General features: G+C 42.8%; 4 protein-coding genes across 8 annotated transcripts; 2 read left to right on the top strand and 2 right to left on the bottom strand.

Moving 5' to 3' along the window:
* Positions 1-58,827: 58,827 nt before the first annotated feature.
* On the bottom strand, positions 58,828-72,586 carry NSUN3 (NOP2/Sun RNA methyltransferase 3). The gene is made up of 7 exons (XM_058823387.1): positions 72,497-72,586; positions 71,716-71,825; positions 70,840-70,890; positions 69,784-70,076; positions 68,364-68,518; positions 67,718-67,839; positions 58,828-59,455 (listed from the first exon to the last, which is right to left on the bottom strand). The coding sequence occupies exons 1-7, from the start codon at positions 72,584-72,586 to the stop codon at positions 59,185-59,187; spliced, it is 1,092 nt and encodes a 363-aa protein (XP_058679370.1). The 3' UTR covers positions 58,828-59,184.
* A 2,522-nt stretch (positions 72,587-75,108) lies between these two features.
* Positions 75,109-108,296, bottom strand: ARL13B (ADP ribosylation factor like GTPase 13B). Of its 4 annotated transcripts, none has more exons than XM_058825069.1 (11): positions 108,061-108,296; positions 105,299-105,471; positions 104,038-104,108; positions 101,980-102,229; positions 85,887-85,992; positions 83,423-83,625; positions 82,358-82,451; positions 80,976-81,192; positions 80,501-80,617; positions 79,982-80,050; positions 75,109-77,201 (listed from the first exon to the last, which is right to left on the bottom strand). In XM_058825069.1, exons 2-11 carry the CDS (start codon positions 105,355-105,357, stop codon positions 77,125-77,127), a joined length of 1,263 nt encoding a protein of 420 aa, XP_058681052.1. In that variant the 5' UTR covers positions 105,358-105,471; positions 108,061-108,296; the 3' UTR covers positions 75,109-77,124. The 4 variants fall into 4 exon arrangements, with proteins under 4 accessions (XP_058681052.1, XP_058681055.1, XP_058681054.1 ...); XM_058825072.1 differs by lacking the exon at positions 79,982-80,050 and adding an exon at positions 79,232-79,275; XM_058825071.1 differs by lacking the exon at positions 108,061-108,296 and having other exon boundaries at positions 104,038-104,104; positions 105,299-105,466.
* Positions 88,561-100,011, top strand: STX19 (syntaxin 19). Its single transcript, XM_058825073.1, has 2 exons — positions 88,561-88,791; positions 96,996-100,011. Exon 2 carries the CDS (start codon positions 97,096-97,098, stop codon positions 97,972-97,974), a length of 879 nt encoding a protein of 292 aa, XP_058681056.1. The 5' UTR covers positions 88,561-88,791; positions 96,996-97,095; the 3' UTR covers positions 97,975-100,011.
* A 488-nt stretch (positions 108,297-108,784) lies between the features above and the next one.
* PROS1 (protein S) lies at positions 108,785-129,886 on the top strand. Of its 2 annotated transcripts, none has more exons than XM_058823054.1 (15): positions 108,785-108,880; positions 111,976-112,133; positions 112,573-112,597; positions 112,909-112,995; positions 114,271-114,393; positions 114,507-114,629; positions 116,326-116,451; positions 118,488-118,609; positions 120,239-120,357; positions 121,701-121,890; positions 122,559-122,726; positions 123,749-123,917; positions 124,368-124,516; positions 125,232-125,445; positions 127,534-129,886. In XM_058823054.1, exons 1-15 carry the CDS (start codon positions 108,820-108,822, stop codon positions 127,677-127,679), a joined length of 1,980 nt encoding a protein of 659 aa, XP_058679037.1. In that variant the 5' UTR covers positions 108,785-108,819; the 3' UTR covers positions 127,680-129,886. The 2 variants fall into 2 exon arrangements, with proteins under 2 accessions (XP_058679037.1, XP_058679045.1); XM_058823062.1 differs by lacking the exon at positions 108,785-108,880 and adding an exon at positions 109,127-109,328.
* The last annotated feature ends 14,293 nt before the right edge of the window (positions 129,887-144,179 follow it).

Here is a 144,179-nt window from a genome sequence, read left to right as displayed (position 1 = left end):
GACCTCATATTTACCCCTCTGGCCCCTATCACATCAAAAACACTGGAATGGGGTGATGAGGGAAACTAGACTGAAGCTAGGCTGAGTCTAGCATTCAAGAATAAATGCTGCAGGGAAGCTTAGCAATGTGACGCTCTCAGACAAAATATTTTTTTAAATTTAATTTTAATTTTTAAATTTTTTTTTAGATTTTTTTTTTTAATGTCTGACAAATTTACTTCCAAGCAGCACCTTTAAAATTAATGAGAAGCACATACTGGGAATATTTAAGAGCCCAGTGAGAGTTACGCTTCTTTCCTCTGGATTTTCAATGGAGCACGGAAGCCAAACCCATTTTGTGCCTTGAATAAAACCTCAGTATTATTCAAAATGCCGAGATCTGTGGAAATCTTGGTGCCTTCTTCCTCTCACTTCTGATGGCCACATTTATCAGTGGGTAAAGAGACTTGTGGCTGCAGGGATCCAGCAGTTCTCAGTCAGCTAATGCAGATGTAATTTCCTGATATTGAGAAGAAGTGTTAATTGTTGTTATCTCTCCCTTTGGTGCCATTAAGTAAAGGCTTAAACTGCTTCAAACTCCTGGACTGGTGAATCTCTTTTAAAAGCCACTTATTTAATCCTGGGAACATCAGGGAAATGCTACCAATGATAAAGTCCTGCTGTTAAAATAAATATTGAATTCTGGTTTGCATCTGTATTTATTTTTAATGCAAACTGCTAAGGATTTGTTCAGCAGTGGGAGTCTATTTATCTGCATAATGCATGCTCTTGTTTACACATTATCCCTTGTTAAGTGTTATGTCTGCATATAAACAGACAAAAGAAAAAGCTGGACTGAAACCACATGAATCTGACAGGGGAACGCTCTTGACAGAACAGACAAGGTTATGGGTTCCTAGCACACCCTTTCATGAATTACCAAGTGATGACAAAAGCCAGAATTTTATTGAGGCTTATAAAAGGCTCTGCTTCACTCTGCTCTTAATCAATATGGTGCAAATGTTTGCATAAATAACATAAAATCCTGCACAGGCTGACTCTCAGAACAGAAGAGAGGGAGAAGAAATGGAGTTTCCATCCACTAAGAGAGGAACCACTGCATTTGAGCAGGAATTGCTAAGCGCATGTCTAACCCTCTCTTGCCATGACATTTTTGGGATGGGATTTTCTAGCACATTTATTATTGACATGACACTATTGAAATCCATCTGACTTGACTGAGTCAACATTTTGCCCACATTTAAAACATAATTCTGAATTTTCCAGGAGGCCACTTATACCTGGATGCAGCCACAGCATCAAGCCTTTCATCCATGTGATAATAAATCATTCAACAGACACCTCTCATGGCTGGTTGTGACCACTTCCAGTACCATGTAATTCCTCATTTCATACAAATTTTACAGGTAAAAATATTAATTAGGGTTAAAGATCTGCTCTTAGTCTCAAGGGAAGAGATTTAATTGATATTTCTTATGCAGCTGGAAAATAGACGTTCTAATTTGTACATAATCATAATTTTTCATCACGTATTCTGCTAAATTCTTTGCTTTTACTTTTTTATTTTGTTTTTTATGGACAAACTATAAAGCATAGCACTGAATACTCTGTTAGGCTTTGCTGAGAATCCATTTTCATGCAGAATTTTTTCCATCACCCCTACAACCCAACCCAAGTCTGAAACAAGTAGTAGTGATATTTTCATTTGAATTACCTAACACTATTTCAAATTTTACATCAAGTATAGGCTTCTTTTCTTTTTATGTGTAGCTGTTTTTTTAAGTCTGAAAACCAGCCTTCTGTTTACCAGGGAAAAATAAACATAATCTTGCTCCAAGGCAAAAACACATAGCCCAGTTTTGTGGAATACAATAAATAAAGCTTGAAAGAAGCATCTGAATGAATTTGTATAAATGGCCAGCTCACCATGAACTGCAGTGTGACAGGGTTATGATCTCCAAATCTTGCATTTCCCTTCCTTCAAGCACTGCCAGCCTGAGCTCCTTGTCCTGGCTGAAGTGACAGAACCAGAAAGCAGAATCAGTGCAATTTCTGTACCAGCTATCCCATTTCACATGGAAAAGGACTCTCTTAAATGCCAAGGAAAGAAATGTGCATCAAATTTATGTCCCTCAGGTACTAGCTCAGTAAATAATTTCCAGGGGACTCTTTTTGTCTATTCAGGGAGGACATTTACTATTTTAAGTCTGATAAACAGGAAATTTCTCACTTATCTCTTGAAAATCATAATTTCTTTTTTTGGTCAGTTCTCAGGAAGCTTTATAAATAAGTGGATTTATTACTGTGTAGAAACCCTGTGTTAACAATTACATCATGTTAAGCACTTAGTGCCTATTAAATACAACAACCAGCATCCTGCAGACATGGGCACATCCTTTACAGCCTTCAGCTGTGTTTTCCTGGGAAAACACAGGAGCTGAACCCCAGGCACTGCTGCCCCTTTCTCTCCTGTATTGGCTTTCGTCATCAGGGGAGAGAAATTATGGAGATCTGCTGTTTGCTACATCCCCAGACTGCCTGAGATGTTTTTACCAGCTTCATCCTCTCCCCCCATAAACCAGGATAATCCTAATCTCTTTTAATGCTGGGCTCTCCACAGAACAAAGGGCAGGGAAAGATCTCATAGATTCCATCTCACTTAATAACCACTTTCTCCCTAACATTAGGAACTGGTGAAACGGAGGTTGACAAACCCATCATTCTTCTGGATTCGTCCCACACTCCTAGATTCTTGGCCAGTTTTATTAATTGAACAGATTTTTTTATAGGGATTAACTTGACAAGGTATTTGCTTTACTGTTTCTTCTTCCTTCATTATCATTTGAGAGACATTTGATGATAAACTCTTATTATATCCATCACAGGCATTGCAAAATCTGACATTTCCTGGATGATCAGATGGGAATTCACTTTGGAGTACATTGTGATAGGCAGCATGTTCTGATATCTGAAGCTGACATGCTTCACACACAGGAATCCTTTTTAGGACACATTTGCCCACCTCTGGTGACACCAATGAATTAAGGCAGCCAAAATTTGGCCTTTACCCAATCCCTGGCTAAGGAGGCAAAAGGCCAAATTTGGAGCATGGAAAGCAGAGCTCAAGCAAGACCCTCAAACCTCCCTGTGCTTCTTGTGTGCCATGGGGCCCCTCCAGACCCTTCCCTGCCATGGGGCCCTGCAGGGAGAGCCCAGCTGTGCAGAGGGGCAGAGCTCTGAGCACCTTGCACAGCTGGGAATGCACACCACGCCCTCACCTTCCTGGGAATGCGTCTGCGGACATTTCAAACCCTGACGCCACCTGCAACATCCCTGAACAGCCTCCCTGGCTGCAAGTGAAACCCACCTGCTTTGTGCTCCATCCTCTGCCTGAAGAACTGCCAGGGGGCTTCACACCTGCCTCTCCTCTGTAAATATTTTATTCCCAGGAAAGCCAGGTCGTTTGCTTTTCTTCACTGTTTTAGAATGCTTTTGAGCAAAAATGCACAGTAAGAAAACCTGCTTTAGATGATCACAGCAACATAAATATGGTCAATTCAGGAAAGCTGTGCAAGGAATTCTGGTGCATCACTGTGCTGGATGATCCAAGTGTTTGCAGCTTTTATAATTTTCTAAGTTTGTATCAGTTGTTTGCAGATTTATAATTTAAAACCACTACAGATAAGAATAAGTCAGTGCAAACACATGAAAGCAGTTACAATAGCAGGGAACAATGGAAAAGCAAAAAAGCAATTACTGGGTTGTTGGTTTTGGCACGTGTTTGAGAAATGTCTAATGCCATCACATCTCCAAATTACACGTAGCTAACCCCTGCACTGAATGGAAATTCCAGAAATATCTAGCATCAGCTTCAATAACTGTTGCTGCTGCTGTGCAAACATATATATACAGAAGCACACAAATTATTTAAGCAACATTACCTTAGAGTTTAATGTGTTTGCCTTTCTTGCTGCAGGCACACCACAAGGCTGGTATCATAAAATATCCCACACCTACCAATTCCTTCCCACCAGCTGGGTAGTCCCTTGAATTCCAATTATGTAGGAAACCTTCGTGTTGAAGGTGCTACTCATTTTTGCCTCAGGATCCATATTTCTGCCTGTGACATGAGCAGCAAAAAAATCTCCCACCATAAACTGTATCTACTCCAGGCTGGATCAACACAGTACTTTCCCCTATTCCAGATCAAAATTTGCTTTGTTTTATTATTTCATGTGTATGCTGCTGTTAGTTTAAGGTAGTTTTAGTACTAAAGTCATTCCTACAGATAAAAATTATTACATCAGGACTAAAAATTGATAAAACATAAGCTACAGAATTGACTACAGTGAATGCAGAAGCAAGTGGCACTTTAGAATTATCTTGGTGAATTATATAAATCTGTCATTGTACACACATTTGACATATTTTCATATTTTTGCCTCATTTACTATAGATCAATCATTCTGAAGTAAAAGCTTCAGGAAAGACAGAGACTCAATCATGAATGATCAACTTGAAAATTAACATGGGAAATCACACAAAATTATTATGTTTGTACAAAATTCAGTCAGAAATACATCCATGAACAAGTCAGAGTGGGCCACTATATGGTAGTCACTGTATCTATGGATCATTTAGGGGATTCTTCAAGCTTCTCATTTACCAGTGAGAAAAAAAGGAAACTTACATGAAAAGCCAGGATAAATGAATGTCATGGTCCTTTCCTCACTCTTTTTCCTGAGCCTTAAACAGAAAACAAGCAGACCACCTCTCTTCTGTATATGGGGGAAACATGAGGAAAAGTGCTCCCACAAGATGGAAAGTAATGGCAGCAGATTTGTTCATTTGGGGTGTGCCTGGAGATGGCACTGTAGGCTTGCAGGAATATTTTATTACATAGGTAGTGAAAAATATTTCAACTTTTGAGGCTCTGATCAGTGATACTTTTAAAGAACTTAAAATCCACCATTTTACACACTCACAACCTTCACCAGCTAAGCTAGAGCTGCCTAGGACCCACAATTTTCCCATGGGTTGTTTTGAGAAGTGTTTTCCAAATGCTGTAGACCCAAAACCAAACACCCAAAACATTCTGAGAGGTTTCCTGCTATATAAAATTTAAAAATGGGTGTTAGATACAGCTTAAGGCCTTGCAGCTAAACACAAACCTTGGCCAAATCATTCCTTTCTTCCATTTGTTTAAGCAGGAAATAAGAATAAATTCTCTCCTTTCACAACAGCTTAGCCAAAAGGTTTGCATTGTGTTTGGAGATCCCAGGGGATAAGTCAGCACATAAAAATATAATATTCTGATTGCAAGGGGCAGGTATATTTTATCACCTGCTGAAAAGTCAGAGTGCAGGGATCAGAAGAAAGTGCATCAAATGAAAAGTCTCTGTGTCTGTGAGACAGACACCTCCTATTTTTTGTTTGTTTGTTTGTTTGTTTGTTTATCTTGAGAGAAGGAAGAACTCTCCCTCCAAGAACCAGCTAAACAACTTTGTGGTGAAAAAAGTGGAGCAAAAAAAACTGGTAAGGAGCCACACTTCAGTAGTGGCAGGAACCAGAAAGAGCAGTGTAGCTTTGTGAAGCAGCTGTGAACAACAGGACAGGGATTTAGAATAATATTTTTACATTTACCAGAATTGAGCATGCAAAACCACACAGTTTTCAGAATTACCCAGGAATTGAGGGGATCTGTATCCTGCTATCAGCAACCTGTGTCCTCAGGCACACTGGGGTCCTTTCCAACATGGGAGAAATTGTCTCTCTCCCCCCAAATCCACACAGCATCTTCAGAGCCACTGCAAAAGTTTGGGGCAATCTTTGTCCTTCCTCAACAAAAACTTCATTACAAAAGCTGTTGAAAGACTTTCTTACACAAGTTGAAGCTTGATTCTAATGACCTTGGGACAGAATTCCAGAAATCACAGAAGATTTGTTGGCCTGAGCAATTTTACCGCAATCCTTCTCTGGACTTTACCTAAAGCAGCATCCAACCCTCTCACACATGGGAGCAGCAATTCATCCAGAAACAGTCATTTGTTGCTGACAGCCAAAAATACTATGCAATAAACAGGATTCTTTGAAATTCTTGAAAAAAACCCCAGAATCTGCACTAGTTTTATACAACTCCAGTCACAAGCTCAGTGAAACAGCTTCTGATTTACAGCAACTGGGAACAGAACCAGGAGAAAACATCTTTACAGTAAACCCCTCAGAGCACTAAGTGCAGCTAACAGAGCCATACAGGAGCAAAACAGGGATAAATCATGCTCATGTTGTGGATCTCAGTAAAAACAGATCCTGCTTCACTCCATGACTTTTCCCCACTAGGTGCAGATGTAGATTAATTCCATTATGACCACTCCAATGCACTGGTCCACCTGAAGGTCATGCCAATTCTTTGAAGGGTCTGGCTTTCTTTTCCTTTTTTCTTTTTTTTTTTTTTTTTTTTTTTTGGCTTTTAGATTAGTTTCTTAGGTTTCCCTCTTTCTCCAAAGCAGCAGCTTTAGCAGTTCAGCCACCACTGCTAAGACAAAGTGGTTGTTGAGGAGAGCCTGAGGAACAAAGAGGTGTGCTGCTTCCTGAAATGCAATCAGTTCTGGGGAATCAATACCACCCAAACAAAATAGGGACATTCAATAGACAGCCTTGATTCAGAATGGCAGATCGAGTGATGATTACACTTTTTAGGTCCATTCTCTGGATAAGTAGACCATTTTAACTTGTGCCAAAGGTGAGTCTATAAAGGTACTTACTTGCTAGAATTAGCTCAAACCAGACTGAAATCCCCTCATCATAAACAGCTGAACTCCTAAGTGCATTACAGTCCCCAGAAAGGAAGGAAAAGGGCTGAAAAGAGAAAACAATATCTGTTTCTGGGTACACCATCAGCTGTTGAAAATATAATAATCCTTCTCTGACACCACTGCAGGCTGGAAGGATTTGGGGTTTCTATCATTCAGTCAAATTGGAATCACTCAACTCATTTTGATCAGAAACACAGCTCAGTGTTCCAACTGGCAAAAACTCAGTATGTAGAAAATCCAGTAGAACCACAGATGGATGAAGAGAAATAAGCATCTCCCCCACAAGGCAAGTAAAGGGTGACAAAACAGACAAAATCTTGTGGACAGAGTAACTGGGACATACATTGGATTTATGTATTTACGTCAGCATATCCTTACCACTGTTAGTCCCACCCACCAGCTGATCATCAATTTATTTTAATTGTGAAGGTCAGAGGCGACAGATTCAGCTGTCACATTCTCAGAACAGACATCTTTCCTTTAAAATAGTCAGCAGAATCATCCACCAGTGCATATGGCCTTTCTTCAAGCAACATTTCCCTCTGTGGATGGAACATGAGAGAAGCAACAGAATCTTTTGACTTACAGGACCCTGCAAAAAAAAAAAAAAATCCAGGGCCCTCAAATAGCAAAGATACTTTTGGAAAGCAAGTATTTCATACTTGTAGGAATTATTTTAAGAAAGGAAAAAAAGAAAGAAGGAATGCACTTAGCACCTTATTGTAGGGAAATTATACATGTTCAGTTTAGATGTGAGAGTGCAGAGACAGCAGAGAAAAAGCATTGGGAAGTTTTCTGAAATCAGAGCAGGTTTTGCAGTAGAGTATAAATTTTTAAAACAGAAACCAGAAATAGTAGGAGCCTCAGCATTATTGTCCCTACCAAGCTGTCACTTCCACAGGTGACAAAAGCCACACAAGCTGCTTTTGCTGCTGAGTAAAGGAGTCCAAGAGGTCAAAGAGCACCCCTGCAGCTCCCAAAATATGCTCAGTGACCTCCCTGGCTGCTCCTGCAGATAATGTTCAGTGAGAACACAGTGCCTTTAAATCTTTTTTGCTGGTACAGTGTAAATGTCTGCACCCTCTGCTTTGCTGGTGTCCTGAAGATGAACCTGGCCAGTATAATTGACTCTCAATCTTCCTGATATAGTTACTGAAAATAACTTCATCTAATGTAATCTCTTTATTACTACTGTAAAACACTTCACTCCTCCTGCAGGTCACAGGCAGAAGGGTGAGCTCTCTGAATGCCTAGCATGGTCTCAGGAACACAAAACTCCAGCAAGCACTAACAGAGCTTCATATATAATCACCACTGCTCTCAGCTGCAAGGAAATCTGATTTACATCAGGCTACCACTGCAGCAAAGCCAAGAAAGGTCCTGCAGAGGTGCAGAGCTCCAATAAATTCAGGCACCATTTCAGAAATTAAACCGAGGGTCACATTCTGCTCCTGGTAAGGCTGGAGAAATGGCCCTGCATTCAGTGGAGTTGTTCTTGATTTATGTCATACCTGGTAGCATAATCTGGCCATCAGTCTCCTGAACCAGGTTTCATTCTCTAAAGAACTTCGAAATATTTCTAAGGTTGTTATTTTTAAGCTTGCAGAAACAAACAACAGAATAAGAGCTTTTGGAAGCAAAATATTTCCGCCTCCCTAATGAGGGTGTTAAAAGCAGGTCTCCCTTGTGTGGCTCACAAACATGCAAAATCTTGCTGGAAGTAAAAGCAAAATCTGCAATAGTCTGATGGGCCATAAACCATCACTTCTCAGATGAATAGTCAACTTCCACCACTGAAGTAAGGAAAAAGACCAAAAAATCACCCTACAAACAAAATCTCACCCATTTTCTACATCCATTTACCACCAACAGAGACACCTGGGAGTGGCTATGAGGTGTGCAGGGTCTAAGGAGTGGGAAGAGACTGAAAAGCTCAGTAGCTGAAATCCTGATCTAACCAGGAATGTTAATCCTTACACTCATTTTATGGTCTGAAATTTACAAACTTTATGGTCTGGAGCAACAGCAGAAGTTGGTTGCCTCCTGTCTATTGATTACAAGAGCTGCACCTTATCAATGCATCAGTTAGATTTTGATAAACCACCAGGCAAGGCTATTTAAAAAAAAACACAAAAAAGAAAGGGAAAATCCTTTCTCTGCTGTCCATCCTTGTGGAATATGAAAAGCAAGGAAGAAAAGCAGATTGCTGCCCGGAGAACAGAAGTTTTTATGTCACCATCCCAGCTGAGCCCTTGTTTCCGGGAGAAGTGGGACAGGCCTGTGTCCTGTGCTGGTCCTGAGAACTGAAACAACCCCAGAGCCTGCAGCAAAACGAGGTCAAAGCTGCATTGGGATCGATCCAGACCATTTGGCTGTTACTCTGATAGGGCCACTTCTCATTTCCTAGCCAGAGCCAAACTCAAAGAGCCCTTAGAGTTGCTCTGGTTCCATCCATCCTTCCCCTGGAAAGGCAAACCTCCTTGCCTCCAGCCACTTTCATCTGTAGCACTCCACCATCAGGACGCAGCCACCCTTTGACACTTGGGGCTTGGGTCTTCTAATCAGAGATAAAACAATTGGGAAGTCAAACAAACAGGCAAACAAACACCATCACCTCTTCAGAGGTCACAGCTTATCCAACACCCAGGGCAAAGGAAGCCACACAAAGTGTGACTCATTTTGTGTTTACTGTCCTAGTGCAGAGCCCATCTACAGGTGATGCTGGGCTGTGCCTAGTATTGATTTGTGCTGGATGTTTTGATCTTAAGCCATTAGTCAGAGGAAGGAAAGACACAGCAGAGCAAGAGACCTCCACTCACCGTGTTACAAATCACAGTGCAATTAAAATGATTCATCATAAGCGATCCCCAGAAGAGTCAAAGGAAAAAATGGAAGTATTCCCACAGAGGCACTAGAAAACTGCTGTGCCAGGATACACATGCAATATGTTTTAATCAATATTTAATATTAATATTTTTATGGTATACCTGAACAGAAAGATATTGAATCCACTCAATACTACAGCAGGAGTTCAATCAGAAGGGGACAAAGCTCAAACTAAACTTTGTTCCTATCATAAGACATTAGCAGATGCCGTATAAAGCAAAAAAAAAAAGCAAAAAAAAAAAAGTATTCCAAATACACACTGCATGCAGACTGAAAAAGCAAAGATTTAGGTTTAATCTAAAATGGATGGAAAGAGTTTTTCATGAAGACAATGAAGCCATAAAGCAAGATCAATTATAACAGTGTAGCCTGAAATAATTGTCTGAGAAATATGATTCAGAAGAATCCTGTTCTTACAATGACACTTTGGAAAGGAACAATTACACCTTAACAGAACAGTGCAGGGAGGGGAGCCCAAAGCATACCTGATCTTTAGGGTAGAAGGAGTAGGAAAATTATTCAACCCCAGACTAATTTTAATGAGGAAACAGATATTTTTGCACATTCAACAACCAGATTTGAAAATGAAGAGAGATGGATGCTTTACCTGACCTTCAGTAAAATATATCTTCTCAATTTTCTGAGCCCAGTTTCAGGGAAATTGCCACAAAAATAATATGGGTAACCCTGAGCATGGCCAGGTGTGCTGGCTGTAAAAACAGAAAGATTATAGAAGCAAGATACCATGCTAGTAATTGTTCATTAACAAAACATAACAATGGGAAGAGGCTGCAAATGAAAACAGCACAAAAGAAGAAAGATCTATAAAAAACAGGAGGAAGAGAATATCCGAAGGAAACTTTGCAGGACAACCTTGTTCAGGTACAAATCTTCCCTCATTTCAGCAACTGGGTTTCAAGAACCATCTGGCATCTACAAATGGCAACCTCTCCAGCCACAGAATTTCAAGGACAAAGTGCCACCATTCTGATGCCAATCCTGTCTTTTATTATCTTAATAATATCCAACATCTTAATCCATCTAAGGTAATCGGATATGAACACACAACCTAGTATTGATCCACACAAGGCTGAATTGATGTTTACTATATACCTGCCTGACAAGCAATTTTTTTCTGACCTTTTTGTTCATGGAAAGGTACAACTGTCTCTCACATTCAGTATTCCCTCATCCTGCAAATTACAGAGAGCCTACAGATAAATTGATTTAAGATGCCTAAAAGAGCTGCTAGTGGCTCTCAAACCACCACTTATAATCTTCTGCCTCCCCACAAAAGAGTTAGGATTAAACGTGGGGTGTCACTGATGCTAAATAAGTTTCTTTTTATCAGGTTGGAGGTAATAAACTGCATGCAACCCTTTCAAACCAATCTGTCAGAGTGCAATAGGCACAGGTTTTATTTCCCTCCACCAAGTAAGTGCTTGCTGTACCTGCAGCCATCTGTCTTGCATTCCTTGCAGAGGCAATTTCCCCCTTCCACCTTTGAAAACAGCACAGAGAGCTCCTGTCAGCACGGGGGTGACATTGGCCCGTGGGCCTGAGACAGGCAGCTCTCCTGCAGCTCTGCTGCAAGCAGAAGGAAAAATGAGGATGGAAAACCAGAGGATGTCAGTGGGAGGAGTTAAATAGAAGTGGTGGGGAGCAGGGGGTTTGGTAAAGGGACCAAAGGGATGTGAGGGATGTAACTACAAGCTCAGAGGAGAAGGTGAGTTTTCCACAGGCAGGATGCAGCCAGGGGAAGGAAGAGCAATGGCTGTGTGGGGCAAAAATCCTACAGGAATTGCTCCATTTTGACTGCTGCCCTCGAGCATCTCTGTCAGAGGAGAGCTGCAGCAAGCAGGAGAACAGAGAAGGGCGATGGATGCTGCTCCCTCCTCCCAGGCTCGGTGAGGCAATTACAGCTATTGGAATTACAATTAGCACTAAAGTGAACCCAGCTCAGTGCAGGTGAGGCTCCCACCTCTCAATCTGGATTTAGTCCAATGCTTCTAAGACAGAAGGCAGATGGTTTTTAGCTTAATTCTCTGACAAAAGCAGAACCTTTAAAAACGATGCTGTGTAAGAGCCCTGCAAGACATTTGTTTATAAGCACTTTGCTAAATAGCACTGCTTACTCTTTGGAGAAAACAGCATGTGTGAACTGCTCTCACCTTTCAAAGGCAGGGCAACTGCTGCAGTCAAGATTCTTCTTATTACTGCTTCATTATTTCTGCAGACAGAGGACAGAACATTAAACAGTAAAAGATGGAGCAGCCTAAATAAAGATGAGCTAACACTGACAGAAAAGAGCAGCAGAATACCATTTACTGAAGCAGTAGCCATGCACAAAGTTCATTAGGGGATAAGTTTTTTTCACTCACCACTGAAAATTAGCAAAGGCTTCTTGTTCTGATGAAGGGCAACAAAGCCACTGATTACCAAAACAGAAAGAAACAGCTCTTCTTTCCAAAGTGCCAAACCCCCTCATATTTACACATCAAAGTTGATGCCTAAAATCAATGTAGTTGTTTCCTTGATTCAGCCAGTTCTAGATCACACATGATGTGTTTGATTTTCTGAAAGGCAAAGCACATATGTTTAATCATTGATGGATACGAAGCACATACATATGTATATTAAAATGAAGAAGTGAAAAGCTCCAGCTCAGATGGAAATCACAAGCTGAGATCTGAACGTTTGATTCTATACATCAAAAATATTATTAATTATAGAGAATAAAGAGTTATAAAAAAAGATTTGGTCAGTAACCTTCTTAAATTTTTACTGCAGTTTCCTTTTTATAAGGTGACCCCTTCAGTCAGGGACTTTGGTTCCATATAGAAAATTTCATTCCATGTTTATGCGCCTGTGTTTAATTTTATGTAAAGTGAGCACAGCACCCTTGTCTTCTGTGCTAGGAGGGATTTTTCATGGCACTGTCAGCATTCGAGCAGTGGAGATCACAGAATCCCAGAGTGGGTATGGTTGGAAGGGACCAAAAAAATAAAACCCTCAAAACCCAAAACAACAAAACAAACCCCAAAATTTAATAGATGAAGGAGTAGAAGAGCCTCTCAGGCTCTGTGTTTGTGTCCATTCCCAAACAGACCCAGCCATCCTTTACTGCCTAAAAAAAGCAGCAGCTTATTCCAGCAATGGTCACCCACTCCCACATCAACAGGAATGTGTGTCACCAGGTGTGTATTTCCCAATAAATATTCAGATGTGGAGCTGTGGGTCAGAACCCAATGATATCAGACCTTGCAGAAACGCCAGAACAGGAGAATAAAAGGTGAAAATTGCCCTAGAAAGCCCCATAGAGTGAATGGTTTGACCTCAAATCTTTGACTTTTCTGCTGTTTTTCTCCCAGCTCCAGATTTATTTGCAGCCCCTTCACTGCAAAATTCTTGGATAAAGGGAAATACAGTAATGACTCAAAATATGCTGCCCAGCAATCTGCTGTGGAAAAAAAAAAAAAAGTGGATTTCTGGTAGTAAAGAGTAAGTGTACTAATAAGGATTTTTATGTATTATTCATACCCAGAATGCACAAGAATTTTTATAACTTTCGTAAACAGAAGTCAACACCAGGACCAGATGGAAAAGAGACTCTGGAAATTCAGCACCTATGGCATTTTTGATACAACAATGAGCAGCACATCTCTGACCCTCATTTGAATCTGAAATGTTTCAGATTTCTCTAATTAATGCCATTTTGCACCAGTCAATATATTTGTATTATCAGAAAAGCAGGTCTACCATAGTTACAATTAAAAAATACTAAACACCACTAAAATTAATACATCACTGAATAATTATATGTGAGTGTAAATGCCAATTCAACCATTGCTTATTTTGTCATTTCTGCAGGAATCTTTTTAAAGTCCCCTGTCAGAAAAAGATTTGGTTTGTCCACATGAATCAGAATCACACAAAAATTCACCTGTTTGGAATATAAAAAAGCCCCAAACAAATAATGAAAATAAATTTTCTAGTAAATATACCTTAACCAACAGAAGAATTTTTTTCAATTAAAAGGCACAAATGATCTTTTCAAGTAAGGAGCAATGCTCAATAATCACAGACCCATCCTTGTCAAAAGTTTGGGGTTTATTTTTGCATTTTATGCTACTGGTCATACCAGGATTTCAACAAACCACAAGAAGGATATACTCTACTTCTTTGTGGAAGGTTTTGTGCAACCTTAAAAAAGAGTAATTGGGACAATAAAATGCCATAGAAATGCCATGGATTTATGATGAAATTATTGTGAAAAAATCTGTGGGATTTGTTAGCTACAATCTTGCTTTAAAATTTTGTTAAAACTTCTTACAGGAATGAATATCACAGACAGTATTTCTATGAAACTGTGGGGGCCTGAATATATGTATTGTTATGGAGAGAGTCCCTGTTAAGATCTATGTATTAAAAAAGTGGGTCCTTATGGAGAGAGTCCCTGTAAGATCTATGTGTGGCTCCTACTTACTCCAAACGAGCTACAGCTGTGAAGTCCTTAGTTGGGCAGCAGCTGTAGCCCGTGAAGGTAACTGGAATAAATAGGGGTGGGTCGAGAGCCCAGGAGGGGCCTCTGGGAGGATGTGCTGAGAACTGTGCTGCAGAGAAGAACTGCTTGGTATGGTATGGGACTTGAGAAATATGAATAGCAGCAATAAGAGTAAAACAACTGGTGACCCCGGCATGATGAAAAACACGCAGCCAAACGTCGAGAGAAGGTATGGAACCCCTTGACATCATAGAAGATAGGACAGCCGAGAGCTGTGGCAGCCTGAGGGCTGGTATTTTAGGATATAATATGGCCTTTGAGTTAAGGAGCTGTAACAGCAGAAAGCTGTAAGAATATGGCCTTTAAGGAAAAGAGCCTTGGAATGTCTAGAGATTTGTATGTGTTTAAAGACAGCCGAGAGCTGGGGCTGTAAGTATATTGTAGTTGTTTAATTGTTAAAAGAAAAGAGGGGAAATGTGGGGGCCTGAATAGATGTCTTGTTATGGAGAGGGTCCCTGTAAGATCTATGTGTGGCTCCTAGTTACTCCAAATGAGCTACAGCTGTGAAGTCCTCAGTTGGGCAGCAGCTGTGGCTTGTGAAGGTAACTGGGATAAATAGGGGTGGGTCGAGAGCCCAGGAGGAGCCCCTGAGAAGACACACTGAGAACTGTGCTGCAGAGAAGAACAGCTTGGTACAGTATGGGACTTGAGAAATACAAATAGCAAGAATAAAACATTAAACACTTCAGCATGGCCCAGTTTAAGATTGGAGCTTTTCCATTAATAAGAAGGAGGTACCTGCAGTTGTCCTTGACCCTATGTGGGCCATATGCAATATTTCATAGGTTTTAACATATATTTCACATATATAATGTTAGTTTTTATTATTTATTATTATGTGTACTAAAATAGTCTCTATTTTTCTAGTCCCATATTTTGGGCTGTTTTACACCCAACAGGAACCACCAGGTGCAAACAGTTTTACATCAGAAGAAAAGAGGGACTCAAAGCTATTACTTACAGTGGCTGAAAGACTATTTAACAGTTATAAATTTTGGCTGATTCAAAGCATTTAAAAAAATTAAAAAATGAAAAAAGAGATGGGATGAGCATCACCATCAATGGTGCACAACAAAGAGCAATAGTAAATCACTCAATTTTATCTGAAGCAATAAACCAAAACCTTCTAAATAGTAATGAACAAAAAAAAAACCCTACAGAAATACAATACCAGAACTTAAACAAACTACAGGAGAATACTTATAGCATATTTTGAAAGCACTGCAGTAAGAAAATTCATGAATAATATTAGGAGCATTTATGTGATCCACTTTTCTCCTGTACAGTGTTTGCTCAACATAATGAGACCTGGATTGGCTGAATATAATACAAATTTGAGAGTGTTATACTTGAAACTGATTGTGCATATAAGGAGAATGGAAAAAAGGCAAATGGAGCATTTTTAATGCATAAAATGGCATGTGAGAATATTGACACTCAGCTGCACTAATATAGGTTATTGCCATTGAATTAACAATGCTCACAAATTAACAGCCAGAGAAATCCCATGGATTACACTTGCATCTTCTGTGTAAATATTTTTTTTAACATTAGCTTCTCTTCAGGTCAAGGCCATGACGTTCTCATTTCATTGGAAAAATTCAAGTCCCATTCTCTGAGGCAGGCAATGTGGGAGAACTATGACCCACAGAAGATGGCTTTGCTTTATTCTCCAAAATTGAAATGAAAATTACATTTGTGTCATTACATTACAATACAGTCTCCCATGAATATACATACCAATATGCATCTCTCTCTCTTTCTATATATATATATATTTATATGTATATATTGAACTTATTACCATTCCAGACACTAAAAGTTTACAGCTGCAGGAATTCAAATAGGATTAGACAGAAAACTTTTACTTGCTTGCAAGCCCTGCATAAATTTTGAACAGCGGTTTTCACCAGGCAGAGAGCGTAAAAGTCTCTGCCATTCTGAGAAGAAAGCCAGAAAATATTAGGTGGGATAGGGATGGGTAGGAAGGACTGCAAAATTTCATGTTTTCATTAAATTCATGCCTTTTCAGGCCTGATCCTGCTTCATTCATTATAGGAATAATCCATTAAATAGTGTAAACCAGTTGCAGATATTCCAGCAAAACTTTACCTTTGCTTTTCCCACACAAGTCTACACAATATTTTTATTAAAATTGATCCCCACAGCAGATCAACAGGACTTTCCTCCACCAGCAGTTGTGTACCCGAGGAGCTGTCTTATAGAACTGAGACTTTGTCCATTTGGAGCATTAAGTTTAACATTTCCAAATTCCTGAGATGATTCTGAAGGCCCAAGGAAGTGAAAAGGAAAAGAAAAACCTTTTTCAGGGTCACTTGGGCACTGTTAACCCTGCAGACAGACTAAAGGGATCATGTAAAGACAGAAAGGGAATTCCCATTTTCCTTTTAATTCAACAGAGGATGTGCTTTCCTGGGAAGTTTTTATATGATCCTTTTTACAGGCTATTTCAGAAAAAGCACATTTCCTGCTTTCTGTTCCTCAACAGAAAGAAAAAGAAGAAACTTTAGACTTAAGAATTCTAAGATACTTCTCCCCAGCATAGGTTTGTTTCTTTCCAGATGCTCCTCTTATTCAAAGTCTATGAAGAAAAATCAATAATCAAACATGTTCAATAAAACAGACAAAACAAAACATACCCAAGTTTTAATAGTTAAGAATATGCTGCTTGCATATTGTTAGGAGCTCCACAGGTACAAATTTATGCAAATCTGACCATTGAAAAGGGACAAACCCACAAGTTCAGAGTTCTGTTCCCAAAGCTCTTAAGACTTGTTTTTCAAAGTTTTCTGCCACTTGAAAACACCTGGAAGTAACTGAAAAATTGGTGTTCCAGCCATTACTAAAATTACCTTAATTTTCTTTTTACTAGATCTGCTAGATAGCTGTTGCACTCTACAGTATTTTGATTCCAGCCTGGGAAATCTGGGCCCAAAATCCATTTTAGGTGTAATTTTCTATTTCATGGGTCAAGCATCAATAACTTTAAAAAGCAGCTTATATCTTAGACTAAAGCAAAGCTGAGTTCAGAAGCTAAAGCATTTTGATTTCTGCAAAAAATAATAATAAAAAAAAGGAAGTAGTCTTTTGTCAGAAAGCCAGGCATCTGTGCTTTGGGGTCGGTGGATTTTTTTTTTGTTTGTGTATTTTTTTTTTTTTTTGTCTAAGAAAGAACATTTTATACAATTTTTGTTTCACAACTTCCACATATTATAATCTTTGCCATCTCTGCATGTCACAGTGTATTGCTGAGAGCCACTGTGACATCTGCTAGGGAGGGCAGAAATAATTTGCAGGTTACTGACAGCTGCTGTGGATTGCCAGACTGTCATTTGAGAGTGTACATTGGAATAAAAATGTGTGGTAAAAAGCTTTCTTCATCCGCACCCTCTGCTATTAAAGTATTGTACATTCTCAGCAAAACCAGTGAATCCTCTTAGCACTAAATAGCCTTGTAACTTAGCAAATAAATTCGCAGATCAGCTGTCTTCTGATAATTGGTGGAGTTAAGTCAGAATTTTACAAAGATGGGAATTGCAGCAGGGGAGGCTCAGGGTGGAAATCAGGAAGAATTTCTTTACTGAGAGGGTTTTCAAGCACTGGAACAGATTTTTCTCAGAGGTGGTGGAGTCACCATCCATAAAAGTGTCCAAGAAGTGACTGGATGTGACACTCAGTGCTATGGTTTAGTCAAAGCTTGAAATTGATGATCTTGGAGGTATTTTCCAGCTTTGGGGATTCTGTGGAAGTTAGCAAATGCTACTGGGGCAAGCCTGGCTTTGTTCTCCAAGATCTGTATGGTGCACGGGTGTGATTATCAGCAGACAGATGAAAAAAAGAAATCCTGGAGACTTTGAGGGTAAACCAGCAAAAAAGTCTTAAATCCAATCTCCAATAAGTCTTAAATCTGTTTTTGGGTAAGGCAATGGGAAAATTTGATTTTTGATAGCACTTAGGCCTACACTAATTGCTTTTAAAATCAATTTTCAAAGGAAATCAATAGAAATAGAAAAAGGAGGCAGGAACTGAACTGTGACCCACCCTGAGCCTCTCCACAAAGCCTCTCTGGTGGTTTCCAGGTGCTGGACAAGCAATGGTGCTGAGGTGCACAGCTGGGCAGTTGGGACACAGCTCCACCTGACACTGCTTCCAGCACTGGAATTCAGGGTCTGAAATCTCCTGAGAAACAGGAGAGGAATATAAATGCCAGACTCACAGTTCAGGCCAATTTTGTATCTATAATTTAACCAAACAAACTACCTATCCCAAGCAAAATAAAAACCAACAAAGCAAAAATATCCTGCTACTTAGATATTTTAAATAAACAACACAAATCAGAAAACATGAAGATGGTGAAAACCAACCCACCAAAAACGTGTGTTAGGTCAGTGCTGTTTTCCAGGACTGCTGGAAGGGACTGGATACAAAAGGGCTGCTGTGCAAGGGCTGTTCAAAGGCTTTGTCACCCCCATGCTGCACAGCCACTTAACACCATCAGAAAGAAGGGTTCTTCAGTACCCTGGCATTGCCTGTGCTTCAGCAAAAGCTGGAAAAGCTCTTGTGTACACCCAGCTAAGGAAAGAGTTGACAAGCCTTTGCATAATCCAATTGCAGGAGCTGTGAGTGCAGCCAGCACTAAGAGTAAGATGTTGTACAGCAAGGCTGAATTAAGTACTCACAGGTACCTCCTGCAAGTTTTAGTTACACTGCAAACTTCTTGTTTGATTCTTCTGCAAACCCTGCTCCTGCCCTGAACTGGGCATGTGCTGCTCTCCAGCATCCTTTCTGGTGAGGAAAGGAAGCTGAGTGAGAGAGAACCTCAGCCTGGCAGCTCATCCCATTTCCACTGTGCGCACGTTGAAAGCTGCTCTGAATCCAGAGCTTTCAGTGCACAGCCAACAAGGTTCACAGCCACTGAAATATGGCTCGTGCATTTTCTTTAAAGAGGGTCAAGGATGATGGGTTCTGCAGGTAACAAGCACCTTGCCTCCATTCAAAACATTTCCCAATTAGAACATGAGTTAATGTACCCATCCAATTAATGTTTTTGTTGTTTGTTTGTACCTTGCTGATTGAGTGAGTCGCTATCCAAACAGCTGCTTTTCAAAAGGGACCTTTCTTAGCCTCTGCTGCTGCAGACTGCTGTGTTATGTACTAACCCACTGATCCATACTGCCTTCAATTTTCCTTGATGCTTTCTAGTTTTTAAGTGCTGCAGCATAATGTTAACCTTGCAAGTGCAGCCTCTATTTCTAAAACAGTTACCTCGTGCAATTTATCTGGGCAAATTTTTCAAAGGCAGTACTCTACACATGGAGACATTCTGCACGCATCCTGTGCCCCTAGCAAATTAAAAACCAGGTAGATAAATAAATGCCAGCCTTTAAATCCTGTTTTGGAGGTAGATCACATTATCTCATCAGCTGCAGACTACATCAATGGTCTTGACTTCACCACCAAACCTGGTGCCCACAGCCAGCACGGACACCAGGAACATCCCAAGGACATTGATACCCAGCCCTTCACCCCCCAAACTGTTTGTAAAGACTGTTTATAGCACTCTTTCCTCTCAGTCCCTCCTCATCTCACTTTGGCCTTACAAACCCTGGGTATCACTGCCTTAACCCTTTTAACAACATTGGAACATTGGAACCCGCCCATCCTGCCTCTGCCTGCTCACTGCAAGTAAATCCTGAGGGTAAAGCAGAGCCTGGCAGCTCTGCCAGGCCCTGAACCCCTGAGATCCCTCCACGGAGAGCCCAGCTCTCCCAGCCTTCTCTTCCAGCTGAGAAATCCCAATCTGCAGGGCCCTGGAGACCCTGACCCGAGTGTGGGATGGCCACTCGTGTCCTGCTGTCCTGGCTGCTGTCCTGGCTGCATGTTAAGGACACCAAAGGCCTCAGACTCTCTGCACTGGGCTTCCTGTTCAAGTCATCCCAAACGAGCTCAAGGAAAGATTGAAAGGAAAATAAACTAAATTATAAAGTAAATTTTAAAAGAGTCAAGTGACCCCTATGACCTGGGGTAACCTCGATTGTAACCTCAAATGACCTCTCGTGACCCCTGTGACCTAAAGTAACCTGAGTAGAGACTTAAATGACTTTAAGTGACCTGTCCTGGTTTGGAAATAATCCCAAATGTGCACTGGACTCAGGCATGGCCCTATAGGGCTGGACAGGCCCTGCTGAGCCCCCCTTGGCTCCCCAGTTCCCAAACCATCTCCTGGGAATGGGAATCACAGACACAAGTTGAGACAAGTCTGATTTAGGGCTTTATTTTGGTTTAATTAAGGGGGAGAAAGGAAAACAAAGCACTTTATCTTTGTTGAGCTGTTCTACAGCCAGTTTTAGTTATGATGAGTAATTGTTGGTGGTGCAGGGCTGCTCTGGGGATTGGTTCCTGTTGTTCCTCAGCTCTCAGCAGTCCCAAAGCAGAGGGCTCATCTGGGAGAGCAGGCAGGGCATCAGCTCTCTGATGGCTTCTGTCTGTGCAGCAGCAACCCCAAAAGTGCTGTCCTGTGGGGTCTGTGACACACTCACTGCTGGGCTGGGCTGTCCTTTGGGGTCTGTGACACACTCACTGCTGGGCTGGGCTGTCCTTTGGGGTCTCTGGCACACTCACTGCTGGGCTGGGCTGTGCTGGGCATGCAGAGCCTCTGGGCAGCCACCACGGGCTCTTTGTCCCCCTTGTTCCCAGATAATTCACTCCAGCTGCTGGGGCCCTCCTGTGAGCCCAGAAATGGGAATGGGATCCACTCCCACACACCTTGGTGCCATCAGGGGACACGGAGTGCCAGTGAGCACCACAGCTGTCCCTCTGTGGGTCACTCGTGCCAGGCCGTGCGCCCACACAGTCCAGGAGATCCAGCTCTCCTTCTCCTCCCCCTGGCTGGCAGCAGGGCCCTCTAACCCTGGCCAAGGTACAGCTGCTCTCCTGTAAACGTGTTCCTGAGAACAAGGACTGCTTCTTCATGAGAACCAGCCATGTTATCATTCCTGTACCTACAGGAGTTCTGTCCACGAGGGGCTGGAGCAGCATTGATGAGCTTCTTGTGGTGGGTGCTCCTCTTCTCAGCTCAGGTACCCAGGCTGCTGAGGAGGAGGGCGGTTCCCATCCCATGTTCCTGAAAGAGAAAACAGAAATTACCTCGAGGGTTGGGGCAAAGGTGGCTCCAGGGTGTCATGCACGGTGAGCTCAGGTGTGAGTGTGGAGGCTCAGAGCACACCCTGAGGGGCCCTTTCTCTGCTGCTGCCAGGGCAGCGTGTGAGCGAGCCCAGGCCATCCTCCCTGGGGCAGGGACACCGCCCGGGCCGCGGCACGGAGCCCCAAACACCCCGACCCGCGGGCAGGATCTGGGGGATCCCTGCTCTGGGGATGTCCCCGCACGTCCCCTGAGCCCCGCTTGTGCCGGCACGGCTTCGTCCCGTCCTTGCTGCGGCTGGGCTCCTGGAACGTGGTGGTGTTCGTGTCCTACGAGCGGCTGCAGCGCCTGATGGTGCTGGCACGGCCGGCGCTGGCCTGAGCCCCCGGTGCCCCGGGCCGCCCGGCGAGGCTCACATCGATTACATTAATCGCATCCATTCTATTCATTGCCGGAGCGCGGGGAGCAGCGGGGCCACGGGCCCGGGGAGGGATGCGAGGGACGCGAGGAGGAGGATGCTGCAGGAGGAGAAGCGCGGGAGAACAGAGGCTTTCGGAGAAGAGTTTTAAGGGACGGAGGAAAAAATGTTTGTTGGCTTTGCAGCCGGGAAGAGCAGCGCTTCCCGAGGGCGGTGGTGTGGGCAGGCGGGACCAAGCTGAGGGCCAGGGAATTCCCGGTGTTCCTCACTGGCGCTTCCAATAAATCGCCCCTGTGGGGTCTGATCACAGCGTGGCTCAGGGTTTCTTTGCCTTTTTGGGGTGTTCAGGGTCATTGTCCAGCTCTACGTGTGACACTAGTCCAGCACATTTTCTATCATTCCTGGTGCACTGAACAACTTCCCACTGATCTCTGATTATTCGGGTCATTGTCACAATCGCCAACAGCAGCTCCACCTTCTGCCCTGCCGAGGCAGCAGGTCCTTGACCCACGGCAATCTCTCTAAAGCCTCAAATGGTCCCGTTATAGGACAGTGAAGATGTGTATCCTGAGCAGGACAGGACACGGAATTCCCTTTCCCTGTTTCCCAAGCATGAAACGCTGGGAATTGCTTTCCCTCTGCTGTCACTCCATCTTCAGCACCCTCATTTGTCACAGACACTCAGCTCTATTTCAGGGACTCCCGTCAGACACCTGCTGGCTGTGATCAGAAGCAATTCCCCAGGCGGGTTTTACCCCCGGGAGCAGCAGGAGTGACCGAGGACAGCTGCTGTCCCGGGACAAGGCGGCCGGGCTGCGGTTCCGTGCCCAGCCCCGTGCCCGCCCTGCGGAACGCGGGGTCGCTCTCTCCGCCCTGTCCCTGTGCCGGGATCGGGACAATTCCCCTGGCTCGGGCAGGGGACGGTGCCCTCGGGTGCCGCCGGAGGGGACAGGGGCGCGCAGGGGCCACCCGGGCGGGTGGCACCCCCAGGGCCGCGTGTGCTGTGGCGCTGCTGCCGGAGCCGCTGCCGGGCGGGACGGGTCTGTGCCGGCACTCGCGGCTCGCTGCGATCGCGTTCCATGGAGCGAAACCCGCGCCGCGCCCCAGCTGCGGTTTGATGGGATGGGCTCCGCTCTCGGGAGGCAGCGGGACGGGGGTCCCTGTGCCACCCCACGGGTCCCAGAGAGAAGCTGCTCCTGTGGCCGAGGAACAGCGGGGAAACTGAACAGTCCTGAGGGAAACCGATGGAAAAACAACTTTGGTGTGGTTTTGGACTTGACATTTTCCCCTGGCCCCCGCCTGATCCGGGTGTTTTGCCTTAGGGAACAGGAGGCAGAAGGGGGAATGGGGAAACAGATAATTTGTTACCCCAAAAGGGACGAGCTTATTGCTGTTAATTCCCGAAACACCTGGAATGATTTGGGTCTGGGAAGCACCTGGGAGCCTCCCTTTGAATCCTGGGTGGAGCCGTGGTTATAAAAGGAGGAAAGGATGGAGGCAGGGGGGGTTCGGGGGGGAGAGGAGCAGCGCTGCCTTGGGGATTTACATCTGGAGGCGGCCACCAGTTTCCTGCTGGGAATCCTGGAAAGAGAACTCGGTGAGAAATGCGAATGCTGCAGCTGGAGCGCTGAGAGGGGAGAGTCTGCAGGGAATGTGTCTGGTGAGTCTCCTCATGCCCCATTTCTGATGCTGGGCTGGCACCAGGGCACCTCATTCCCATTGAAACTCTCTTGAAATGCATTTCAATTACAAACTGGACTGCAGAATGCACGTGGGAAGCTTTGTGTCCCTAAGGGAATGCTCTGGGGCTGTGCAGCCTCTGACCTGCACAAATAACTCCTGCTCCCACAGAAACCTGCTGGCTGTAGGGCAGGAGTGCCAGCAAAGTGGCAGCTCCAGCGCCACCCCAATGAGTGACTGTCCTTGGGGCTCTGGGGGCCGGCAGGAAATGCTGTCCCTGCCCCTCTGGGAAAGCAGGAGCAGGATCAGTGCTGCAGCCGGGTCTGTTCCTGCTCTCTGTCTCCAGGGTGCCCCGGAGGGCTCTGGCTCGGGATAATCTGTGTGTGAGAGCTTCCCGTGCCCGTGCCAAACCCCTCTGGGGACAGAACGTGCCCAAAAGCTCCATTAACCCTTTCTCTGTGTGTGAGAGCTTCCCGTGCCTGTGCCAAACCCCTCTGGGGACAGAACGTGCCCAAAAGCTCCATTAACCCTTTCTCTCCTGCTGGCAGGGCAGCGTGTGAGCCCAGGCCCTCCTCCCTGGAGCAGGGACAGCTGAGGATGAGCCCCAGGGACTCAGCCATCAGGGCAGGTGAGGATGGATCTCTTTGTGCTTGGCAATTGCTCTGCTGGTTTAATGTCACACTGCAGGGCTCCTCCAGCCCCTGTGCCCTGCAGCAGCACCCACAGCCCCTGGGCTGGGCAGGGAACAGCTCTGGGAGGGAAATGGATATACAGGAGATTTCCAGAGTTTGACAGAAGGCTCACATAGTGTGGATCTGTATGGAAATTCTGAGATAAGAAATGCTGACTTAGAAATGCCACGGAATAGGACAGACATTGCTGAGAGAGAACTGGAGCTAGAAACAAGTTTTAAAGGGTGACTTTGCAAATAAGACTGGATACCTTAGAGAAATAGAACTATGAAAGATGCATTGTAATAAGATTCACAAGGGGTAATTTTAGATGATTGGCTTTAAGGCATTTACAGCATGGTGTGACAAAAGCTGATAGGCCAAGAAACACTTACAGTGTATTGGAATCTGGAAATAGTTGGCTGCTGATTATGATGGTGAATTGTAACATCTGTATTGTCTCACCCTTCACATGAGACTGAACATGGGATCAAAGTTTTTAAAATGCCTCTCAGTTGCCCCATGTCTGGGTCAGAAAAGAGCATAATCTGATAAACTGGAGCTTTGTGTGAGGAAGATTTATCAGATTCCTCCCAACCTTCTCTGGGGTGTTTGTGCCAAAGGGGCTCTGGCCCCAGAGCCACACAGGGTGTCTGTGCCTGCATAAACGTCAGTGACATTTGCCAAGTCTGGCAGGAAAGCAGAAACATCCTGGGGCTGTTTGGCCAGAGATGGAACATGGAGATGTCTGTGCTGGCAGGGCTGTGAGTGCTGCCAGCCTGGCTCTGTGGTGCCTCTGTCCCTCAGCAGTCAGGGCAAGGGGGGAAGCTGCAGGTGGGGCAATTTTGGCTGTTTCACACTGCTTGGGCCAGACCTGGCAGCACTGGAAGAACAGCTTTCCTCCTCCTTTCTGTCCATCCCTGAGCAGAACAGTGAGATGGTGCTGCACTGAGCCCTCTCTTTTGTGGCTGTTGTTTGGTTGGTTTGTTTGGGTTTTTTCTGTTCTTAATGTATTTCTAAGAGGTGCAGTGAGGAGCAAGGTGCTGGTGACATGGTTTCTGACTGACACATGACAGAAATGGGCACAGGTGAGTGCATGTGCTTCCTGGCACATCCAGTGTGCAATCCTGAGTGAGGATTCCCAGCCCCAGCTGCCCGTGGCACAGCTCCTCACTGCTCAGTCACTGTGAACAGCCCCCTCCTTTCCTGGGCACATCCCTGGAGTGGGAGCAGAGTCCCCTGACCCTGCAGGAATTCCCTGCTCCTCTGGAGAGGGTGAGGCCAGAGCTTGGGGGCAAAGGACAACAACCAAACCAGGCCATTGTGTCCCTATGTGTCCAGGACAGCGTGTTCTCCTTGTTCCCAGCACTGGTGAATCTAAACAAGATTTATTTTTGACAAGATTGCCTGTTCTTCACTTCTCCAGTTCTCCCCCACACCTGGCCCTGCAGCTGTAGCTCACCCTGCCCTGGCTGTGGCTGATAAAATGTCATTTTTGTAGCAGCAATCCATTCTTTTAAAGAGCACAAAGAGTGTACAGTGCAGAAGAGACTTTGGGAAATCCATCCAAATGAGGTACTCTGCCTTCCTTCTGTTCCTGTAGCTCTCCTTCCTGCTTTCACCTGGGCTGCCAGGATGGGCAGGGCCCATATTTATCACATGAAAGTGCTGTTACTGAATTTGTCCAGAAGCTCTGATTACAGACACTCATTTTCTGACAGTAAACATTTTCATTTTGCCTTTGCCCTGTTGTTCCCAGGTGCTGCCCAGGCTGTCTCTCTGTTCCCTGGGAGGAAGGGCAGCCCCTGCCTGGCTGCCCAGCCCAGCTGGATGGGACAGGGTTGTGTGGCCTGGCAGGGCAGGAACAGCTGGCTGTGCTCTGGAGTGCCTTGGAACCTTGCCCTGGCAGCTTTGGAGGGGTTTCTCTTTGGGATTGCTTGTGATGCACCCTCCGTTCGTACAAAGCCCAGTGCTAAAGGATTGACAAGTGAGATGGGAGATAAAAATGGTTCTCTTAAAATGAGGCAAAGAATGCAACAAGAAAAGTGAGCTTGCTTTTAATGTCTGAAATAGTTAGAAATAGAAATGCTGGCAAAGGGCACTTTTATGTTTGCATTGGTGTCACCTCCCATGGATAAAACCCCACAGTGAGCCATCAGAGCACAAGTGTGAAAGCTGGATCCTTTGACTTCCACAGTGGAATTAATTTTCTTTTCCTCCTCTCTTTCAGGCCAGGACAAATCACCAACCTCCTGCCCCCTTTGCCAAAAGCTTTGGTGTTTGAGCAGCCACAGGCAAGAGGCCCCAGCACAGGCTCTGCCCTGCAGGGCTCAGGCCCTGCCCTGCTGTGGGTGAGTCAGAGGCACACAGGGCTCCTCTTGTCCCCTGTGCTGCATTCCCTGCCTGGGGATGCCACTGCTGCCAGCCCAGCCTGGGGCTGCTCACAGGGGCCAGGGGGAGGGAAGGGACCAGGGTCTGACTCCAAGGGTCACAGGGCTGATTTATTATTTTATGGTATATATCACATTAAACTACACTGAAAGAATTGAAGAAAGGATCTCATCAGCAGGCCAGCCAAGAGTAGAAAAAGAAGGAATGAATAACAAAGGCTTGTGGCTGGCACACAGAGTGTGAGCCAGCTGGGTGTGATTGGCCATTAATTAGAAGCCATCACAGCTCTACCTGCTTTATGTATTATTTTCCTGTTAATGCCTGTGTGTTGTATTTTCACATCAATCCAAGCTTCTTCCCAGGCTGCAGATCCAATCTTTGGGTGTCTCTGGAGGTTTCTGGTTTTCCAATTCCCACGTCTCCCCTCTCTCTCTGTATTAAGAAATTTTTACTAGTAGATTTATATGGATAATTTGTAATTGGTATATTGATTAGGTAAGTAAAGAACAGATTTTTTTGAGTACTGACAAATACAAAGTATTTAAACTTGAAACTTTATTTGAAGTTATTTAAATGTTTGGTTTAGGCTGGTTAATTAGTAAAGTTGTATACTTAAAAGTCAACAAACTAAATAGAGGCATAATATTTGGTTGAATTGTATATTTTTAAGTTATTATGTAATAAGAATTTTATACTATTGATTTTTATATTTATAAAGACACTTAAAGTTAATAGTTTTTGGTGGGTGTAATACAAGATGTTAGGTGTATGTTGGGATTTTTGTGTAATTTCCATTTCTATTTCCATTGATTTTTTAGTGCTGGAGTGGTCAGTGTGGTTGTTTGTGTGATGTGGTTTTATGTTTTCTTTTGAAATTTACCTGGGTTTTTGTACCTGCTGAGATGTAAGTAAACTTTATGTTTTCATATGAGAAATGAACTATTGATACATCTTGGTTTATAAAATTGCATAGAGATTTGTGAGATACTTATTTAAGATATTATTATCATAATTTTTTTTTGTTATAAGAATGGAGAAATATTAGATTAAAATAATGTATGTAGTAAAGAAAAAATAATTAGGAATTATTTAGATTATATATAATTAGTAACATGTGAAATTATATATTTATTAAGTATTAAAATATTGTATGTTATTTTAGAGTTAGTAACAGTTGATAAATTTTAAATTAGTGGAAGGTTACACAATCGCTAAAAATAGGTTTAGTTGCTATATTGATAAAGTTGAATTGTTAAGTTAAAACTATTTGAAATTTATTTTTATGTAATACATTAATACATTTTTATGTAATGTTTTTTAAAATAGTAGTTATGAGTAAAAAATTTAGGATTAAAGATTAATTAAATCTTATTTAAACCCAATAATTAAACCCAATAATAATTGGGTTCTTAAAAGTATTTTTAGAATAGAGATGTTTTGAGTACAGTAAACTTATTTTTTAAAGATTTGAAAGTGGTTAAAGACAGGATTGTGAATTTGGATTTGGATATTGAGAGTGTGAGGGTGGAGGAAATGTAGTTGCAGGGGAGAGGCTGAATACTTAGTATGAAACTTAGAAAAATAAATTCATGTTGTATTTGGATTTTTCATAGAAGTCTTTATGTAATAATAACTGAGGAAAGTTATAAGATTAATGGTTTGGAGGAGGTTTTTAATAAAGTTTTTTTTTAACTTTGAAAAATATTTAAAATTATGAGATATGCTAAATGACAGAGTTAGTGTAGAGATTAGTTAGGGAGTTCACTTGGTTTCACAGATGTATAAGTAGTTAGAGAATAAAAAAGTGGGATTTTGAAATTATGTGGTTTTGGTAATTATATAAAGAGATGGTAAAGTATGTGAAAGTCGGTTGCAAATATTCTAATAATATGTTATAAATAATGTTTATTATAAACTTAATAATTGTCTATAATTAGTTTATTAGTACTAAGTGTTTGGAGAACCTAAGATAACTTTCTAAAAACATTTATGCATTAGGGAAATAGAGTAAAAAATTTAAAATAGTATGATATTAATAGTAATTGCTATTTTTTTGGTGTTCTTTATAAAAGATAAAAACTAGACATTGCAATGCAGAATAGATTTTTTTATGAAATGGATGATGTAATAATGAGTAGGTGTTTGTTAGAGTTTTATTGTAGTTGTTTTAATTGGAGTTGTTTTACTTTTTGAAGAAAATTAACTACATACTTTATAGTTTGGAAAAATGATTTATAATAAAATTTAAGGGTGAGTTTCATTAAATAAGATTTAGAATTAATTAATTCTGATAGTAAGGAATAATAAACCTAATTTTATTAGACCATTACAGCGATAAAATGAAATTTAAGACTATTTAGACTTAAATGTAGTGAAATTTAATTGTGTTTGATTTTATTAATACTTGAGTTACAGAAGGTTGTTATTTATAAATATTGAAGTTTTGAAATTGTTTTGGAGAAACCTTAGATTGTTGGGTTACTATTACTATCGACATCTTTACATGGTGGTTTTATTTATTGGGAGCTATGTTTCTTGGTAAAAGATTTTTATTTATGTTCTATGTAGAATGGTACTAATTTTTAAAGTGGAGGTTTTTTTGTATTTAGGATATTGATTAGAATGTTCTATATTTTTGTGGGCTTTGAGTAATATTTATTTATAGGTTTTTGATATTTGAATAATTTTTATTGGTTTTTGTTACTTTTTAAAGAGTTTTTGATTTAGAATTTGAAGAGTATTTGGTGTTTGGAGGAAATAAATTTGGAGTTATTTTTGGATATGGTTTAATTATATTTTTAATGTTAATAATGTCTACTTTTGGTGCATTAGTTTGATTTTTTTGTTTCGTTATGGGGCAGGTCTCTTGTTTAAGCCTGGGACTGGTATTAGCACTTTTTGTCTAATGTTTTATGAGTCAGCTAAGGAGGAGGTGTTGTTTTAAGTTCTATAAAATGTACTGAGAATCAGTTAAAATCAAGGAAGAAATATTATGGTAGTTGAAGGGTGTTGTGTTTAAAGAGTTCTAAATCTTTTTTAGTAACTTGAAATAAGGTGAGCTCAATCTACTTTTTCTGCCCCCACGAATGGCATGACCTGTGCCCACTGCTCACGATTCACTCAACCAAAATCAAGACCAAATGTTGGCTGGCCTCTAAGAACCTGAAATAACTTAGAAGCAAAATAACTCACATTTTTCTCCTGTGTTTTGTTTTTTCCTTCAGATGCTGGACTTACCTCTGTGGACATGCACTGAGCTCTCACTGCAGGAACCTGTCCGGCCTCTGTGGCTGTGAGTTCATGTTCTTCTCACTGGGGAGTCGGAATTAATTAATTAATTAATTAATTGCAGAATTAATTGAATTAATGACCCCTTTCCCCTTTTGTGCCTCGCCGTGTGGGACAGGGGCAGAGAGAGCGAGCAGAGGAGCGGCCGGGGCTGGAGAGGGGCAGGAGAAAGGCAGAGGGACCTCCCTGGTGTCCCCAGGGCACTGTGGGGAACAGAAGGGACACCGTGAGGGCAAGGGCAGGTGAGCAGGGGACAGCTTGGGGCAAAACCCGGGGTCACCTGCAGGGAAATGAGTCAGGGGTGTTTTGGAGGGAAGAGCTGAGGGGATGAGTCCGCCCAGCTCGGCCCAAGGGGGAGCAGAGGTGAAGGCCAATCCAAAGCCAACCCTGCTCAACCCCGGAGTCCCAGAATAAATACTACAAACTGCCCATTGAGGGACTAAAAATACATAAAAACAGACCCAGGAACAAACCAGAAGGTTCCTGGGAATCCCATTACAGTGTTGTCACAGCCTTTTTAACAAAATTTTTATCACAACACTGCATTTCTCTGTTGGGATCGTTCACTCTGTGGGCTGTGGGGTTTTTGGGTCTGAGCTCCCTCACGGCAGCCCTGACACCCTCAGGAGCGGGGAGGGAAAGCAGAGTCAGGGCTGCTGGCAGGGCAGGGGGCTCTACCCCAGAGCAGACCCAGCAGCTGCCCCCCAGCCTGGCCAGGAGGGATCTGCTCTGGTTCCTGCAGGGAAGGAATGTTCCCAGCTGGCATTGATTCAGCCAGCATTCCAGCGGCCTCATCTCCTGGCACTTCCCCATGCTGCTCCCACCCCTCCTGCTCCCAGCTCCTGCCCGTTCTGAGGGGAATTTGTCCCACCAGCAGCAGGGGAAGGACACCAGCTGCCACCCTGGAACTTGGATTGTCCCCCTGGGGAATGCTGGCTGCTGGGATTTAGAGCATTCCATGTATTTGGCTGCTGAAATTTCCCAGCCCAGGGGTTTTAGCTGACAGGGCAGCACAGAGACTGTTCTCTATGTGGTGTCTGGATTTGGGGTGCCTGGATTTGGGGGTTGGTATCAGCTTTGCTAGTTCAGGTGAGTTACACCCACAGCCCCACATTCCCTGATGAATTCCTGCTGGAATAACCTGACAGCACCTCATGGAGAGTGGAAATTCCCATGCAGAGGTACCACTTTTACACCAGCTGTATTAGGAGCCAGCAGAAGTTCCAGGGAAGCTGCGTGGGATCAGGACAAGGACAGGTCTATACTCCATAGAACTTACTATTTAAAACCCTCATCCCCCAGCTCCACTGATGTCCCTGGGGTCACTGGACAAAGTTCCCTGGAACCCAGCTGATTTCACCCCCACTCCTGGAGCTCGGGCTCCAGTTGATGTTTTAAAGCAGGACAAGGCAGTGGCTGGATGCACTCCCAGCCTGTGCTGAGGCAGCACACCTCTCCCTGAAGAAGCCCAGCTCTTTTCAGAGCTTCAGCAGCAGCCTCTGCACATTTTTTCCCCTCAGGAAAGGGATGCACATCCCTGCTTTCAGCACACCTCCAGTGGGACCCACCTGCTAAAGTTTTCCTTCACTTCTGCACTTCAGCTGGCTCCCTGGGAAGTTCCAAACTTCATCCTGCTTGAACCTCTGAGTTTGAGGCATCTCTCAGGTATACTGCTTGGGATTCAATATCTGTGAGGGAAGATAGCTTTGGTGTTAGTGCTGCTGAGGGACAATGGCCTCGGGCTGGAAAGGAGAGAGAAGACTTGGGGTGGCTGAGACATACCTGGGAGCTGTGTGGGAGCTCTGGGAGGTCAGAAACAGGAACTGCTGTCTGAGCCCCTCTGCAAACGGTCCGTGCCTCCATTCCCGGCAATGCCCGCTGCTCCTTGGGGTCCTTCTGGGCTGTCGGTGGTGTCTGACTGGGCTGAGGTATCTCCGTGTGCCTGTTCAGAGCAGCCCCTGGCTGGGGGGCCACAGGCAGCGCTTCAGCCGTGTCTGTGCCAGCGCTGTCCCGGTACCCCGGTGCCCACACCGGGACGTGTGTTCGGCACGCTGCAGGCACAGCTCCTCCCGCAGATCCCAAGGGACGCGAGGGCTGCCAGCGCTTCGGGGGCTTCTGGCCTCCTCCAGGCCCACACCGGGCACAGCCGCAGCGAGAGCAGCGGCCCCAGCCCCGGTCGTTCGGCGGGGATCCCCCGAGGATGCGGACACGGAGCGGGGGGATGCGGGCGCTGTGGCTCTCACAGGGCAGTGCGGTGTCCCGGTACTGGGGAGCGCGGTGGCCGCGGCGCTGCCGGGCCGGGCTCGGTGTCCCCGCGGGGCTGAGGAGCGGCGCCGTGTCCGCCAGGGGGCGCCCCGCGGGACGGGCGGCGGCGCTGAGGGAGCGGCGGGGCCCGGGGGGTCCCGGGGCTGCCACAGGCCATTCCCCTGCCCTACCCGTTTCCAGCCGTGATCCAGGGGCTGCTCCAGGGAAGCGCCGTCTTCCTGGCGGCCCAGCACCATCATAGCCCCGGCTCCCCACGGCCCAGAGCCCAGGCGGGACCCCAGCCCCGCACCGGCCGGAGCAGGAGCGGCGGCTCAGTCCCAGCACCCGTCCCGGAGCAGCTCTTCCTACCTGTAACGATGCCGGTCCGGTCCTGGTCCCCATCCTACCTCGATCATCCGGCCCCGGCGGGATCCCCGTCCCGCACTGGCCGCAGCCGGAGGAGCAGCACCAGGCTCGGTCCTATAGCAGCCATACCGGAGCGGCTCTTCCCCCCTGCAACGACACCGGTCCCGATCCCAGCCCCAATCCCGCCTCGACCATGCAGCCCCGGCGGGACCCAAGCCTTGCACTGACCGGAGCAGGAGCAGCAGCGCCCAGCTCGGTCCCAGCGCCGTCCCGGAGCGGCTCTTCCTACCTGCAGCGATGTCGGTCCGATCCCGGGCTCAGCCTCGCCTCGATCACCCAGCCCCGGTGGGACCCCAGCCCCGCAATGGCCACAGCCGGAGTAGCAGTGCCGGGCTCGGTCCCAGCGTCTGTCCTGGAGCGGATCTTCCCCCCTGCAGAGATGTCGGTCCAATCGAGGGCTCAGTCGCGCCTCGACCATCCAGCACTAGCACCCACACCCTGCCCGCCTCCCACAGCAGACCCCAGCAGGACCAGGACCCGAGCCCCCAGACCCAGATCCCGATCCCGGTCTCACCCAGCACCCACACCCTGCCCCCCTCCCACAGCAGACCCCAGCAGGACCAGGACCAGAGCCCCCAGACCCAGAGCCCGATTCCGGTCTCAACCCAGCACCCACACCCTGCCCCCCTCCCACAGCAGACCCCAGCAGGACCAGGACCCGAGCCCCCGGACCCAGAGCCCGATCCCGGTCTTACCTGAGCACCTCGGGCCCCACGCAGCACCAGCAGCAACCCCTGATCCGGATCTCCTGTAGCGCTCCGACCATCGCTCCCGCAGCATCCCGAGCCGAGCATCCCCCGAAGAAAGCGGGACGGACGCGGATTGGCCGGCTTTTATGGGCGGGAGGGGGGGCGGAGAGGAGGTGTGTCCCCGGGGGCGGGGCCGGCACAGGTGCGAGGGGCGGGGTCTGCACAGGTGTGAGCGATCCCAGTGCGCCTGCGCGGGGCGGGGCCTTGGGGGATTTAAGGCGCGGGGAGGGCCCGGCGGAGCCATTTGCTCCTCGGAGGTCGGCGGGGTAGGTTGCTGTCGGTCGGGGCTCTATATCTCTGTTTCTCTATATTTTCTTCTGCGTTTCTTTTCTTTAGTATTTCTGTTTCTCTACACCTCTCCTTTCACCCCTCCCTTCCTCCCCTCCCCCACCCCCCACACCCACCCCCCCCCAAACCCCCCCCCCTCCCTCTCCCCCCTAGCCCTCCCCTCCCTCCCCCCCCAACGGCCGCCCCCCGCCCCTCGCTCCCATCCCACCTCCCCATTCCCTCACTCACCCCTACCCTATTCATCTCTACCTTGCCCTACCCTATTCCTCCATCCTCTCCCTTCACTGCCCCCCCTGCCCCGCCCCCTGCCCCGCCCCCTGCCCCGCCCCCTGCCCCGCCCCCTGCCCCGCCCCCTGCCCCGCCCCCTGCCCCGCCCCCTGCCCCGCCCCCTGCCCCGCCCCCTGCCCCGCCCCCTGCCCCGCCCCCTGCCCCGCCCCCTGCCCCGCCCCCTGCACACCCCGCCTTCCCCTCACGTACCCCCCCGCTCCCCTATTCTCGTTCTGTGTTCCTCCCTTTCCTTCTCTCCTCGCAGCCGCGGGGCGCGGGGTGCCGGGCAATAATAAAGCCCAGAGGGCCGGAGCCCGGCGCCCCCGCCCCGCTGGGGTCCCCACACGGGGCCGGAGCCGCTCTGCGGGTCCCCCCATTGCAGTTCCAAGCACCGCCCCACACCGCCGGGGTTCCGGCTGTCCCTACATCACACTGGGGGGTCCCGGGGTGGGGGGTTACAGCTGCCCCCTCGTTAGGAGGGGGTCGGGGGGGGTGGTGGGGGGTTAGGAAGGGCCCCCTCATTAGGAGGGGGTCCTTGGGGGGGATAGGTAGGTAGGTAGGGCCCCCTCCGGAGGAGGGGGTCCCGGGGGGGGGCGGGGCGGGCCCCCTCCGGGGGAGGGGGCCCGGGGGAGGGGGGCGGGGCGGAGGGGGGGCTTTCCCCCCTCCTGGCCCCGCCCCCCTCCCCCGGGCCCCCTCCTCCGGACGGGGTCCCGGCCCGGCCCCCTCCCGGGGACCCCCTCCTCCGGACCGGGGCCCGGGGGGGAGGGAGGGGGGCGGGTGGGGTGGGGGGGCCGGACGGGGAGGGCCGTTCGTGTGTGTGGTGGTTTTTTTTTTTTTACACGTGTACGTATGGGTCACGGCGCGGAGTGACGTGCCCCCCTCTGCTTCCCCCCCACCCCACCCGCCCCCCCTCCCCCCCCGGGCCCCGGTCCGGAGGAGGGGGTCCCCGGGAGGGGGCCGGGCCGGGACCCCGTCCGGGGGAGGGGTCCCGGGGGAGGGGGGCGGGGCCAGGAGGGGGGAAAGCCCCCCCTCCGCCCCGCCCCCCTCCCCCGGGCCCCCTCCCCCGGAGGGGGCCCGCCCCGCCCCCCCCGGGACCCCCTCCTCCGGAGGGGGCCCTACCTACCCCCCCCCCCCCCAAGGACCCCCTCCTAATGAGGGGGCCCTTCCTAACCCCCCCACCAAGGACCCCCTCCTAACGAGGGGGCCCCTTCCTATCCCCCCCTCTGGACCCCCTCCTAATGAGGGTGTCCCCCACCCCGGGACCCCCGCCAAACAAGGGGGTCCCCAAACCCGACCCCCCATCCCGGGACCCCCTCCAAACGAGGGGCCCCCGTGGGATGGGGGAAGCGGAGCCCCGGCGGCGCCCCCTGCGTTCAACCGTGGAACTGCACGGGGACACCAGCGGGGCTCCAGCGGGGCTCCAGCGGGGCCGGGGGCGCCGGACTCCGGCCCTCTGGGCTTTATTATTGTCCGGCACCCCCAGCCCCGCGGCTGAGGGGAAAGAAGGAACGGAGAGAACGGGAAGAGAAGAGGGATAGCAGGGAGGAAAGCGAAAGGCAAGGGAAAGGAAAGGCTGTGAAGGGACAGAGGGACAGCGGACAGAGAAGGGAGAGGGGGAACAGAAAGGAGTAGGGGGAAGAGGAGGGGAGGGTCTGGGGGACAAAGAAGAATACGGGGAGGAGAAGCAAGAGTAGAGGAGGGGAAAGGAGGGGAGGCCGAAAGAGGAGGAGAGGAAAGGGGGGAAGAGAGAGAAGGAGAATACAGAGAGGAAAAGGAACGGCAGAGGGGGAGACAGGAGGGGAGGCCGAAAGAGGAGGGAAAAGGAGGAGAGAGGAGAGAAAAGGGGGGAGAGAGAAAAGCAGAGAAAGAAGGGGAATACAAGCAGGAGAAAGGAAAGGTAGAAGGGGGAACAGGAGAGGAGAAAAAGCTGCGGAGCGGGGACGAGAGTCACCCGTCCGCAGCGTGCTCAGAGTGAGCAAATGGCGGTTAACGCGATTTCCGGATCTTAAATAACCTCGGCCCCGCCCCGCGCAGCCGCGCTGGGGTTCCGCACACCTGAGCGGGTCCCGCGCCCCAACCACGCACACCTGAGCCGGAGGCGGGACCCGCCCCTGAAGCTCCGCCCTGGCCCCGCCTCACGTAGACCCGGCCCCGCCTTCACGTAGCTCTGGCCCCGCCTTTACGTAGCTCTGGCCCCGCCTCACGTAGCCTCGGCCCCGCCCTCACGTAGCTCTGGCCCCGCCCCCGAGCCCCGCCTTTACGTAGCTCTGGCCCCGCCTCACGTAGCCCCGGCCCCGCCCTCACGTAGCTCTGGCCCCGCCCCCGAGCCCCGCCTTCACGTAGCTCTGGCCCCGCCCCCGGCCCCGCCTCACGGAGCCCCGGGCCCGCCCCGAGTCCGCCCCGCCCTACCCGGGATGGGGGCGGGGTCATCGCTCGCGGTCCCGCCCGTGTCCCGCACACCGGCCCCGCCCCTGCACCTCAGACCGGCTCCGCCCGTGTCCCGCACACCGGGCCGGCCCGTGTCCCCCACACCGTCCCGGCCCGTGTCCCCCACACCGGCCCCGCCCGTGTCCCGCAGACCGGCCCCGCCCGTGCCCCCCACACCGGCCCCGCCCGTGTCCCCCACACCGGTCCCGCCCCTGCCCCTCAGACCGGCCCGGCTCGTGTCCCTCACACCGGCCCCGCCCGTGTCCCCTGCACCGGTCCCGCCCGTGTCCCTCACACCGGCCCCGCCCGTCGCACCGGGCCGAACCGGGGCTGCTCCCGGCGCTGAGGCGGGGCCGGGATGGGCCGGGGTTCTGGCTCGGCTCCTGTCGCTGTCGGCTGCCGGGGGATCCCGAGCGGTGCCGCCTCTCCCGCGGCGGGCGCGGTGTGGGGCGGGGATCGGGGCCGGGACGGCCGCGGGCGGCGGGAGCTCCAGAACGGAGAGGCTCCACACGGACCGAACCGGGAACCGGCCGGGGCAGGGGGAGCCCCGTGCCGTCCCCAGGACCCCCAGACCCCGCCGCTCCCCCGGTGCCACGGAATCATTTCCCAGTGCAGGCCGAGGAGTCTTTATGAGAAAACTCAAAACTCAAGGATACGGGATCTGAGGGGAGGGGAGAGATCCTGGTATCAATTCAAAACACATTGTAAAAAATAAATCTATGGAGCAGCCCCTGTCCTCTCCCAGCCTGGTTTCTGTGTGCTCGTCTGTGATTCCAACTGCTCCGATGGGATTTGCAGCCTGCGGGGCTGTAATGCCTTGCCCGGTGCTAAGCACGACAGGAAACAATGGGAAAACCCTCGGGATCAGGCCGTGGAGCCTCTCAGTCGCCGTGTCCCAAAAGGCTGCAGTGCCCAGCGCCTCTGGCTGCAATTTGAGGGGTCCCAGCACAGGCCCCCGGCACAGGGCCCCTTGCTTCCCCAAGTTCCTTTAGCCAGGATGATTTTTGGGCTAGGAGCACCCAAAGCCAGCAGAACTGGCCTTCACCACTTTTTGTGGGACCTCTCCTCTCTCTTCCTCACCAAATTCCCACTGTCAAAAGCCATCCCCTCAGTCTCTGCAAGGAATTGGGCTTGGATTTCCCAATCCAGCAGGGCAGAAATGCTGCTGTCCTTATTGTATATCCTAATTGCAGTAATTGCTTAAGAAATTATTGAAAGGAATGAAAGGAATGAAGAGAAAATAAAGAAGAGCTGCCAGCTCCAACCCCTTATCAATAATTTGCTTTAATTAACCAACTCAAACAAAGTAAATAACACCACATTGATATAGTATGACTCTTTTTAATGGAGTTACAGATAAATATTCCAGAATGTAAAAACCTTTAAAAAGCCAGAAACTCTTTTAAGAGTTTTTTAACAGTGTACAGCTGCAGAGAGTCTTGGGATTCAGGAGAGAAATCCCCAAGTTTTCAGTCTTTAGCATCTTCCACTCTGTGGTCACTGACAGCAAACGTGGCTTCAGCCTCAGGAAGGCACGGGGAGTCAGGGATGTCACGGATCCTGGTGTCACCTCAGCCTTTCAGCAGGTACAGTCTGCAGGGAGAGGGAACAAACGGGTCAGAATGGACAGCCTAATTCCAGAAAATCATCCCAATCCATACAGCACTGGGCAGAGCTGTAAGAACTTGCCAAAGGTTCATTTCCCTGAGGACTGAGGGCTCCAAGCTAAAGGCACAGGCTGGACCTGCCATGGACAGACTACGGGAAGCCCAGAAGGAAAAGCTACTGGGCCAATTCACCTGGTGGTGGAAGCACATCTTCCCACCTGTGGGAATGAAGGGGAAAAAGGACAGAAGGGCAGCTCCTGGGGTGAATAACTGGGATCCAACCCCTCCAAACCAATGGAAGCAGAGGCTGAGGGACAGAGCCCTTGGGCCCAGTTTGGGATTCACAGGAAAACTGCTGGGTTTGACTTTGGCAGCAAAGCCCAGCTGGTTATCACCTCACCACCAGGTACAGCAGCAGCACCCACAGGGACCTGGCCAGGTGTGGAATTAAGCTGTGTGGAATTAGCTGTGGAATTAAGAAAAAAAAAAAAAAACAGAAGCATCGTCCAGAGCATGAGGGTGAACATCCACAGCAAAATGAATGGGAACTTCAGAAAAAAACAGAGACATTGAAACAAGTTCAGGTGAACACTGTCCATCAGAACAATGCTTGCATAAAGGAACTCTGGCACAAGACCTTGATTCACTCTATGGTTCTTGAACAATACCCTAACACCACTTTTAAGTGCTATAAACTGACCAAGCCCAAGCACACTTTCATTTTCTAGACAGATTTTAAACGGCTGAGTGAGAGCCTCAGGCTCATCCTCAGCTGTCAGATTTGCCTTGCCCACCCTAGAGACAGAGCAGATGTGGCCAGCACAGGGCAGACCTGCCCCGAGTCCTGCCTGAGCCCCTCTGGCCACGCTGCCTGCTGGCAATGCTGACCCCAAAGGGGCTCCAGACAGGCCTGTCTGGTGCTTGGCTTGTGTACTCCTCAGAGAAAAGGAGAAGGAACCCTCCCGTGCCCTGCACCTGCTGGTATTTGCTTGGCAGGAATGCAATTTCTCATACCAAAGGCAGACCTGGCTGGTTTGGGGTGGTTTTTTCCCTAGAATTTGCCTTACACGGTGATGTTCCTCAGAACTGAGCACTGTGATGCCAACAGCAGCAATACAGAAAACCCCTCTGGGGCAGAGCAGCAGAAAAAGCCTCCTCTGCACTGCCCACAGATATAACAGGAGAGCCCTCAGTGCAATCCTGGGGCTGGCACACAAACATTCTGTACTCACCTTTCAATGGAGTCAATAGTGAAACAGAACAAATCTCTCTTGTAGTCCAGGCTCCTTGAGATGCACCCGTAGATGCTGCCGAGGGTCTTTGAGCAGCCAGAGCAGAATAAGGTTTCTACTAAGCTGTAAGTGAGAAATAACATTGATTCAGGAGAAAAGAAAACGAAGCAGCTCGCCCCATCCCTTTACTTAAAAAAAACCAAAAACCAAAAACCAAAAAACTCCCCAAACAATAATGCATTATTATTTTTTCAGGCATTCATTCTTTCTTTACACAGTGTAAATTATGAGCACTCATCTTTCAGCCTGAATTTGCAGCGGCTCCTGAGGCTGACTGACCTCAGCAAGCCCAGATCAGAATCACTAAAGATCAGAATCACTAAAGATCAGAATCACTAAATTGTGGAAGGGACCTCAAAGCCCATCCCATCCCACCCCTGCCATGGCAGGGACACTGCCACTGTCCCAGCTGCTCCCAGCCCCAGTGCCCAGCCTGGCCTTGGGCACTGCCAGGGATCCAGGGCAGCCACAGCTGTGCCAAGGCCTGCCCACCCTCACAGGGAAAACTTCTTCTGATACCAAATCTAAACCTGCCTTCCTTCATGCTGAGGCCATTCCCCTCGTCCAGCCCTGCCTGTCCCTGTGAGGAATCCCTGTCCCTCAGGCCACACAGCACACCCCACACAAATGAGAGTTCCAGGCCCACACCGGCACTGCGGGCCCGGCACCGGGGCTGTCCCGGGATCCCCGCAGCAAAGGCTGGGTGTGCACTGTGAGGCACAGGACAGGCTCTGGTGTCCGTGTGAGGGACAGGGACAGGCTCTGTGTCCGTGTGAGGGACAGGGACAGGCTCTGTGTCCGTGTGAGGCACAGGGACAGGCTCTGTGTCCGTGTGAGGCACAGGGACAGGCTCTGTGTCCGTGTGAGGCACAGAACAGGCTCTGGTGTCCATGGGAGGTACAGGGACAGGCTCTGGTGTCCGTGTTAGGCACAGGGACAGGCTCTGGTGTCCATGTGAGGTACAGGGACAGGCTCTGGTGTCCGTGTGAGGCACAGGGACAGGCCCTGTGTCTGTGTGAGGCACAGGACAGGCTCTGGTGTCCGTGTGAGGCACAGGGACAGGCTGTGCCATGTGGCACAGGGACCATTTTTGTGTGCCCTGTAAGAGATAATGTGTCACCAAAGCCTGGCCTGACACACAAAGGGTCTCCAGGCCTGCCTGCAGCTGGAGCTGACAGCTGTGGGCACAGCTCTGTCACCCACAGCCTGAAACCTCTTGGACACAATACACTGCATTTTGGAGAGCTGCCTGGGGCCCTGCATCCCTTACTGCAGCTCTTGCAACACTCATCAGTGAGATTTGCCAAAACCCTTCCTGCCTGTCCCTCAGTGCCCGCTCTGGACATGCATGTGCTCCTTTCTGTGCCTGCCCCTGGCGCCCATGTCCCCTCTCCTGTGTCCTGGCAGCCTCAGGTGCCCTGTGCACCTCCAGGTGCCAGCAGCACCCAGGGGAGCTGGGCCCAAACTGGGGGCACCAAACTGGGCCAGGCACCCCCAGCCCCTCCGGCCACGAGCTGGAGCTGGGCCGTGCCAGGGTCCCAGACAATTCCCCACCTGCCAGGAAATGCCACAGCTTTGTCCCAGAAAGGAGAGAGTCCTGCAGCTTTAGTCCAGTAAAGGGAGAGGCACTGGGGAACGTGCCCAAGGGGTTTTTCCTTCCCCCTTTCTTTCTCTCCCTCTCTCTCCTGGATTTTTCTCTCATTCTCTCGCCTGAGATTTTTTTCTCTTTCTCTCTTTCTCTCTCTCTCCCTCCTTCTCTGTCCCTTCATCTCTCCCTCTTCTTTTTTTTTCTCTCTTTCTCACCCTGTCTCTCATTTTGTTCTCTCTTTCCCTCCCTCTCCCTCTCTCCTCTCCTATTCTATTCTCTTTCTCTCTCTCTCTTCCCCTCCTGTTTTTTCTCTTTCTCCCTGCCTTCCTCTCTTCCTCTCCCTTTTTTTCTCTCTTTCTCTCCCTCTCTTTCTCTTTCTCTCTCTCTCTCTCTCTCTCTCTCTCTCTCTCTCTCTCTCTCTCCTGTGTTTTCCTCTCTTTCTCTCTCTCCCCCATTTTTTTCTCTCTCTCGTTCTCTCTCTTTATCTTACTTTCTCTCTCTCTCTCTCTCAGGGCTGCATCTTCCTTAAATCCCAAACTCCCACACCTTCCCAAACCACCTGCCCCATTTCCCCCCTGACCCTGTTATTTCACCCCAAAGTTCAGGAACTCACCTTGTGCAGAGCCCAGAGTGCCTGGGCTGTGTAACAAACCTGCCAAAGGCAGCAGAGACACCAAAGCCATCCCAGAGCCTCACACCCCCAGCCTCACCCCTCAGACTGTCTGTAACACATCAGCTTTCCTCTCAGACTCTTATTTGCCTTTGCTTTTATTCCTTTACCATTGTACCATTTCTTTTTCACATTAACGTGAAGCAATGTATTTCTCCATTGCCAGGGAAAGACAGCTTCAGTATTTTTATAATGCTCCTTTCTGATTCAGGCTTGGTTTTTACATTCTGCTTGGGGTTTTGCTTGATAATAAACAAAGTGGGCCTGATTCCTTGGGAAATAAAATATCCAAAAGTGATTTAGTGCTGGCTTCCCAGACCTGCTCATGAGAAGTTTCCTGAAGCAAACGGGTGTTTCAAAACCTGCTCCTGAAATGTATATTCATCTCTGAGATGAAAAGAAAACATTCTGGAGCAAATAATCCACCACAAAGATACAGCCAGGGGAATACATTGATGGTGAAAACAATGGCTTAGCAAAACACTTCATTGTAGCAGGGAGGGGATCAGGCAGGCTCTGAGACAAACAAACTCACGCAGCGCTCAGTCCTGGGCTGTGAGGGGTATTCAGAGTAAATGTGTTTGTGCTCAGCAATGCCACAGCTCTGCTGCAGATCCCTGTGAGCCCTCACACAGGAGCCTGCAGAGAGGCAGGAGAGGTTTTCCAGGGCAGCCTGGGGAGCTGGGCCAGGGCTGAGCCCCAGTTACCAATCCCTGCCCTCTGCCCGCCCTGGAAATGCTCCCTGGCTCACCCACCCGCCCTCCTGATCCAGCCAGAGTCTGACTGAGGCTCCCCTGGCCTTCCCTGGCCACTTGGAGAAGCAAAGAGCAGCAGAAACCAGAACTGTGCTGGGCAGGGAGGGCATTTCCAGCTGGGCATCTCTGTCAGTGCCTCCTCTATTGGGCTGCCATGCAGAAAATGCTCCGGCTGTCAGTGAGGACAAACACAACGCACCCAAAAGCACAAATGTTCTGGTTTAACAATGCCAAGGAGCAGGAGTGGCTGTGACAGGACGGGTCACAAGCCATGTACAGCCACAGAGTTTGTTCCATTCCAGGGATCAGGAGGGACTGAAGCCACTGAGTGCTCAGTGACAGCAAATACAACCAATTGTCTCATCCTAAAAACAGTTCAGGGGGAAAGAGAAAATCCACATTGACCTCAGCTGTCTGCAGCAGAACAAAAGCAGAGCACAAATGGCTACCTGGGATCTCAGCCCTCCACTCCCAGCCCTGTACAAATGAAAGAGGGAGCTAATTTTACCATTAGCCTTTTTGTTCTTTTAGCTCATCCTTTGCCTATCCCTCCAAAAAGGCTCCTCACTCCAATGTGTCACACCTGAGCAGTGGGGAATTCTGAGGCATTGTGGAAAAGTAATCTCTGCTGTAAACTTTTACTTTCCTGTTGTAGGCAGTGAGCCCAGCAGGGTCGGTGCCAGTGGTGCTGCCCTTTAAAGCACCCCTCAGAACAAATCCTGCTGCTGAGGGAAGTTTTCTGAGGTGCAGTTTTAACCAAACACAGTCTGAGTATCGATGAACACCTCACACAGCTCCCTTCAGCACCCCCTCCCCTTTAAACATCTCTCTTCATTCCAACAACACCAAAACATTGAGGGCTCGCAGCAATTTCAGTGACAAATCCAACACCTCAGTGCAAAAACACCGTTCAAAAGCAGCAAACTCACGTGTTCCCTGGAGCAGCCACAGCAAGGGCATGAATTCTGTTCCCCATTCCTGCTAAGGGCCTGAACCCTCTCAGGTGCCCTGAATTGTCAGAGGTGATGAGCCCAGCAGCACCAGGGACTGGCAGGGCAATGCTTTTCCAGCCTGAATGGTTCTGGGGTTCCAAGAGGTTCCTGGGGAGCAGAGGCACAGTGCAGGTGCCCAGATGTGAGTGCTGCTGCCCCAGGATGGCTCCAGCAGCTTTCACTGCACTCCCCAGCTTTGTGCACGTCTCTTGAAGCAGCCAAGGGCAGGGATGGGCCTGCAGCCACCAGGAAATGGAGTTTGTGGGGCAGGGGATGTGTGCAGGGCCATGAAGTGCTGCCTCTGCAGGGATGGGCCTGCACCCATCAGGAAATGGAGTTTGTGCACCAAGGGATGTGTGCAGGGCCATGAAGCACTGCCTGTGCAGGGATTGCCTGGCACCCATCAGGAAATGGAGTTTGTGCACCAAGGGATGTGTGCAGGGCCATGAAGCGCTGCCTGTGCAGTGATGGGCCTGCACCCATCAGGAAATAGAGTTTGTGGGGCAGGGGATGTGTGCAGGGCCATGAAGCGCTGCCTGTGCAGTGTCAGGCCTGGCACCCATCAGGAAATGGAGTTTGTGCACCAAGGGATGTGTGCAGGGCCATGAAGCGCTGCCTGCCCAGCCCTGCCTCAGGGATTTCCTCTGCTGGGCTCCCCACAGCCAGCAGGGTTTGTGTGACACCCCAAACCTGTTTGCACGTTTGGAAACCCTCCCCTGGCAGCAGGAAGCACTCAGGGATCCCATGGCAAACTGGCTGAGCTCTGTGCCCCACTGCCTTCACGGGGCACTGCGGGCCAGTGCCATTCACACACACAGGGCCCAAACATCCCTGCAGCCCTGGGATGGCACAGAGCCACAGGGATGGCAGGGCTGGCACAGAAACGCTCTGGCTGTTCCCCTACACCCCAAGGAGGGTGAAGGTCAGGGGTTACTGCAGCCCCTGCAAAGGTCCTTGCTGTCACCAGCTGATCTTTAGGTCAGAAGTGTCAGCCCCAGTTGGAGTTACCCTGGGGCAGCTTCCAGGAGCCCTGGGCATGTTGGGCTGCTTGTGAGGGGATGGACAATGCCCTGCAGCCCTGGAGATGTTTGGTTGGTGGTTTCTGAGGGGATGGACAAAAAATGACCTAAAGTAACCCCTGGAAAAACAAAAAAATTCTCAAATGACCTAGAGTAACCTTTATGTCCTCAAATGACCCCTATGACCAAAAGTAACCCAAATTTGACCTTTCATGACCCCTATGACCTGGAGTGACCCTGATTGTGACCTCAAATGACCTCTCGTGACCCCTGTGACCTAAAGTAACCCTGAGTTGGGACTTAAATGACTTTAAGTGACCTGTGCTGGTTTGGAAATAATCCCAAATGTGCACTGGACCCAGGCATGGCCCTATAGGGCTGGACAGGCCCTGCTGAGCCCCCCTTGGCTCCCCAGTTCCCAAACCATCTCCTGGGAATGGGAATCACAGACACAAGTTGAGACAAGTCTGATTTAGGGCTTTATTTTGGTTTAATTAAGGGGGAGAAAGGAAAACAAAGCACTTTATCTTTGTTGAGCTGTTCTACAGCCAGTTTTAGTTATGATGAGGAATTGTTGGTGGTGCAGGGCTGCTCTGGGGATTGGTTCCTGTTGTTCCTCAGCTCTCAGCAGTCCCACAGCAGAGGGCTCATCTAGGAGAGCAGGCAGGGCATCAGCTCTCTGATGGCTTCTGTCTGTGCAGCAGCAACCCCAAAAGTGCTGTCCTGTGGGGTCTGTGACACACTCACTGCTGGGCTGGGCTGTCCTGTGGGGTCTGTGGCACACTCACTGCTGGGCTGGGCTGTCCTTTGGGGTCTGTGACACACTCACTGCTGGGCTGGGCTGTCCTTTGGGGTCTCTGGCACACTCACTGCTGGGCTGGGCTGTGCTGGGCATGCAGAGCCTCTGGGCAGCCACCACGGGCTGTTTGTGCCCCTTGTTCCCAGATAATTCACTCCAGCTGCTGGGGCCCTCCTGTGAGCCCAGAAATGGTAATGGGATCCACTCCCACACACCTTGGTGCCATCAGGGGACACGGAGTGCCAGTGAGCACCACAGCTGTCCCTCTGTGGGTCACTCGTGCCAGGCTGTGCGCCCACACAGTCCAGGAGATCCAGCTCTCCTTCTCCTCCCCCTGGCTGGCAGCAGGGCCCTCTAACCCTGGCCAAGGTACAGCTGCTCTCCTGCAAATGTGCTCCTGAGCTCCCTGCAAGAGAAGCAGAGAAATATTATCATTCCTTTTCCAACTGGAGTTCTGTCCATGAGAAACCAGAGCACTGCTGACTCTAGATGAGCAGCCTCTGGTACATGTTCCTCTTTCAGTTCACATCCCCAGCCTGCTGAGGAGGAGGGGGGGTTCCCATCCCATGTTCCTGGTATTAAAAACAGAAATTACCTTGTGCAGTGCATCCTCTCTGCCTGGCTGGGGGACAGCTGCTCCTAATGCAGAGACTTGCTGGTTCTGGTGAGATGTGGTAAATCCCTTCCTGAAGTGGTAAATCCCTTCCTGAAGCTCCTTTCTCAGTTTCTGGTGGCCCTCTTCCATTTGCTCTTCCAAGCTCCAGCTGTGCTCAGCCAGCTTTGTTTCCATGGATGAGAGATGGGTGCATAACACAACAGTGACAGTGTCCTTGTAAATCATTGATTTGTTGACCAGTGCTCCCACGTTGTCCTCTCCTTCCCCCACTGCAGCATCTCCAGGAAACAGGAGGATCTCTGGTCCAAGCTGTACAAATCCCATCCACATCTGCAACGCGCACTGTACATCCTTGGGACTCTTAGGGAAAAATGATCTCCATGTTCCTTTGTGCTCCATCTCCCCTGGTGCACCTGGGGATCTTCTTTACAAAGGGCATACAAAGGCTGGAAGAAACAATTCTCTGCTCTTGCCCCCAAGGGCTGGGTGTGATTGTTGAGGAGGACCCAGATGTAGCAGCCCAGGCTAGGACAAACAAACAAAACTGGGTTTATATTCCAAATGATGTTCACTGCCTCAGAGGTTATCACACAATAAAAATAATAAACCAATAAAGAAATTTTCATACTGTTCCCTGAGCTCAACAGCAGTATTGCAGCAGGCAGGAGTTCCCCCTGTGCAGAAAAATACAGAGAGCAAGGTATAAGACCCATGTAAGCATGTTGAGCATCATGGTGAAAAGGTGTCCTTTTCTAATACAAAATTGTAATTCTGACTTCTCTCAGGCCTGGCCCCACACAGGCTGCCAAAATATGTACAGGCCTGAAAATAAACCAGTGGGAGATTCCAAGTCAGAGCTACAATTTAATAGGGAAGTTAAAATAAATGCAATAGTACAGAAACAGTGACAGAGTCAGGATACAACCTGGCACCCTGGAGGTCAGAGTGGTGCTGGCACTCCTATGGAACGGCGGCTGCAGTCCTCCTGGAGTGACAGACGTGGTTCTGTTGAAGCAGTGATCTCGTAGAAGGGTCTGCAGAAGGGTGTTCTTCCTCTGAAGGTCCAGTGGTGCTTATGGAGCTCTTGTCCCCTGGGACTCCTGTAGAAAAGGCTGCTCTGGTGTCCCCCCCATTATATCCAGGCAGGTGCTTGGCTCCTCCCCTGGGCGGAGCATCTCACAGTGGGATGATGTCATTTCTGAGGCATGCAGTGACACTTGATGGCCCATTAACAGAGAGACAGCCTCCCAGGGACTGCAGGGACCTCAAGAAACCCTAAATGACCTCAGGAAACCCTAAATGACCTCAGGAAACCCCTGTGACCTCAAGCAGCCCCTGGGGTTCTGCACCCCCAGTTCCCAGGGAGGAGCAGCCCAGGTACCAGAACCAGAATCAGGTCCCAGATCCAGGCTAGCAGAGGTGCCAGGCAGGCTCTCCCACAGCTTCCCTCCCAGCCTGGTCCCTCCATCCATCTGTTCTTCTCCAGGAGTTGGCTCCTCAGCAGCAGGATCTGAGCAAGCCAAGGAACTCACCTGGCTCGAGGCAGCCCCTCAGTTTTGCTGCCCACAGTCAGTACCCAGAGTCCTAAACTGGGCTAAAAACACCAAAAGCAATTCTTGTTCCACAGAGAAAAAGTGTAAAACAACTCAGTGGACATGAAACTGCTCATGTGTCATCCTTCCTGGCCTCTCCCAGCCCTGTACAGGTGTTTGAAGGGAATGGCAGCTGTGGATGTAACACACACAGTTCCCATCCACACACATTCACCAGCAGTGCTTGAATCAAATGCACCTGCTCATCCTTCCCACTTCAATAAAGAACATCTGAACAACTGAACAACTGTTCCCCCTTTGGCACAAAATTCACATCAGACACAGAAGTTCCCATGTCTAACAGGAAACACTTCTTGGCCCAGCCAGGGCTGCAGTGTGGTGAGCCCAGGTACAGCAGCAGATCCTGGCACCCTGAACAATCCATTTCTCATGTTCTTTATTACAAATGGCCCACTGATTCCTTCCCAGTCACTGTCCTGGTGGCTGCCCCCTTCCATGCTGTCCTGAGGCTCCCTGTGCTTTTTCCCATTGGGGGATGAAAAATTATCCTTGCCTGTAGCTTTTCCTCATCCCTTCTTTCACACCTTTCTGAGATCCCTTTCTGACCAATTCCTGACAGACACAGACACCTCTCCATCCCCTGCATGTGGGCTCTCACCCCCCCACAGCCTCCAAACTCTTTGCAAAATCCCTCACCTCCCCAGAGAGCCAAACAAAATCCCTCTGTGTGTCAGGCCAGGCTTTGGTGACACGTTATCTCTTACAGGGTACACCAAACCCTGTCCCTGTACCTCACAGGGCACACCACAGCCTGTCCCGTACCTTACAGCTCCACAAGCTCTGTGCAGCAACAACCCTTTTAAAATCTGCTGCCAATTTTAGCTGTTTATTTAGCAGCTGAGATGAACATGGGGGAAGTATTTGGTGTGAGGAGTTACCTGTGGTTTGACTTAGGTACAGCCCCTACTGCATTTCAGACTGAGTTCCTTTCCTTTATCCCAGACACATTAGACCAGGGTCCTAAAAACTTTCTTCCTGGGGTCCACATTAATTTTGTGCTGTTTTACTTCCCAGCTTAATACCTGTAATTTCAATCAAAGACTAAAAAATTCTTCTGAAGCTGAAGAAATATCTTAGAAACCATGTTAGGCTATCATTTTCTTTTATCATCTTGATTTATGGATACTGAATAGGGTTCAGAATATGAAATACTTATATCAATAGAGTAGTAGTGAGAAAAATAAGTAAAAAGGGGGAAAAAAGAAGCATTCCTGTGTTTTGAAGCAAAGCTTTGCAGTTTTTGAGTTATAGCAATAAAGTACCTTTCCTGAATAATTTAAGCCTTATCTCCCAACATATTACAGTTAGTGAGGATGTTTAATTTTATGTAAAGTGAGCACAGCACCCTTGTCTTCTGTGCTAGGAGGGATTTTTCATGGCACTGTCAGCATTCGAGCAGTGGAGATCACAGAATCCCAGAGTGGGTATGGTTGGAAGGGACCAAAAAAAAAAAACCCTCAAAACCCAAAAAGACAAAACAAACCCCAAAATTTAATAGATGAAGGAGTAGAAGAGCCTCTCAGGCTCTGTGTTTGTGTCCATTCCCAAACAGGCCCAGCTGTCCTTTACTGATAACCTGCCTAAGCATTGCTTTTCTAGAGCAGGTGAAATAAGCTGCAAAACTAAAGTGTATTTGTCACACTGCTGCTAAACTTTAATTTGTTACCTATGTGAAATCAATTGTTCAGATCTTTAGGAGGCGTGTCTGGAGGCAAAAAAGGTTAATTCTTTCTATGCCCTTACTTGGAAGGCTTCTGTATATTTAGAGAACAACCATTTAGCTAATTACTTATCCTGAGCTTGAAGGGTCAGAGACCCACAGAAAACAGTGATGGAGCAGCAAACCCAGTGAAAACTGTCAAACCTGATACAGCAGGAATAAAACAAGGGTGTTTAATCGAAGCCAGGAATGTGCAGAACCGGGTACAGGACAATGTTCAGACTTTAAAGATAAATATTTGTTTGGCATGACAAACTGGACATCACTAGGCTGCATTTTTCTGATTTTGGAATCATCATCTGAATTAGGTCATTGTCTCAAGATGAAAATTCTGCTTGGTCTCTGCTCTCTCAAATAGGAATTCTCATCTCATTGGATATCAGGATTTCATCTGTTGCATTCTTATCCACAGCCAGAAATGTTTTTGGTTTTTTTTTCCATGCAATGTGATTATCTGGGGGCACATACAAGGAAAATTAAAAAAAGAAAAAAGCAGCAGCTTATTCCAGCAATGGTCACCCACTCCCACATCAACAGGAATGTGTGTCACCAGGTGTGTATTTCCCAATAAATATTCAGATGTGGAGCTGTGGGTCAGAACCCAATGATATCAGACCTTGCAGAAACACCAGAGGAGGAGGAAAAAAGGTGGAAATTGCCCTAGAAAGCCCCATAGAGTGAATGGTTTGACCTCAAATCTTTGACTTTTCTGGTGTTTTTCTCCCAGCTCCAGATTTATTTGCAGCCCCTTCACTGCAAAATTCTTGCATAAAGGGAAATACAGTAATGACTCAAAATATGCTGCCCAGCAATCTGCTGTGGAAAAAAAAAAAAAAAGTGGATTTCTGGTAGTAAAGAGTAAGTGTACTAATAAGGATTTTTATGTATTATTCATACCCAGAATGCACAAGAATTTTTATAACTTTAGTAAACAGAAGTCAACACCAGGACCAGATGGAAAAGAGACTCTGGAAATTCAGCACCTATGGCATTTTTGATACAACAATGAGCAGCACATCTCTGACCCTCAATTGAATCTGAAATTTCAGATTTCTCCAATTAATGCCATTTTGCACCAGTCAATATATTTGTATTATCAGAAAAGCAGGTCTATCATAGTTACAATTAAAAAATACTAAACACCACTAAAATTAATACATCACTGAATGATTATATGTGAGTGTAAATGTCAATTCAACCATTGCTTATTTTGTCATTTCTGCAGGAATCTTTTTAAAGTCCCCTGACAGTAACAGATTTGGTTTGTCCACATGAATCAGAATCACACAAAAATTCACCTATCTGGAATATAAAAAAGCCCCAAACAAATAATGAAAATAAATTGATCTAGTAAACATACCTTAAACAGAAGAATTTTTTTCAATTAAAAGGCACAAATGATCTTTTCAAGTAAGGAGCAATGCTCAGTAATCACAGACCCATCCTTGTCAAAAGTTTGGGGTTTTTTTTGCATTTTATGCTACTGGTCATACCAGGATTTCAACAAACCACAAGAAGGAGATAGTCTACTTCTTTGTGGAAGGTTTTTTTGCAACCTAAAAAAAAGGGTAATTGGGACAATAAAATGCCATAGAAATGCCATTTATGCTGAAATTATTGTGAAAAAATCTGTGGGATTTGTTAGTTAGAATCTTGCTTTAAAATTGTGTTAAAACTTCCTACAAGAATGAATATCACAGATAATATTTCTATTAAACACTACAGCATGGCTCAGTTTAAGATTGGAGCTTTTCCATTAATAAGGAGTTATCTGCAGTTGTCCTTGACCCTATGTGGGCCATATGCAATATTTCATAGGTTTTTAACCTTTATATTTCACATTTATCATGTTAATTTTTATTATTTATTAATAGGCCTACTAAAAAACCTCTATATTTCTAGTCCCATACTTTGGGCTGTTTTACACCCAACAGCAACCATCAGGGGTAAACAGTTTTACATTAGAAGAAAAGAGAGAGTGAAAACTATTACTTACAGTGCCTGAAAGAGTATTTAACAATTATAAATTTTCGCTGATTCAAAGCATGATTTAAAAAAACTAAAAAATGAAAAAAAAGAGGTGGGATGAGCATCACTATCAATGGTGCACAACAAAGAGCAATAGTAAATCACTCAATTTTATCTGAAGCAATTAAACCAAAACCTTCTAAATAGGTTCTATTTAACAAAAAAAAAAAAAAAAAAAAAAAAAAAACCAACCACAAAAAAAACCCATAGAAATACAATACCAGAACTTAAACAAAGTAATTTACAGGAGAATATTTGTAGCATATTTCCAAAGCACTGCAGTAGGAAAATTCATGAATAATATTAGGAGCATTTATGTGATCCACTTTCCTCCTGTACAGTGTTTGTCCAACATAATGAGACCTGGATTGGCTGAATATAATACAAATTTGAGAGTGTTATACCTGAAACTGATTGTGCATGTTAGGAGGAGTTAAAAAAAGGCAAATGGAGCATTTTTAATGCATAAAATGGCATGTGGGAATATTGACACTCAGCTGCACTAATATAGGTTATTGCCATTGAATTAACAATGCTCACAAATTAACAGCCAGAGAAATCCCATGGATTACACTTGCATCTTCTGTGTAAATATTTTTTTTAACATTAGCTTCTCTTCAGGTCAAGGCCATGACATTCTCATTTCATTGGAAAAATTCAAGTCCCATTCTCTGAGGCAGGCAATGTGGGAGAACTATGACCCACAGAAGATGGCTTTGCTTTATTCTCCAAAATTGAAATGAAAATTACATTTGTGTCATTACATTACAATACAGTCTCCCATGAATATACATACCAATATACATCTCTCTCTCTATATATATATATATTTATATGTATATATTGAACTTATTACCATTCCAGACACTAAAAGTTTACAGCTGCAGGAATTCAAATAGGATTAGACAGAAAACTTTTACTTGCTTGCAAGCCCTGCATAAATTTTGAACAGCGGTTTTCACCAGGCAGAGAGCATAAAAGTCTCTGCCATTCTGAGAAGAAAGCCAGAAAATATTAGGTGGGGTAGGGATGGGTAGGAAGGACTGCAAAATTTCATGTTTTAATTAAATTCATGCCTTTTCAGGCCTGATCCTGCTTCATTCATTATAGGAATAATCCATTAAATAGTGTAAACCAGTTGCAGATATTCCAGCAAAACTTTACCTTTGCTTTTCCCACACAAGTCTACACAATATTTTTATTAAAATCCCCCCATAGCAGATCAACAAGACTTTCCTCCACCAGCAGTTGTGTACCTGAGGAGCTGTCTTATAGAACTGAAACTTCGTCCATTTGGAGCATTAAGTTTAACATTTTCAAAGTGCTGAAATTATTTTGAACGCCCAAGGAAGTGAAAAGGAAAAAAACTTTTTCAGGGTCACTTAGGCACTGTTAACCCTGCAGACAGACTAAAGGGATCATGTAAAGACAGAAAGGGAATTCCCATTTTCCTTTTAATTCAACAGAGGATGTGCTTTCCTGAGAAGTTTTTATATGATCCTTTTTACAGGCTATTTCAGAAAAAGCACATTTCCTGCTTTCTTTTCCTCAACAGAAAGAAAAAGTTGAAAGGAGAAACTTTAGACTTAAGAATTCTAAGATACTTCTCCATAGCATGGGTTCATTTCTAGATATTCCTCTTATTCAAAGTCTATGAAGAAAAATCAATAATCAAACATGTTCAATAAAACAGACAAAACAAAACATACCCAAGTTTTAATGGTTAAGAATATGCTGCTTGCATATTGTTAGGAGCTCCACAGGTACAAATTTATGCAAATCTGACCATTGAAAAGGGACAAACCCACAAGTTCAGAGTTCTGTTCCCAAAGCTCTTAAGACTCTTTTTTCAAAGTTTTCTGCCACTTGAAAACGCCTGGAAGTAACTGAAAAATTGGTGTTCCAGCCATTACTAAAATTACCTTAATTTTCTTTTTACTAGATCTGCTAGACAGCTGTTGCACTCTACAGTATTTTGGTTCCAGCATGGGAAATCTGGGCTCAAAATCCATTTTACATGTAATTTTCGATTTCATGGGTCAAGCATTAATAACTTTAAAAAGCAGCTTATATCTTAGACTAAAGCAAAGCTGAGTTCAGAAGCTAAAGCCTTTTGTACTCTGCAAAAAATACAAAAGGCACTTCAGGCCTGCTGAATTAAGTACTCACAGGTACCTCCTGCAAGTTTTAGTTACACTGCAAACTACTTGTTTGATTCTTCTGCAAACCCTGCTCCTGCCCTGAACTGGGCATGTGCTGCTCTCCAGCATCCTTTCTGGTGAGGAAAGGAAGCTGAGTGAGAGAGAACCTCAGCCTGGCAGCTCATCCCATTTCCACTGTGCGCACGTTGAAAGCTGCTCTGAATCCAGAGCTTTCAGTGCACAGCCAACAAGGTTCACAGCCACTGAAATATGGCTCATGCATTGTGCATTTTCTTTAAAGAGGGTCAAGGATGATGGGTTCTGCAGGTAACAAGCACCTTGCCTCCATTCAAAACATTTCCCAATTAGAACATGAGTTAATGTGCTCATCCAATTAATTTTTTCATTGTTTGTTTGTACCTTGCTGATTGAGTGAGTCGCTATCCAAACAGCTGCTTTTCAAAAGGGACCTTTCTTAGCCTCTGCTGCTGCAGACTGCTGTGTTATGTACTAACCCACTGATCCATACTGCCTTCAATTTTCTTTGATGCTTTCTAGTTTTTAAGTGCTGCAGCATAATGTTAACCTTGCAAGTACAGCCTCTATTTCTAAAACAGTTACCTCGTGCAATTTATCTGGGCAAATTTTTCAAAGGCAGTACTCTACACATGGAGACATTCTGCATGCATCCTGTGCCCCTAGCAAATTAAAAACCAGGTAGATAAATAAATGCCAGCCTTTAAATCCTGTTTTGGAGGTAGATCACATTATCTCATCAGCTGCAGACTACATCAATGGTCGTGACTTCACCACTTTATAAAACACTCTCTGAACCTCGGCTGAGGAGCACGTTACACACAAAAAATGGTGTGTGCAGGAAATATCCATTGTATATCTACAAAATGGGCCATATCCCAGTGCCATTAAAATTGATGGGAGTTCTGCCATTGCCTTCAATGGGATCAGCAGCAGTATATAAAGATGGATTGGCTCTGAGCGTGCACACTGGCGCTTTATGGGCGTGACAATATAAAAGCCCTGTTGAAGTAATGGAATGAATTATAACAGTGCTGGGGATGTCAATTTGCCTTCTTCTACCTTCACTCGCTGTACAAGGAACATTAAACATTTCCCTGGTCAGCCACAGAATCATAAAAATTACAGATAAAAAAGTACTATTAAGTCTATTTCCCACCAATACAAAATTACTCCTCCTCGTACCTTTTCTAATCCTCTCTGCAGCCCTGTTTTACATCACTCAAATGTTCTGGCATGTTCTCCTCCCTGTAAAGAATTATTCCATCAGCTACTTATTCACACATTCAGACAAGATAGATTTTTTCCTAGAGTAAATCAACAAAGCAAAATAAAAAGAAAAAATATATAATATATATAGCTCTGAATTTGCTCTTATCATTTTATTCCACTTTGGGCAATTAGAAAATACTTTTCAAGAACTTTATCAGTGACATTTTTCCCTGCTTTTCATGGCCCACCACATGCAAATGCAGGCAGGAAGAGCTGCTCATTTGTTAGTGGTGGGATGGTTCTCCATAAGGCTGAAATCATTAAACAAGGAAGCCACCTTTCTTTTCTACTCTTATTTGCTCCTCTCCCACTTTCTCCCTACTGCCTCATCACATATCTGGGCTTTACCCTGTTTTGGTTAGGATAGAGAGCACTCAGTCTCCTCTATTTTTTAGGGAAGGATGTTCAATAAGGACCCAGTACATTAAGGAGGAAAAAGCAGATCTAAAGGATGTGCTACATTTTGAGGCACACTCACATCAAGGGACCTCGAGCAGGTTACAATAAATGTTACCACAGCACTTATTCTGAGACAGAAATTTGGCCAAATGACATCAAGAGGTGGTTTGAAAGCCATTCCCAGGTTTCTCACTGAAGATATGTGACTCTAAAGATCTCCCCAGAAGCAAAGGAATTTACTGGAGACAGGGGAAGAATCAGCAGGAATTGTGTCAGGCCCATCCCCAACACAGATGCTGCTGTACAAGAATTACCCCAGAGCAGCACAGGGGACTGAGACACAGCAGCATCAACCCAAATCTCCTGTGGATGCTGCAAGATCTGCTCTGACACTGCATGCAAACAAGCCCCTTGTCTGCTCTGACTGCCTTATTGGACTTGCCTTGTCAGAGGTGAGGTCAGGCCAAATGCTTGTGGTCCTTAAAGATGAAAGCCTCACGATGTCAGGGAAGCATCATTTTGGAAAGAACAAGGTGAGAATGTCACTGACCAGCTGAAGTGCTGGCTCCATTTAAATTTGGATTGCTGTGCTGCCTCCTAGTGCCTTTATCATTAAAAAAATTGTTCTGCAGCAACATTTGCAGCACCTGTCACTATAGGATTATTACCTGTTTAGGGTTTAGGGCAGCAGATCCATTTCTTTTTCCTTTGAGCCCACAAAGGGTCACATCACCATGACACCACGGTGACCATCTCAGAGATAAACAGCAGCAAACATCGATGGGAAGAACCACCTTGGATACAGCTGTAGGGAGCAGAAATTCCTCTGTGGAGTACAAAACACACCCAGGTTTAAGTCCCATCTCTCCCTCTCAAGAGCAGCTGCGACTTTTTGATCCATTTTGTTTTGGTGGCACACAAAACATTTTTGTGATGGAGCTGTGGAAGGTGCATGATGCTTGACCCTGCTGAAAACTATGGAAAGCTATTAAGAAAATAAAAACTTCCAAGGTCAGGAGACCTTGACCTCAACTCATAGGATGCAGACAGGAAGATCAGAGAAGGAAAGCATTTTCTGACAAATGATAAACACCAGTCTTTAGTCAGGAATCACGTGGTGGGGTGATACCTAAAAGCTGTGACCAGTAACTGTGTGTGCCCTGTGTGCTCTGACCCAGGTTTGGCAAACAGAAAACTCCAAATTTCACTTTTCCCTGGAAGTTAAGAGACTACCAGCAGGTGCTGTTCCAATTTCCCCCAGAACAAACAATCTAATTTATAGCCAATACTGTATAAAGTTACATCAGCTTAGAAGTAAACCAATTTCTAATACAGCAAGGCCTGATTCTGAAATTTTCCTCCCACTCACCAAATTAACTTTTCTCACAGGAACATCTACCAATACAGCTGTTTGCTTGGCAAGAAACAGATAGACATGCTTGATTTAAATGCTTATAGCTGGGTTAAAGATCCTGCAAATTTAAAGCGATCCCACTGCAGTTTTCACAACTGATGTCCTCAGTTCTCCTTCTAAAGCAGTCAAATGAAATGAGAGGATCCTCCCAGCCCAGTACAGCACCTGTGGCTCTCCCACCACTCTCCCCTCTCCACTCACAGAGCTTTTCCTGAACAGGCTGCAGCACTGCTGCTCTTCCATGCTAAAAGTCACAGTATTTCACATTTTTCCCCCACTGCCGCAAGTCCTGATCTTTTCATTCTGCCCCTCCTTCACCCTTCCCTTCCCACACCTTACTGAGACAGCCGCGAGTTCATGAGTCCCCTGGTCACTGCATCAGCACACACACATTGTGTAATCTGTTTTTCCACTCCACTCCACAGTGGAGAATGCTTTTGACAAGCCATAATTGAACTGTGTCAGATGCCACTGAATAAAGGATAAAATTTGGTAAATACTGAAATTGCCTTTAGATAAGGCTTTCCAGTTTCTTATTGTGCCAACCCTCCTGACACAGGGAAGTGACTTTTTGGATGCTGGAAGAGGGAATGGCAGAAAAGGACGAGGGCAGCTGAACTCCAGAGCTCTCTGTAGCCTCTGAGGTGGTGGCACTTGTGTGTGCTACACATACAACTGTGGTTCTCTAATCTTCATTAGAGATCATGAAGATTTCTCTGGGACTCCCCAATGCAACAAAAATTGGTCATTTTCCTGCCCTCAACTTGCTTCGGGCTGCAATTTCTTCTATGATAGAAAGGTTGATTTGTTTTCCACCCCATCTCCATCAGCACTGCTCAGGAAAGAGAAGGAAGGATGTGACAAGGAATTAAATTACAATTACCTGTCTGAGAAAAAAAAAATAGGTGAAAAAAGGAAAAATATTGCAGCCTTGTAATGAAGGGGAGCAGAAGCCAGAAGTATCCAAGAGATGAATGGATGGACAAGAAGCCTTTCATGAAGTGCCTTTGAGAGGACAGTACTTGCCAACATGTGCAAATTTTGCCCCTCACCTCTACAGGCCTGCCTCCATCCTTTCTGCTTTTCCCTTCTCACTCCACATGTGCTCACCAAATTCCTGTCACCAGCCAGAACTGATTAGAACAGAAGGAAAAAACCAACTCCACAGCACTCTGGAATAGAGTATAAACCAGAATTAATCAAGTCCAAACAAAAATAAGTATCACTTATTAATTTGCCTTGCTTTTACCTCTCTTGTTGGTGCATTTTTAGACTGGTTGGGAGTGGAAAGGGACTCCAAGAGATCAGCAAAAGCTTATGCAGAACTCAGTGCAGCTTTTAGACACAGGTCTAAAACAGCTCACAGGGATTTGCCCATCTGCTGAGACTGAGTTCAGCTTCCAGGGGTCTCTTTGTTCTTCCTGTGATTACCCAGTCCACGTCCTCCTCAACCATCCAATTCCAGCACATATTTCAATTCCATCCCTGAGCAAGTTACATTCTTGCCTTTCCATTTCAATTTCCACAGGGCAAGTGAAACTGATGGGAAGCACTCTGCCAAAGGTATGGTTATTTCGCCCAGCAGCCTGACATGACTCCAAATCTGGATATTACATTTAATGTTGCTGGGACAGACGCTGTCAGGCCTTTTCACAGTATCCTCTGCATACTCAAACTGCATCAACTCTACAGCCTCTCCAGTTTTCAGAGACATTGCTGACAATTTAACACTGCAGGGCCACCTCAAAAATTTTTCATCCCAAAGCAGGGGAAAGGATAACTGTGAAAGCTCACACAGCAAAGGGTGAGGTTTCAGAGCCTCTGATGCATTTGTTTGCCTCAGCAGAAGGTACAGCAGTGTTCTGAGGGCAAACTGTGTGATACACACATAAAATATACTAAATGTTTGCAAACTGAAGCAAGGCAGATTTGGATTTGATATTAAAAATAAATTCTTTACAGTGAGAATATTAAGACACTGGAACAGGTTGCTCAGAGAAGGTCCCACCCTGTCCCATCCATGGAATTGTTTAATTTAAGGTTGAATGAGACTTGACAACCTGGTCTACTAGAAGGTGCCCCTATGCACAGCAAGGAAGTTGAAACTTAATAATCTTTAGGGTCCCTTCCAACCCAAACCATTCTGTGATTCTGTGAAATTAATAAATGTACAATGCCACACACCCCCCTTTCCACAAGAGCAACTCTTCTACCTCTGTTCCTTAAAACAAAGGTTTTAAAACCAGTGATTATCACCTTCCACCTGGGAAAGAACCCTTGGGGATGAAAGGGTTCCACTCTGCTGCAAGACAAGCATAGGCTGGAATATACACAACATTACTCCAATTCATATTTTCGCAAGCTCAAAATAAAAGAACATTAATAAATTAAAAAAAAAGCGCTGGGTGTTGATCTAACTGCTGACCTTTTCATCTATAAACAAAAGACACCTTTGTTTTTTAAGCAAACAACTTAGCAAATATGAAACCTGTTCTGCCAGTGCTTGAAGATGACACTGTCCATACAAATCAGCTCTTGCAGAAACAGAGATTTCTAAATGTGTTTAGAGAGAATGCAGGATTTCCATGACTTCAGACCACTGAAAACAATTTATTTAAAAACATACTGTATTAGAACCAAGCTAGTAAATAAATAAACCAAAACCAGTGCAAAACTCTACCACATTAAGCCCCTATTCTAGAATCCAAATGTCTTTAAAAGCATCACCTTGAAAACAATACAAATTTCCTAAGGACTTCTCAGAAGCTCACAAGCCCATGCTCGAAGGCACACTTATCATTTTAAGTTAAAGTATGTTAAATTTCTTGCTTCCTTTTGATCAGGAAACTGCAATGCTCTAAATTCAGCTGCCTTGGATGTGTCCACATTCACATACTGTATTTAAATCAATATTAATTTATCACATACTGATCATAACCAACAGGCATCAGCTGGAGCACACTTTCTTTAATTTAGCCACGTACATGGGACCCCACGCTCTCCCCTTCTCTGGGAGAACCAGCAGTTCATGCTGCTGCATTCCACTGAGGAAAGTGAATTCCTGGGAAACACCTCTGGCCATCCCACTTATGTCCACAGGCACCACATTCCTGCAGGAGCTCAGGATGAGATTGATCACATCACTGTTTTCTGCCCTGGAGAGGGTGCACGTGGAATAGACCAAGGAGCCACCAGGACGCAGGGCTTCAACAGCAGACCTGCAGAGAACAACAGGAAAAAGGGGAAAAAATCAACATCAAAAGTGACACACTGCTAGTGGGAGAATGTGTACACTTATAAATCCAGAGTAGAAATAAATATGACAAAAATAACATTACAAAAATGTCTTAACTTTAGGTTCAAGAAACCACCCACAACACAATTTTGCTTTTCATTTATTGCTGCATTCTCAGTGAGCTGAAGGTATTTTTTACACCACAGTGACAAGCACAAAGCAGCATCCATTCAGAATATACATCAGGCATCCCTGTGCTCAGCACTGCTGTGAAAATGCTGCAATTGCACACAGAATGGGTTATCCCACATCAGAAGGGCCTGTTAGACACTTGGCAAGATGCTTGTGTGAACCTGCAGTAACACCTGAATTAATGACTGGGCTGTAATTTTAGAAACATTCCTGCTAATTCTGCAACTCATCTAGCAGGTAAGAGGATTTGGGGGTGTCACTGAGGCCTTAAAAACCTCAGTTTTTAAGGATCATATATTTATGTGCCCTTCACTTATAAACCTGTTGACAAATTTTGACTAAACAAAGGTAAAATACTGGCTTAAAGCCTGAAAGCTTCACAAGTACTGTTGGGTGGAGGGAACAGGGGCTCTTTACACTGAAAGTGAATTTAAATTTAAAACTTCTTTTTTCCCACTACAAGATCTGGCAAGTCCTTACTCAGACACATGAAATACAACCTATGAGTATAGAAATGAGATACGCATGTTGTATTCACCTACTCCAAATTAAAAGAGTAAGGAGAAAACTCAAAAATCTTGCACCACACAAGTCTTCTTCAAACCTGGTACCACCACATTTCGAAAAGAAGCTACACAAAAGATTAATTTTGCATTTAAAACACTGTCTGAATATAAATCCCACTAAATCATATGTTTTTGAGCCATTTTTGGGTCAAAGACTGCATTGTAAGCTGGTATACAAACAGCTACTACAGGAAAATAATACATTAAATACATTTGTTCCCGTAATAAGATTTCTTTCATACCAAGAAAACCAGAACATGTGAATGGTGAATGACACTGAATAATCAGAGACTTGTAGATGCTGCTGAAAAAACTGTGCCCAAACCCCAGGGGAAAAAATATCCTGGGAAAAATAAAAAGAAGAAAAGTAACAAACATCTCCTCAAACCAGATGAGCTGAGCAGTCCCCAAATGCAGAAAGTCTGATTCCAAGTCTAGATAAACAAAGACAATGCCATGGAAATAGCAATTCCTCTAGAAACATGCTGAGGACTTCCCAAGGGTGATAGCTGACCAAAAACAGTTGAGAAAGGAAAGAAGAAAATACAAGGGGGAGAAAAGATAAGCCATTTAACAGAATTGTAACTTTATGGGAAAATAATCAATAAATAAAAGCTTTAGCACAAGGGGGACCAAAGCTGATCACAGCTTTCAAAGCTGCTCTGAAAGTCCTGTCCAAAATAATATGGGAACACCAGGACACTGCTTCAGACAATGATAAGACCAGGTGAAAACTCCTGAGAATGATACCAAACCTGTTTCTCTTGGGAGCATACACATGACCTTGCTCAATTCTTTTATGAGTCTTGATTATGATAACCAGTGAGCCAAGAATATATTAACAACCACAGTGCACCCACATATATGGACTTACCTGCTAAATTCAAGCAAAGCAGGGATGTGCAACCTTCCCTTCTCAGGGACACCAAACCAGCAAGAAAGCCTGATGCACTCTCTCTTGGCCTCATTCCCATTTGGGGAAATTAAAATCACTTTTTCCCCCGCATGTATTGGACTTTGCTTTTTATCTTTCACATTAGAACTCAAAGAGAACAGAGGTGAAATCTAAATGGGCTCTCATGAAGTCAAGCTGATCTTCAGATTTTTATCAGAATCCACCCACATAACTCATTTTTGACAGACTTTCCCCTGCCAGCTACACCTTTTCCATGCATGCAGGAGTGCCAAGCCCTGAGGGCAGCCAGTGAGCTTGGGAACGCTTCAATGTGACAACTGAGATGTACTTGTAGCAAACCTGAGAATTCTACTCAGAGAAGCAGATAATGGCAACAACTTTCCTTCCTCTAAGCCAGCATTGAGACAAGAGAGAAAATGCTTTTACCATGCAAAAGTGGGAAAGGTAAAAGAGAATGAACTAGAGGTAAAAATCCTGGACACTTGCTAAATGTGTTTTTCTTCCCATTCATGACAACATTTTCAAGGGCACCATGCTGCTTCAACTGAGTCCATCAGCGGAAAGAGCAGCACAGGACTCTGAAGGAAAACTTGAAAATCTCACCTCAAAACCCCCTTGTGTCTAAACCTCAGCTTGTGAATCTTCACTGGCCCGTGACCCAAAAAGGTCAGCCTGCTCAGTGCAGCTCTCTTCATTTGAACCTGCAGCAGGAATTAAAATATCTGAGGAGAATTACTTGAGGCACCAAGGTTAATCAATGTATCTATCCATCCTGTCAAGAGCAGCAACAGTTGTTGCAGCGCCTGTGCTCAAAGTCAATGCCCCCAGCTCGGATTAAGCCGCGCCTGGCTCCTGATAAACCTGCAGGGAGCTGCAAAACTCCAAGTGAGGAGGAGCTGGGCTCAAAGTCACACGGGGTGACACTGAGCTGGGCCAGCAGAGACACAGAGTTTGGTCCTCTCCTCATCAGCAGCACAGAGAATTCACTCAGGACAGCATCTGAGCATCAGGGAATTTGTTCAAATGTATTTAACCAAACTCCTCTCTAACCATGGGAGGGAAACCAGCTCATCCAAGGGCTAGGCTGGAGATGAAGCACAACTTAGTCCTACTGTAACTCCACCATCTAGGAACTAAGATTTCTCTTTTATTTGGAAACTTAATTATCCGCTCTTAGCTGAAGGAATTCACTATCTGTTACTTTGTGACTCCCAAAAATGGGAAGTCAAATCTAGAATGATGAAGATGCCAAAATATTTTTCCACCTTCCTCTTATTACAATGTTAAAAAAACCCCTCACATTATTTAAAAGTAGTTAATCTGCAGTTCTTTTCCTCTTGGTGGCACACATTACATTTATTTATTAAAGAGCTAAAACTTTCAGCTGCTATAAACATCTAGTTAATATCCTAATGCTATTTCAGGTACATATATTTCCTGTAATGAATTTTACAAGTTTACAGGCACTACTACTGCAAGGTTTCATGCTTCACATGAAGAAACATCAGAACACACAATAAGAGCCCTGGAAACTTTTTCTAGAGCCTTTCTCTGTCCATCTCATTCCACAAGTTCTGTAAAACAAATTAACATATGCAGATTGTTCCTTTTCTCTTTCTAAATGAGACTTTACAGCACTAACAAAAAACAAGTAAAGATATTATATATTTATATTTAATGTATAATATATAAATATTTTATATTTATATTTTTGCAGGGTGTGTCTCTGGGTACAAGCTCCTATTGTAATGTAGAAGGCAGAGGTACAACAGATGCATTGATCTATCCTAACTCCCTGTATTACAGCAGTACCAAAAGACTTTGGAAAGAATGTATTATTTCAAAGCTTTTTTTTAGTTTATTTCTCAAGATTTACCAAATTAAGGAAGACAAAACAGCATTACTGTTTAATATCTCAGGGGGAAAAACATTATCATGCTAAAGCCACATGACAAACCCAAAAAACTCTTCCATGCAGCTAATATGTAGTCAGCCAGGGCTTAAAAAGGATTTTTCCCACTGACAGAGGAAAGTCTTGGTGTCTCAAATATCCTTTTAAAATTGGACAGTAACAAAAATATGCATTTCACACTACAGGTAGCACCTGCATGTCCAGCCTATCCTCTGACACGTGGGTTTATGCTGCATGCCACGGAAGGGGCAGCATTAATTATGTTCATAATTCGACCATTTTCTGTATTAAAGTCTAAAGATGACACAATTTTAGGGCAATTTTAAACTAACAAAACACTTCAACAGTGCCATCTTTTGGCAACTACTATGTATTTCTGCTCAATAGGCAAGATAATGTCTCAACAGAATAAAAAATGCCAATTCTATTCTTTTTATTGACTTAAAATATCCACATTACCTTTTGCCTCTCACAAGAGTCCAGATACTCTGTGGCAATATGACCTGCATGTTAAAGGTTTTGCTTTTATTTCTTTGAACCTGGACAAAATGATAAAGGAAATCCTTCGGTGTCAAAATATCAATTCTTTTTAATATTTTGTGATGGGCAGTGACATTAGTTCAGCACTCCCTCTGCTCCTCTCTAAATAAAATTTGCTCTTGTGGAGAAACACTGCAGCTCAGAATAACAGGAGAATCATGAAAATCAACTGTCTTTTAATCAACATTAAATTGAATTATAAATAAAAGGAGACACAGGCATCACAACCAAACCCAGTCTGTTGTACCCTAGACAAAATTTGTCCCCAAAATCCTGATAAGCAACATTTCTATTGCAAATACTTCTAAATTATTCTGAAGCGAAGACAAAAAACGAGCTAGAATTATTGATCTTTCTCCTTTAATGCATGGTGACTTCTGGAATAACCATCCCTGTAAAAACAGGGATATGAGACAGCCCAGGAGGGAGAAAGAAAGACCTTTGAAGCCCACTAAAGAGAACTTCAGGGTTAGTGGTTATCCTCACAGCTCATAAAACACACAGAGAAAGCACTGAAGGTGGAATTAAAGCAAAATTTGTGCCTGAACTCAAATATGTGATCCCCAAAAGCTGCTGAGTAGCTTATTTATTCAGTCATACAGTTATTTATGTATTCAATAGACCTGGCTTTGCAACATACCCTAAGGGACTTGATCCATAAGTTATTCACAGTGTGCTGCCACACTTAAAATCAGAAACTAATTATTTTAAGATAAAACATGATGGAACACCTGATGGAATACCTGGAGCCACAGCAGTGGCCACAGCACTCACATTTTGTGAAGAAATTCCAAGCAACCATGTGAAACCTCCAATAACCCAATCATAAGTGCTTTGGGGAATGGCACAGCACAAACACACACAAAAAATATTCAGCTTTTGTAGGATAGAAAGTGGCTAAAGAATCCTACCATCGACACAACCCACAGCAGATATGCTGGTCCAACAGCTGGAATTCTCAAAAATTCCCAGTGGACCTAATTGAGAAGATGGTTTTGGACAATAAAAGGATTAACTGGGCAGCTACAGAGGAGCAGAAGGAAAAATTCCAGGGGAAAGAGCTGAAGATGTGATGAAGCAATTCCCAGCACAATTTACTCCACACAGCAGAAATGGTACAGTGGTGACATATGCTAAATATATGATATTTATAAACACAATTTTTGCATTCACTTTATAACCACAAAAAAGCCCAGCTAAGAGCACACAATTCCTCTCCTGTGGAAAAGTCCACAATTCAGTGAGAATACAGAGCTGTTTAATTACTCAGAGATGCTGTGATAGAAGAGTTACAGTAGTCTGAATGCCTTTGCTGAGTTTTCTAAATTGTATTCTGTTGGATTTCTGTTCTGCTGAGCCCTAACACAAGTTCCTTTCAGCTGCAGAAACCAGTCTAAGAATAATTACAACATCCATAACAGTTTAACCACTGTGTAATCGGGCATTCAAGCTTAGCCCAAAATTTAATTTCTCTCTGAGAACTGATAACATTGGTAAATTTGCTTTTGGGAACTACTGTATTTTGTGTTAGCATTTAGCATCAGGAATTGAATATTTCTTTTTTTTTAACTTTGCAATTTGTTTTCTGCATGAGCACTCCAAATACTAACAAGATTTGCAGTATGTTCTTGGATTAGAGCACTCAGCAGGGATGCTTTGGTTTGGGTATGAACAATCATTACAATCTCAATTCCCTTCAAATCAGTGGTGCCCTCATTGCTTAGAACATTTGCTGTTCAGCATTTATATCACTTATTTACATTTCAGATTTTATGCAGGCTGCAGGGAGAAAATTGTTGCATCAGCTCCTTCCAGATCTTCGTTCTCTGAAGCCTCTATGTACTTAATTAATTACATTGTTCTGCAAACCCTACTTTTCCTTCATTCCCTCTCTGATGACCCCAGCTTCCCTCAGAAACATATCCATAAAAACAAATTAGAGGTGAAGCCTTTCCTTATTAAGGAGGGAACCTCAAATTTTAGGCTGCTGCTTGACAGACATAAAAATAGAACTCCACTCTGCATTTCACTCTTATTTTTTTGTTACACTTCATCCTCCTGCTAAACCGAAATAATGCTTGGTCCCTCAAGCTTCACTTTCAAATCACAGGATGGTTGGGGCTGGAAGGGACCGAATGATCATCCATTTCCAGTGCAAATGGAAACTATCCCAGATTGCTCCCAGCCCTGTCCAGCCTGGCCTTGGGCACTGCCAGGGATCCAGGGGCAGCTCCTCTGGGCACCCTGGGCCAGGGCCTCAGCCCTCTGACAGCAAAGAAGTGTTTCCTGCTGTCCCATCTAAACCCACTCCCTCTCAGTTTGAAGCCATTCCCCTGGTCCTGTCACTCCATGCTCTTATAATGTATTTCTTACACTACTCTCAATGAAACTGCTGGGATTCAGCCTTACACTTGTTTTTGGTTACAGATACAGAACCAAGGTCAGGAACACCTGGGAGCATCAAGCACCAGGTAACCTGAATCAATGAACCAGGGAGAGCCCTGCATGAGCTGGCTGTGTAAAAAGCAGAAAAGCTTTTCTTTCTTTTTTTCTTTTTTGTATTAATATTCATGGAGGCGCAGCCCTCCTGAGTATTACTGGAAGTACTAGAGAAGGGATTCAAACTCAACTTTTTATTTATAATTACGCACTCTAGTCATTAAACAGAGGCTTGAATAGGGAAGCATTCCAGAATTTTAGTTCTAATGCACTTGTCACAACCCATTCAGCCTTTTGTGATCTTGCTTTATCATTTCCTTTTTCCCCTTTCACAGGGGATCTGAGATGTCTTTAGAACTGGGAATTTCATTCTGAAGTGATCAGGTGAATAGAACAATAACCACCAAGTGGACAGCTATCCTTTAAATATTTTACCCAATAACAAAAATAATTCAATCAATAAGCCATATATACTTTACCAATAACCCTTATAAACTCTAACTCTTGAAAGTAACCATCCTTGTACTACAATTTATATAGCAAAGGTATTTTACTAATTTATATAGCAAAGGTATTTTGTCTTTACAAATTCTTATTACTGTTGCTAAGGTAAAGAACATTTTCAACACAAAGTTCTCTATCTATTTAGGAATAATTCAATTAAATCTGATTTGGGCTAACAGGAATGTATTTTTTTTAAAACAAGGTTTCTGCTGTCACGAGTTCTCCAGGATTACAATGTGGAATGATTTATGCAAATACTCAAAATTTCTCTGCATGATGTATGCTTCCTTTTGCTACAGGTTCACAAATTGGATTTTCCATGTCAGATATTGAAAAGGGAAAACTGGAACAGGTCAGAGTTTTAAATGTGATTGATTTCTTCAAAAGAAATGGATGACATGATGCATTACTGCAATAAGATCCTCATATTTCTGCTATAAATCACAGGCTTCTGCCAGGCCTTTTTCAACTGGAAGTCTTGCTAAACTATCCTGAACTGCAATGGGAACTTTCCATAAAAATTTTCTTTTTTAATAATACGTTATTTTTCCCTCAATTTGCTTTGACAGATGGACTTCAGGCATGACTGTTACCCCACAAATAACATTCAAGGTTTTATTTTAGAAGGTTTTATTGAAAAGTCACTCTTTTTTCTCCCCCATGAGAAAAACTGTGCAGTTTGAAATGCTTCACAAATATCAGCCCAGAGCTGGTAGCTTTAAAATGTGTAATACACGAGAGCCTGGCCTTGGATTACTGGGGGCATGTTCTCAAAAACAAACAATCCTCTCTTTCCCCCACCAAACCTCACATTGTTTTACTTTTTAACCCTGCCAGTTAGGACTGGGAGCCTTTCTGTGCTACAAACAATCAATATGGAATACATCTAAACCCATTTGAGCTGTGTACATCTAAAATATTTTGATTTTACACCAGGCTGTTGTGAGTCATCTGCAAATGGACATTGCTGTAAGTAAGAGGACCAAGGGCTCACTGCTGATATCACCCAGCCAGACTTCCACACCCTTATTATCTCAGACCCACTGGTTATTCTAAACAACCACATATTCCTGGCATTATTTCCAGAGGGAGAATCCTGGGTTGGTTTATTAAATCTTGCTGCCACGTAATTTTTATTAATTACAGGAAGTTCCTTTACCTTTTTGCACTTCTCACCTTAGAAGCTGGAATTGCGAGGAGGACAGCTCCTTCCTTTGCATGAGCCTGAGCACAGCTTGCTGAGGGTCAGCAGAGAAGAGCCAGCTTCTGTCATTTGAACAGGGAGCATCAACCAGGACCTAAACCATTAATAAAATAACCATTATTTTCTAAAAAGTCAACAAAGATGGTCACTTTTTGAACACCAAAATATATTAACTTTTCTTTTGCCAATATTAAGAAAATTTTATTTTCCATTTTAGGGGGTGAAATGATCCCATTACTCTATTAGATGCTTTTATGGGGTTAGCAGTTGGGGAAATAAAAAATTAATGCTCTGAAAGTAAGATCCACCCGAGCAGCTCCCTCTTGTTGTCCTCCCCTTCCTAATTACACATCATGCAAAAATTACAGCTACAAGGTGTTCAGAATTCACTCCCAACATTATCCAGCACAGGAATAAATGCACAACAAGCTTCATAAGTGTTTCCTAAGGCTCTACAAATCCTGTACATTACTTTATTCCCCTTGATAGGTCAGGCATTTTTGTGGAGGGACCAGAAAAAAATTTTAAAAAAAAGTAAATTAGAAAGACAGCAGCATAGTAAGAAGAAGAAGAATAAGAATCAGGATGCAGAAATATAATTTCCAATAATAATGTTACCTTGTCATAAAATTCAGGCTGAAGATCTCCAATCTGTCTACCATCCAGTTTAGAGACTGTTATCAAGTTAATGACAGGATCTGGGATGAAGGATTCTATTGTCTGCTCCAACCATCTTGACCTCAAATCATCATATTCATTACAGTGAAAATAACCTTAGAAAATGAAGGAAAAACAAAGAAAAGTAAACACCCAAAGATAAGTCTCTCTATATTTTTTTCTGTTTTTTTTTTTTTTTTTTTTTTTTTTTTTTTTCACAAATATGAGGAGTTAGACCCATTTTGGAAGTTTTACTGCACTGCCATGACTACCATGGAGTTTACACCTTATGTGCCTGGGTTATTGCACTTTTTAGAATACTGTTGAATTTTTATAAACCTAAATAAATTTCAACAGGCTCCTACAGAGCAAACTCTAAATATTTACTAGCAAATCCTTCCGTAGCAATAGCACAGTAAAACAAACTTTAATCATGACCCATATCCAAAGAGCGAGTGCCTTCCTGGGCTCCTTGAGCCACCATCTAAATGAAGTGCGTGCCCCATATTAATAAACTGCCTTTTAAAAAAAATAAAGTATCAATTTTTTCTATCTTAAGGTACATCTTAGCATTCACTGAGGTATGTTAAGAATCAAATTCTTCACATCTCCCATTCAGCAACAGCTTGGTCTCTTCAGAAGCAGACAGAAGGTAAAGTGCTGGGGTTTTTTTCTCTACCCTTCTGAAAGGACAATTCCTATTTAATTAACTTCATTAGCATCACCCCATTCCTCTAGAAGAGGGAGGGAGGGAAACCAGCTGTAATCAGCTGCTGCAAGTGGTTATAGTAATGGTCTCACCAGGAGGAGCACAAGGTGCTGTGAGCATTTTGAAACAAATAAACTGGGAAACAGCAATCCCTGCTTGCTTTAAGTCCTTGGCCCAAGCTGCTGCTTGCTGCTGCCTTCTCAACACTCTGATCATCTCAGAATCCTCCTCCAACCAATTCCTTACCATAAACCTTTTCCCTTTACCCAGATCTTGCACATTTCAAGACTGCATCTTGTATAATTTCTTAAGCTCTGCTTTACATCAGCACACTTATATTTATCTGTAATAGTTGCACAGTATTGAAAAAAGAGTCAACAGAGGAGAAGGGAAAAAAAGTAAAAAAGGAAGAGAATAAGATTGCAGATTACTTACATTCCTGTGCCAACAAACTCATATGGCTTTAAGCAACTTCTGGAGAGGTAATAGTTGAGAAAAAATCCAGAAGGTTACTGCCTGTCACTCTGCAGTAACCTACCTTAAAGCAAGGACTGCATTTTTAATCCTCTTTTAGGCAAACAGATTTCATAAAATCCTTATGAAACAGCACAGAACTAGGTGGAACACAAACTGTTTGGCTTTTTCCCCCCCACCAGCACCTAGCTCCATTACCTGGACAGGCACACTGCAGGATAGCTACAGATTTGCCCCCTGGCGCAGCACAGAGATCCAGAACACGTTCCCCATCCTTCACCTCCAAGGCCAGCACGGGCAGCAGCGAGGCAGCATTGAGCAGGTAATACTCCTTCAGCCTGCCAGGCTGGTGCTTCTGGGCAGGCAATCTGCCAGGAGCTGCCCTGCTGTAACACCTGAAGGCTGCAGGGAGGTAGGGCAGGGCTGCTGGGAAGGCAGGATGGTATCCCTGCTCAGCCAGGCTGCTCTCCAGGCCAGGGCTCTGGCTGAACCTGTGAAAAATGACCAGATAATACTGGCTTTCTCATTTATGTACTAGCTTATACATGTTGTTAGCGATTAGTTAGTTATTAGTATAAGTATTTAGAAATAGTATCAATTATATCTCTTTCTAGCTGCTTTTAATATAATATAATCTATCGGTTTAGGGATGCACTCTGTTGCTCACAGAAATAGCACTGTAATGAATAGAATATCTATGTATCACTTATGGAAACAACAGTGTGATTAATGTATTGTATTATAGACCTCAGCAAAACCTGAGATGTGAAAAAGGCTTTTCTGTAACTAAAAACAGTGCAAGGCCATCCACTGACCAACCTGTCCAAGTGATAAGATAACCATGACACAAACCAGAGCACCAGGGGACAATTAGAGATACCACATTAAATTTAAGGGGGACATAGGAAATCCTTATCAGAGGATGTGAAACAGCAGGATGGAAACACAAGAAGAAATAAAAGATATTGACCTGACCCCCAGGATGCCATGCAGACGAGGCAGTGTGTGAAGAAATCAAATAAAGGAGTTGCAAAACATCAGAAAATTAGCAAGAATGTTTGAATAATATATGAAACACATGAATATGCATGTACCTCAGTGATTTAAGAGTATAACGATAACACTGTTTGTATACACAGAAGTTTCTCTGGCTGTTGGCCAGGAGCACCCAAGTGCTAGAAACACTGTCCTTCTTTGTCCTATTATTATTAAACTTTAAAAAATTCTACAAACTGCATTTTCTTTTTCACAAACCTGTTCAGCAGCACGGCGTGCTGCCAGCACCACGGCGAGGTCAGCACGTCTCTAGGGTGAAAAAAGGAAAAGCCATTCAATAACTCATCAAACTTTACATACAATCTCACTATTGGACAATTCTGGTGTAATCAGGAACTCATTCTTTTGAGAGTGAAATCAACCATTTTGGTTAGAAAAGTACACAGGAAAATAATTTTAATAGGAAATCAAGCCACTGTTTTTTCTAATGATTGCACTTAAAGCACCAATTTCTTCTGAAACAAGATAGTCTCTATTTTTTTAATGTAGGAGATATAAATGATGAAGCATAATGGTTTTCCTGACTATAAAGTACTCCCCCGGGGACAAAGAATTACTGTAGTATTAGCTGTAAACAACAAAAATAATCACACACACATTAGCTTTACAATGCTCATTCCAGCCAACACTAAAATGCCATTTTTACAAGTTTTCTTTTTTACATTTTGTGTTCTGCAAACACGGGGCCAGTAAAACTTAACAGATATTTTTGGAAGACAGCAGTGGTATGTGATAGAAATATGCTTGTTTGTATTTCAGTTTGCTCTTTCTTGCATGGATTTCCCCCCTTTCTGTTTGAATTCCTATTAATAATTTTTCATTTAATCTCAAAAAAAAATTCTTCAGAAGTATTCACTGCCTAGAGCAGAAAAACACATTGATCCAATCAAAGTGCTTGTAAGTTGACTCAATTAAACTAATGCTATGCGTGGATACTTTTTGTTTTTTAATAATGAAGTTCTTTAGCAGCTGTGTGATCAAGACCCAAATTCAGTGACAGCCTTTGCCATACACATCATTACTAATTCAATTCCTTATCCCTCCCTTTCCTTCCATGTCCCCAAAGCCACAGACCTGACACTGCTCCATGCATCTCCCAGCTCTGCCGTGTACTGCTTCTCGAAGTGATCCAGAACCACCCGGCAGATCTGCCTCTGGAGCTTCCCTTCTGCCTTCTTCCCCAGCTTCAGAGAAAGCAAGAAAAAAGAAAAGGAGTAAAGCCAAATTAAACCCTCTCTAGTTCTCCCTAGAATGAATAAAAACCATCTAATTACATCAACTGAGTTATCAATGTTATTGGAATGCTTAAATATGGCACCTTTATGTGATCAAAATGTAATAGACATTTCAGAGAGCACAGGAGTTAAGCTACAGCACACTCTTCCTCCCAGCTCGGCTGGTTAATAAATACCCTCCATATCCACTGTGCTGATAACCCAGCGCCGGCTGGCACTCTGATGGCGTTTACCCTACCAAAGGAAGGGAAAGAGCTTTTGGTGTCTAAGCAAACCCCGAGGGCAAACGCTGAAATTCCCTCCCTCGGGGCACCCAGCAGCCCTCCCGTCCCGTCCCAGGGCGCTCCTTCCAAAAACAGCACCGGGACGGAGCTGGGGCACCAGGGAAAGCTCTGTCAGTGCCGGAGCAGCTGCCGGCCGCGGGTACAGAGACCCAGGGCGCACTCGGCGCTGCGGAGGAGAAACACGGGCAGCACACACGGGACGGGCGGGCTCTCTGCTGTCTATTGCTCGCACGGCCCGCGCAGGAAGCGGCCGGGCTCTCCCTCCGCGCTTCCGGCCCCGGCTCTCCCGGCCTGGCTCTGGCTCCAGCCCCAGCCCCAGCCCCGGGCCCTTCTCACCTGCCCCGGGTCCCGCCCGGCCGCCCGGCCCAGCCCCAGCCCCAGCGCGGCCCCGGCACGGCGGGCGAGCGGCAGCGCCGGGCCCCGCATGGCCTCACTGCCCGGGGCGGGGCGGCCGCGGCCCGGCCCCCGCGCTCGGAGCCGCCGCTGCCGGGAACCGGAGCTCTTCACAGCGCCACGGAACGCAGAGGGGCAGGAACGGACCTGAAAGACCAGCTGGACCTTAAAGATCAGCTGGTCCCAACCCCTCGGCCAGGGGTGCGGACACAATCCCCTGGAAGATGCTCAAGTCCCATCGAACCTGGCTTTGAACGCTGCCACGATTGAGGCATCCTACAACTTCCCTGGGAACCTCGTTCCTATTCTTACACTAAAAAAGCAAAACAAACAAACAAACAAACAAAAAAAAAACAAAAACAAAAAAACAAAACAAAACAAAAAAAAACCCTCCAAACTTCCAAATTTTTAGCTGCCTTTTTTTTTCCCTTCTTCTTTGCTGTGGCAGCCTGACTTGCCATCCCAACTCCTCTGCCTCACCAATAGCCAAACAGGATTAGACAGCACCTGGGTTCTCACCTGATCAATTTACAAAAGCGATCCTCATCCCAGCGCCTGCTGGAGGGTCTGATGGCACCCACACCCCCCAAACATCAGGTCTCTGCTTGTGCCTCACCAGATCTTTTTCCCTATCTGGCCAGGGCTTTAGAAGTGCTACTCAGCTCATCTGAACCACACTGGAGATCAGCTCCAGCTTAACCCACTGCTACTGCTATGAAAAACTGCTGGAGGCTTGAGAATTAATTATTCACAGAAATTTCTGTCACACACTTTCAGATCAAACATTCTCTGGGGACAGGAATCAGGAGGACCACTGTGCCCCAGTTCAGCTGTACCTGGTTTAGCAGCACTAAAATCAGAGGATGCTCTTATCTGATCCCTTCGTCTGGACAGAACTGAAACCTGCAAACTGCTCCTCCAAGGAAGGGCATCCAGCAATCACTGTGTCCTAGCAAAACAAAAACAAACCCTTTTGTGCCCATTTGCCAACTCTCTTGCTAAGATCAAGCCTTGTGGAAGCAGCAAACTTGTTTAAGAGTGGCTTTAATTAAAGCTTCTGCAGGCTGAACCCAGACTGGAAAGGGGTGCAAAGGTAAAGGCAGGAGTGCTGTTGTATGGATAAATATTTGACTTTCTGACACCAGCTAATGAAGACCAAGTGGTTTTGCTCACCTCATGCAGATTAGCTTGAAAGTTGATTTAAAATGCTTCTATCAGAGTTGTGACAAAAGGCCTGGAGGCAAAACAGACATCTCATACATATCAAATGTGAGGGAAACCTGAAAGGCTTTTTGATAAGTGAGTTTTACTGACAGACACAGAACAAAACTGGTATAAAAAGTAGTTCTCTGTGGTTGTAATTCTGCCAAGGCAGTACCACACCAGAAAATGTTCACAAGAACTGACCTTCACTGTAACAGTACAAAAAAAGGTCTGCTGAAGGAGTCACCTTCCCTTAAATCTATGGCTATATTCCACTACATGACAGATAGTGCCACGTGTCTGACGCCAGACTTCCACCAAAGAAAGGACTCCAGTTCATCAGCACCATCACAGCCAAACTGCAAACAGCAGTAATGCATCTTGTATCTCTCTTATGTGCTACTGCAAATAAACTTACTTCAAATTACACTTAAAACAGGCTCCATTAGTTATCCCATTCACAAAGGAAATACAGTGGGTATGTTCTATTTCAAAATTGAATGAATCTCAGGAGCCAAGAAGCTAACATGATGGCAAAGTTATCGGGCAAGCATCCTCAAGTTACACTACTAAACTTCCCACTAAAATACTGGAATATATTATTGGAAACAATATTGCTTGAATCTTATTTAAAGGGAGAAAAAAAGAATCAGTGTTGTTTAACTTGTTACGGTCCATCAATCCTTTTCAATCTCACACCAGAGACCTAATGGATACCAAATATGTATATTTTTAATAATTTTGATTTTAAAACTTTGAAATCTATGAGTAAGGTCTTTGTCTGGATTCTAGGATGTGACTAAAAGGGAAGACAACTGAAAAACTTACTTTAAAGCACTCTCTCACATTAATTCAGTTAATGAACATTACTATTCCTTCTCAGAAGATACTTTTTAACTTACCTTTAAAGTATTTTGTCTAAAACGTATTCAAGACACTAGACACAGATAATACAAAATGTTCTGCTTAAATAGTGAATTTCTGTGTTCTTAACACTCCTGTATTTAAATACAAGTACTCTTAGCTGCATGCATTGATACATTTTGAAAGTCATGCTATGGATGACAAAATATCTGCAAAACCTAATTTGTGCTTTTAATTTACAGCTGCACAATTTTTCTCTCTCAAATATTAAGTGCACTATCAAAGCTTTTTATAGGTATACATGTACACTCAACTTATTGCCAATCTATCAGTATATTCTAAATGTGATCACATTTCTCCTGCAAAAATATGCAAAGATTCCGTCTATAAGGACTCTATTTCATACATTTTAGGAACATGAGACTTGTAGCCCTTAAATATTTATAGACTAGACTTACTCCCACAAAATTGTAAACACAGGAAACATGTTGAGGCTTTGCATTAGTTTTATTCTATACATGTCTTCTTGAGCAAATAAAAAGTCATAGCAGTATAAATTACTGAGAAAAACCCCAGCATAGTAAATAATTACAAAGCATATTAACAAAACAAAAACTTATAAAACATTTTTGAGTACATTGGTCACATACTGGTAAAATTTTTTTTAAAAGCAAAAATCAAAAATGATACATGTGTCCACACACACAACACATAGTTCATATATAAGCATCAACATTTTAGTTTCTCAAATTTGTTACCACAGCAGTATTTAGCTTTATTTTTAATAAAGCCTTCCATGATTTATTGTAGGAAAGAAGGAAAACAAAACTGTAATACATTCCTAGAAATTGAAGCTGTAAAAAAGTAAGTCTGCAAAAGTAGAGCCTTTAAGCCAAAAACTTAAGTGGTAACAAAACTAGTGTTAGTAAAGTGGAGATTGCACATATAAATTTTTGTGCAACCTCCCCTCCACTTCGTATTGTGTTGTCTGAAAGGAAAATGACCAAATCCTGAGAATAATTCCACTGAATCATGTTCCACTATTAGAATACAACAGAAGTATTCTCATGCTGGTAGTCACATAGAAATTGTTTCCTTCTTTCTCTACACTAGCAAACATAGAGGAATAAACCTCTCCACCTATTCCAAACTTAGTATCCTTAAGACTGATTCCACTTTACTCTTTAAAAATCTTAATTATTTCATTTTAATATGGCAGATGTTTGTGCAACTCCTTGCTGCAAGGGGTGCATGGTGAGGATTTCCAATATCAAAGTGCTGAACACATAACACACCACATTGTTTCAACATCTAAACTCCTTTGGTAAAACCACATTATTGATGACAGACCATAATATAAAATAACCAAATACTGCTTCTCCAAAAGACCCCCAAATGGGGGCTTTCTCCTGTCTGTCATTAAGTGGCACAACAATGAACCTTTACAAATACACCACTGGTTGTCTCCCATGTAACAGTAAAAACATTTAAACAGGAATATAACAAATTGTAACCCTTCTTGTTTAGGTATAACTGGTATGTGATTTTCAACACATTACATGGAAGTGTTAAAGAAATCCTTAAAAACACAGAGTTTCTTCAGCTTGCAAGATGATATTTTAGTATTATTGAGATTAAAAACCGAGGGAGATCATCTGCATACTGGTTGATTTGGTTTCCTATCAAAACTGATTATTTATTTAGTGCAAATTCCCCACTATGTGAATTTTCCTGTTTGTTGTAGTAGACAATACAGTATTCACTCTATATTTTACCACAGAATTTATTACCTATGTCAAACTCAGTTAACAAAACAACAGGTAAGAAAACCTCCAGATAGTTCAAATAGCATTATTTTGTATAAAATATATTTATTTTCATTTTTTTATCGTACCCTCTGCTTCAGATTGTCAGAAAAATTCACTATGTAGTGTAATACCTAAGAAAAGGTATTGGTACTGTAAAAGAAATATAAGAGTCAAACACACTTTATTTTTATGCACTTGACTATCAGCTTTATAATGCTCCCTAGGTATCATCCCATTGGTAGCAGGAACTGAGCTCCACTCAAACTTTCAGCTTGTTTTATAAAAAGGTAGAAAAATATATTCAATATTTGTTTAACCTTTCTATATTCATCCTATCATACAGGAATCTTACAAAATGCTTTAGAATAATTTATTCCCTGAAAAAATACCAACACCTGCACAGCACCTGGAGAAAGGTCTCGGTGGGAATGTACAATCCAGTATTATGGGATCTTGAAGGTGTTTTTCTTCAGGTTAACAGCCATGTCTTTTCACAAGTAAACCAAATAAATCCTGAAGAAGAGCTGGTGATGTGAAAAGTAAATGATAAAGTCTGACCATTAAGCACAACAGGATGAACTCCACGTTTAGTTGCCCCATACTGATCAAATGTCACGTAAAAAATTTTCCTTCGAGGGTAAAAAAAGAAAAAGGATTTTTAATTTCTGTTTTTTTAGAATTCTCTTTGTGCTCCAGTTAGGCAATGACATCATGGGTATCACTGTTGGGTCTTTGGCGTAGAGTCAGTGGAGGCAGAGGCTTCCCATAGAAATCTGTGAAAGAAATTCCAGAGCAGAAAAACACATCAATCTGTCACCTATCCCCTTTCTGGCTCAAAGAATGCTTACTAAATTACTTCCTTGATGAAAGCCAGGTATTTTATGAGTTTAGAGCTAATTCCTCCAAGCAAACTTTCAAACCTAGTGCTAATTAATGTCTAGAGATGGACTGGCCAAACGAGGGTTTAATTACATTTTGTTATACATGCATCAGCATTTGCAAAATCAAGCCCAAAGGGGATCTGTAAACATCCCTAAAAACAGGAAAGGAGAAATTCAAAGTGTACAATAACACTGAAAAATTTAACCCTGAACTTAGTATGTTTCCATATTAGACTGCATTACAACATAGTTTTAAATGACAGTAATACTGAGCAGAATCCAAAATTTTGGAACCATTTATGCATGGCATTTATCTTCCAAGGTAAAATAACTTTCTAAAATATCTATTTCAGAAGTTTTAGATAAAATTGCAGCATTTCCTTTAGTCAATAAAGGAATTCAAAGTGGTAAAATTGTACAAGACAAAGTTCATAAGTACATCAGAAGACAGTAACAAGTGTTCTTAAACATTTGTAATGGATGTAAAGTAAAAAAACCATGCAGACTGGAACATGCAAAGCACTTCACAAACAAAAAAATACGGAAGATGGTAAGAGGCAAGAGGTAGAAATCAAGAAAAAAATAAAAGCAGCTTTTTGAAGCATTCAAATCTCAATTCTGTTTATACAGACCACCTCTTCCCCAAGAAAGCCTTGATGGCCTGCCAACACAAAATTCAGCTTTAATAAATCATTTTCCAAGAAGATTATATCCCACTTGTCCTACAGATGCAATAACTTCTGTTACAACTGTACTCCTGAGCTAAGATTAACAAAAGCAAACAAACTGGACTATACTACTTCAAGAATACGTGGAGCTGTCTGTAGCACTGGAGTTTTAATTATCTTTACATTTGGTCAGCAAAATAAGAACATTTTTATGTTATTGTCATAAATATTTTTACTTCAATAGCACTAATTACAGCAGCAAGAAAACTGCAACAAATGATTCAAAGGTCAATGAAAATCTGTCCACTGGATGGTTTTATTCATCCAATTTGTGAGGTCTAGCAGAGCACTTCAGGACAGGAAAAGAATTTTGCCTCCTATAATGAAAGAGGTTTAATATTCTTGCAAATGTATCCTCCTCAATGACAATAAGCAGGCACTCATCACCTCATGTTGTGCCAAAATTATTAGCATGACTGGAAAAATTGCAGTCTTCAGTGAATATAAGTGTGTAATTACAAAGTTTGAATATGTGAAAAAACTTTTAAACCCATCTTTAAATTTTGGGAAAACTTGGGGGAATTAAAAAAAAAAAAAAAAAAATCAACACTGATTTATTTCTCTGCTGAAAGGACAAATGGGCAAGGCCAGGTGGCAAATTAAATCAGTGCAAGATGGACTTGGCAGTGCTGGATTCACAGTGGAACTCAAGGATCTTAAGGGTCCTTTCCAATCTCAGTAATTCTCAGATTCTATAGATCTCAAATTGACAGTTAAAACCCCACAGCTGCTTTAAGCAAACAAAATAAATAAATGATGTTTTTGGAAATCAGGACCTAACTAAAGGTGTGACAGTGCTGGGCTATGAATGTGAAGAACTTTGCTCATTTATCAATAGTGCTTTCCTAATAGCAGTTTTCTTGCTGGGATTTCCAAGTGTGAATCTTGTGAGTGGTTCAAAACTCCTGGAATTAAGAATACATCTCCCAAAGAGTAGGCAATGCCTTGAATTCAGCTACAAATTCTGAGTACTTCAAGTTTGCTCTTACACCTCTAGTCAAGAGATAATTCCCCTACCAACATATTTGCCATTTTCAGCTTGCAAAATTATTTAATAATGGTACTTATTTGACAGATTAACATCTAGCTTAAGCAAGTTTTTTTCCTCTTTGTCCCACCCATGCTCTTCCTACAGAATGCAACGCCTCCATTAGGCACAGATAAAAACTGAGTTCCTTTTCTTCCCCTCCCTACCTCTTCATCTGGCTTTCATTTCTTGTCACCTTCTCTCTATTTGCCTTTAAAAAAAAGAGCAAGATGGGTTTAGGATCAACATTACAAATAACATTTTAAGCACATGAATTTCCTTCCTGTGAGAAATAAATAGTTTGGGTTTAGAAATATTATTTCCTCTTCAGGCATCTTTTGGTTCTCTGGCAGAAAAGCTCCTTGTTCTTGTGTTCCAGATGTCTCCAAATTCACTTCTCGAAATTTGAAAAATAAAAACGTAAGCAAAATGAAGAAGCTATCATCTCAAAAATGTACTATCAACATATGAAAAAGTCTTCCACAATCTTCCAAAAATAGAAAATAGTAATTATTAAAGCAAGAAATCAAGACTGCTTACTGCACCTTGGTATTTCCAGTTAAAAATTATCATTTTAAATGCAATATGCATTTGGACTCAAGTAACTGGCACCATTACTCTTTGTCACTTGATACTTTTTGGGTGCAAATAACTTCAGATTATTAACAACTTATAATATCCCACACCACTTTAAACTTTATGAGGAAATTGGAGAGAACTCATTGTTTTTCCTAATAAAAAAATCAGACTTGAAAAAATCAAAAAGATGCTTTCTACTAAGCAAAAGGGAAAGCTTTTGGTCAATGAAAACTGGAATTTAGAAATGAAAAACAGACAAAGAATGAAGTGAAGGCAGAAGTGAATGGACAATGGAGAATGGTTTGAAAAGGTGCAAAGCTCCAAATACTTTCAATTACCAGGATGATGTGTTTCACCAAGAGGCTCAAGTTTTCCAAGTCTATTAAGTTTGGGAGTTCCCCATCCAACTACAGGAAAACAAAAACTGTCAGAGCATTCTGTGACTGCGCTGGATTATTCTGAGCTGTACAGACCCCACATCTCCCTGGGAGAAATCAAAGCATTTAGAAATGCCCAACTATGCACTACATTGCATCCATGGGGAAGAATAATGAAATACTTCAAAAAATAAAATGCTTAATCTTAAAAATATTGCTATTTTTAATCACTTCAGTGAGTCATCAAGTTTCTGGCTCTTTTTTTGGGAAAATAATATTTTCTCCATGGAACAGGCCAAATCAATACTGCTGGAAGTTCACATCATAAAGTGGGAAACTGCATTAAAGATTTTCTAGAGAGGAAGGTTTCATACAGCTCCTCTCTGTATGAAAACCAGTCCCATATCATCCTTCACAAATGAGACTTGTAAAGGATTACCAACTACAAATTGAGACATGAATTACTGTTTTTACACTTACCTGGTGGAAGGGCTGCTGGTGGTGTAGGATTCTTGGGAAGAGAGTCCTCTGCATTAACAGGTTCTACTCTGTGACCCCTTTTTAATTTTGGTTTTTTACTTTTTTTCTTATTGTTATCTACATCCAACAGAAAAAAACCATTATATATCCTACAGTTACAGTCAGGTAATATCCTACATAAGATTCTAATACAATTGTTGAGGAGATACATCAGAGCTTTCAGTCCAGACTTAGACATAAAATTATGGGAAATGTAAATCACACAACATTTTGCTATAGAAAATAAACTGTGGGCATAAATTATATGCAAAATCTAGGTTTCCATAAAGAAATTCAACTTAGATAACCTACTCCTGCATTTTTGTGCTTCCTATAGATGACACCATTGGTCTGTGGTATCATGACAAATAACATGGACAGAAGGAAGCAGCATGTGAAAAATCCCATGAAATGATTTAAAAGGCAGCTGTTTTACCTGAGTCAAGGCATTCTGAGCCTTGTTGGTCACTCTCTTCTGCATGCTGCAAAAGCTGGGCAGTTGTAGAGTTGGACCCTTCCAGCCTGCTGTCATTTGTGTTTTGGCTACTGCTACTTGATAAGTGGTCCTGCTCTGCTTGGGATTTCAAGACAATTGTAGCCTTTTCAGTCTCCAGCTTTTGTCTCTTCTTCTCCTTTTCCAGCTGTTTTTCATTCTAACAAAAAAAGGACAAGAATTTTTAAAAATTACTTCTAATGCTGTAAACTGATTAGTAGGAGAGAAAAGTTATTAAAAATGAAAATATTCTCCAAATACCTTACATTTAGCATAGAATTCATTTTCAAATAGATGAAGAAATTAAATTCCCAATATCCTATCCAGAGGAAAGGAGAGTGAATTATAAAACAAAAGGATCTTTAGATTTATTGCCTGTTTTCTTGTTTTATTTTTGATCCTATTAAAAAAAAACCCAAAACAACCTTCTACTTTCTTTCTCCTCAATTACTTTTTTTTAATGTGTGAGTTAAAAAAAATACAGATGCACAGAGCCTAATTCTCCAGAAAATGCTACCCCAGTTTGGATAAATACCTATTGTGGCATACAGCCTCCGTGACAGGCTGCTTCACAATTCTGTGTCACTGAATCACCATCTCTGCAACATTCCCACCTGCACCTCTGCAACATTCCCACCTGCACCTCTATTTTCTTGCTTTTGATGTTATTACTAAATGGATTATTGTGCATGTAGCTGCCCTGACATGTTCTGTGGATATGGGTGCTTTTGTCTTGGAAAAAAGCAAATGTTTGAATTACTTGCTGGAAAAGTTTACGTGTTTCTTTAGATTGTGTTATCTCCAGGCAACTGAATTAAAAAAAAATATGAACTCAGAAATGTAGGTTAAGGAAATGTTAATATGAATGTGATTTTCATATTTCAAAATTAATAAAAAACTCTCAAGAGTCTATTTTCAACTGAAAAGAGGTTATGCTCACAAATCTGAATAAATTAAGAAGTCAGGAAGATTTGATATGGTGCACCACATCACTAAAACACCTTAGAAGAAACTAATAGAGCTTGAATATTTTCCACTTCTGAATCCCAGGAGTTTAATTAGGAAATGTTTTCAGTCATGTGCTTACATTTATTTTACTGTGTCTACAAAACTTTTGTTCCCTAATCAATAATACGGGTTTTCTTATCACTAAAACATTGATTCAATGCACAGAAAACAAGGCTGCCAAGATTAAAGTAAGAATTAAAAAAGTGCTGTGCAGACAGAACAAGAACAACTCTTTCAAATGACCATTTTTCTTATTCCCTCTCAGACATTTGTTAGTGTATAACTTAACAGACACGGATTTCCACATATTCTCCCACCTCAGAAATTACAGCAGATATAGGCTGGAAGGGGTTTCCACATTTCCCAGGCTCAGGGTCTTCCTCCTCAGGTGCATTTCCTTCCTCTTTTTCCCTTTAGCATTGTTGTTGCATTTGTGTTGTTTCAGTGGTTTTGGGGGTGTTTTTTTGGAGCAAGGGGAAGGGAAAGAAGAAGAATGAATAAATAATTATGAATAAGCTATAAATTTTATAGAGAACAATGTCAGCCCTCCCCACTACACCTCTCAGTGTGGCATAAACCAAACACAATCCAACGTGGTCAGAAGGCTTTGTGTGTGGCAGATTAGGAGCTCACCAATTTTTTAGAAATTTGTGAAATATATATGAAGATCATGTCAAGTTGCAGCTGTTTAAAATGTACTTGAGTAATTTACTTGCTTTTTTAAACCAAAACAGCCAAAATACAGTCTAAGATACTTCCCAGCTACTTCTCACTGAGCCTCAAATTCTCTGCCTATAAGGCAGAGGAGAGGACAGGGGTGCTCAGCAAATATTTTAAGAATGCCCCAGTAAAATGAGTCACATCAGCTCTTCACAGGCACCACAGCAGGCTGCTAAAGACCAGAACGGGATTTGAAGGGGAGTAATAAATCAGTTATCCTGCTTTCCCTCACTGCATCATCTTTAGTTCCTTCATGCCTCACCTGTTGGATATCCTGAAGTTTACTAAGCATAGTATTACATAAATTTTCATATCTAGTCTTTGATATTCACATACGGGTTAGAGAGTCTAACTTAATACTTTATTTTAGAAGATAACTTCAGATTAAATCACAGGAATTATTTTTTAGGTCAGCCTTCTGTGAATTTATATTAGTAAGGCCAAATTTATCCCACAACTACCTTGCAATTCTCATTCACAGTACATTTCCAGCATGCAGCAAATCAAATAAAGGAAATGAAGAGGCAAAAACTTCAAGAAAAACTCTTGGCTTGTGAGCTTTAAATCCTGGACATCCTGGTTCCCATAAGATCTATGCACAGGAATGACCCAAATGTCTCAGAGAAGGGAGGAAGGGATGGAGTGGGGATCACAGAAAATACCTCTGCTCCCGTATCCTCCTGACTCGCTCAGCTCGTTCCAGTTTCTTCTGCTCCTCAAGTGCCTTCTGCTCTGTAGTGTCTCTCTGGATACGCTCACTTAAGGCATCAAAATCTTTTGCTATGATATGGAGAAGCCAAAATAATCCCTTTTTGATTGATTTGTCAATTTTTTTCCCACAGCCCATGATCGCTGAGCAAGGCTCCTGTAAATATATGGAAAAGGAGGAAAACATTTGCAGTTCAGAACACATTCCTTGACTGGAAACAAGAAATTAGCTGAACAATTACTGTTGACTGTGAAGCTTGTAAAGCACTGAGAACATTATGGGTTAGTCCATGCTAGATTTATCAATCTATATGGAAAAATCTGAGATGGAAGAGAATCAGCTTTGCTTCAGTTCATGAAAAAAAATTCAACATGTTCATAAGCACCTCAGGGGTAAATAAAATCTCCTGTGAATTTGACAGAAAAGTTGTCAAAACAATTTTTTACATCAGAACAGGCACTGCAATTCAATTGGAGTAATACTTTTTGTCATTATACTCTCAGCAGCAAGTGAGAGAAACATGATCTAGGCAAATCTGTTGAAAGAGATACAAATCTCATTGAGAAAATAGTTCTGAAATAGTTCTGAGAACACATCTGGTAAGAAAACATTGAAGGACCAAGAGTGCCTCTCTTGAGATTAAAGCACTTCAGGGAGATAGGACAATAGCCTTCAAAAACATAAGGTGAAACTGCAAATAGGAAAAAAATAATTTCCTCTTAATTTTTCATGTCAGGAGGAGAAGTAAAATAGGCTTTAATTGGGAGAAAAGAGGCAGCTTGGAACATGGAAACAATACTCTCTCAGAATCTCCTGAGAGCTGTTTTCCAGATTGTTTTGGAACACTGTATGTGTCTTTTAAAACATTCTCTGAATAACAACTGAATAGAACCAGCACTGTGTATGACATGTAGAGATATTTCACACTGATCATGTTCAGGATTTGTGCTTATGAAGATTAAAAGAGCCTCTCCAATGACAACATCTGAAAAACTCTCAGTGTTCTCTCCATCTGACAAGGATTTAAATGGCACCACAGTTAAGATATGGAATGTCAAATTTGCAACAGAAAAAAACCAACTGACCAGTTATGTTTAAATTAAGGCTCAAATATGAGTCCTTTTCACTATGGAACCCTGCAATACCCTCTAGCAGAACCTAATCAGGAAGGAGATGTATAGAAGATGTACACAACTTGTTTCTCTCAGAAAACTGAGATCAAATACTGGCCAGCACTGGGGCAACGCTCTTCTCCGTTTGCACCAAAATTATTGTTGCTGCAGTTTGGTTAAAAAATATAAAAATTTAGAAAAATGGAATATACAGACATATTAAATAAGAAAAAGAGGAAGGTCATTCTCATTGACACTGTCCAACAGCAAGACAAATTACTCCTTCCTTTTGCTTTAATACTTTGTAGTGAAATTTAAAGATCTAGTGGAAAACTAACTACAAGAAGAAACAGAAGTTTTTTTGGTCATTGCCTAACTTTGCGTCTTGTTTCCCAATGCCTCTGTTTAAACTGACCCCAGGAGCTCTCCTACTGAAGGAATTTGGGACCATGTTTATCTTTGAAGAGCCTGGTACAGAAGGTGTCCATTAGAGTATGAAACACTCTTCAGAGTGTGTGATCTGGTGTCTTTCCTAATTACACATAAAATATAAATAGAGAACAAGAACAGCATGTCAGAAATTAAGCAATTCAGATGCATTGGAATACACTAGTATCTTTCAGGTCATCTTTCACTGAATATTTTTCAAGAAAATATTTTTGGCACAGAAGGTCCTTGGAAAAAAAAACAAGGATGAACTTGAAAATTTATTTTTTATGATTGCTATATGTGCATAGTGCAAAGCTCACTAACAGAAGAAAAACACTCAGATAATCATGACATAATAAACAGAGCTATGCCCTGCTCTAACTCAGCTATTAGAGAAAAGAATAGCAGTATGTAGTGCTCTATGAATTTTGAAAATCCCCCTAATGAATTAAAATTGTTTTTTAATTTTAAAATCCAAAGCTTAAATGGTTTTGCAAAATTGCCTTCTTATCTTGGTTAATAACACCATACCCTCGTTATCTTTCAAAATGTTGTTTATTGCCATCAGGAAAAGATTGTGGAAGTAAAGCCCTATCTAAGACACTGGGAGATTAAAACAAAGGCCTAAAGCAAAACTTCAGGGATATAAAGAAAAACTTTGGATATATTAGCTGAAATATTGACCAATATTAAGCAGCTTTCATAAAAGCCTTCTGGTTTTGGCTCCCCCCACAATCACTTCCTGCTAGGTTTTTTCTTAACAGGACAATGAATAATACATCTAAATTTCAGTTTTATGCCATGTAGGCTGATTTCCTACCTTAATGGGAGCTTTACACAGATATGAGAAAATACAGCATCGTAAAATCTACTTACAATTTGACAGAGACACTTGTGTTCATTAACCAGCCTTTCCAGAGATAAGGACTCGATCACATCTGCTTCTGACAGAGCTCCTTCTCTGTCCTGCTTATTTGCCAGCCTGGAAGGAAGATGAAAAGAAACACTCAGCATCCTGCAACAAGAGAGGCTCCCACATCTCCAAAAGCTGAGCTGGTGACAAAACTAGGAAGAAGACTGAGAAAGAAAAGACGAAATTCCTTGTTTCAGCTTTAATAATTTCTTCTACTCAAGAAGCATGTTCATTGATGCACTATTTTAATCAGATACTAATGTCAGATAATCACCAAGGTGCTTAGTAATAAATTAATATTATTTCTAGAGAAAGCAATTATATTTACAGGTAAGAAAATGGACATAAAAGACCATACTGCTTCACATCTTGGAGTCTCTGAAGGAAAGTTCACAGTTTTGCAACTTCCCAAACTGAGCATTTCCCTGTTTAAAAGTGCTTCAGGATCATCTCAGCTCTTCCTGCTACCCAGCATTTCTCTCTCATGCTTAACAACATTTTGAACTTGCTCTTCCTGAGTAAAACTTAAAAGTGTAGAGGGAAGAAATTGCATGAATGGCTCTAAAGAACCTATTTTATTAAATAGAGGTAAGCAAAAGACTCCCACATAAATCAGAAAATAAGTATTCTGTAAGATGAAGATCATTGTCTTGTCACATTTATATGGTAGGAAACAGGACTCTAGAAGACAGACATGCATTTAGGAGTATAAAATTACAATCCAACCTTATTTTGTACTTTCTATAACATTAATAATCCAAGCTAAGTGTACTGCATATTAGTAAATATGAAATTTGTACTTGCTTCTCTCTAATAAAGGAGTTCCACTACAATAATGTTCCTCTGAAATTTAGCAACATTTCAATGACATGAGAACTCTGATTCAATTTTCTGGATAAGAAGACAAATACTTGGCATCCATGAGCTCAGGGGCAGAAGGTCTTAGAACCAGACATCATAGCCTTCCTCCTGAAACTTCAAGTCATTTTCATGAACTCAAATGGCTTTTAGGGAACTTAGGCCAAAGCTTGTACTTCAAATTTATGTTAATTCCTTGCTGGGAAGGAACAGTGGTAAGAACTCACTCCACAGTTACCAGAACTTGTCAGCACTTGAATTTGATCGAAGACCTTACTTGTCTCTATTCTCCAGAATCCCAGTATGAGAGCTTCAATTCTTAATTGTTTCACTCCCAAGAGATTCCTCAGCATCAAAAACATTAGAAAAAAGCTGTGTTACATCTACAGCCCAAAACCCCACATTCCTTGTCACCATTACCCTCATGAGCTATGATTCACTATCTAATCTTTCATCTTCCTTTTCAAGAACAATTTGTTTATGAAGGAGACCATAGAACAGCAGCTTCTCAAATGTCCAGGCTCTCTCAATCTTCACCATTCTTAACTATTTGTGGTCCAAACCATTCAAACCATTCACTTATTTATCATCATCCTGAGGATAAAAATCCCTATGCCTTACTGATAATGAGAACTTTGCTGGTTTGGCCTGCAGAGCTAATAAGAGCATAAGGCTCTTCCTTGCCCTTCCTCGATAAAGAATTCCCACTACTTAGACAGAACTTCTGCAGTGCTTTGTATGATTTAGTGCAGGGATTTCCAAACTGCTGCTCAATGCATATACAGAACCTGTGATACTTTCAGCATATTTATAATACTCTGGCACTGCTTCTTTTCACCAAACAGCTAGAATAAGACTTGTCCTCTCAGCTATGAAACCAAAGCTAAACCAGGGAAAAACTGAGATGCAATGCAAAAAAAGTAATTAAGACTGGAAAAAAGTTACCTCCACTTTTTTCTCCCCCACATAACCTAATTCTGTTACAGTCTGAAAATCCTACTGTGCTGCCTCTTAAACTCAAAAAGCATTCCTCAGCAGTGCTGTCAATTCATCTAGAGCTAATTGAAGGAAATATTTCTGAGCAGTGTTTGTTGCCATAGCCTATTCCTCTCTCACCTGAAGATTAAATAACTGCACTATTTGCACTATGTTTGCTCTGCACAGCCTACAAAGCACAGCTGAAGCAGAATGAAATGCTGGTAAGCTGCATAGCTCAGTGGCAGTTTGACACTAACATCCCACAGCTTGCAGTAGCTGCTGATTTTTAACCTCTAACACCTTGAAAAGTGTCATATTTGTCTTTCTGGTCAATCAGCTTCCACTTTCCCTGCAGCAATACTAACAAAACCATGGCTGAAGTGCTGTACCTGGAAAAGCAGCTCTCTGCCTATTGTCCCCAGAAAGTGAAGTGGTTTTGCTGGGGTCCATCTACTGATGGACCCCTCTGCTCACTTCAGACTTTAGGTCAGACTTCTAAACAGACTTCAAGTATTTTGTAGTAAAATGCATTATCTGTAGGGGCTATTTTTATCCCCATGAACAGATGCACCTACCCTCAGTAATTGCTTTTCCCTCCACGCTTTGGTGCTGAAGAAAGCAAAGCCTGCAGTTACACTCGAGCTTCCAAGGTAAGCAGCGCTCCACTCACGGCTCCTAAAGGGATCTGCTCCAAGGCACTTCCTGCTCCTGGCACTGCGAGGGATCCGCCTCCAGCAGGGCTGGCTTTCAAACAGGCACGACCAGATTCCCCAGGCACAAAGTAATCAATTTGCCTGTCTCCTGCAGTTGCAAAAGGCAGTTTCTCTCTCACTCTACCTACCGCTCCTGAGGATGATCACGCTTGGACGACGGTAGAAGAATTAGGAGGAATGAAGGAAATATTTCATGGAATGTTACTCAAGACAAGTTGCCAAGGGAATATTCTGGAAAAATGTTTTTTGGGATTATACTGAAGCTTAACCTCAGGAGTTCCTGTGTAAAGGGTAAAAGCCACCAGCACAAGATTCAGAGGTAAACACTCTTCTCTTACTTAATGTTTATAAATTTACAAACATCAGAAAAAGTCTTTGTAGAGGGATTTAGAATGGAAATGTGCCTAAGTGTCAAGACAAAAATAATGCACGTCTGCCTTGCAAAGAGTTCGGTATTTCTGTGGGTGAACATGGACTCACAGCTCTGCTGCTCTTTCACAGGAACAACAGGGTTTGAGGCAAGTTTTATGCAAAATTAACCCCTTCTTTAGGGAATACATCAGTTATCTTAAAAGACAGACCTTGATTTTGATTTTCCAAGTCAGCTCAACTTCATATATAGCAATTTTTGATGTTTAAAAACCTGTAGGAGGTATATATCAAAACATACTTGAAAGCACAGCAGAGTGGCTGTTAGTTTATCATATTAAGTTTGCTCAGTAAGAAGCTTTCATCTATAAAATCATGCTTGGCTTATTTCAGTTTCACATAAAGTATATATGAATTGTCTTAGTGTAACAAACATACCTCATGCAAGAAATAAAGAGAACGTTGGCACCTACTGCTTTTAGATCAAGTAGGATTTTTCTAAGCAACTGGAGAGCTTTTCAACTTTAAGAGTCACGTGAAACAATGTGGAAAGGGAGTGTTATGTGTGCATTGGCACAACTGACATCTACAGCTCAGTGACAATATTTCTCTTAGAAGCCACTTCTGCTAGAGAAAAACAAAGTCTGAATGCTATGGAAGTTCCTTGACCTGTCTATAAAATCTCAATTACTGAGCAAAGAGGGGAAAAAAACCTAACAGAAACCAAAGCAGTATTAAAAGTTTACTTGGCCATACAAAATCTGTAAAAATGTCTCAGATATGCTACTTTTGGGGTTCTGTTTGTTTAGAATCGGGGATCACAACCCCAGAATTTTGTGAAAGATCTGCATAGTGTCCATCAAAATTAATGGAAAGCAAAGCATCCCTGAGGCCAAACTATTACAGCCTCAGAACAATCTCCATGATTGAGAGCAACTATAGGAAAATGAATCTATATGAGAATGGTTTACCTACGATCAAGATTAGTCTTGAAGGCTACTTCAAGAAGCCATAGCTTTAAGGGATGGAATTAGCTGGGAAAACAAAGCCAGAACCTTTGAAATTAACAGCAGTCTAAACAAGGGGAAAGAACAAGGCCATATTCTTCACTCTACAGTGACTCTTCTATTTCAAGTGCTGTTCTACCCTTTTTCCCTTCGGAATTTTTATCTCTCATCCATTAACCTTTATCTTGAGCAATCCTGTGGACGGCCATCACAAGGATGCTTTATTGCAAAGAAGCGAGCCCTCAGCAGATGCAGCCTGAAAAACTTTCTCTCTTTATGCTTTGCTTACGTTAACATCCATGAAAGTCAAACTCCTGACCCACACACAGGCAAAAATAAGTGTCCGCTTGTTTTGCTTGTTCCTCCTTCCTCATTTATTGGCAATTCATGAGGTTTTTGAGGAAGTCATGGAAATATAGTTCTTCATACTTTTAACAAACAAATAGAAAAACTGATCAAGAGTTTCAAGTGGCCCACGGAAGGCACTCTTGATGAAGTCCTGAGCCTGCCCTATCAGATGATTTTTTGCAGATTGCCTTCCAAATGGAATTGCTGACAGATCTTCAAGCACATTGTTCTTTAGCATTTCAAGCCCCTGCCCCTTCTGAGTTGCTGACAACAACGACAAACCTATCAGTAAATTTTGATGGTTAACACGTGGCTCTTTCTGAAATTAAGGGACTTAATTTCAATTCATGCCTTCAATTCTCATGCAAAACAATACTTTGAATATTACGGTAAACTGTAATGAGAAAAAGGCGATTAAAGTGCTACCAGGTGTTGGCCTGCTTTCATGCAACTTCAGGGAGCTGTAGGAGGCATTTCAATAAGTCAACATTCTCCCTAGACAGTTCCTCCAGGTCAGTTTTAAATAAGAGAACAGTTAAAAATAAGATTCTAAACAACTCCTGTTTACAATATCTCTAGGCAACTTCAGTTTCATATTAGCTTTTGAACGGGTCATAAGAACAGCAATTATAATTAGTTTCATTTTCTTAAGTGGCCTCATTCCCACCACAGGTCTGAATCATATTCCTATTTACTGAAAACGTTTCGTGACACACTGCTCTGCTATCAGTTCAATTCCACCTCTTAGTCAAACAGGCTGCAGCCAGCGATGGCTGAGCTCACCTAAAGCAAGTTATGTTCAGCTTCCAATGTGTAATTCCAAAACAAATGACACTAAGTGATATAACAATATATTTTTGGACAAGATTTAAAAAAAAAAAGTGAATTGGTTTCTTATACTCTTATTTCACCTTGATATATCAAGCCATAGGCAAATTCAGTATAGTCAAATAGCCTGTATGTTTTTTTTAAAAAAGCTGCCTTACATTTATTACAGGTGAGTTCCAAGGCTGTGATAGGCAGCTCTGTGGTCTGACAGAGATGAAATGGGAATGTAAAGCAGGTGGGATGGTACACAGCACAAATTCCGAGTCTGCACTTCTACTGTCAGGAAGACAAATCTCTCACACCACTTAGAGCAATACAAAGCTGTTAAGTATGAATTCAAACTACATATCCTATTGTTTCCTACAGGTGGAAAAAAACCCACCTGTACTCTACCCTGCTGCAGCCCTTTCGCTTGTTCCTATTTTATTTTCAAATACTGCTTTAAAATATGTCAGTATTGGACTTAAATTAAGTGATCTTTGGGCAGAGGAGATCACGACTTTCTAGGTGTCTGTGACATCTAGGTTTGTGAGGATTCTTAAAGAACACCACTGACAGCAGATCTCTGGTTAAACAGGTGAAAAAAAATCACCATCAAAACATGAAGTTCTTACCAATTACAGAGAATTAGCTGCAGACTAAGTGACTTGCAGAGTGAGATCATTGTTTTGTCAGTGAGGTGCAGTGTCCATCACCCTCACTGCAAATTATGTCAGTGCCAAAGCATGAACTCCTCACCTTCTACTACCCAAAATATCAGCAGGAATGACTGCAGGCATGGAAATGCTGGCAGATGCTTTTCCCCAAGTCTACATCTGCAGCCACACAACCATAACAAAGATGTCAAAACTCCAAGGAACAAGCTCAGATTTGCAGCTGATTCACTTTTGGTATTTTTGAACCAAATACTTCAAAAATAGCAAAACACCAATGCAAGACAGATATATCTCCTACAACAGTCTGTGTCACAGATTTGAGGTTAAAGCTCAAGAACATCTTGAGTCTCTTCTCCCTCTGTCCAGGTCTCTTGGAAAACTCACTCCAGAGCAGCATGATTTAGCTACACTTGGACAGGAACTTTGGCCTAATTCTTCCCCACCTTCTAAATTCTTTGAATACTCAGGTCTGCTTTACTGTATTTGAATTTCTTGGTTTTACTCAATATCCACCTTTCTCCCCCTCCCACAATCCATTTCACAATAATTAGACAATTCCAAGCTACCTTGCTTCAGATGCAGCATTTCTATTCTTGCACCTTCTGGTAATTTTGGTTTCCCTGGGGAAGTCTTGTGGCAGTTTTTACACAGTGATAGGACAAGGCAGAAGTGTTTTAAATGCAAGAGAAAAGATTTACATCACGTTAGGACAAAATTCTTTACTGTGAGGGTGGGGAGGCTCTGGCACAGAGAGGAGTTGTGATCATCCCCTTTGCTCAAACTGTTACTGATTGTGCACTATCATCTCATCTGTGGCATATTTTTAGGCAGGGAAAGCTCTCTGCCTTTGGTATTTTCTTGTTAAACCACTCCCACACTTTCCACAAACACAAACCTGAACGTACAACTATTTTTAAGTATGTTTTTCCAAGGACTTATCTTACACCAGAGATGCTTAAGAGCATATTTTCATCCAACCACCTTGTGTCTTTTAATCCTTGGTTTAAGTAGGTTTGTTTACAACGTATTTAAGCTAAAGGAAACTTTACAAACAAAGGAGAAACTAAATGTAACTTATAACAAGATGTCCTACTTTAGTAACCTCAGATACATCTTTGAGTAACAGGGAAGATTTCAAAACACCACCAAACAAGTGCCTTCTTTCCTTGTGAGAGCATGAGAGAGCACAAACTGAATTTCAACTCAAAACACCAGCTTAACCCAAAGACTACTGTAACGATTTTAAACTGGAACCCTTTTAATAATATATGTGTCTCACTAATTTCTTGTTGCTAACTTAAGACATTGATGCAGTAATCAAGCTCCAGAGTATGACTCCAAGATTTTCTCATTGCCATTGTGCTCAGAAAAAAGTTACATGGGTTTCTTGGCACCACATGACAGAGCTGTAATGCAATTCCTCTGAAGCTTGGAAATAAATACGAAATAATAATTTAAAAAATGTTTAGGATTACATGTAACATGAAGTTCCCTTGGGACACATTGCCTGAAAGTCTACCCAGTGCCCTTAACTGACTCATAGCTAAGGGTTGGGAAAACAAGCCTACCCTTATTTTTGGTGCAGTCATTTAAAAAAAAACCCAACCAAAAAACCCATTAACAAACAAAAATCCAGCAGTGTCAGCAGAGGTAAAGAAGGCAGCATGAGCCAGAACACAGATATCAAAGAGCTCTAAAAGAGAGGGTTCTGTTCCTTGATTGCCTGCAAGTTCTCTTCTCTAGAATACACTAAAACCAAGGTGAGGTGGCGAATTGTATCAAAGATCAAAAAGAAACAGAGCCTAAGAAATAGTAATCAAAAGCAGAAATTAAAATGAACAGGAGGCTTTGGTAATTTGGGGACTGGGGAAGAAATAAAACAATCATATGGAATTCCCTTGTTTCTGGTTGTACTTGGGTTTACTGTCTTCTAATTTGGCTTTGTTGGATTAATTTTCCTATTTCACATACCTAATTATGTCCTTTAACTTAATGTAGCCCAAATCTTATTTTTGGATGTAGGCTCCATGTTTCCTGGGTCTACTGATAAATTTATCAGACAGGTGGAAGAACATTCTATACAATAAAGCAAGTGGTCCTTTCAACTTACCTTTTTTTCCAAATGCAGAAGATAATAAAAAAAAATTTCATTTCTGTCAAACTCATTATCTTTGAGTTCTAGACATATTTTATCATGATGACAGATTCTAATGGTGGTCCAGCTGCCAGGATCTATTATTCCCCTAGTCAGCGTGCTGAGGTAATTGTATTTATCAAGACTTCCCCAGTCACACATGGCATTTAAATTGTGAGATTCACACAACCCTGTTTCTGAGAAGCAACACAGTCAGGTTATCAGAAGGCAAAGACTCTTGCAATGCCCTTAAAATATATTTGACAAGGATGTGAAAAAATGCATTTCTGAACCTGCCAACTATATATGGCTATAGATAAAGGTGCTTCAAGAAGAACAAACTTAATTACCAAGGGTTTTGCATGATAACAACTGCATTGGGCAGTGAATGTAGGGACCACATTAAGTCACTGGAGTGCTTTCAGTCCACATATTCCATTTACTCCACTCTAAAGAACGGGCATATTCTCCCTTTACTGACAAAAACTTCAAGGAAAGTGAAGTGCTTTCATCTCAATCAAAGAAAAACAGGATGTGCCCCTATATACAAACACAGGACAAAACAAGGACTCAGTAAAAGAACAGAGCTTGTTGTGGAACACTCAAGGAGCCAAGCCAACAATTTCCAAGGTTATCTCTGTCATGAAGACATCCTCATTTCTTTGAAACCAGCATGTGTTCCAATTGCCACTATAATCAAGCACAATTATTGGCAAGCCTGTTCAGTGGCAGGCTTTGAAGGCAAGCCCAACAGTAGAGAAGATATGAAACTAAGATTCAATTGCTTGCATTCCAGTCTTTTGTGAGACTGATCTTTAAACAAGAAAAAAAAAATCTCCAGTATTTTCTGCTCACTTCTCCGATATTTAACAATATTTGCAGATTTGTTTTGCAGTTCTGTGAGGTTCCTCCCCACAGCTCCAAGGAGCACAGCTATTTCAAGAACAAGGCACCAATTCCCTTGGATGCAAGAAATTCTTGTCACCTCACAGCATAAGCATGGATGGTGCCCTTAGAACTTGCTTGTAATCCCAGGTTTGCCCAGCCCTGCTAAATTAACTGGGTCAGCAGATGTGTGAGGCTGGGCTAGAACAGATTTTCAGGTCACTTCTCTGAAACCCTGTTTAGCAGCCCTGGGTCCTTTCGCATGCCCCAGGCTGAACTTTCCCTGTTGGTGGTGCCAAGCAGCTCTGGAACATTCCTGAAGAGTCTTATCAGGCAGAAACTGCCAGCTTCTGCCATGGGGACACCCACTGAAAAGTTCAGCAGTGGAGAAGCATTACTGTCATGAAATGAACACATTTTGCATTTTCCTCACCTGAGAATAACACTCCCCAATAAATAACTTGTAAACTCTGATCACAAGTCTTCTCTTGATGTGAATCAACGAACACTAAATTCAAATATTAAGGCATTTAGGGGGAAAAAAAAGCAGTAAAGAAAATTCACACAAGGGTAGAATATCAACATTCTTTCTCATGACTGACCTCTGAAGCATTTCAAGTTTTGTTTTTCAGCTAATCCTTCTGCAAAAAGCCAGATTTAAGTATGTGAAGACGTGTCCACACTGCTCAACTCCATGGCTTACACAAAAATCTGTTTAAAGACTTGAAATATGCATGGGAGAGCAGAGATACCACAACAGTGTCATTTGGAACTGTTCAAATAGAAGAGAATCATTAGCATATTGACAGGTTACTGGATAGACCCTTTACAGTTTATAAAAATGCATGTTTTGGATACTATTAAGAAATCCTACATTTGCTTGCTAAGAACCAAATAAAATCTGTAGAGCCAGGGTTTAATAAGAGTTGCACCTATTTAATGCTATTTCAGAAAACAGCCCTAAAAGCTCTGAAACGGCCAAAAGATACTACTGTGCTGTTTAACTTTTATGCTTGAACAGCCCTTTGAAAGCCACACATCTGACTGAACCAGAAGACCTTAAATAAAAATCCCATAATCTTCTAGTCCTGAGCGTGTTACTTCTTACTGAAATCTTCCATTCTTGATCACAGTCCAAGGAAATCATTTACGTAGAGTTTGAGAGAAATACCTTCTTCCCTATGATTAAAAATAGCTGAACTTAGTTTCCATGGGTGTGTTTTAGAAAATAGCTTGCTCTTAATTATCTCTCCAGTAAAGCTTGCACAACAGCGAGGGAACAAACAAAACTATATCTGCTTTCTGTTAAATAAGAAGCAGCACTGACTTATAGCTCACTGTGGTTCACAATGCACATTTGCAGCAATTTAATCAAGAATGTAAACGACAGTGTAAGAGTAGATAACTAATTCAAAAAGGCTTGGAAAATCTTCATGCTGCAACATCAGTGATACGGATTCAGCTCCATAAAAACTGAAACAAAGAATTAATTTGCTTTCATGCTAAATTATGCAATGATGAGAGTTCTGTTTTTGTGTTTTGTTGTAGCTAACTGCTTCAGTTACTATCTAACTCTCCAGGCAAGGAAAATAGAGAAAGGTCTTTGAGAGTAGCCAAATTAATAATCTTAATTCATGCCAGAATGCTGATTTGTTACAAAGTCTGTCTCATAATGCCAAAAACTGAAATATCTCCTACTGAGAATCCAAAAATGGCACAGCCACACTCACTTCTACTTCCAGAAAGATTTATAAGTTGATTAGTTATTACCAAGTAAAGAGTAACAGTAAAGTAATTGGAGTGACTTCTCTCTTCCTCCCCAAAATAAAAGTCTTCTCTGCTGTTATCTTATTTCAAAAGTTCCATACCTTCTTGTTGATGTCTCACGGGCAGCTCTTCACAGCACAGTCAACAAACTCCGGCTCTTCTTCCAGCTAACCCACTCCTTTCCAGCACTCATCCTTCCTAGACACAGCTCTGGCCTGGTAAGGGCAGGCCTGTTCTTAATCTTTAGCAATTAGTACAGCTGCAACTCATCAGGGGTGAGATGATGGGGATACTTCTGCACTATCTTTATTTTCTAACATTCTACCTCCCCACACTTCTCCAGTCTCAGTTCACAAACAGACCTCAAAAATGGCCTTGAGCTACAAATCACAACTTGTTCAGAATACCCCCCATTCCAACTCATTGCTACTTTTACTTTGGTGCAGAGAGAAGTAGCTCTGATCCCAAAACTACTTTTCATATGTACATATAACCACTAACACTGATTGTTGTTGCATTTTGATTACAGTGCAATGAAACAAACCCAACAAAAACGATATTGGAATTAACTTCCTGTGTTGCAAGAGGGGAGAAGAAAAAAGCAGCAAAGAATCCTGACCACAAAAACCATGAGAGACCGTCTGCAAGAGCTCAGACTGAGGGCTAAAGAACTACAGATGGGTGGGGAAAACAATGGTGCAACTGTCCAAGAAGAGGAGCAGGAGGAGTTTGAACAGCAGGCCATTATTTATGAAAAAGAGCCCATCACTGAAAGGCACTTGCACGAAATCCAGAAGCTTCAGAACGAAATTAATAACCTGGTGGAAGAAGTCAATAAATTCAGCCAACAACAAAAAAGCCTCGTGTCCTCAATGAGAAGGTTCAGCGTTCTCAAAAAGGAGTCTAACATAGCCAGGGAAATCAAACTGCAGGCAGAGCATGTCCGCAGAGGTTTGGATGAGCTGTCCAAAGCAGTGAGGAGAGCTGAGAGCGAGCAGGGGCCAGCCCGAGCCACGGTGAGGATCCTGGCGGCCCAGCACACCTTCCTGTCCCACCGCTACCTGCACGCCATGCTCGCCTACAACGAGGCCATCACCGCCAAGCAGGACAAGTGCAGGACCTTCATCCTCCGCCAGCTCGAGGTGGCTGGCAAAGAGCTGTCTGAGGAGGAGGTCAATGACATGCTCCAGCAAGGCAAGTGGGAGATTTTCAATGAAAATCTGCTCACTGAAGTCAAGATTACTAAAGCTCAGCTGTCAGAGATTGAGCAGAGACACAAAGAACTGGTCAATCTGGAGAACCAGATCAAAGATGTGAAAGAGCTCTTTATCCAGATCTCACTTCTGGTGGAGGAGCAAGGGCAGATGATCAACAACATAGAAATCTACATGAACAATGCTCAAGAATACACTCAAGCATCTAAAGAAAAGTTTGGGCTTGCAGTCAGGTATAAAAGAAGAAACCCTTGCAAAGCAATTTGCTGCTGGTGTTGTCCGTGCTGCAGATGACACCAGGAATGAACTGCTTGAAATACCAGTGGTTCCTCCACACCAAACTGATCTTGGAAAGCACTCTTGGCATCCCTCAACTGCTTCACTTTTCTTCCCATTTTCCCTTCAGCAGAGCTCTCAGGAAAAACTGCATCTGTTTTTCAAGACAGAGTAAAGAATTTTATGGTTTTCACAGAAATACATGAACTACAGGAAAGGGTCAAAGGATAAAAGTGACTTTTTTGTGTTCTTACAAACTTATTCAAAGTTTAGAAATTCTGAAGTTTAGTTTGGTTCTTCAAACTAAAACAGTGTGGCAACAAACTCCCTGTGCTGTTGGGAGGCATTGAAAATAGCATTAATCTCAAAGACAGGATTCATAAAAACGTTTTACTTACTTTTCACAAAATAATAGTAAGTATTTTTAATTGCCTTGTGGTTTTTTACCATTTATATTTACTTGCTCAAATTCTAAAAGTTTTTTCCCCCAGGAGTCTAAAATTCTACAAAACAAATCTCCGCACATGAAGCGGACACCATTAGTAACAATCCAGAATGGGATGCCGAAACCAAACAAGAGGTCAGAAAACTTACCAGGAATGTTTCAATACTACATCTGTAGGAAAAGTTCATAAACTTATCATAAATTGACACAGAGATACTTATGTTATTCAGCTCCACAGGCAGAGCCCTTCCAGGATAGAGGAATATGATCCTTAATTACACTCCCAAAAGGCACATTCTTAATGCTGCCTATCCTGCCTTAATACACAGCCACATTGACAGTCTCACTCTTGCTAACACAAAAATTAATGAAAAAATAGAATAAAAAATAGAACTCCATCCTTACACCCCCTGCTCCTCCCCCATAATCTAGAACCAGAGAATGATTTAGGTTGGAAGAAACGTCCTGCCACCAACTCCTTTTGGAAGTGAGTGACAAATAGCTCTCCATGCAGTTTAACAGACAATAGCGATGTCACTGAGACAAAAAAAGTTCTTTATAAGAAGAAATAAAAAAAAGTTTCAACGTTAAAACCAAAAACAGCAAACCAGAAATGTATTCCTGAACTGCTTTGTGCTGTGCAAAGACGACACTTTTATTTGGATAGTCAGAGAAGGGATTAGAAACTGCACTGCAATTCAGCAAGACACTAAGTGAACTGGATGCCTGTAGTTGCACGTAGCAGGAAAAAAATCTACAATCAAAGTCATTTTCACATTGTGGTGTTTAGAAATAGTTGGATTCCTTCCATCCCAGAGTAAAACTGCAACTGAAATTAACTGCTATCAAAATATAATCAAAGGTCTCAACCTTAAAGTAAAAAATACTATTTACACAGTAGCAACAAAAAATAAACTTAGATGATGACATCACTGAAACTATTTCATTAAATACTCTCCCCTTAACTGCATATATGAAAAATACATTTATGTTCCAAGGGCAGAGTAGAAATTAGCCAATAAACAGGCTGTACTTCCAGTAGCGGAATAAAACTCAAGTCTTCAAAATTCAAGTTTTAATACTTAGGAAAAGAGCTGCCTGATTAAGTAATTTCCAGATGTAAATTGGTTAGAAACAGGCAAAACAGATAAAACACACTGAAGGAGAACTGGGAAATGAGAAGGACTTGTGGAAAACTTTTCCTTGATACGGGGGTACTATTAACTGAAAATAAATAGTAAGAAATAATAGTATGAGCTACAGTTTACCTTGAATCTGATACTGAGCATTCAAAATGATTAGCAGTAGAAATCTGCAATAATCACTAAAGTAACTTCCCAGTGTTTTCAGTACTTACATAAATATGCAGAAAACTAAACAAATTAAAGCCCAGCTGCAAGGGTTCTATGAAGAGAAGTGAAACATTAATAGCTATAATCCCTTATCACCAAAATAACAGATATAAAAAGCTTTCTCCTAACAAAATACCTGCCCAAAAATCTCCTTGGTATAAAATATCAGTCACAGCACATGGACTTGCATTTCCTCTTGTACATGGTCCATGTCAACTTAAATAAAAAAAACAAAACAAAACAAAACAAAGACTCCAAACAAACACAACTAATCCCAAAAAAACCCCAGGATTTGCCTGCATAATATGATGTCTGTGTGCTCCTTTCTGATAAAATAAAGGACAAAAATCATCCTAAGAAAATTTAAACTTGTATGCAAGTCTTGAGGATGCTGCCAGAAGAATTTACCCATAAATAAAGTGATAACACGGAACAGTAAAAAACTCCAAATGACAAGGTTAACATCTCTATGTAATCTATACCAAGAGACAGTAAAAGATCACATTTGAGGAAAATTGTCTTAAAATGCTTCTGTGACACCTCCATGGGCAGCAATAAAAAACAACATGGGAGAGCAGCAATTAAAATTTGTAGAAAACATCACATGGAACATCAGATTTCTCATATTCCATATTTCTGTAAGGCAGAGTATTTAGCACCAATTTTGTGTCCATATTGTGCAATTCAGCCTATTCTGCATGGATTAGAATGCACCAATTACAAAATGTAGCAAGATATTGGGGAACTTCTTGCTACATGGGTAGCAAGTATGTCTTTAAAAAAACCCAACAAAACCAAAAAGCCCAAACAAAATCTGAACATTAAAATTAATACTTAAAAAGGCTAATTTTCAGCATAAATTAGGAAATCTGACAACACAGGAAAGAGTTCTTAACTCAAGAGGCAGAGTCACACAGGAGCATAAACCAAAGAACTTCTGGATCCCTCCACAGAATTGGGATACTGCAAAAGCAAAATCTGATCAAAGGCTTGAAGTTTAATCTAATAAAAAGTAATAACATCAACAAACTTGGTTTAGTCACCATTAGAGCAATTAATAAACACACTCTGCCTTCCGATTAGCTACTGATAAGGATCAAAAAGCAGTATCAGGATCCAGGGAAGTGAGTAAGTTCTCTGCAGCTCCAGTCAGCCACACAAATATAACTCCATTACAGGATTATAGAGATATCTACCCAAAAAAAAACTCCCAACAAAATGAAAATACAACCCAAAACCCCCCATAAAGTTGTATTTGATTAAAAAACACAGCACAGCTTTCCACAGTCCCAGCTGCATTTTCATTTGAGTTAAACTAAGCTGGCTTTATTGCCTTGCCTGTGCCAGTAACATGCAGAGCAGTGAAAGGTAAAATCTAATCTATTTTCAACATATACACCCTTACTTGGCTGAACTACCCTCCACTTCATCAACACAATTAGCCAGGCTCAGCTTCAAACCAGCAGAGCATCACTATTTCTTAAAAATAAGAGTTCTCACCTCTTACCTGTACAGATTCTTTATGATAGCACAGGGATGTTGTGCAATTTATACATTATGGAGGTCTTATGCTCACCAGGTATGAAGATACTGACTTGACAAACCATTTTAAATTTTAAGAGTTTATTTTTTAATTTCAAAAGCTTATCTGTTAGCAAATATTTTTGGTGTGGAATTTAAAAAAATATGTTCTTTCCAATAGTTTTACAAAAAATATATTCTTTCCAATATTTTACAAACAATTTTCTCTATTAAACAGAGAAAAAAGCAGGCGCCTAATACAACTCAAGCAAGCCTCCTTTAATGAGATTTTGTTGATCATATATCAGCAGCACCATGTATTAAGTGAATAAGACATTTATTGCTGAGAGATCACCCCATTGCTGAGCATAATCAACCATTTACCATTTAATTAATTGATGTAGGCATAAGTAGCAACAATATTTTTGCATCATGTTGCTATGACAAATTTATAAAGCCTTTTAACCTAGTATTTCAAGTAAAATTAGAGTTTTAAAGTGTTAAAAAATCTCACCTTGTTATTTTTCTATGGCTAATGAAAGAGGAGAGAAATACATATCCCTGAGAAGGATGAAATAAAACATAAAACTAATTGCAATATTGGTTAGTGCTAAAGTTACAGCAGTATTAGTTACAGAAATAGTTCTTTAGGTCTAAATTCACCCAATATCAGATTATTAGGAGAACATTTATTAAGCTACTTACACTAACACAGGTTTTCCTGATATCTTAGGGCTTTTTAACACTTCTGTCATGGCTTGTTTTGTTTCTTCCATTCTTTCAATGTCACTGGAATCCACCACAAATATGACACCGTAGGACTCAGCATAATAATTCCTCCAGATATTCCGGATCCGTTTTCCACCTCCTAAATCAAAGATGGTGACTTCAAAGCGTCCCTGTTTAAGATTAATTTTGGAAAACCCAACTGTTGGAGCCACATCTTCAGGAGACTCTGTCAAAGAAGAAATCCTTCAGTTTAAAGAGGATTTTATAGTAGCAAAATTCACATTTTAAAAACACAGTGTTAAACTGCCTTGGTAAATATTGCTGACCACATTTTTGCTTACATGAAGGTTTCCCCTCTCCTGAGGGAATTTTTAAATAACTAGTCTTTCAACTAGTTACTTGACATTACTTTAGATAGGAGCACTGGGGAGTGGGAAGGGGGAAGAAAAGAGAGGGGCCCTAAAGGCAGATGTTAATATTTCACACCAGTTCCATTGCAGTGGTGGTTACTGTACTGCATTTTCACTTCCACTCATTTCCATGGTAGTAATTCAACTTTGAGAAGGAAAACAACCAAACCAGTTAATGCACTATGACCCAGGAACCCTTGTGCTCTGCCAAATTTATATTTTATCCTTCACGGCTGCCAAAACAGCTTCAGAAGTTTAAACTGAGGGCTGAGGTGAAGCAACTGAAACCATCTTCTTCTGTGATGTAAATTATTTGATTCCCTTTATTCAAGGTCAGGTTTTAGCCTTTGTTTGCTTATTTTTATTTGCTGCTTTTTTCTAATTTGCCATGGAATATGCTGAAAAACGACAGATTTCTATTTAATACTTCTGCTTGCTGCCTCCCTTTCCTGAGGGCAAAGAAAGCCTGGACTCATCTCACACCACTAAGCTGTGCCTGCAGGGCTGAGATAATTGCATCTCTGTTTTAGGCAGCTGGGGAGCACAAGGCAGGACAAACATGGAAAATTCAGCTTGTTCAGAGGAAAAAAATGAAGGCCTGGCTAAAAGCACTGAGCTCTGAAGAGCAGTGCAGAAATTGAGTCCCCACCAGCCTTCTGTTCCTACCCTTAAGACAGCCAAGATGGGCATTCAGGACATTTAAACCCTGGGGAACTCTCAAGGAAATCAGAACTATCTTTTCCTTGAATTACCCTTTAGAAATACACATATTTATCTCACTTTTTTCCCCTGAAAAATAGGAATTTTAGAAATAACTCTTACATTCAGATGGCAAAGAGAGTAAAGGTGGCTTTCAAATAGAATGGAAGGCTAAATTATGAAACACTCCTTTTTTAGGGCAAAGATGGAGGAATAGGAGAGAATACTCATGATTTTATCTGTGCTTTAGCAAGTCTGTGAACTTACATAACACAAGTAAACAAACTCGAGGTGGAGTCTCCAAGTCTGCCAAAAGACTACTAAGTAAACTCTTGTTCTTGCACAAGATGAAAGTTATTTAGAAAGACAGTCCCACAAGTGGAGGAAAAAAACCACAGAATTTTTGTTTTCATAAGTTTTATGTCAAATTATATCCTGCTTGCATGTGCCAGGGAAAGTACCCTTCAAAATCAAGTGGTCTTTTAGTGGCAATTTTATTTATCATCATTTTTTGATTATAAATCATGATAAAAAATATCTAACTAGATAATATCTAACTAGAGCCATCCATCATGTTATACATACCAATTTCCTTTTTTTAGACCTTATATATACTTACAACACAGATTTTTAGATAAAGTTTACTGCTGTATGCACATTACTGGAGTGGTCACCTGAAAGCAACTTTAGCACATGCACACAAGGAAAAATGAGAAAAAAAAAATCAAGTCCACTGATTGTATTGTCCATTGTAGAGTTTTTATTAAGATGTGATAAATATGGGATTTGGATGGTACAACCACCAAGATTTTCTTTCGACAAGATGGGAAGGAAAGATGCATTAAGAGATGAAGCAATATTTTCATATTTAAATAACAGAATGATATTCTCAGTGCTGCATTTGGATGATAAATTAATCACTTACCTCCCTGAATTCCTCGGACTGTAGCAGTTTTCCCAGCATTATCAAGACCCACCATTATTAGTGTCACCTTCCTCCATAAGGAGAAAAGAAAACAAATATATTTATTTTTTTTCCTCAAGCTACACATCATTTACTCTCTTTTTTTTTAACACATGCACAGCAAATTTACCATCAAATAAAAGAAAGAAGAGGTTTCAAAATACCAAGGCACTGTTACTATTGTGTGCCTGGTGTTTAATATGTCCAATCATCTGATTAGACAGAACAGCAGTAGAAGGGAGGAAATGAAAAGTCTCCTGTCATGGTCTAATTTTCATGTGAGACAATGATTCCTTTCAACTTGATACTTGCCTGCTGCAATTGAATTTCACAGTACTGTAAATTTTATTTGGTGTGGTCATGGTCCCTTTAGCAATATCTGTTATTGCAGTTCCATTCCCCTGTATTTTTACCATCTCTCTGCCTCAGTTTTTCATGTATCAGATAATTATTTTTGTCTCCATCAGTGTGTCTGAACAACACCTGTGTTGTGCTGGAAATATGTGGGACTTACCATGCCTTTGTTTCTAGGCTGTAAATGTGCACACCAGTGGTGCTAGGAATGCACAATTTATTAACAAACTTGTATACAGGTTAATATTTTCCCAGGATAGGATTTTAAAAGGCACAGGAAAACCTTATTTATGTGTGTATACCTCAGTTCTTCCTCCTGTTCACAAAGACTCAGTGATCAAATCAATTTGCTCAATTTTATTCCCATTTAAACGTAATTCTAAAAAGCACTGTTATTTGCAGACTTGAAACTGTAATAGTAACAAACATGAAGTATAATTTATACAAGTTCTTTCAGAAGAGCAAGAAACCTCTGAGAAAAGAACTCAAAAATTAAATTGCACTTTAGAATCTCAAAACGCAGAAGTGGGAAGAGTAAGGCAAGAACCAAACAAGCTTTACTTTAAGCAGCTTGGAAGCTTTCTGTGATGGAGTGAGCAGAGCAGAGGACAAAGGAAGGATTACAGATATCATTTATCATGAGTTTTGTCCAAATTGGAGACATGGGTTCAGTGGATAGAGTAGCAGGTAGATACCTCTTCTCCATTGCTGATACCCTGGGTCAGGGTATCAGCACATGGAGAAGAGCCCTGGGGAGAAAGAACTTGGGGGTGCTGGTGGGTGAGAGGCTGGGCATGATCAATTATGAAACAATGAATAAAACACAGTTTGGGAAGATGAGAAATGTAAAATACTTTCCCATGTTTACCTGACAGGTTCCCTCCACCGTTTCAACCAGTTGCAGCAATTGGCCATTAGATTGAACATCCCTCTTCACCTGCCATCCAGAGCCACCAAAGCTGCAGCAATGATGTGGGCAGGCCAGAGCAACCCAAGGAGACTGGCAGAGAGACTGCAGAGCCAAGGTCTTTCTTGTCACTCCTAGAAAGGAAAAAAGGGACAAAAAAAAATTAGTTAGGCAGTCTGTAGACAGAAGGCAACAGCCTCCTGCTCAGTGTGGTATATTCAGTCTTGTTATCTTTCCCTTTTCCATCCTCACACACTTCACCCACCCCCCTCTTACAGATCTGGGCAGCCACCAGACACTGCTTATCCCAAATAATGCCAGGCCACAGCACAGAAGGAAACTAAGAGGAACAAGACACATCCAGCTACACAATTTCAGTGCTTGTCTCACCAACACCTGCCACAGCCCTGCTGACTGACAGGGAATAAGGACCAATTTCAAGCATGAGTAAAACTTACAAGAATATAACAGGATGAAGCATTAAAAGCAAACAAAGAACACCCCTGCTAAGTGTGTTCATTTAAGTGTCAATTTCTTTTGCACAAAAAGATCCCAGAGCAGGGAAGCTGGGGCTCTCTAGTGAGTATTCTGAGGAACTGGCAATGATATCTAGTAAATGTCACTAATTTAAATAGAAGTACCAAGTACTTCCATCATTCCACTCTTCACACAGAAATAAACAGAATATTACTCTTTTTGAGAATTGCCATAACAGGTCTCCCAAAGCTTGTATCTCAAACTTCCCTTCATATTTTAAATTACAGCTACCCTCAAACTAAGGTAATTTTAAATGATGGCAAAAAGTGAATAATTAAAGATCATAGCAATCCTGCTCAACTGTGATGGCTTAGATAATTTATAGAGGTAGGAACTGAACTCCTCCTGATCTTATGAAGCTCATTTTCAAGGATGCCTTTGCATGGGTCTGCTGTCATTCAGTGTCAGAAACAGGTCAGGTTTCATCCAAAGCAGAGACAACAGCTTCTCTTTAAATATTTATATTCCATTATCCTCAAGAACCTGAGAACAGCTTCTCCATGGGAGAGCTGAGTGCATGAAGAGTAGAGAAGTTTCTAAAAAGAACATGATGATTACAACTGTTACAATTATTAAAATCAATCTCTGAAGAATACAAAATCCCTACTAAAAAAAAAAAAAAAGGCCACATGCAGTGGGCTGCAGTGCCTCAACCCACGAGGAACTCTGAACAAAGCTCACTTTGAGAACAGAGCCACACAAATTTCTAGAAAGTAAAATGTAACAGCTCAGTGAACAAATGTGCCATTGTAATTGTGTCAAATGACATAAATGTAACATTTTCGGTGTCTGAACACCTCCACAGAGCAATTCCCATCCCATTATATAAAGACTATCTTTGCAAACTGCCACAAAATTGCTCTTGAGCCCATATGTGGCCCAGAGCATTCAGATGGGATTCATGAAACGAACAGAACTTATTCAAGAGTGAAAAGCAGAGAGCAGCTAAGCCCTAGCACAAGAATCTTGCTTAAATACAAGACCATTAAAGGAGGTGGGTAGGAATTGACAAATTTAATAAAAATTTGCAGAAACAAACCACTCTAGAAGGAAAGGACATTCAACACTGCTGAAAATGTTATGGTAAGGAGGCAAATTCCATTCTGCAATAGCAGTTTGAAGAGACTGGATCTCTGAAATACGTATAGAACATACATCAGGTGTTTTATAGGATACTGTTGTTATCATATTTCTAGAATCCCATACCATCTGACTGGTTTTCCCACAAGCTGCTCATCACAAGTGTTGTCCCTCCTTCTTCTCCAAGGCCCTCCCCGACCAGCCAGCCCAGCCCCTTTTATCCCAGTTATCTTCACTGGCCACAGCTGCCACCCAGTTAAGGACATCACAGCTGCAGCCCATCTAGAACAACCAGGATTGGGGCAAGGCCACTTACACAATACATAGATTTTACTAGGACTCCTACTATAACAGGGTGCACTAACAACATCCCAAACCTGTTCCAGATATTACATCTGTCAGCTTGCTGAGGACAAAAAAAACCAACAAACAAGCCCAGAAACCTGTCAAACTTATCAGTGAAGCCTGCACACCATTCAACAGAGTACATTCAGCACATCACCTTCACAAGAGACTTTTACAATAGAGAACTTATTTCAGCCACATCAAGCTTTCACGTTCTTGCAAACACAGCTAGCTAAAGAAATCATTTAGAGCTGACCTTCCTTACACAATTTAATTATTTAACTTCTTCCTTGTCTGAATATCAATTATAAGGGCACTTTACTGTGTTATGTTTTGAACAGCAAACCGAGTGACTGAGCAGCAAAGTACCTGCAAATTCAGCAAAGATTTGTGACCACCATCCTCTCTGCCAAAATTGTAGCTGAGAGCTAAATAAGGTGCAACAACTGTGACGTGCTGAAAGCCCGAAGCACTCAAATCTTTGTGCAGAACAGCTTTAGGAGCACCGTATTTCCTGTAAAGAGTTGTTACTGCAAGTCCAGCAGTTCATTGCACTTTCCGGCCGCGTTCCCACCATTCCTTTCCCGTTTCCAAGAGAGAAGCGACTCAAAAACCCCGCCCGTGTCACTCGCTCCTCTCTCCCACCGTGGCAGCACTTTTTTAGCTTATAAACCCAACGCTTTGCACAAAACGCGCTCTCTGAGAAGGACAGAGCAGCCCTGAGGCTGCCGAGCCCCCGGGCCCTTCCCCGCCCCGCTCACCGCTGCCTCCGCCGAGGCCCCGCAGCTCAACGGCTGCGCGCGGCCCGGAGCGCTCCGCCACGCTCGGCCCGGCCCCGCCACGGCGGCGGCTCCTGGTGGGGACCGGCGTGAGCTCCGGGCTGGGCTGGGCCGCTCCCGGTGGGCTCCGGGCCGCTCCCGGGGGGGCGCTGCTCAGGCGGGGCCGCGCCGGGAGCTCGGCGGCCGCGGGGACGCCGCACCGAGCCTGTCACCCCGGGAGACGGCCTACGGCGGCCGGCGTGGGACACACTTAATGGCGCGCACACAGACGCTAGGAGGCGGTGCTGCCGCCGACCAATAGGAAGGGGCGGTTCGCCCGGTGCCGGCGGAGGATTAGCCAATCAGCGGCGAGGATGCGCGCTCTGGCCCCCCCCCCCCCCCCCGGTTGTCCGGGAGTAAACACCGGAGCCGGGGCGGCCCCGCAGCCATGGGGGGCAATGGGCGACGCCCGCCCCGTCCTGCTCCGCTCCGCGCCCGCCGAGCGCCCTCCGCTCCCGCCGGGGATGCCCGCCGAGCCCGCCGTGCGCGGCCGCCGCCTCCGCGGGGCGGGCCAGGCGCGACCCGCCCGCGCCCCCGCGGCGCTGTCCCCGGCGCCCTGGTGACGCTCCCGCAGGGAGGGCAGCGCTGCCCGGCCCCGGCCCAGCCTCCCCCCGCCGCGCCGCCGCCCCTCCCTCCCGCCCCCGCAGCCTCGCCCGGCCCCGCAGAGCCGCAGCCGCGCAGTGCCGGCCGCCCCCGGGAGCGATGGGGCCGCGGTGCCTCCCGCTGCTGGCGCTCGCCATCGCCCTGGCCCAGGCGGCGACCTGTGAGTGAGGCGGGGCGGGGGACGCGGGGCCGGGTGCGGGGCGAGGGGCGCTCGGTGCCTGCAGCCCCTCGGTTCTCCCGGGGCTCGGGCCGTGTGTGGGGTGAGGCGCTCCCCGCAGCGCTTCCTGCGGGCCGGCCGAGCCGGGGCTCCGGGCTGATCGCGGCTCAGCCGCCCACGGGACGGTGTCGGCACAGGGAGCTCGGCTCCCTTGCAAGGACAGCCCTCGGGAGATCGCGGTGTGCTCGGAAAAGTGGCTTTAGAGTGCAGTCCGGCAAGCCGCACTCGCCCTGCTTCTAAATTCAGACCTCTCAGCCTAAGAGCTACGTGCTCTCACATACAGATAAAAAAGAAGAAAAAAAAAAAAGTATTCCGTCTTTGACCCAAAAGTCTTTGAGCTTAATAGTGGAAGAAGGCAGTGTGGCCGAAAGCAGCAGAACTGCAGCTCAAAGTAAGCCTGTTTCTGGCCTGTTTTACTAATGATTAAACTGGCAGAACAGAAACCGAATGTTTACTATTCTGCAAGGTGCTGGGGTATCTGGCTTGGGAAGGCAGCAGTATCAAAAGATGAAAGTTCATTTTGTAATATTTTTAACAGGTCCTAAAATAAACCTTCTAATAAGCTTTTCTTAATGATCTTTTCTTCTGTTTTCATCACGTTTTTGCTTCCATTTATCTTCTCCACTGCATACCTTGTCATTTTCCTTAAGAGCAGGAAATGAGCTGTCCTGCTCATCCAAAATTTCTGTGGTCCATAATATTTCCAGTTTCCTATGCCTGGCTCTGAACAGTGCCAGGGATTTCTGGAATGGCAGGGGAGAAGAGGGGGAAGAAGAGAAAACAGCTTTTAAATGCAGCTGGTACCGTTCAATAATCATAAAGTTGCCTCTGCAAGCCTCAGTGCAGGTGGGTTTGGTCAAACATCAGGTGAGGAACACAAGGTGCAGGTAAATATTAGTGGCCAATTTTAGTTTGTTGGCTGCGCAATGTCCCTGAGGAGCTTTTCAGGATGGTCTTGTCACTGGAGTTACAGAGCTGTGCAAACAAGATTTTTATTTCGTTTTATTCAAATGCTTTCCTTGGCTGAGGCTCTAAGTTATGTTTAAGTGGTCCACTTTAAGCAGGTTTATGGTGGCATCTGCATGACAGAACAGCTGTAAGAAAGCACTGAATCTCATCCTCCCCCACAATTCTTTTTTTTTTTTTTTTTTTTTAATAGCATCACTTTTAGATGCTTGATAAGCATTCACTGCACAGTGGCTGTGCACCACCTCTGGAAATTGTTAGGCTCTGGAGTTGCACAAGGTTTCAGTGATCACCGCATGAAGCAGCCCGAGTGCATTAAGGGTTAAGTTGGTTTGGCAGGGTCAGAAAGGGGCTGGAGTTTCCTATAATCAGACTGGCAGCAGTCAGGATTTTTTGTTTTTAATAAAGGTCCTATCATAATCTTTGTAATTAAAACACACATGAATAAATACACTGCCAATTCTGTGCATGGGGATTGAAATATTTGCACTGAAAAAGCATGGAATTTGCTCTGAGTTACGTGTTTTATTTAAAGTCAGAAGTTACAGGAAATCAGTTTGGGAGAAGGATGAAGTGCTCTGATGTAGGGAAAAATACTTGTTCCCATTGCTCCACTGTACTGAAAACATGAAGTAGAAAGTGTTACATCTGTTTGTACACAACTGAAAATTTCTTGTCTTTTATTTACTGTAAAACTGTGTGAAAATGACAATGATGTAGCTAAATGACAATGATGTTTGTGGCGGTTAGAGATCTCCCATGGAAATAAACCCAGCAGCTATAATACACAATTCTCCTATTTCTGTTGTCACTCCTTTTGCCTCGGGACAGAGGCCTTTAATACGTTTAGGATGCTGTGGTTTTAGTTAAATGTTAAACCTGTCTCCTTTCAAGCCCTGGGCCTCATTAGCTGCTCGTTCTAGTCAGCTTCTTTGAGTTTTTTCTTTCCTGTTAGTGCAGAGAAGCTGGGAGCTCTTCTCTGGCACTTGGTTATTCCTCTGGCTTTGAGGAGTTGTCACAGGCAGTGCTGGATGGACTGTGTGAGCCTGAGTGGCTCTTTTCTGTGGAGCTGGGCTGAATATGCATGGCCACCAGAGCTGGTGTGTGCTGCAGGCGTCACAGCCCGCACACAGCTGGGCAGCTCTGACGGGTCAAGCTGTGCAGAGGCTGAGGAAAGCAAAGTGTGGTGCCCTCCAGTTAACATCTGTCATCTGCACTCTTTAACCCAGTCAGCTGGACTTCTTCCAGCTGTGCTCATCCGTTTTTCTCTTGATCACAAGCTATATTCCAAAAATTAAACCAGGCAGTCTAATTTACAGGCTGTTCCTGGAGTGTTGTGTGCTCTGCAGGGAACATTGAAGCAGACATCTTTCATTTTCAGTGTCACTTCTCAATGGTCACCACTTTTTAAAAGTCACTAAAATGAAAATAACCAGATACGTGAATATTAAGTAATGACTCATGCTGGGTCTGAAACATAAAAGCTGGCTAGGATTGTTTTACCTTGTGAAATGTGGATGTATTTATAGATGGTCTGCCTTGATATTCCTAGGATAGCATTCTCACCTTTGTCTTGGTCTTCACTGTTCTGAAAAATAAAATGACATTTATGTTAATTACATATAACAGGTAGTCTAACTTTCTAAGACATAATTTTGTTCTCACGCAAATTTAATAGGGTCAGAATATTGACTTGCAGATCATTGAAACTGGTCATATAATCAGCTTTTTTTATCTACTTGTTGCTTACATATCTCACTTTGAAATAACCATAATCTAGAAAAATAAATCTTGTCCTGAGTATGACATGTAAATTATGCTTCAGGCATGGATGCTCTTAGGGACAAATAGCACAGATTAAAGTTTTTTTTAAATCAGAAACAGCTCCCCCACATACAGAATCCTAGAACATTTTGCTTGCATTTTTCAAAACAATAGCAAACATCAACTCCTGACTAAGCATTTAATTCAGAATTTTGTGTTAAATTCTCATATTTGCTCAGTGTTCACAGCATTTTTCAGCTGTTGCAAAAAGAGATAAATAATAACAGAGTTGCTTTGTTTCTCCCAAGTTTTACCCCAGCAGTATGCATCTCAGTTCCTGCTGAGGAAACGCCGAGCAAACTCTTTCATGGAAGAAAGTAAGAAGGGAAATCTAGAAAGAGAATGCATTGAAGAATTATGCAATAGGGAAGAAGCCAGAGAAATCTTTGAAAATAATCCTGAAACTGTAAGTATTTCATAAGTATCTATGACACAGATAGCAGTTCTTTACAGAGGGAAAGACAGAAGCACATGGAATTCACAGTTCCCAATAACAACATTGGGCAAGATCCTCCCATTTAAAGAGACAATTTTCAAAGTAGTTTTGACACCCAATTCATTTGCATTGCTTTCATTGTGCAAGTGTCCAACTCAGTGCAGTATTTTAATCTCTCCACTGAGTTTTAAATATATATAAATATATACTGTGTATTAAATAATCTTTTGCTTTAGCCCAAACTACAGTCATATAGAAAACCAGGCCTATATTCTGTGACTCAAAGTAACTTTTTCTTCTTCTGCAGTTATAATACCAGATACTTCAGAATATATTCGGTGATGTATTTTGCTGTCATTTTATCTACCTGAAATTTTTCTTAGCCTTTCTTTTTCTTTTCTTTCTGCAGGAATATTTTTATCCCAAATATTTAAGTAAGTACAAAAAATACCCCTAAACAACTGTAGTGTATGAGTCAGTGATGCTCTCATTTGGGTAATACTGGTTTAGTTTTTCTGCCCCTAGCACTGGGATGATTTCCATGCTGATTATAGTGCAGACAATGTCCTGTGTGCTGAGATCCTCACAGAGGCACTGAAGGTTGGGCTGTCATCAGCTGTCCTTAACATGCCCAGACCAGTTTTGCAATTCAGGCTCTTTGAAGATGCCATGCAGCAAGTGGTGTAATTTCAGTGCAAACGAGTTGTTTGGACCCTGAGCTGACTGTGTGGCTTTGCATTTGCAGGCTGCCTTGCCTCCCATCGAGCAGGGGTGTTCAGGGTGGCTGCAGTCACTCCAGACTCTCCGGCTGACCTGAGGGCTTGTGTCAAGGGTAAGTGCCGATGTTGGAACGCTCAGTGGCTAAAAAGCAGTTCACAGAGACACAAAACGGTTTAACTCAGGCAAACTCAATAATCAAAACCAGAAATTGACCAAAAAATGTGAGGTGAGACAGGGCATTTCCAGAGAAAGCAGTTTAAGTGACTGCTTTTAATTTTATAAAGATAAAGGAACACAATTGACTGCAACATGGAAGGCAGAGTTCTTCTGCAAACAGAATTGTCTTACACCAACCCAGCAATATTCCCCAGTGTGTCCTCTGTACTCTACCACATCTTTAACTGTTATGCCAAACCCTTTGCCTCTAGCAAGTCATGTTCTGTCAGGTAGACTAAGAGAGTCTCTTGTTAATTGTCATTTCTACCTTTACTCTTTGGCCTGTAGTTACATTACCAGCTGAAAATTTCAAAATTTAAAAAACAAAACAAAACCAAAAAATCATCCAAATATTATCTGGAAGACAGTCATTGATTCCAAACTAAAGGTCACAAAGCATGAAACTTGGCATGTTTCTCAATTGTTTGATTTTTATGCCTATGCATTCACAAGCCCAGCATGAATTGTGTTCTTTCTAGTAAATTTACAGCAAGCCATTTTTACCACATTTCCTACTGTCACAGTTTAAACATCTCTCTAAACCTCCTACAGCCTGGTTATATCAAAGGAACTTTCAGTTGAATAAGAATACTTATCCCTAACCATCTGACACTGTTTTTATCATTGAAAGCAATGGAAGGCAAAAAAAATCCTTAATAATTACACTGCACATGGTCATGGCTGAACATGTTTTCCAGATCAGTTTGTAATAGTGCAGTAAATTACCAGTTTCTCCGTCTGACCACTCTTGAACAGAGAAATTCAACTCTCTAATCTTGAATTCTTGAAACTTTGATCTTTCTAGTAAAATTTGTGGTAGTATGATGGGGGCAGAGCACTGTTCTTTAAAAACTGAAATACATATTTTAAATATAATAATATCAAGTCTGGTCACATCTTGCAGGGATTAGCTTAACAAGTAATTTGTCTTCTAGTTTTTTTCTGCCTGAAAAAGAAGTAGTACTGGTGGCTTTGTATGTTCTCACTCACTTAAAAATTTTTGCTGACAGAGTAAGTTGCAAGATTGTTGTGGGGATGCTTCATGTTATATACATCAAGACCTTTCCTATTTCAAGACCTGTAGGAAGAGAAGAAAGAAGAAAGACTAAAGTGATTGTTGAGGAGAAATAACCCCAAATAACAAGGATCTCTCATGTTTTCCATCCCACAGAAATTTCAAACCAGTGCAGCCCCCTGCCATGCCATAAAGATGGATATAAGGACTGCATTGATGGACAAGCCAAGTATACCTGTGTCTGTAAAGCAGGATGGAGAGGAGAGAACTGTGAGGAAGGTACAGTCTTCAGTTTCATGGCATGTTGGTTCTCAGAAGCACAATTTAATATTTGCATCTGGTCAGTTGATGCCCTCCTGTCAGCAGAGAGTTTGATTCCCTTTTCTTTATAGACATAAATGAATGTGAAGACTTCAACGGAGGCTGCAGCCAGCGCTGTTCCAATTTCCCCGGGAGCTTCCGTTGCCTGTGTGAAGATGGCTACTTCATGCATTCCAACAAAAGGGATTGTGGAGGTAGGGAGACTTCAGGAGAACATCTTTCCATGCCACCACAGTGCCTGCTGACAAGAGAGAGGGAAGAGTTTGATCCAGTAGTTCCATAAATGCCTTGCCTCTGAAAAATCCAGCCCTGGTTTGGTTTGGCTGTTCATGCATTACACACTGCAGGCATTTGGGCAGCCAAATAATGAACCAGATCAAGAAGTGAGGAAAGAAAGAGGAATGGCTATAGATGAGATTCTGCTTCATTACTGGAGCTCCTTAAAGCTCATTTTGGTCTCACACCAGTTTCACATATCCTTTAAGCGCCCTGAAACTGAAATCTCAAGTGATACAAATAGCTGATATTGTTACTGTGGAAATTCTCTCTGGTAAATACGATTTAGGCTAAATCATTTCTAATTAGCCATGCTGCTCTTTCTGCAGTTTGAAGTTCATTGGGGAAGAAACTATTAATGAATAAAAAAAAACTCTTAAAGGAGAGAAAGATTTTTCTTTGATTCACCCAGCATAATTTTTTCTGTGCATGCTTGTGTCTACTGTTGGCCATGATCTACATGCTTCATTCCGTTCCAAATAAATACTGTGTATTGACATAATTAGCAGTTCTTACTGCATTTTTAGAAAAAATTACTACTTCATTCCATTTTAATGGAACAACAGTTTTGGATGATGTCAGATTTTTCTTTTGTCCGAAGACATGCCAGAATGACAGAAGTCTGTGGGTTTATGAAAAAGGGCAAGCAGATAAATTGGTTAGAACTTCCGTAATTCTTGGAAAATCTGGTAAAAAAGTTATCGAAGATAAAAATAGACTAATATACCTTAGTGCCTTCAGTGTTAGTTTAATCATTTGACAAACTGCATTCAAATATTTTATTACATGCAACTACAGAGTTAAACAACCAGGAATTTGGAATACACTTATTAACTATAGAAGAGTAGTCTGAATTCAGGGCAGCTTTGACTTACTACATTTCCAGGACTCCAGGCAAGCCAGTGGCAGAATCCCCTGTGCAGCACCATTTCCACAGCTGCTACAAAACCACAGAGAAAACCAGAATGATCCCTGCATCCACGAGTGGGAGTGAAGTGCTGCCAGGGATCTGATATTTTTCTGTCTCAAAGACACTTAGTAAGATTGATACTATACCCTGAATCCCACTGTCACATCTGCATTGGGAAAATGACATTGACAAATTGAAAACAAGACAGAAGATAGACACTAAAATGCTTTGAGGGATAGAGAGAGACAGTGAGGGACTTGAACACCTCTCAGAATAGCCAATTAAAAGAAAACTGACATGAATTGATTGTAGCATGGAAGAACCTCTGATTGCATTATCTCTTGTCTTTCTGGGTGTCTTTTTCTAAGATGGAATTTTCCTATGCAGTCTGGTTTACGTTTTGGGAAATTTATAGCCTGTTTCTCTCTCTGCCTTCCTAGACATGCATCCCTTTCCCTGTTACCCACATGAAGGGATGGGAGAGAAAGGCAAGCAGAGAATTTTTCACTGGGGGCATGCAGAAATGTCTTTTACAGCCCTCTGGAAATCTTTCTGGCTGTAGCTCTAGTCTGCTGTGGCAGCATGGTAGAGCTACCAAGAAATTTTGCCAACCTCACTCAGTTCGCACAGTGTTGGATAAGGTTGGGAAGAAAATGGTGTACAAGAGTGGGAGCTGTTTTTTAATAACTTGTTTGTGTTTCTAGATATAAATGAATGTGTGCTACATCCAAACATCTGTGGGACAGCCACCTGTAAAAACACCCAGGGGAAATATGAGTGTGAATGTCCAGAAGGCTACACATATAATTCAACTTCCAAGACCTGTGAAGGTGGGTCTTTGCTCCAGCTCCCCCTTTTTCATATCTTTCATCTTCACCTTCCCTCTTCCTTTTTTAATCCACTTCTATACCAAACTCAGCTCCTCATCTAGCAGTGCATTTCTGAATCTTCATATTCTTTATTAAATTAATTGTTGTCAGGTTGTATTACATGACAGCATGGCAGTTCTCTAAAGTTTTTTTTTTAATTTTTTTTTTATAAAGATCTCAGATGTCAAATAAAACTATTCCTAAATACTCAGAGAAAAAACTGTGAAAAAAAGGAGCTGCTCCAAAAGAATCTTTCCTGAAATGACAATCTTGGAAAAAAATTTTCCAAAGTTCTGTAACAATTATAGCAAAGTTGAAAAGTATTGATAGCTTGCAGTGAAGTAGCAAGAAGCCACTCATACAAAGACCAGAACTTCTACACTGTTAGAAGTGTTTGCATATTTGTCTTAGAATATGCATAATTTCTCTGTACTTGTTAAAGTTTCTGTTTACTGCACATCAGAAATTAAATTTCAGTTGTAAACAGATAGGAAAGCTCTTAGAGTTTTACAGTGAAGATGAATCTTTTACACTGTCAGTTTAAGGAAAATCTATCAGTGATTTCTATTTTAAAAGCTGCCTTGCATTACTGCTCAGAAGGACACAAAAGCAGCTTTCTGGTGGCTATGAATCTTTAGCTTCATGGCTTTTGCTGCAGGTCTTTTGTGCCAAAGCTCTGCACAGTGGCAGTGTTTACATATCCAGGTGTCAGCTCTTTGTCCAGTTACCATGGGGTTAAAACACTACTGACAATTTTCTGTTCCTGCATGCACCAAAGTGAGAAAAACTTCACAGTAATTAATTTTTACTCCTCTCAGGGTTTCCTTCAGATAAATCCAATTTGATGCAGCCCGTGTAAGTGTTGTGTTTCTACTGGGACATGGATTCAGGAGGTTGCAAGATGATGACATTCCAATGGGGAAAGTCTTACCTCCCTAGCAGGAGGATTATGCTGCTAAGCTTTTAGACCTTGTTGTAACCACATTAAATGAGTCACCAAATCCTGTCTAAGGACAGGATTGTGCAGCCTGACAGGAATGTAGCCTCACAGAAATACTAAATGACATGAGCTTTTCATTGTCATATTGCTTGTAGGTGGCTAAACTCAATTATGCTTATTAGGAAAATCGAATTTACATACATTTGTGCACAGCTATCTCTATGATGACAGATACTATTAGACTGAAGAACAGAACAGGGTTTGTTACATTTTTCATTACCTATCTTCCTCCAAGCAACAGCAAAAAAAAAAAGTATTTTAGTCCTAAAAACCTCCATATTTAAATGCATGCATTGGTACAAAATTTTTTCTTCCCACTAGAAGAAATATTGGTTTCAGAATAAATGTTGCAGTTGCTTTAATCTGAAGCCAAATTCACCCTCATTGGAGTCTCTTGTCAGGGAGAGATTTTGTTTCTATATTAGAAATGTAAAATTTACATTGGCTGTTTAAACAGCCTTTCATTTCTAAATTACTTATTTTACACAACCTACTAAATAAAAAATGAAATTCTTTTATTGATTTAGCTTAAATCAGCTCAAATCAGACTATTCTTCTCCACAAATAGATACTATCTGAACCTGAGGCATTATGAGACTATTCTATATTATTTTAAAAGGTATTTTGCCCTGAGATTATTTGGAGTTTATATTAATAAAGCACATACTTTCTTCACATATTTGCCCTACATACTTTTAATAATCTGAGCTCTTAGCATGTCTTACAAGGAAAGCAGAAGATCTGACCCAGAATGGGATTTGTGCCATCTGTGGTAGCAATTTATGATATCTCTCACTATTCAGCCACCTTGTGCCTCAGAAATCAGACCAAATTGTCTCCTACTCTGCCATCTAGGCCTCTGTCAGATTACTAAATCACCTTATGGATTCATATTTTTCCAGAGAACCTCTCTTGTCTGTTAGTCCATTAATTTGTGTTAGTTTTCAGTCTGTTCCATGAAAAAAATCAGAATTCTGTCTGCTTTGATTTTCCCTAGATATTGATGAATGTGCTGAAAATATTTGTGCTCAACTCTGTGTGAACTCACCAGGAAGTTACAGCTGCTATTGTGATGGCAAGAAAGGGTTCAAGCTCTCTAAGGACATGAAGAATTGTGAGGTAAAAGTGTGCTATGTAAAATTCCACGTGGAAAATCACAAAGTTTGGTATTTCTTGACGAGAGGATAACTTAGATTAAGGAAAATAGGAAGATATTTGAGAACTGATTAAAAATTCCTGAGAAAATGCTGGGGATTCTGATCTATGGTTTGGCTCACAAAGCAGCAGGGATTTGGATGCCATTCAGTTCATGCATGCTCATTTACAGGAGTCCTGTCAAAAGCAGCTTGCTTTAGCCAGGCATCTTTATTCCCTGCTGCTTCCAAAATAAGCCTCAGCTTTCTCCTATCAAACAAATAATTCCTGCTCAGCCCACTCAGAGACAGAATGTTCCTTTTGTCCATATGTTCCCAAGTTTTCGTTTGTGCAAAAGTTTTCACTCACTGTTTCAGAATTATTCTCTTTGGATTGAAAAAAACCCTGGATTGTTTTCCACAGTTCTCATCTGCCATAGCTTAAGGAAAAGCACTCAGTAATACTTGCCAGTTGGAGAACATCTTGCAGCCAAAATGGGCTGCTCTTGATCAGTTTGAAAAATTACACTTCTTAGGAGCAGAAAGTTTGAAACTCCAGAGAACTGAATTCAAGGATTGAAGTCCAAGGATTTTTTTTCTAAGTGGTTCTCTGTATACTTTGAAAAGTTCAGGCAGTCTGAGATGTCATATGAAGTGAGCTCAGATAACTGCCAACAATAAACCACTTCTAACAACAATAAAACACTTCCAACAGAGTATAACAAAATTTGGCTTAAACTGCAGGAACAAGATCTGACACAAGTTACAGGATCTGTGTATTAGGTCTTGTTTGTACTTTCTGAAATTTAATGAACAGCACTTGGCAGTTATTTAATTTTATTCTGCTCATCCTTGAAATGTTGACATGTAATGAGGCTCTTATTTTCAGTACTGTTGTTCAGTAGTGATTAATTCTCTATCTGAAAGTTAGTTTCATGCCTTTTAATTGGGGAAAAAAAGTTCAGTCAGCTGAAAATACATTCAATCTAAAGACTAGTGACGCCAGCAGCCACAAAATGAAGTAGCCATAAAATTCAAGGAGAGCACCTGTACATTTAATGGAACTGCTGCATCAGGCATAGCAAAATCAGAGTAGAAGACAGTCATGCAGTGTTTTGAGGGATTCAAATTTGATCAAAGAGGCTTTGAGGCTTCTACTTGTCCATAAGCACTGTGATTCTATAATTTCTCTTTAACAAAGTCAGGTACAGCTCTTGTCTGTTCCCTTCTAACACCTGAGCAGGTTTAGGTTCTGCAGAACTTTAATAACAGAGCTTGGTAGTTCCCTAGAAGGTGGGTGTCATATATCCTTGGGGAAAGAAAAGTGCGTGATGGAAGATTGGAATTCTTAATTCAAAAATGAAGTATTTAAATATTAGTTTCAATCTACCAGAACTGTGTGTCATCCTGGATTATCCTCCAGCAGTTTAAATAAGGGATGTTTGAAGCAAAAGCACACTATTTCATTTGTACATAGATATTCAAGTTTTAAAAAACCAAAAAACCCAGAGGTAAGCCATTACTTTAAAAATAAAAAAGGCTAGCAGGCAACAACAGGAGTTGCTTCATAAGCTATCACAATGCATTACAGCTTTTTTTTCTTTACCATTTTCAGTCTGTTACTGAGTGTATCCCACTGAATCTTGAAAAGAATTATCAACTGCTTTACCTGGCAGAGCAATTTATAGGAATTCCTGTTCTCTACTTAAAGTTCAAACTGCCAAATGTCACAAGGTAAGCATTTGTTATTGATAAAAGTATGCATTGGAATGATATTTGTTTCCATTAATTTTCTGGAGGTTTAGGAAGAATGCATTGCATGCTTAAATTATATCACCATCTCCCCCTTGGATAAGATACCTTTACATGATGAATGAACAAGAAGGCATTTAGAATTATCAACATAAAATTCAGAACTTAGATGAAAATAGTTACAGTATGGCTTCCAGTTTTATATGGGAATGGCCACAAAGTCAGGCCATTGCCCCCTGCCCCTCCCTGGGCTTCCTCTCACACACAGAGTGTCCCAAGGACACTCACAGAGCACAGTGCCTTGTCTGGCAGCAGCTGGATGATTTTCTTTACAGCTGTCAGAGCGATTGCCCTTGGCACTGACCCCTTTATTGCTCTTGGACCTCTTTGCTGCAGCAGCAGAAATTGCAGCGTTCCTGACTTAGTGACCGAACAACTGGAAGGTAACAGCAGCAGCAGCTGTGGAGCTGGTGATCCCCAGAGCCTCAGAACCCCACAGAAGGACATAAATACTGAGCACTCTGCCCTCTGCCGCTGTTCCAAGTTGACCGGGCACTGATGCTGTCCTGGAAGAGCTTTCAGAGATGATAAATGTTTGAAGTAAATACAGAGCGGGTTTGGGTGCGTCTGGCGAGGGACAGCCCCATCTAGGGGACACAGAGCAGCACTGCGAGGGACAGAGACCCAGTTCTGAGTTAGAGCTGCCTTGCCAAACCCCACCTTCCAAAATGCTTTGATTTCTCCTTTCATCCTTAGTCTGTTTCGTCTAATCCCAAAAACTGCTTTTACTCTACTTCTACTCTCCTCTACTGCACAGTAAATCCTAACTTTGCTACATACAAACACTCAACCTAGATCCAGCCAACAAATCCTCAAATGAGAGCATGAGCAAATTCCTAGGTCATAATTCTTTCAGGACAGCACTTGGCAACCTAGCTGTACTGAAGCACATCATAAATCTTCTATTTTGTCTGCATCACATTGATAAAAAATGCAATAGGGATATTACATCTCTCTTCTTGCTCAGGGGACTGGGATATCCTTCACAAGTGAAGGTCAGAGTGAATTTGGGAGTTGCACCAAGGTTCTTTCAAATCCCAGGTCAAGGTGTTAACCTGGAAACTTCCCACTGGATTTGAGTGAACAAGGCTTATGTTCCATCCTGCTTTTGACTAACTGTGCAAAAAATCACAACTGCTCAGATATAGAAACACCAAAAGTTATTATCTCTGAACCTTTCTCTAACCCTACTAATGAGTTATCCTAGGCTGTACAATATTTCACCTTTCCTGTGTTCTTATTAAGATTCCTTCTTCACAACTCAGATTTACAGCAGAGTTTGATTTCCGGACGTACGACGCAGAGGGGGTGATCCTGTATGCAGAATCCCTGGACAGCTCAGCGTGGATCTTGCTTGCTCTTAGGGATGGGAAGATTGAGATTCAATTCAAGAATGAGTTTGGAACAAAAGTCACCAGTGGAGGCAAGGCCATTAATGATGGACTGTGGCATATAGTAAGTTGGATTTTCTTCTCCCACTCACTTCCTTTTACTCACTGTGGGAGGATGCTGATAAAAAAAGGAGGGAGAAACTGAGCTAAACTAAACCACTAAAAGGCTTAAAATGATGCACTCAAACCCCAGGTTTAAAAACCAGCCAAGAAATGCACAGGCATGCCTTGCATTAGGAAATTCCGCTACCTTTTAACAATCAAAGAGAAGATAATTACCTCTAGCTATGAACATAGCAATTATTAATTTTAAACATCAAAAGGAAAGTGGCAGGATATTCAAAACTGTGATTGCATGGTCAAGTGCACAGTTATTGGATACTCTGTGTTTAGAGCAAGTTTTACATCATCTAGACCAAAAATTCATCTTGCTTTTCAAGCCTTTACAGCTGAGATGAAAAGCCTTTCTCACACAATCTATAGAGCACACCAAATTTTTACTGTCAGTTAGATTTTGTTTGTTACCCTCCTGTGAATGTCCCTAGATATAGGCAGCTGTCCTGCATCAAGTTTAAATACAATTTAAATAGTGACTGCACTATTTTACAAGGTTTTAAGAAACATTAGTCATGCTTCACGGGGCTTACATAATTATTTTATTAAAAATTTAAAAATTAATATATTCTACATTTTTGTATGTGTGTATAAGTAATTTTTTGCATTTTATTCCAGGTATCAGTTGAAGAATTAGAACACAGCATCAGTGTAAAAATAGCTAAAGAGGCTGTGATGAGTATTAACAGCCCAGGAACTCTGTTTAAACAATCCCAGGGTTTCTTGGAAACCAAGGTGTACATTGCAGGATTGCCTCGCAGGGTGGGCGGTGCTCTTGTTAAACAGGTAATTAAATAATAAGGCTAACCTTGAGTGATCATGCTCTGTTCAATTGTGTACTTCTGGAAGTCACAGAAGAAGCAAGCCTGGCATGGAACCCAATTAGAAAATAAAAATGTGGTTATTAAACCACTGTTTTGAAAATAAACATGTGTGAAGCTTTTCAGTCTGCTTTCAGTAAGGCTTCACTTTCAAAAACACAGCACTTCTGGTCTAATCTTTGAAGATTCTGTGGCCTGTTTGCTAATATGGCTTTAAGATTCCCTAAATCACACCACTGCTGCTGCTGAGAGTGCATTTCAGGGTGATTCATGTCCTGCTCCTGGCTTTTGCTAAGCTCTAAATGAGTGCAGCATTCAGTGTGCAGGCAGCACAGTGAGCTTTCGTTTTTACATGGTTTTACAGCAGCCCAGGCTGGACAAGGCCCATGATTCTTTCAGTCTCCCAGCCTCCAGAATGGCTACAGTCAAATTGTTGCAACTGTCTTCTTTACAGTCCTGGAGCCTTCAAACTAATTGGCAATCTCAACAGAGAGTTTAGATTTAAAAAAAAAAAAAATTAATGTAAAAAATGAATTTTGCTCAAAAGCAAAGCAGAGAAAAAAATCATGGAACAGTACAATAACATCCAATAGAAAACAATTCCAAAAATTTCTTGGCACTCTAGTGTAAAGATAAATCTTTGAACAAGGAATATTGCTAGTGATGATTTTCTTTCAGCTACAGAAAATTTGCTGCCCTTTTGTCCAGGTCACAACACGAGCTTTAAAAGTAGAAGCAATCTCTTGTTGTCCAGATCCCTGGCAGCAAAGTGGGAAATGCTAAACCATAAATACCTTTTGAAGGCTGAGGTACCAAATGCCTGCCACTCAGTTTTCTCCCAGCATCACTGCTGTAACCTATAGCATTGTTAAGATTGGTATTGCCTACATAGAAATAAGCTATGGATATGGAAAAATAATGCCTCATTATTGACTTTTTTATACCAAACTTTGGGCTCAAACCTCCAATGCTGTCATTCTGCTGTAGATTAACCCTCGTCTGGATGGTTGTATCCGGGCCTGGAACTTGATGAACCAGGGACATTCAGGAGTAAATGAAGTTATTCAAGAAAAACAAAGCAAACACTGTTTAGTATCAGTGGGGAGAGGATCCTTCTACCCTGGCACTGGAATGGCAGCATTCCAGATAAACTATAGTAAGTATTTTTCTATTCCTGTGGTTTTTGTTGGACTGAGTGATGGAACTGATGAAATTTTAAAAGGAAGAAAATAAAAAAAGGCACACAAACTAAGCTATACACTTCTGCTTTCACCAGTGATTCCCTTAACTTCTGTTAGGAATCTGCTTGAATGAGGATTTTGATCACAGTAGTGTCATCTGTTCAGTTTCTGGAGTGCTTTACAGTCAGAAATTTATTTGCAAAGGTTGGCCACTATTGAAGATCCAGGATTAAAGTTATTTGGGTTGGTTATTTTTTTGTTTTATCTGCTTGTGTTTCTTTAGAATCATAGTTCTTTCTATAAGTTCAAAAATTTAGCACTACCTTTTCCACAGTAGGGAGGAGATTAAATACTAATTTTTAACCCCATATTAATTTTTCATCTGCAGGTGGATTTACTAATTTCAATTATTCTCTTTAAAACAGATAATCTTGACAGTGCTGAAGATTGGCTAATAAATGTGACTCTGAGTATTCGCCCATCCACAGACACTGGTGTTATGTTTGCCTTGGTTTCTAATGAAACAGTGCCTCTTGCCTTGTCCATAGTGGACTCTAACTCCTCTGACTCACAGGTGATCTTACAATTCTCCTAGCAGCTGCCAGGTGGAAAATCAAACTAAAAAAAAAGCTACTCACACACTTGCAGTGCAGCTGGTACCCTCAGTATTGTGAAAATTAGATTGTGTAATAATGTGCAGAAAATATCTGTCTATTAATGATTGCTGCAGCAGTGACTAAGCACTAATCACTCATGCCAGGGAGATTACATTATGCAGTCTGAGCTCAGATCCATCCCACCATGTTTTCCTTAACTTTTCCTTCCAAATGCACAGAGCAGAAAGGGAACTATGACAGCAGTGTATCCAGTAAGAGCATTATCTTAATTCTAAATTATAAAATTATTTTGTTGTCCTTAAGTTTCCATTAATATCCCTCTACATCTGCCATCCCAAGCTAGAGCATAACTGCACACCATGGTTAATGCAGTTTTTTTTCCTCCAAATAAAAACCTGTAGTGAACACTTGGGTACCTTCAAAACTGTAGGTGAAACAGGATTTCACCTCAGAACTGTAGCCAAAGTTGTTCCCTGTAAAACATTCTCACTTATAAATTTAAGAATGGCTTTCATCATCAGAAGTGATGGTTACACATCAGCTTTTCCAGCTGAAGGTATCAGTATTTAATATTTTCTTCTACTTGCAAGTACAAAGTGCACTAAAGCCAAGTATAATGATTTATTAAAGTTGCATATGACATCTTTGGTGATCTACCACTCTTCCATCTAGAAAATCACTGTGACCATTGGGAACATCATTGTTGCACAGCTGGAATCAAAGAAATTATGCACCCCCAGAAGAGTGCAGGTTGGACTACTAGTGACCAAACAGGAGCTTGACCTGGCTGTTGATTCACACACTGACAGAAGCAACTCCGAGCAACTCTCTACTCTGCATCAAGCAATGATGGCAAATGTTGTCACCTACCTGGGTGGCCTGCCAGGTGAGACATCTTTCTTTTCATTCATTTCATTATTTCTACAAGCCTGATTTTATTCAGCCTTACCCATGCTAGGAATAGCCTACAATTATTAAAAAAAAAAAAAGGTTTTTTTCCCCTCAAGTGCCTCTTGTTTCCTCCAGCCATTTCAGCTTTGGAGGCAGCCAGCTTTTTAACAGTAGCATTATTTGGACATTAAGACATGGCTCTCTAGAGGTTTCAATTTGGAAAATATGTTGATTTTTGAGTTGGGTGAGCATTGCGTGTTTCTGAAATGCCACCATCTGGCACAGCTGAGGAACTGCATCAAAAATGTAAGAAAAGCAGGCATTTGTAAATAATCCAAGTGTCAGAGGTGCAGAAGGGGAAGTCAGGAACTCTGAGCAAGAGATGACTGGAAGTCTTTATGAGACAGACAATGTGTTGAACCAGCAAATATTTCATTCAAAGCAAGCTTCAAGTTAACATTATTGAGACATATGTCAACATTATGTCCTTATCACAAGGATTATTTTGCCCAGGAACTGTGCACATATTTCTGTATAAATAATTTTACTTCAGGCTGCATCAAGGGGCAAAAGAGCATTGCCCCAGATGAGAAATAGTCAAAACCTGAATTAAAACTTGTCAATTGCTAGAGGAAAGGTGCCATGGTTACAGTGTTGCTACTTGTAGAGCTTTTCTGTATCCTGTTATTATTTTATGGTGAACGAACCACAATTTCTAAGAAAATGCTACAAATTTGACTGGCATGTTTTGAATTGACAAGGAATGAGTCAGTATTTACTTAGTAGAGGTGAGTCAGCAGTTTAACAGAGCCACAGTAACTAAGATTCCAATCATTTCTTGGGCCTCTTCATCTTTGTGATGCTTAAATGACTCTTTTTTAGTACTGCCAGCCACAGAGAAATCAACATCTTGAGAATGAAGAGTTTTGCATTATTCAGGCATCTCAAAGAGATAAGAAGCAAGTATTAGTTACTTGCTGCTCCTTAATCTCAGTTGCTTGTCATCTCTGTTTTTAAGTTTTAAAAGCTATCTTAAACATGCAAATTAACACAATAAAATAAGCAAACAAAACCCCCCCAAAAAACAAGCCTCTGCATTCAGAAACCCCATGCATTTCATGAAGACCATAAGTCCCTGTTTTTGATACCCCTTTCCACAAACTAGTAACAGTGGTGGGAGTATTCCCCTGTTATTTCAGCACAACCAGTGCAGGTTAAATGAAACTTCCACGGTTCTGTGACAGCAGTGTTTTCCTCACTGGGGGAAAAAAACAGAAGGGAACAATTCTACAGGACTCTGCAATACCTCAGCTAACAGCAAAATAAAAATCAGGAGAAAACAGCATTTCTTGTTCCTAAGATAACCACATCGATCTCCTAAGGAGGGATAGGGTGATTAACACCTGAAAAAACAGAGGGTGCTTTTGAGATCAGCTCCTAATCATCCTCATTCTAATTGCTGAAGGTACTTGCATCCCTTAGGTCTACCTTGTAAGAAGCCAGTTGTACCTTAAGACTTGTGCTTAACATATTGTTTCCTGCAAACATATCCATGATCTGATGCTGCCCTAAGCCAAACAATACCTAAACGAGCAGCAGATAAAGTGAGTCTTTCACAGAGAATTCACTTGGAAGCAGCAGTGAGGAAGCAGGAAAATGTGTGAAGTTCCCAGGGGTGCCCAAGTGAGAAGCTGTAGATTTGAATCTAGAGTAGCTTCCTGGCAGAAGCAGGACAGTTCTTTGTGTGACCTCTAAGCCCAGAAACAGCTGTTTGTAGCTCAGGGCAGGAACAGTGGGCTCCAGGAAACAAACTCTTGTTGCACAGGAAAAGCTACTATGGAAAACATTCCTGGAATCCATTTTCTGGATGCATATTTAACATTTTACTGGCCTTTCTCAGCTTTGCTGACTTGATCTTGATCTTAAGGGAGAAGAACTCAAGTGTTTCCTGCCAAACTGCTGCCTTTCTCCCATGACTGGATAATGGATGGGGAGTGGAGTATTCCCCATGTTTTGACTGACCTGAAAAATCCATAGGAACTTGCATGCCTTGGCCTAATGAACTGAATGTGTTTCTGTGCAGATGTTCCTCTGGGTGCTACACCAGTGACTGCTTTCTATAATGGCTGCATGGAGGTGAAGGTCAACAACAGACAGCTGGACCTGGATGAAGCCATTTCCAAACACAACGACATCAGATCTCACTCGTGCCCACTGATCATGCAGTAACTGTTCAGATCTTAATTTAACTTTTTTCTCTTTCAGACGTAATTTGTGTAATTAGTCTCATGCCATAATGGAGCTTGCATTATTTCATGCAAGATGTGCCAGGGAAATAAGCAGCAGTGTGGTTTTCTCCCTTTCAATATAGAATGGAGGGAAAAACCCCTCTCTGTTCAGCTGGAAAGAGACAATCAAGATCAAAATTTTGTAAAACATTCTTTTATATATCAGTGGGAAATCTTGAAGCTAGATTTATCTTTCGTGTTCATGCTATGTCCTTTGACATATTTAGCTTGGACAGAAAGTTTAGAAATTTCTGTTTAGAAAGAATTTTACATCTTCTATTTCATATATCAGCACAAAGATACAAGTTGCAAATAATTATAATGTATTAGAATCTAAATGAAACCAGACTTACTAAACTTTTTCAAGCATAACATGCAAAGAAAAATCCCTACATGTTTTGTGATACGTGCTTTTGGTAAAGGAAAAAATATCCTGGAATCTATAGCCCAAACTCTCTGTGAATATGTTTACAGGTTGTTTCTATGGTGGTAAAGCAACTTCAATATGGAAGTGTTTCTTTAAGTAGCTCAGTTTTTGAAAACAGTTTTGGTAATACTGGACCAGCTTTAATTTTTCTATCTTTAGAACCTAGCTTTAGAGTTTGAAAAGAGTTCTGGATCAGGTCAGGTCATTTACTTTCAAAGTGGGCTAAAAAACACCCTAGGCAATTTTGAAAAACAGAGGAAATGGCATCAAGGAAGGAACTCTGCATCACAGGACATCAATCTGGAATTTGCTGAGTAAAACCAAGGAATTGCAGCAAATACTTCTTCCATCAAACCTAGCACTGTTCAACATAAGCACAGTCTGATGATCCATCATATTCCCTTTATTTAGGGTAACCTTGCCTTGAGAGAGCTCCAGAACAGATTTATTTGTGAGCCCTGCTGCCACTGAAAGCCTGAATTTTGCCAGTAACCTCAGAATGTAAAGCCATATTTTGCTCAGCCAACTTTAATAAACCAACAGGTAATTAGAAAAGTATTGCTTTCCTCAGGTGTGCTGATTTGGAGCATTTCCAATATTCCTTTAACATCCTTTGAGTGTTCTTGCCACTTCCAAGCTCATTTTCACAGCACCAGAAGCCTCCCTGTGCAGCTCACCTGGTGGTTTTGTTAACCCCAAACCAAATAAATTGCAAGAGAATTGCTGTGAGGTATAAATATATCCTCTCATCCATCAAGCATGGACATTTATCTGCCAGCATTGCTGACCCCAGCTCTGCTGTCCTCACTTCAGACACTGAAGTGGATGTCCAGAAGGATGGATTGTGACAATATTCATTTGGAGGACTGCCTTTCTTCAGGGATATTCTGAGTGGCATCAGGGAGGTTTTTCCAGTGTTAAATGCAAGGGTCAGTGCAGATCTGAGCCCTCTCTCAGTGTTATTATTGCTTTGGCTGAACTTATTGCTAACTTCACTTCCCACTTGGGTAGTGCAATGCAGGATTTGCTCCCAGCTTCTACCCAGTACAGCCCAGCAAGAGGCTGACACCCAGGGGCTCATTGCCATTAATACAAGGCCATTTTCCTGGGATGGCATGGAAAACAAGCTTGGAATTCTGACTCCATGCAGGGGAAATCCTTTCCTGCAGTCACCCTTCCCTGCTCTTCCACCATACCAGCACACACACTCTGCCTGCAGGTGTTAGTTGGAGAATAACTTGACTGAAACAAGCAGGTTTGGCATGCATGGCAGAGCTGAATTGAGACTTTTGACATCACATAAACACATGATCACTTTATTTATGATATCTCTGTGGCACCCATTAATCTTGGAAAGCCCCTGGGTCAGATTCTGCCTCATACAACAAGCACAGAAAGTAAGAGAGGAGGAACACAAAAGCAAAGTGTCATCAATGTTCTAAATGCTTCTGGCCTGCAGGAACAGAAGAAAAGGTTTTTTGCTGTTGTTTTCTAGAGATTTTTATAGGTTTTGTTTGTTTAAATGTAATAAATTGTATAGAAATGAAAGGAAAAACCAGTCACTTTGTCACACAGACACTATTTCTCTTTGTTTTCATGGAATAATACTTCCAGGTTTTGTAGTTAATAATGAAACCTCTGCACTTCTTTTTTAATGTAAAAGTGCCTCCCTATTGTAAGAATTAAATAAAGCAGCATTTGCAAGTTTCTTTTCATTTGAAGTTGTATTTGCATATTTTTGTTCATTTTTGCTGTGCAAGGCTTGTTCTGGTGGTCTAATGCCTTACTCAGGAGATTGTGATCACCTTCAGCATCAAAGAAAAGAACTGGCTCCAATTAACATGCTATCCAAATAGGCATCCATATTCTCTAGATAATTAAGTTAATTAATTGTTTAATAGTACCTGAGGAAATTGGACTTTGCTTAAAACTGCATGTGGAAACAAAGAAGATGAGGGCAAGTAACTAATTCCTGCGTTTTCTCCTTCATCAGATGTATTTCATTGTATTTTAAGGCATAATCATTTCAGCAAGGGCCATTCAGGGTTTATTCAGAACAGCTGGAGCTGCTCTGCATTTTCAGCTCCTGTGCACTTGTGCTACAACTCCACATGTCCCAATTTCCTTCAAAGTGAAACCCAGTCCTGAAATCGCTCCTCAATTACACTGCAGCAGTTTAATTTACATGCTTTAATGCCTGCATGTTTTCTGGTGGATTGAGGGCTCTTGATGCTCAAGATGGGCTCTAGATCATCTTCAAAGAAATGGAGGCCACGCTCACTTTTATAATTTTAGTCCTGCCTGTCACACACTGGTGATACTGGTCCTTTAATGTCATTCATCATACGTACACACTTAGTGTTTTTTTTGCCTCAGAAACCTTTTTATATCAAAATTACCACCCTGATTTGGACACAATTTTGCATTTCACCTGCCAGAAATAGAAGTTATGTACCCCTCCCCGCCCCCTAAACAAACACAAAAATACAAGGAAAACCATAACAGCTAATACCCAATGGATAAGTAAGTAATGCACCACTTTCTGAGTAAGAACCTGAGTAAGAAATAAGAGTAAGGCACTGAGATGTTCATGCTTTTGAAAAATGCTTTCAGTCCACAAAATAGCTGTAACATCCTTATTAAACTGGGCACATCCTCTGCTCAAGGGGCAGCTAAATTTCAGTAGAATATGTGAATAAGCAGCTAAATTGTAAGGGTGTGTTGCTTACAGGCACTTAGATCTACTAAGTGAGTGCAAATTGATGCAACTCTGTACTTAATTATGTGACTTAAAAAGAAAAGTTTTTATGGGTTTTTATTTCCCCAGGAATTTCTAATATCTCAACAAATAAAGAAAAAAGTCAGAAACACAACCCACCTCAGTGCACTGGCTTCTGTCCACTCTAGCTGAGCACTGAGGGGAGGGACACACACAAGGAACCAAAATGACCATTCAAAAATAACACTAAACTTGAAACAACCTCCCCCCAATCCAAAACACACAATAAAAAGCACCAGCAACACCACCACCCTGCATGAGGAAACTGAGCAGGTGTGAGGGCTGCAGAATCGGGGAGGAATAGTTCTAGAATTCATCAGATTGATCATCTAAAATTCTTCATATTTAAATATTTTAACATTTAAAATATTAAAAACCTTCATTAGTAGGACACAAGACACATGCTAAACTACATGCAAATTGTTTTAAGTTTTGGGTAACTTACAATACCAAATAAAGATGGCTTTGCTTAAAACATGTCCCAAGAAGGAGCAGTTTATCTATAAAACAATATTTCTCACTACCACTCAGCTATCTTACCTCTCCAGCAATGTTTTTTTTCTCCTTGATTTCCATCAACCAAAACTCAGCTCACAGAACAGCTCACCAAGCCACAGCTGTCATTAAAGCAAGGCTTTACTCTTTCCTGGCCTATCACAGAGCGCCTGATCATTGCCACCAGCTGGTGACAGACTCCTGCTAACTCAGCCCATGGAAAAGCAATCTGCTCTTCTAAACCCGGGTAAAATCCAGCCTTTTTCTTAAAGGGTTTTTTTCTGGGACAGGAGGTCGTGTGGATTTAACAAATCCATTTGCCTGGAGCAGGCAAACCCCATCACCTTGTAATTCCTGACTTTATACAAGCACTATGGGCAACAGAGGCATTACCCAGGCCGTACAGATGAGCTGGAGCTTGTGTCTTGCTGGAGATTTAAACTCTCCCAGTCTTCCAAAATTTCCTAAGTAATTCATTGGCAGCTTCACCAAACACTCCCAGTGAAGTCATTTTGCTGCATTTGCTGTTTCCCACAGATGGGAACCAAGCTGACACCAGGCTCTGCCCCAAACTGCCCTTGCATCTGCTGGGGTGGGTTCAAACCCAGGGCTTGGGGTGCCCTTCTCTGCAGGGGGAATGGAGTCAGCCTGGGTCAGTCCAGAGAGGGACTGGTGTCCTGTCCCCCCCCACAGGAGAAATTAAATCAGCCTGGGTCAGTCCAGAGAGGGACTGGTGTCCTGTCCCCCCCCACAGGAGAAATTAAATCAGCCTGGGTCAGTCCAGAGAGGGACTGGTGTCCTGTCCCCCCCCACAGGAGAAATTAAATCAGCCTGGGTCACAGTCCAGAGAGGGACTGGTGTCCTGTCCCCACAGGAGAAATTAAATCAGCCTGGGTCACAGTCCAGAGAGGGACTGGTGTCCTGTCCCCACAGCTCTTGCAGCCACTCAGCACTTTAGACAAAGGTAAATGAACAGCATTTCCAAGCATGCTCTGTTTTAAAAAAGTCTTCTTCTTTAAATGCACAACCTATAAAAACAAACACTTCACGGAAGGCAAGCACACTGCCGGTGTCTTTTAAGCCTTGCACTCTTTTACACACAAAAGTCTTTCAACAAAGAGCCTGACAAGAATTTGAAATACAGGCTGATTTTTTTTTCAGACAAGTGAACAGAATCTAATCACAATAATTTGGGTTAAGAGGGATTGGTGAGTTCTGTACATGTCACTGCAAAGCCCAAGCACTGATGTGAATGTGAGTCACCTTTCCATATTTTGTTCCTACAGAAAATAAAATGGTTTTTAAAAATAGAGCTACTGTAAAGCAGGTAACTTCAAAGGTTATTCCCTCACCTTTTTGCACTCTGCAGCAACCTTTCTTCTCAATTGGCCTTGGACTTACATCAAAAGATGGAGATCCCAGGAGTCCCAGGTTCCTCACCACTAGCAGTATTAGCAGTGGATGCATTTAGCTGTTCCTTGCTCTGTTTTGGCCGTCAGTGATATCCTTAGCTGAAGCTGGTGAAGCAGAGCTGTGATCTGTGATCTCAAGGGGTGAAAATGTAGTTTAGGTCATCTACAATGTAAGAACAATGTAAGGTAAGAATGTAAGAACAAACTTTGCCAGTTTTTGAAATGTCGAGCTACTACCAGAAGCCCAGAGATCATCCTTCATTGCTAATGAAGGATGAAATGGATTTAATCAGTTTTACTCTACACCCTGTTGTACGTCTTGATATGAAAAGAATTCTCCATCCCTCCACCCCACCCAGAACCCAAAAAAACCCCAAACAAATAAAATGCAACCAGTGAAACTAAAAGAGTGGGCATTCATTTCTCAGAAGTTTGCACAGTGGATATTAAACAGAGCCCCAAAGCTCTTTGTGCCTCTGCCCAGAACCAAATGGGTTTTCTTCCTTATGTGCACAGATTTTTCTGCTGCTAATGTTGGGTTTAACTCCTAAATTGCAGAAACTGCTTTTCTAGGCAAGTGGCAGAACAATATACAAAGCAATGATCTCCAAGGGCACAGAAGGAATTTAGGCATCCCTTTGCAAGTCAACCACCCAACCACCCTTCATGCTTCTGGAATTCTGTCTTGTTACACTGAGGATCTCAAAGCCAAAATTTAGGATATATGCTGTTCTTCACCAGAACAAAGATCTGTCTGGATGCAATTGCAGAGGTTTATGTTTGCAGTCAGAGGGGGAAGGCAGTAAGTCCAAAGATTCTCTGACTTCAAACAAAAATAAAGCATGTTTGTGGCAGTCCTACATGGGGCCACCAGCTTTAAGCTGTATACAGAGAGTGAGAAAGCAACTTTCCAGACAAGCCAGAAATCTGATGACTTCCCATGTCTGCTGTACATTTTGCTATATATAAATGCACAGCATAAAACCTTTTAAAGTGCTGAACATAGGCCATGCTGGCTTTCTGCAGCAATACCAAGTTTAATCTCCCACTAGGAACTTTCCCTCCAGGCTTTCAGTTCCTAAGGATGGAGGAAGTTGCAATGACACCAGTGCCTTTTGCAAACTGCAGCTGGGTTTATTTGCCACTGCCTGCCCATTTGTGCTGCTTTGTTACAGGGAGAGAAGGCCCAGGCAGCCCTGGAGCTGTCCTGTCCCTTGTCTCCACAGACACTGCAATTCTCATGTGATTATCTGCAAATGTACTTACAGAAATTCACATTACCTGTAAGGCTTTGTCTGCTCAAAGCCTTGGTGCTGCTGGCCGCAAGGTTCACTTTTTCACTGAATGCAATGCCAGTTTTGTCACCCCACCTCACAGGGCAAAAGCCAATCCTGCCTCCTGAGTTTGTTAGAAAAGGTTTGTCCAAACACTGTCCCGAGGGAAATTATCTCAGTTAGTCCCCTCCTTTCATGTACAAGATGACCCATTCATCATCTGCTCCAGAGAAGGCAGATTCCTGGATGTCCTCCTGCTCTCTGAGTGCTCCCACAGAAATTCTCCTGGGTGCAAAGGAAGCATTTTGAGATCCCTGTGAGTGTCTGTGCCTGAGCTGCTTAGCTTAGCAATAAAAGAGCTTGGTTTGCAGTGGAAAAGGCATGCTGGGCTCTGCCAGGCTCAGCCACATCTGTACTGCAGAGCCCACCACTGGAATTGAATTATCAATTCCCTTGCTGTTCCAAAAACCAGGAAAGAAACTGGTGGGTCAACTAGGACTTTACCTATTTCTCAACTTTTGTGAAATCTCATCTCTTTCACTCAGTTTTTCTCAGCTCCAAGATCTCCAAGTCTCCTCATGCTTCTGGATGAGGCAGTGCCTACCTGAGCCTCGTTCTCTGATTTGCCTCACACTTATTCTTCTGCTTCTGTTGTTGGGATTCAAAGCATCTGGTGACACCCAACAACATTTTGGTCTTAATGCTTTGGTTCGATAGCTCTTCAGGTTGTAATTCTGGGAGAACAGAGTTCCATGCTGCTTCCCTGGGCCAGTCTGTGGTCTCCATTCCACTGGGAATGTCCACTTCCAGGGTTGTACTGAGAGGTTGTATCCCTCTGGGGTGTAGTTTTGAAGGAGAATCTGCATTTTTAGCCCTGTCAGAGTGGAGACAGGGCAGCAGAACTCCTCTCTGGCCCTCTGAGGTGACCTTACCAGCTGCTGGTGAATTCAGTACCTGGGCTCACCTCAGGAGCTGAACTTCCATCTCTCCTAGTACAAATTGATGGTGCTGTGACTTCCTGGGGACCAGGGTCTGCTTTCATGTTCTCCATCACTGTTTTTGAAACTGCTATTTCTTTGAGGAGGAGTTGGGCCCTTGTTTCAGAAAAGACAGGTCCTGACCCTCCCAAAACCCCACTGCCCTGGCAAAAGAGACCCAACATTGACATGAGACAGATCCTGCTCAGCTCTGCAGGGGAGAAGTGTTCTCCTGCTGCTGCCCTCTGCAGCCTGACTCTTTATGTGCTGTTAAGTGCTGGTCTTCAGCAAATACCTGGAGAAAATCAGTGGTTTGGATCTATCACTGGAAAAAAAATCTGTAGATGCTTAGCTGGCCATGCAAATTGTATTGTTGCTACACTTATTAAATATCTAATTATCTCCTTTGGAACACAAGCACCAGACCTGACCTCTGTTTCTCCTACCTGCTGAGGGCAGAGGAAGAGAGTTAAACAAAATACTCTGATCCTTCCAGGAAATAAACATCTGGAGTTGATGGTCTTGCAGAGATGCTGAGCAGCTGCTTGTTTATTAATTCTCTGGAAATCTTTGTCTTGTTTCCAATAAAACACTTTCTGTCACAGTTTCACTACGTTTCCCTAAGACTGGGGCACTGTTTTCCATTTGTATTCTCTGTTTTCTGGCCAAACATTGCATTACAACCAGAGAAAGCTTGCAGGAATGTAGCAGCATATTGGAGTGGAAAACAAACAGTCCAGGGATATTGCAAGTGTTTCCAAAACAAGCAATGCACCCTCAGCAGGGTCAGAACCAAAGTTCATCCGAAAAGGAACACAAACACTCGATGTTTGAGACAGCACAAAGAAGAAATCCCATACAAAGCACTCCGGATTGTGGGGCAGGGGAGCTCCTGCTCACAGCACAAGAGGGGATGGAGTGTGTGCCATGTGTCTGCTGAGATCAGCCACGGCCAGGTGAGCCCTCAGACACTCTACCTCTCCTCCTTGGGCAAGTCTGTTTAATTAGGATACCAAAACCAGCGAGAAAGGGATGCTTCTCACATGGCTGACTACCGAAGTGGAGCCTGTGTTTGTGGAGAATCCCATATTTTAGGGACAAAACACAGCATCCTCTCCCAGTCGGGAATTTCTACCTTGGCTGGCAAAAATCCTTTCACGTCAAACTGCGTTATTTTGGATGAGCAATTGCCAGTTTCTCACTCAGGGCTTTGATAGAATGTGATACTCCAGACCTTGTTATGTTTGTATGAGCTGTTAAACCCAGCATGGCTACCTGGAAACACACAACAAGGCTTACGTAAAATATTTGCTAATAATGTTATCAGTCCAGTAACATCAGCTTGGAGTTCGGCGATCTTTCCTCATGCTCCCCAGAGATGATTTACATTTTTTTTCCCGAATATCCCCAGCCAGCTCCAGCTGGAGGAGGGAAGGGAGCAGCCCGTCAGCGGGGCGGGCAGCGGGGGAGAGAGCGCAGCTTCTGCATCCGAGAGCCGCTCCAAGCTGGTGTCAAAGCCGGCTCCAGCCCCGCTCCGAGCGAGGCTCTTCAGGCGTTCGAACGCGTTTGTGTCCCCGCTCCCCGCGGGCTGGCGATGCCGAGATCCCCGCGATGCGAGCGGCGATGCGAGCGGCGCGGGGACGCGCGGTGGCGCTGCGGCACCGGGAGAGACCGCATCCTCATCCTCACCCTCAGCCTCATCTGCAGCCTCATCCTCATCTGCATCCTCATCCTCAACCTCATCTGCATCCTCATCTGCAGCCTCATCCTCATCTGCATCCTCATCCTCATCTGCAGCCTCATCCTCATTGGCATCCTCATCCTTATCTGCAGCCTTCTCTGCATCCTCATCCTCATCTGTGTTCTCATCCACTCTTCATCTTTATCTGTATCTTCATCCTCATCCTCGTCTGCATCCTCATTGTCACCCTCATCCTCGTCTGCAGCCTTCTCTGCATCCTCATCCTTATCTTCATCCTCATCCTCATCTGTGTCCTCATCCACATCCTCATCTTCATCTGTGTCCTCATCTGCACCCTCATCTGTCCTCATCCACATCCTCATCTTCATCTGCATCCTCATCTTCATCTGCATCCTCATCCAAATCTTCATCTGCATCTTTATCCTCATATTCATCTGCATCCTCATCCTTCATTCTCACCCACATGTCCTCCTCATTCTTATCCTCCCCCTCCCCATCCTCATCCACATCCTTCATCCTCATCCTCACTCTCCTCCTCATTCTCATCCTCCTCCACATCTTGATCCTTCTTTTCCTTCTCCTCCCCATCCTCACCCTCACTCTCCTCCTGCCCCCACAGCCCCCAGGGCAGCTACAGCTCCATGGCATTTTAAGCAAGAAAATGACCAGTGCAAAAATGCTAATTTCTGCTTTTTTTAAGATTTTTTTTTGGCAGAAACACTGCTGGGAAAAACTGAACATAAAGTGATCCTTGGGAATAGCTGTGGTACAAGTGAACCAGGTCCTGCCATTTGCAGACCTGTGAAGTTCTGTAAACACAGACATAATTTTGATATTTTATTTCGGTTGATGGGCAAAGAGGATTTTCCTCCACCAATGTAAAAGGTAGAGATTTAGTTTAGATGAACTTATGAAATGGCACGTGAAAATTTCATGAAGTAACTGTAGTACATGTGAAGTAAATCTCAGTAAATTCATCTTCCCTTCCATAATCTGTGAATTAAAGGAAATTAAGATGGTTCTGTCTCAGCTTGAAAAATTACAAATTTTGTAATTATGCAAGTTTCATAAAATTGGGAAAAAACCCTCACCCTATGAATTGCAAACAAAGATAAAAGCAAAAAATCATGAGTGCAGACAGCTATGATCGTGATAAATAAAAAATCATATATTTGAAGTATATTACAGAGAAACTACTTACTTTTCTCTTTTAGCAAACCCAAAATATTTCACAAAAAAGTATCATCAATATACTCTGAAGGCATTCTCAGGCAAGCAGGTGATCCTTTCCAGTTGTGTTCCAGTCTCTCTGAAAATCTGCTCATTCCTGGAGGTTTTGCAGGCAATTCCAGCACCACAGCACCCAAAAAGTTTTGTGTCTGACAGTAAAGAGGACCTAGAACAGGAGCTCAAAGTATAACAAATGCAACAACCACCTAGAGATGCTAATTTACAGTTACTGTCTCCATGTGCCATTCATGGCAAGAGTAAAGCCAAAACAAAACTTCAAATAAAACAACAAACAAACAAACAAGTAAGATGTGTTTAGGGATCAGAAGTCAGTATTTAAGATCTTTTTAAGTACAACAGGGTTCCTATTCCCCCTTTTTGGTAAAGCTCATCTTTTTGTTCAGATAAGTTGGTCACAGTTTTCCAGCTAGGAACGACCACCCTGTTTTTTGAAAGTAAAATTAAACCTTGACCTAAACTGAAAGTAGCAAGCCCACACATCACCACCACCCACATTCTCTGTATTTAGGAAGCACTGGGATGCAATGAGCCCATCTGGTTTGTATCAACAGGCATTGGGGGTTCATCTGCACATCCCAGCCCTGTCCCACACAGGCAGGAAGGGTTTTACTGCACAGAATTGGGAGCTTTGTGCTGTTACTGAGCACAGCCCTGCCACACAGCCCTTACCTGCTCACAGCTCCTGGGACTGTGTGTGTACAGCCTGTTTATGGCACTGACTGTAAAAACAGAGGGCAAAAAGGGGCCAGATGAAGTCATTTTCTGTGCAGAAGCTCAGCCAGGTACAAGGTGGGCAAAATGGATTTTTATCCTCAAATATACTCCAGTCCTCCAGGCAGATGGCAGCTTTTCTACCGAGGAAAGGAAGTGCTGAGGGAAAGAGATGAAGAGCAGAGCTCTAGGCTTTCGCCTTGCTTTCCAGAGCTCCAGAGGGACCAGAGGAAATTGGATATGAGCTGGCTGTTCTGGCTTATGCTGGTGATCAGGCAGGGACCAGGTGGCTCTCGTGTGTCTTAACCAAAAATATCACTTAATCCTTTTCTTCCCCCTGAGCACTGGAGACAGGGAACAGAGCTGAGGCCAGCCCTTCAAACCAGCCACACTGATGCACATGGAAGTGGGAACGCCAGCTTTTCTCCCATAAATATAAACCACCACTGTTTTTTGGGTGGAATTGTTTCTTCCTCTGCACTCTAGTTGGGCAGCACATGAATCTGAATCTGACCAAAGGAGCTGGTAGGACTTCAAGCTGGAACACAAGGTGACCTCCTGTCAAAATCAAGCAAAGATAAAACCCCAATATTACCTTTCAACTGGATTTGGAACAATTATTCATGCAAAAGAACTGAGGCTGGAAATTTGAGCTGTTTTGCTCTGCAGTAAGCAGGGGCTTTGGTTGGGTCTTTTGTTGCTGTTTTGACTGTAACAGAGGAATATTAGATCATTTTGGAAATATGAAAGTCAGACACACATTTGTCATTGCCTGGTTGTCCTGAAGTATTTTGGAAAAGCAGAGTCAGACACAGAATATCATAAATCTCTTAACCAAGGCTGACTGAAGGGGCAAGGTGCCATAAGAGGTGACTACTCCTTCAGTTTTATTACAAATTTTGCACAAATTGCATCATTATGACGTGGCCCTTACCCCTTTTGCTGTGTTGATTTATTCAAATCCACTTTACTATCAAACTGCCCCAGGACCAGCAGCTCCTCAGGACAGCCCCCAGCAATCAGCTCCAACAGGGAAGCCCTCCTTAATGAGCATTCCCTCTTGTGATAGTTTCCAGCTTCTCTGTTAAGGACTTGTCCTTCTAGAATGGCTTTTCTACATTTCAGTAATATATTGTCCCTGTCAACTTGCTGGCAAGCTTCCTGCTTTTGATGTATCCAAAAAAAAAAAAGGTTTTATTGTTAAATTTTGAACCCTTCCTCCTCAAAATCATTTCTGGCCAGCTTTATTATTGCTTCACGTTTAGCTTGCCAGAAGGCTTATTATCTTTTCTGCAATCTCCATTTGGACTCCACTTATTGAAGGGTGTCTTTTATACTTCTAATAACCTCCTTAGTTTGCTTTTAGCCATGCTCCTTTCCAGTCTTTCTTGTCCCTGGTTCTCTTAGATTTCAGGAGTGTTGGAATAAACTCCAAACACACACTCTGAAATGAAAACGAATGCAACTCCTTGGAAGAGGCCAGAATTATTATTTATTTTTATAGTGATTTTTCAGTGAAACTGAAAATTATCCTCACCCTGTAGCAGAAAATAAGGTTCAAACTTTCTCCCTCTTAAACTTCCCCTTAAAGTCATCACAGTTTTCCAGGATGAAAACAGAAGCATCTGCAAAGCTGAGGGAGAACACCTTCAATGTGGGGAACCCCGTGAGCCAGCAGGACTTCAGGGTGAGATGAAGTCCTTCGATATGCAAACTGCCCACTGGCAGGTCTGAAAGGTTTAATCAGGCCTTAAGAAGCCATGCAGGTTCACAGGATTTAACGTTGCTTGGAAAAAGCCCTGACCTGTTGATAGGGCAGGGAGCTCTGAAGTGAGCAATTCTGGGAGCACGAGCACAGAGCTGGCAAAGGCTGTGCAGACCCTTCAAGCAGTGGTCAAGAGGGAATGTGTGATTTAGCAAATCAGTCAGGCAGGGAGCTTTCCTCGTTGGAGTCCTGCTTTATGACTTACTTAGGGCGTTAATTATAAATGTCTTGGGCATCCACCCCTCACTTAATTAATCTCCACGCTCATGTGAAGTGTGAATCCAGACCTCAACCCAAAGCTCTCCCAGCACAGAGAGTGCAGGAGAGGGGAAGCTGCTGCAGGATTTACACGGGGTGGGAAGGCGTGCAAATACCTGTGCAGCTGAGAGCAGAGGATTTGCCTTTTTCCTAAAGCAGTGTCTTCCAGCTTTCAGGTTTCCCAAAATGCCAGCACAGCATAACATCCCACCAAAGGAGGCTGTGCAGGTTTTTGTGCCCCCCTACTGAAATCCCCATTGATGAAAGGAAAAGGAAGCTGAAAGCAGTAAGAGAGGTCACATGAAAGTGAGGAAGAACAGAGATCGAGGAAGAACTGGATGCCAAGAAGAGAAATACATAAAATAGAATTAAAAAATACAAAAATAGACACAGGCATTTCAGAGGCAATTAGATTTAAATGTTTCAGGACGTGGACTTTTCTCACAAAGTACATTAAGTGGGGAAACACTGGCAAACACAGTTTGTTTCACTGCACTACACAGAGCACTCGCTAATTAAAAATAAATAAATCAAAACTTAGATTTCTCTGCACATTCTGGTCTTTTTACCTGTGTAACTTGATTTTTAAAGATTTTTTATGTCTTCTAAAGCCTTTTAAGTTACCATTCTATTCAACCAGCTTCAGCATGACCATTCTTCCTCTGTCATTAGTCTTGCACGTGAGTTAAAGATCTAATTCCATAATGAACTCATCAGGTTATGGGAGCTTCTACATCTATAATTGATGCAATCCATTTATTACTGAAAAGGCACACACATTATTGTAAAGCATTACTAACCACTGTAACAACCTCTAAGCATTTTTTAAGAACTTTATTGTTTGGTTTTTCTGCCCACAGTCAGGCTTTAATTAAGATTGCAGTTAACTGAGGCCTCATGGGCTATGTCTGGGTCATTTTCAATTTGGAAGCTCATCTGTGTCTCTATTCTGGATTGCTACAGCACAGCAATTCTCAGAGGCTAAAATTTTCTAACCAGGGGTTTTTACATGGAATATCTGACCTCTTTTTTCACACCTAAAGGATGGAAAAGCAATATTTCTCAGGTAATGCAATATTTTCCTGCAGAGCCACTAGATTTGGCCCTGAAACTCCAGGTGAAGATCATGCTTGATAAATAATCAGATTCAACATCCTCAGTCCAACTTTGCTTCTGCTCAATATTTGCACCAGATAAAGTGAAGTTAAAAAATTGATTTGGGCAGAAAATATTTCTTCAGAATGAATATATGAATAGTTTTATCATGAAGAGTTTTTTTTCCTGACTGTGAATGCATAAGTTTTACTACTCAGGGTAAAGCTATGGTTCCACTATTATTATTTTAATAGAGACTAAAACAACATTTCCACTTTCTGAGCAGAACCAAATGTGTTACAGAGGCATCTGTTTATAGCTGTCAAAGGTCTGGCTTCTCAGCAGGTGTGAAATCTCCAATAACTGACATACCTGCAAATTCCAGTCACGTCTTTTATATGGAAACAGTCTGGCTGGTGCTGCAGAAGTGAAATGTAGACAAAAGGCAGGGGTTTTTCCACCAAAGACCTGGCTGGGTTTCAACAGATAACCTAGAACAAATCTCTTTTGCAGAAATACAATTACCATCAGAGCACAGTAAAAAATATATGTATTTGCCATATCACCCTCAGCATTGTTGCAATACTTGGAAATGTGCTGCTTAATAGCTTAGCACTGGAATTCAAACTGAGAGCACTTCTTTTTATTTCATTAAGGCTTCTGATTTGGCTTTGATTTCCCAACTTTTTGTGACTAATTTTTTTTGAGCACTCGAGAATGGTATTTTTAGTTACTTCTTTTTCCAGTTAAGGTTAACCAAAACTTACCTTTCTAAATCTAATTTCTTCTTCTTGCTGCAAGCCCTGTGTGCGCAGACACAGATAAAGCATCGTGGCTTCATCTCTCACGGACCCAAAGTGCTGCAGAGGAACAATTTCACATGCCATTACCTTTAAGGCCTCTTTGGACACAAAAGCATCAAGCTGCAGCTGCATTGTAAAAAGCCAAAATGAGTCTCAATTTTTGTTTTACTTGGAACCCCGTGGACAATCTTTGGTTCAGACGTCAACCAGAGGAAGGCTCACATAGTGACAGGACAAGGGGGAATGGCTGCAAATGGGAAGAAAATGGGTTTTGTTTGGATTTAAGGAAGAAATTCTTGTCTGTGAGGGTGGGCAGGCCCTGGCACAGGTGCCCAGAGCAGCTGTGGCTGCCCCTGGATCCCTGGCAGTGCCCAAGGCCAGGCTGGGCACTGGGGCTTGGAGCAGCCGGGACGGTGGAAGGTGTCCCTGCCATGGCAGGGGTGGCACTGGATGGGATTTAAGGTCCCTTCCAACCAAAGCCCTTCTATGGCTCTGTGATCATGAATTCATTGCTCTTGTCATTCTACACAACAAGATAACGCCATTCTATCACTTAATCTGGATAGCTAACCTGTCCTCTCACTCCACATGGGGAAAATATAAAGGAGACCTTCTTAAAAAATAAAAATTTCATTCAAACAAGTAGGTGCTCGAAAAATACCCCCAAAAAACCACTGAGGGATTTTTTTTCCCCCCACTCAAATAGGTTATACTGAAACATCACTCACCAAAATGCAATGTTTCAAATAGTTCATGCAGTCCAACCTAAACATAGGCAAAAATTCCACAGCCCCCATGAAAGTTTGCTTTTTAAAAAATCTTTTTTGAGTCCACACCTCTGCCTGTTTGGGGGCACCACGATGCAGGGAGAGGGGGGTGCTGCTGCAGGGTGTTAAGGGTGACAGCTTAAATAAGAGCCAGCACTATGTAAATACTTTGACAGTCATTTCAATTGCCTTTCTTTGTGATAGGGACAGACATCTGATGGCCTTATTTCCACATGAGAGAAACACATATTTTAATAAACCCAGCATTTCTCACCAGCAGGCTATGAATATTCAATTAGAAAATAAATTTTCTAAAATATTTTTTGTCCTGGCCTTTTTTCCTTCCATATAAAATTAAAATAAAAATGTGGGAAAAGTCACAGTTGCTTGCTCTGCATTCCCATTTTCTATCTCTTTTCTGTGGACTTGGATAATACTAAAATGATTCAATAATCACAAGAAATCCTGGGTGGCACCCTCCAGATCTCATTCTCTAAATGCTCATCCTTAAGGACTTTTAAAAAAAGACCAGAAAGTGGTAGCTACCACAGCTTTATCTGTCCTGTTATCAGGACTGTTTGACACAGAATAAAAGATGATATAACCTGTACTAGGCTGACACCAGAAGAAGATTGAGCACAAAGTTAACCAGAAAAAAATTACTTTCATTGCTTTATCAGACCTGTAATCCTCCAGGACTGGAGGAGCACAAGAATTGGGGTCCC

Source organism: Ammospiza caudacuta, chromosome 2, assembly GCF_027887145.1.
Source record: "Ammospiza caudacuta isolate bAmmCau1 chromosome 2, bAmmCau1.pri, whole genome shotgun sequence".
In the NCBI taxonomy this organism is placed as follows: Eukaryota; Metazoa; Chordata; class Aves; order Passeriformes; family Passerellidae; genus Ammospiza; species Ammospiza caudacuta.
This window is presented reverse-complemented; position numbering and strand designations above follow the sequence as displayed.

Coding starts and splice junctions, on each gene's coding strand:
- NSUN3 (XM_058823387.1), bottom strand. CDS start 72,586: ATGCGGGGCCCGGCGCTGCCGCTCGCCCGCCGTGCCGGGGCCGCGCTG. Junction 70,891..71,715: donor GATGCATGGAGCAGTGTCAG/GTCTGTGGCTTT, acceptor TTTTCACCCTAG/AGACGTGCTGACCTCGCCGT. Junction 67,840..68,363: donor AGCCTGAATTTTATGACAAG/GTAACATTATTA, acceptor TTAATGGTTTAG/GTCCTGGTTGATGCTCCCTG.
- STX19 (XM_058825073.1), top strand. CDS start 97,096: ATGAGAGACCGTCTGCAAGAGCTCAGACTGAGGGCTAAAGAACTACAG.
- ARL13B (XM_058825069.1), bottom strand. CDS start 105,357: ATGTTCAATCTAATGGCCAATTGCTGCAACTGGTTGAAACGGTGGAGG. Junction 104,109..105,298: donor CGGTGGAGGGAACCTGTCAG/GTAAACATGGGA, acceptor CTCCTTATGGAG/GAAGGTGACACTAATAATGG. Junction 83,626..85,886: donor ACAAGTGTCTCTGTCAAATT/GTAAGTAGATTT, acceptor ATATATTTACAG/GAGCCTTGCTCAGCGATCAT.
- PROS1 (XM_058823054.1), top strand. CDS start 108,820: ATGGGGCCGCGGTGCCTCCCGCTGCTGGCGCTCGCCATCGCCCTGGCC. Junction 112,134..112,572: donor TTGAAAATAATCCTGAAACT/GTAAGTATTTCA, acceptor TTCTTTCTGCAG/GAATATTTTTATCCCAAATA. Junction 122,727..123,748: donor GCGGTGCTCTTGTTAAACAG/GTAATTAAATAA, acceptor ATTCTGCTGTAG/ATTAACCCTCGTCTGGATGG.